Consider the following 144,179-nt stretch of genomic DNA (forward strand, 5'->3'; position numbering starts at 1 on the left):
AATTACGTAAGTTGCGAGAGGCACGACACCATAGTTAGATATCGTAGTTTTTCAAATTCTTACAGTTGCTAAACCGTGACGTTATGAAACCGCGGTTATCGTAAAATCGGTTAATCCCAACATCCCTACTATTGATTAACTGCGTGGGATCCCCTGCTGTGTTCTCACATCTAATTCTGCTTGCTTTATGTCAGGTGGACAAGGACAAGAGAAAGTCCGGAGGATCCCCAGAGTTCAGTGCATATCGGAAAGCAGCTTAACAGTTACTTTGATCTTAAACCAAAACCCCATGAATTAATTTATAAAGACAATAAATTGAAAAATACCCAATGACTGTGGAGTAAATGCTGTAATTTAGAACATATTTCCAGTTGTATGTTTGTTTTTTATTTATAATATTACAAATCACTAGGACAAATGGAAATAATGACCCCCACAGACAACAGCAGTCACGCTCATATCACCTGACTGGGTCAATTATGTTTTCACTGAATAACAACAACAACAAGGTCAAACGATTCACAAACATGACTCCCCACAAGTCCCCCCCAAAACAAATGACAAAACAGGTGTCATGATATTGCCTCTTTAAAATGAAAAACAAAATAAACGTTTCGTCATTCGATGTCCCAGCACAATGTCGTAAGTGCCTTTCAAAACATTTGCATCTGTGACACTGACCAAAAAAAATGTTTGACATGATTGCAGGTTTAGCTACGAGAACTACTTGATATAAGGGATGTAAACAGCAGTGTCCCATATCAAGTGTGTGATCGCAATTTGTCGACTTTGCCAGTCACCCTGCCGTCCTCTATTATTTGCGAAGCTTTAACGTCACAATATTTCCGCTTTGGCTCCTGAGTGACATCTATTATAATTAGCATGGCCACAAGAGGTCCTTGTCAGGTGAACACAAAAACAGGTCACTTCAGGTGTCTGAACAAATGACGGCCTCTGTCATTGTTTTCTGATGGGGACACTCACCAACACTAAATCGACTGCTATATTTGTCAAATTGTGGCTTCGAGGTTAATATATGGCAACTGGAAATATACATAGACTTTATATGGAGATGGACGACATGACAGCTCCCCAAAAATGAAGCATAAGGGTCTCGATCGACCCCTGGTGGCTGGCTTGCAATATAGATTATAAATCCTGCCTCCTCCATGTTAGCGTATTAGACATGGGCTAAACAAAAAATATCTTAAATGCAAGTCAAATACATTTTTCTATAAGATGGTTTCTGTCATTTTAGTTCTTATCACACTGTGTTCATGGTTCTGATAAGTTTGGTTCTGAGAAATCATTGCTTAAGACCAACATCTTCTCAATGTCTTTAAAATCGAGCAATATTGTAATCCACAAATATTCATGATGTAATATATATATATAGAATGGTGATTAGTCGAGTGTGTATATGAGTGGGACCTTGATACCACAGCGCCATCCCCCTCTTGCTTCTGTGCATACTCTGGCTCCGAATGACGTCATCGCTGCAAGATGGCGGCATTTGTATTGCGGACATTTTGGCTTCATTTAAGGAAATGGAGACGGGTCGTCCATCTTTACTTAGAGTCTATGGAAATAACACATTAGCTTGCTGGTTCTAGGGAATGTATTTATTAATTTTAAAAGAACACGTACGACTCAAACATAGAGTAAATGTCACAGTTACAGTTGTATATTTAGTGTAAGCTAATGGCAGCTTTGCCCTCCCTGTCCTGAGGGACCTATGAGCAGGCAGAGCAGCTCAACCTTTATTCTTGTGGTTGACAACTCTTCTTTAGGGTGTAATTTGGAGCATTATACCGGGTTTACTTGTTGGAGCTTTCGTCCTTTAATTAGGCTATTGATTAAATGGACGTGTATTTATTGATGGAGATAATATCATAGGTTGCTCAAATGATGCTGGACCCGCCCCCACCCCCCTTCTTGCGATTGTAAGAAGTTGCAGCAGGAATGTATTCCAACACAAGCAGCTCAATTAGTCACTAATGGGAACCTTTTTATTAAAAAGTACTTCCAGGTATGTTCTGTGGAGGAGACCTCTCGCACTCTCGGCACAGCTTGCCTTTCACCGAACAAATGTTTAATTCAGAAAAGAATTTAGATTGGAGATGAAGAATTTCTCGGAAGGCCAAACAACATTTAATTACTGTGAATTAAAAAGTGGATATTTTTCCATTTTTCCTTCAGATTCCGACGCGGCGGTTAATAGGATTGAGCTGTTTGCAGTGACTAATGAGCTCCATGTGAGATCACTCAAGGTTATAGCCCGATAACATCACGACTTAATGTGACTCGGCGTGTGACAAGTTCCCTTCCGTTTCCATCGAGGCTCTGTCTTACTGAACTTCCACAAACTTCTGCTGAAAGTGTGGTGATGTCAGTAATGATCTCCAAGTAAACCCAGCTAAAATAGCACAGTGACCTCATTATTGTTTCCATAGTTACAGAATGGCAGGGTTACAGTTCCTATGCACAGCGGCATTCACTTCACACAAAAATACTGCATTTTCACACATGATAGTGGTTTACAGCTAAACTACAAACAGCTCATGACAATCTGATTTGTAGACGCTGGTGTTTAAGTGCTGCTTATTGTGTAGCTGGATATTAATGCCCTCAGCAGTGTAGAGCTCAAATGCCCAAATTGTGATCAAATTCTCTAACGATTGCTTTGACTAAAAGGTAAATGACGATGCAGTGCTGTTTGCATCAGCCTTTTGTCTTTGTTTATCAAATGTTATCACATTTCAAATTGCACAAACAATGATATCAGTTCCAGACCCTGAAACGGCTTCACTGCCGCCCACCCACCTATTTTACTTTCTGTGCCAGAGAAAGCATCACACACTTAACTGAACCAGCTGGCTTTGTCAGGCAGCGATCCAAAACATGGATCTATATTTACTAGGTTATATCACTGTACATGAGTCAACTAAAACAAAATTAAACCGGTGTAATGATAGAAGACCTCATTGTCTCTCAGGCTTATAAAATGCAGACAGGCAAGCCAGTGCTTCTTTTCCATTTGATTAAAATGATATTCCTGCAAATGATATTCTTGCATGAGAGATGGGTGGGTTTGATTTCCTTTCTACTTTGGCGGTGAGCAGCGAGGTGGATTTTTTTGTTGTTGTTTGTGTTTCCCAGGCAGAGTCGTCTTGCCTGTTCCCATTCCCATTTTGGTATTTTGGTGACTCATAGGCTCAGCAGGGGGGGGCGTGTCAGCAGAACTGGGACAGATTGGTGTCAAGAATAACAAGAATCTTGGCCTTCTTTTGTCGCAGTGTCTAGGTCATTTTTTTTTTTAAATCACAAGTTGCTGACATGTTTTGTAATTGTACAAAATCTCATTCCAAAACTGCCAGCATTAATATGCCGCTATGACACTCTTCTGGGAAGGGCTGTGCACCCAGTTTGGACGCCGGGATTTGGCTCCCATTCAGCCGCGAGAGCATTAGCGAGGTCCAGTGCAGATGTGCGATAAGGCCTGGCGTGCAGTTCATCTGGGAGATGTTGGATGTGGTTGAGGTCAGGGCTCTGCACAGGCCAATCAAGCTCCCCCACACCAAACTGGGGGAAAAGCATTTCCTCTTCACGGAGCTGGCTCTGTGCGTTAGGGCATTGCCGCTCGGAAACAGGAGAAGTCTTTGTCCCCAAGTAAGAAACACAATTTTATCTGAAATGTCATTGTGTGCTGAAGCAGGAAGAATTCCCTTCTTTGGACCTACGGAGTTTAAAAAAAAAAAAACAGACCTAGAAAAAGCAAAAGCACACACAGGTATGTAGACAGTGTCCACTCACTTTATCAACACTGGAGATGTAGATGTGAAATTTAAGAAACAACTGCATGAAAAATAAAGATGTTTAATTCAACTGATTTACCATTTTCCAGACTAGAAGTCTAGCCAACAAAACCCAACTGACAAAATCCTAAATGAGACGGTATAAACAGTTCCATTTCATCCAAGGTAACAGAAGCATGTTGCATGTGTAGGCGAGCCTTGAATGTTTACTACCGTTTCCCACGCTAATGAGCCCAATGCTGGAAACACACTAAACCAACTAGATTAGGTGTGTGTTCTGATCAGTGCACACCAGTGTGTAACCCCCGACACACGCTCCCCATTTTATAGAGTGTAGCATGACTCCATCTCAGAGGCTCAAATATGTGAACGCTCCAACCACGCATTGTTAAGCCGCCGCTTCAGCTGCAGACAGGTGCTCTTGAATATTCATCGGCAGTGAGCCCTCACAGATTCTAATCACTGTCAATATGTGTGCACTTTGCAACTGTCAACTATTCAGAAAACAAAATATGCCCCCTGCTTCAACTGCTTGTGAAAATGTATGATGCCAGCAGAAAAATGGAGAGTTCCCAGTGTTTCCGTCTGAGATTTGCAGTGAGCCCGAACAAAGGGATTGTTTTCAAATTATAAGTGATAGTAATCGTTAATCCGTTCAAATGTGTGTCACCCTCTAATCTTGCTGACATTTTAAATCGAATGTACAAATCCATTGTAAGTAATGCACTTTTATGGTAAAAAACTAACTATTTTCGACTTGATTGTCAAAAAGTCTCCTCTGTTGCCTCAGATCAGCTTCACTTCCTTCAACTGCATGTGTTTTGTGGCGTCCTCATTTGCGGTTTCCCTGCAGGATCTGACTAAGGAGCTTCGAGATGTCATCCTTCTCGACGCCACCGAACACGGATGCTAAAACTCCACCTACTCCTTGTTACGGTGACATCCAAAACATCCCTGTCCTGTTTGTTCCACTCGCTGTTTATTTGAAAAGGTTACTGTCCAGGAAATCTTCATGGCGCCGCGCAGACATTTGTCACGAGAAACTTTTCCCCCCAGTCTCTTGTTGTCACCTGACAACATCCTGAGATACAGGGGGGCGTAGATTTGACAGGGTCCTGCTGCACTTTCAGTTTGGATGATACAGCCGAGGATCCGATTTTACAGAACAGCCACAGTGATGGATGTGTCTGAAACTTGCCATAAAACCTGGCTCCTCATTGAGAGGCTCAGAATCCACTAAAAGAATTAATGTACGCACCATATTTCAATGAAATGGACTTAATGAAACAGTGGTTATACGAGGGGTGATTGATAAGTTCATGGCCAAAGGTAGAAGGAGATGAGTTATACGGCTCTCGTTAAATGCGCGTGCGGTTCAACTCTTTGAGAGATTATGCGGAAAGTTTGAACTTAATACCTTTTGGGGTATTTCTGTTTCGGCTAATTGAAAATTGCAAGTCAGCACTGTCTGAAAAAGGGGACATTGTCAGCCCTTGTGCAGTCATCCGCTACCTCGGTCTCAAGGTCTTATCACCCCGTCTTACAGCCTCGTGACAAAGTGGGCCGCTGGGTTCAGACGAGGCAGAGAGTGTCTGGGAGATGACCTCCCCTCCCTCTCCCGGTCCAGGAAGGCCGGTCACTTTCTGGAGCACCAACACGCCGACGTCTAAAAAAAGAAAAGGATCCGTCTGCTCTACAGCTGCTGGACTAAACGTGTAAATCAAGGATGGGACAATGTTGAAGGATGATTTCTTCAGCCTCAGGCCATGGACTTATCAATCACCCCTCAAACTATAGCTGCTTTCACTCATACATTGAAGTTCTAACGTTTTCCTGACATTCCTGCCAGCTGGCGTTTCTAACGTTTCTAACATGTGACGGACTTGAAACTGGATGAATACGAATGTCTTGTAATAAAAACCAGGAGCCATCTATGTATAAGACGCCAATGAAGATGTCAGCTTGGAAAGACAGAGATATTCCAGAGCCTGTGCTGTAAATAAAATTGGAAATTCTACGTCAAATCCTGCCTCCTGCTAGCTCTACTCAGCCCCCCCCCCTGTTGGTGTGAACGTTCCTGTTTGTGTGAACGTGTCTGACTCGAACAATCGCTGGCTGCATTATTTTACATTTCAAAATAATATGTCTGGACCCAATTTTCCAGACATTTTCCGGAGTTCATGTCTGAAAACAGCATTTGTAAAACTTAGACGTCCCTTTACCTGAAAATCACTTGGATCAGTGCTAACTTGAGAGAATAAATGCTGTGAGATGTTGTCAGGGTGTTGTTTTTCTTCTCTTCTTTTGTTTCATCAAAACCAGGAATGCCCTCATTTATCTGAAACACTGAACATGGCTGACATAAATCTTTGAGGGTGTTTTGGTGTGCATGCATGTAAAGTAGGTAGCTGTGACACACAGGATTCTGCTGTTCATGCTCCATTTCCTATTCCCACCCAGTGTTGGATTCTTTTAAGCAGGATTTCTCTCAAACACTAATCGTGCTGTTTTTTTGTGCCTAAACCCAACCTAATCTTTACCGTTGCACTGGCAGATCATTAGAGCCCGCTTTCAGACATTGGCTCCAGATAACGTCCGTCAGATGTGTTAACAACAACACAGAAATCTCTGCAGTGTTAAGGCGGGGGGGTGGTGCAAAAAAGCTGTTATTTGTATTCTTTTATTTTGTGTCCGTTGCGTGTTAGAAATGTCATCAACTCGCCCAGAAGCAAATCCTCCAGACATTTTCTTGCTGTACTCTCACAAATTCCGGAGAAAGTCCAGAGCTACTCAGTCGCACATTTACCTTCTCACACACAGCTTCTCCAGAAAATGTCAGGATATTATCCAGAGTTCAGTGCAGGTCTGAAAGCAGCTTAAATGGAATCACGCTGAAAAGAGACAAATGCTACCAATGGGAAGCAATGTAAGTAAAATGTTTTGTGGGATGTTTTGGAAGGAAATTACATGACATGTTTTTAATTTAGTCTGAAGGACAGCTAATCTGCAAATCACCCTGAATCTGCAGAGTTAAGGGTATACTGTAGCTCCAGTATGTCATACACTGTGTGTGTCAAAAACAGACCTAGTTTCAGTTAGAGGGTTTCACAGGTTTTTTTCAGTCTATATTGATATCAGACTGTCCTTGCCGGGAAAACAACAGCACTGGTTGTTTGTTCAAACACTTCAGAAGGCAGACATGAGCTTTGAGAGAGGATGTCTGGGCTGAATGGGTCAACACAGTGTGTGACTTTGACGCAGGAGACAGATGCACACATCCCACTTTCGATACACAGCCGATGATGGATTCTTTTAATCATGAGCAAAATAATTTTATTGTAACAGTGATGTGTTATGGAAGGCACTGACAAAACGCGCAATAAGTCAGCAAGGTCATAAAACGCTCACACGTGAAACACTGGCATCATTTTGGAAAGGCGAATGACAAATGACCATTTTTTTCCCCCCCCGTTTGATTCGGGGGAACTCGCAGGAATCTATCGTGCGTATGTAAAAACAATGTCAGAGCCTGCGGTGGCTGCTGGCGCTGGAGGGTTTTCGGCTCGGCGGCTTTTGTTGAAATCAGCAGGTTTCAAACGGTGTCCTACAAGCAGCTGGCACAGTCCTAAACCTCAGGACTCCACTGAAGCGGGATGAGGAATGCGAGGTCACAGCCAATGCCATTGCCAGGGCTGACTGAGTCATTTTACACTCTGTCATCACTCTTATCACAATTTTACCCCCTCTTTCACTCTATCTTGATTGGTCACTCCTCTCTGGAACACGTCTGCACCCTAGAGGCTTTATCTGTGATTCCTTATCATGCCCAACTCTGCCTATCTCTCACAGCCCCCCCGCCCCACTCCTCCTTTTCCCTCTCTTTCTGTCCCGCACCTCTCTCACCCCCATTTGTCTGTTGCTCTGTCATATTTGTCCTTCTCTATCTGCTGTAATAGAGTTGGAATTATATGCCAAAAGTAAATAGTGTGGAGGTAAAATAGATGTAGGCCTCAGCCGGGCCCCTCCTGGAGAACTCATCTACGGCTCCTGACTTAATTATCGTATATTCTCTCTCGGGTTCATTTTGTTTAGTATTTCCTTGTTTCGCCCGGTAATCACAGGGATGAGCTTATCACTGCCATACACTACTGAAGATTGCTGGACTTTACACTTTGGACAATGTCAGGCTTGACACTAATTATGATATTTTCAAAGTCAGATTCATATTCACAGCGAAAGCACATATATGCACGGTCCATTTAAATTCTTAATTTGTGCCTTACTGTTAAAAGTAGAGAGTCTGAGTATTTAGTGTATAGCCTTAGGAGCTGTTTGCCCTTGGCGATTCTTTCATCTTCAGATTTAATAGCATGAGTCAAACAGTGTTTGGTAAATTTGACTGGGGTACATCAAGTAGCTGGAGTTCCTTGTGCTAATATTGACCTGAGGGAGAGGGTGAAGAGGAACGTGCGGGACACGAAGATCCCTCCGTGATGGGAAGGGGACCGGATGCGTCGTTAGAGGACGAGTGTCCTTTGTCTTTCTTGCCTTGAAAGTCACTCATATGCGAGACTTTTGTTTGGCATCTGATTTCCATATAATGAAGAGGATGGTTGCTTCAGCACTGGCTTGAGGTTTTTTTACGCTGGAGTCACAGAGTTCATCTGACACCCTCCAGGGCAGTGTCCAATGTACCTGCCGGTGCTGATTAGATCTGCACAGATATGAATTTTAGGGGCCAATAACAATAACCATTCGCTATCTTTCCCAGTATATATCTAACACAGTATCATTAGAACAAAAAAAATGTGAATAAAACTAGATCGACCTTTTAATTTTCTGATTGTAGTATGTGCACAAGAAAGGCTATTTAATATGTATACATGCATGAAATACTGTTTGATCAACATGTGGCGTGTGGTGCCTCACTTACATGAGGTGAAGGGTAGTAGACATCCATCTGTCGCCCTTTGGCATAAATATACGTGGAGTAATATTTCAGAGAAAGAAAAGAACCACAGCTATGTAAAAAAGGTTATTAATGTACCTGCTTAATTTGCATTGTTGCTACAATACCTATCTTTTTCCCATTACTGTGCAAACCTTGAAAGCACTTTATACGTTTAGATTCTTATCCATCACACTGAGCCATCATGGAGATGTCTGCTTGGTCCCAAATTCACTCTACATACTAGAAGGGCAATCTAATTGGCTGCTTTATCACCATATTGCATATACTGTACATAGAGTATGGTTGTTTTATTTAAATCAAAATGATAAATAACTGATGAACATCCTGTGAGCATCATTCGATAAAGCCGTCTGGGGAAAAAAAGAATTGTATCATACCTGTCTGTCACTAACCGACCTGCCTGCCTACACACACTGTGCCCGTGCTCACACTTCACATGACCATTGTTTTCCCAAGCTGCAGAGACATACATCACAGAAGCAGAGACGATAGTCAGGAGTTAGCGAGCGAGTCATGGTAAAGTCGGCTTGTAGCAGTTTTCAGGCAATGTACCTGTACGCTCTCGGGTTTTAGGGGCGTAGCTTTGACTAGAGGGCTGATTGGAGGGGGTGGGATGTATCAGTTATATATTTTTTTTCAGGGATTACCAACCCTGGCTTTACTTAGTTTTTGCGAAATCCCGCTGATGGACAGACAAACGGAATTGAAAGCATAACTTCCTTGGCAAAGGAAATCAACGTTTTTCATGGCATTAATTCTGAAACCAGTGGCACTTTAAATGTCTAATAGAATAAATATCGTACCCACTTAAAAGTCATGTTGCAGTGTTTCAGATTTGTATTGACATGCAAATCAGTCACTTAGAAAGTTGAATCTTCCCTCAGTGGTTCAAACCATCACTGGAGTTTCAGAGTGTCAGTACTTTCATAACGACATTAATGCCACACAAAATTCTAGGGCTTGATTTTCATTGGGATGGATTACTCAAATAGTCACCATTAATGTAACAGTATGGAATTTGTATCAAGTATCAATTATGCAGAAATGAAGCAATAGCTTTTTTAGTCGATGCTTACAAAAGCATTTATTGTGAATTTGTCAAGCAAATGCTGAATCACCTTTAGATACTACAGACCTAAAAACACTGCTCAGGTGGTTTTAGTTTTCTTAAGTAGAGGAGGAATCCCAGTCCTGTTCTTCTTTCAGTCCTGCTGCATGAAACGATTTGAATGTGACATTTTAGTGGCAGCGACGGCTTCAAGGTAAAGGCTGCAGTGTCAAATTCATTATTCTAAATGGAGCAAAATACTCTTAAATCAGTGTTTCTTAATTATTAGTGCATCACTTTGCGTTGGATTCAGTCTCTCGTCCCTGAATTAGTACTCTTAACTTTTTAACGACACATTAGCGTGAGTGTGTGTGTGTGTGTGTGTGTGTGTGTGTGTGTGTGCCTCCCCAACACCTAGCTTTCCCATTTCCTCTAATCCAGCTCATTCAACGACACATTTCTCCGGCACTGAACCTATTTTTGATGATTGTTCTGGCACCAAACTTATTTTTATGCTCTTTGAAGTGAATATATTTTAGAAACGGCTTCAAGTCCTGGCTCCCTGGGTTTTTATAAAGCTGTGGTTATCGTGGGTTACAGATCTGGAGGCTTCCCTCATTTCCCTGTTTATCAGTTCATTCTGGCCAAAATGACTTATTGTTATTTCCACAACTTGTCTAATGGAACGGCATTATCAAGGCTCTGTTTTTATGAGATAATGCCGGGGAAGACACTGTTTAAGGTCTGGCATGGTCTACCAGATGTCAGATTACCGCAAGAAAAGACACAGTAAATAAAAGCAAAGCCCTCTTTGCTGTTGCATACCCCTGCATACAACATTTACATCTATCACAGTCCTGACTCTGTTAAAAACCAATACACGGGCTTCTTGTGTGTAGTGAAAAATCACCATCACCTTATCCATTTAAATATAGGAAGTGAAGGCATTGTACAAAAAACAGACGTGTCCACTCTCCGCAGAGCTCCCTTCCATTTTTTTCCAGAGACGAGTCACAGCTTACATCGTCTTATGTTTGCTCCATGTTGTCATTCTCAGCACATTTCATAATGGATGAACATATTTCCTTCGTATACAGGAAAGCGCTGATAATGAGAGTTATCGTTCTTTAGAATTTGCACCACTGATGATAATGGACTTCATTATGTCCCTCTTCCAGTAAGCCGTCACCCTGAACAAATTTAAATTAGCCAGCCCCGAACAGATCTTACACCAAGATTATTTCCATTCAAGGCCCCATGGAGCTGTTTTGATTCCCTTTAATACAGGACTTTTCACTCCAGCAAGCGGCAGCCCTGTTTATTTGACTGTCACAACATTATAAATTACTGGCAGCTCTATAAGCAATGACGAGAGGGGGAGAAAAGTCACCTAGAACCCGCCTCGGCTCAGAGAACGGGCTGATGTGAAGGATGCTGGCTCACTGGCTCCGAACAGGGCAAGGTGGGGTCTTGGGCAAAGCACCCTGAGGGAACTATGTGGTGGGAACCATACTGCGACTCATTCAATAAAGTTAATTAATGATATTTTATACATAATGAGGGTCGGCCTCCCATGTGGTCCCCTCTCAGGTTGAGTTCATGGAGAGACAGCAGTTTTGCTGCGGCTGCAGGGACCAGTCTGGAAACAAAACAAGGGTTGTAGCGTGTCAGGTTGTGTTAAGGTCGTTTCGTTATGACTTATTGCGGCTTTTTCAAAACAAACATTTTTTCTTTACATGTGGATCTTATATTCAATTTGTTTATGGATAGACTTATTACATTAAAGTGAATTAGTAAATTATCAATGTTAATATTTTTAAAATAACACATTTTAAAAGTTAGTTTAAATCTGGTGCATCTGCATTACAGATGTTGATATTGACATATTTTTTATAATGATACATGTAGGAAACATATAATACACAACCACAATTAATACGACTAAATATATAGCATATAATACACCAGTTATTAATTACCATCTGTACACAAACAGAAAGCCGGCATCCTAAATCCAAGATTCAACACCAAAGACTGTGTGTGTGCGAAAAATTTTAATTAATCTAAACTGATAAATACAGAAGCAGATGTATGTTTGCACTGTAAACATGAGTCGACACTATTACAATTTTTTGTAAATTTTTAAATTAGATCCCTATTTCGCATGTAGCTCAGCACAGACATAAACAATATACATCATCCACCTAAAACCAAATTAATTCTTATCTGATTGGACACACAAACATGCATGGCCTGCACACACAGAGCTGCCTTGAATATATAGGCATTGATCACAATAATGACTTTAGTATAATTGATGATCTGGGAAGTTTAATTTTTCATATTATATACATTGTATTGATATTAAGTTCTGAATCCAACTAGATGAAGTCACTGAAACCATTAAGAAAATCATATGGGGCTTGTGTGTAGAGCTTGAGTTGAGACTGTTTTGTGGCACATCAAACAATTTGTTTCAGTAACAGTAAGTGCACAAGTAACTTATTATAAAAACGTATTTTTTGAAAAAGGTAAGTACTATAATAATTTCAGCTTCTTCACATAATGAAGTGTGACACCATGTGAATGTGGCTGTGGCTCAGGAGTTAGAGTGGGTCGTCTACTAACCGGAGAGCCAGTGGTTTGATCAGTCTCCCCATTCTGTGTACCTTGGGCTAGATACTGACCCCAAATTGCCCAGTGTGTGATGTAGTAATGAGCAATGTATGATAGAACAAGTGATGCACATCAAGACTAGAAAAGTCCCATATAAATACAGACTGTTTACCACTTAAAATGTAGAACTACACCTTATCACAATCAACATCCTGCTCTTCAGTTCAGGAGCGGACACATGAAATGAAAATCTTCTGACAACCTACATACTTTTTCAGATTTCTTAGCAATTCATGCAGGATACACTTTTGAATTTCAAAACTCAACAGATCTGCGTCCAGACAAGCATTTTAGCTCCATATCCGAAATAATCTCCGTCCACCATGTACACACCTGTCATGCGGGTGCTGGTGCGGATGATTGCTTAGTTAGAGAATATAATAATGAACAGGAATGGCGAAAAGTAAAAGCAAGGATTTATTGTCTTGGACCAATGATGAAACAGGCGACTCCTTTCCCATTGTTAGTAGAGGAGTTTTCTTTTCTGTTTTACTTTTCCCAGTGAGTCATGTTTAATGTCACTAACCAGCTGACAACCAATGCATCGGAAACTTAGAAGCTCTCTCACCTAGCTGTCTTACTAGTGTTGAATCTTGTGTGATACAAAGAAACAATCGGTTTTGCTTATTGTTTCCTAGATTGAAAAAAAAAAACACTGTGTACACAAAATTCATAACATGGAAAGAAGAATGAAAATGTCCCCCTGATGTCATGTTTCCATCACTGCTGATCTACTGAACCTGTGTCTCCTGCAGAGCCATTTGCACGTTACAGACAAAAGCCAGATGTCAGAGGGTGCTGACCAGTGGAAAAGGGGCTTTAGCAATGCTTGTAACTTGTTAGCCATGTTGCAATTACTGCTAGTAGTCGAGTCGTGATTGATCAGACCCAATTAGGAAGTAAATGTTGGTGTTTCTCTCAACTATTTCAAAAGACGTCTCCATTTCCTCATCCCTTTTCAAACTAAAACGGGGCCATCTTAGACAGTGCCCGAGTTTCGTGGAAATGTGCTCCTGATTCTGAGAAACATGACTATTACCAACACCGCTAGTGACAGATAAAGCCTACTTGCTGTCTCTAAGCCTTTTCAGTTATACCAACATATCACATTTAATAATAGTGTGGATGCTAAAAATGCAGCATGATGCAGCTGTGGAGCTGTTAGGTGGTCATATCCAAGCTCCTGGTGGGTTAGACCTTGACAGAATAGTGGACGGGCAAGGGAGCTGGATTTTTGACTCAGCCAATTACTGGGGAAAAGAACAAAAATATCACATGGAGCCTGCATCCTTTTCACCAGTTTAACCCCCGTCCCTCAGATGTTCACAGTTTGAAATGTACATGTACACACCAAAATAATAAGGAGTCAGATTCGCTGCTTCTGATTAGCATGTTTTCAGCCGTATTGACTGATGGTGAAACTCTGGGCTGGCTTCCCTGAAAGGTGCAATAAACAAGAACCTGGGAGGCTGCAGCATCTGCATTAACACCTTGCTGGGGCTGTCTCCTAGGGCCCAGGAGCTGAGGACAGTGCCTTCCCTTCACACCTCGTTACTCCTGTTCCCTCCCGTGACCTTTCCCTGCAGGCAAACACGCACCCCATGAGACGGCAACCCAATCAGTACCCCTCTTCCATCCAGCCCCGCCCCTCTCCCCCCCCCGCATTCCCCTTTTCCTCTTTTTCTTTCCCAAATACACCCGTCGTCGCAACTGTCACAGACTCGTGCGCAGAGTGGTATCATTGTCGCCGGCTCCCGTCATTGTCCTCCACTCTATCAGTCAACGCTGTTTACGTTCAGGTGATTTTTACTTTGAATCACTCCAGTGGAAACTGATGTGACCTTGAAGAGGAATGTCTGTCTCTTTCAGACCTGAAGAGGAAGGAGAATGCTCTTTGAAAGTCTTGTCTTTCATGTCACTAATAGACAGGAGGCTCTCTGAATGACTTTTTTTTTTTACCGGTCATTACAGCGATCAGGATGGGCTTGAATGCATCAAGCCTTGGAGAGTGAAAAAGGAGTTCTCCGGGTGAAAGGAAAGCGGGCCCCGTGGCAAGGTTGCGTGGTTTGTCTTTGACGCTCCTGGCCTGACACAGGGAGCTCACCTTGACTGGGTCATTTATTCAGACAGACACTAAGTCACCTCGTACTGGGAGGCTCAGAGACAATTACATTTAGCCTCGATGGAGCAATGATACCACAGCACCAGAAAACATCTATATTGTAAACTTTCAATAGTCTGTGTCGCAGTTTTCGTGGTAAAGACTTTTCTCGCCCTGATTATAAATGGTCTTGCTCTCAATGCTAATTAATTGTCAGTTGATGTTCCTTCTTAACGATGAGCCTTTTAAAAGTTAGCTGCGTTTTTTAATTTAGAAAACAGGACAGCAAGAGGCAGTAAATGGAACAGAAGCACTGTCTTGAATGACACTGCCCTCATCCCTTAGCCCTTATACCTTCTGAACAAACCATCCCAACCTGACCTAGGAACGTCTTGTCTGCAAGTCTCGCACCGTAGATGAGTTGCAAACTGCAGTGTGGCGAGTCAGAGCACAGAAAAACCCTGTTAATTGGTCCAGTCTGGCTGGCCCCTGTCAGACGAAGCCTTTCATGGCCTTTTCATGAGTTTCTCCTGGGAGAACTGAGGAGTCTGCCTGTAATGAGGCACCGTACCTGGTTGCAGAGGGGGGAATCAGGAGGGTCACTCGTGGACAATTAGGGAGAAATAATGAGAGCTTTCTCTTTCTCTCTGTGTCTGTTTTTACCCACACACACACACACTGAGCCCCCTCTCTCCCCGTTTCCTGTGAGGACAGTGGCTCATCAGGTAACTTTTTTAGGATGGTGGTGGGATCCCGTGAGAGGCAGCTCGCAGCCAAAACTGTGACTTCCAGGGAAATAGCCAGAGCAATGTAGATCTTCAACAAATATGCACGAAACTGCACTCGCCACACATGCTGCCGCTCTGTTGACCAACAGTGGCAGCGTGCGAGATTGCTAACTTGAAAAGACGATCTTGAAATATGGGTTCTTGTAGCTCCCTGCCGTCGACTCCTGTCTGCAGGCTGATTTCCACTTCTCTGACAGAGATTGATGTGCTGCCTGTCCCCGGCTGTAATAGCGCTCAATATCCACTGCACTTAATATCCAAATGGCACCAAATCAAAATCACCGCCAGTCTGACACCGGGGTGGGATACCTCGCCTGACTGTGGAACCTTATTTACATGCACTGAGTCGATTTGTTTTTTTTTCGAGAGGTTGGTAGGTGATCAATAATTTACATGCAGGTAAGTGCCTGATGTGTGTGAAATTGTCCAGACGCCTCGAAGAATAATGAAGTATCTGAAATGTAATACAGACACTTAGAGTTGCTATTAGCTGAAAGGGGCATAAAAATTGATTGGAAGTTACATTAACGTTGTACAGGGCGGTGAGTCCTTCTGTTGTGCATTTGTGGTTAAAGGAAACTTAACAGAGTTTCATCTTAATGTTAGGTTAATCTATTTAGGTGTTGAAAAAAGCCAGAGAATACTGGACAGAAATGATCAGGCTTTCATTTCTGCAGCCTGATGTTTTTGCATCAAAGTGAGACCCAGAAACTAAAATCACTGTGAAGCTGTTCCTCCCACTTCCTTCGGCTTTAATGATAATCACGGATTCCCTCTCTAGAGGCTGCTCTGGTCTTGCTTTTGTATTTGCTTTGCTTTAGCCTTCAGTCTCGCTTTTGCTGCTTTAGCACGAGGATGAAAAAGCCTTTTGAATACATTTGTTGATGAGGAAAACTCAGCCACGGTTGAAATGTAGCTGCTGCCCTTTCTGTGGACAGATCGGACGTTGAGCTCGGAGGAGAAAGAATGGGCGCAGACGGGCACTCAAGGCTGCGTGTTGCGTTCATTTCTTTTGTTTTGAAGTGGTACGACTGATGGCATGACAGATTTGGGTTAGGATCCAGACCTCGTTTTGCATCTTGCTGTTTTTACCCTCGAGAATCAGCCATAAATGTTATAGCAGTCGTGGAAATCCCTTCCCTGATAAAGCTCCATCTGTGCTCACGAGTGTGCACACGAGCGTGCGCTTGGCAGTAAAAAATGAATGTGAGGATTGTGAGATGGCCCAGGGAGTCTGTTACGCTGATAGAAAATGTAAAGTGCTATAGTCATGGATGTAATGTAGAATGATTGTCTGTCTCCCCTGTTTACTTGCCAGTGTAAGGGCTGTAATGGAGACAAATGCTCGTCTGAGCCTGTGAACCTGCTGCTTTGGTAATCTAACTCCTCGGCATGTGTGGCTCTTCAGGCAGCTTGCACTGAGAGGACTGTGTGAAGGCAGGTGAAAGGTCCTCAGGTGACTAACCTGGGCTTTATGCCTTAATGACTTCTTGTTACTCTCATTGCTATTTCCCAATTGCCACCAGCAATTCCACCCTCTGTGTCCATTAGATGCAGGGAGCATGGATCAATATGTGATGCAATTTCCCTGGGGAATGAACAAGGCTTCTTCGGGGTGGCTGGCCCACCGTCTCCCCTCTTTTTCACCCTCATTCTAATTCTCCCCCCCCTCCACTTGTCTCTCGCTTCCTCCTCCTCTCCTACATGCCGTGCTGAGTCAACCTCAGGTAGACATTGCGAAGACAAAAGGAGATTTTGCTCAATCATTTATCTAAATGAAGTACAAATTCACCAACGCCATGAAACACTTTGTTACAGCAGCTAAAACAGAAACCTGTCACCCAGGTCTCTGTAAAGCAGATAGAGAATGAGTCATCACTGGTCCAACACCCACCCAACAGCGAGGCTGGCACTCGGCATGCCAGCAACATCATCTGCCTTATAGGGGATGTTGCACAGCTATTATCTTTGAACAATGAGACACGGTTTGCTAGTATTCGATTCTGCAAAGGTCAACATCATTTTGCCACTGGAGTAAAGTGTTGTTTTCATAATGAACATGCCCTGGATTATGCACAGACACAACATAGCCTATAGAGCTTCAGTGCATTAAAGCACAGAGTGAAAAAGCACATTCCTATACCTTTGTTATTTCTTTCCTAGTTTTGTGTCGCAATATTTAACTGCACATTGAGTTATTCATTTGTCTGCTGTAGAACCCATTAATAATTAAAGTAATGCTGAGTGGTAGAGGCTGTTAAAAGATGCTTTCCATGTACCTGGACCCTCTTTACTTTGTGATATGTCAGGGCTTCACATGTATTGCTGATTTGTGTTTCCATGACAACGTTACTCTAGTTCTAATTTTGAATATCGCAGTGTGGGGACTTGGTTTCGACCGTGATGAACATCAAGATAATTAAAACAAAATACCATCGTTATTGAGTTTTCACTCATCTTTATCATTCTCTGTAAAACTGTGGACCAGCTGTGTGCAATGTTAAACATGGACAGAAACCCTGAAAAATTCCCATAGTGTCTTGTGGGAATATTCATTCCTTCCCATTCGGAGCTTTATTTGTACCCGAGAAGCTCGTTGTGGTGTCCCTCATTTACAATGATGTTGAGTGAACAAACATTGTAAAATAATTATCACACCTACAAAAACAACTGCACAAATCAATTTAATGTTCCTGCAGTTTTGAATACCTAATCATAAGCCTGCAAATACAATATGATCCTTAAACATTGATCACCCAAATCAGGAGCTACCACAATGACAAACCCTACGACCTTCCCTTAAGACCATAGATTTATATTTCAGCACCTTGCGGGAAGATGTACACAATCAACTGCAATAATTCGACCAAAGCCCATGGCATACAGGCAAAGGCAATGAAAGTCAGTGGTAAATAGCTCCACTCTGATCTTCAACATCTTTTTGTGAATATGGAGCTGTTTTTAGACACAAACTCTGCAAAATATGTGGAAGATTGTCTCTGGACATTTTCATCAGATATGAAGAATGCAGCCGGAGATTGTGTGCGGGTCAGATGGTTCAGAACAGGAACATTTCCAAAACAATTCAGGCGAGGGGTGGCACCTGGGTAGAGGAGGACGTGACGTACAGCACATCCAAACCGGCGTCGGCTCTTATCCCCAAAAGCTCTAAAATATCCTTCTCTTTCCAAGTTGATGTCTTTGTCCATGCTTCTACAACCATTGTTTCTTTATTTCATCCTGAGATATTTTAATTCTTTCAGTCTCATGTCCCTCGCATGCTAGAAATGTCATCAACACACCGAGTCACTTACATTACATGTCGCTGACATTTTGTGGACATTTGACCAGGGGACTTCCAGGAAAGGTTTTGGGAACTGTCCCAGCGCAACTGACTGGGACATTTGCTTTTTCACATACAGCCCCAACAAATTTCAGGAAAATGTTCGGACTTCAATGCCTGTCTGAAGTTTGCCCTACAGAACCACAGACGCACCCTGGAGAACAATGAGTATTGTCCACATTGTGGTTTGAGTCATTCAGTTTCTTAGTGAGACACTACTGACAGTGAAGGTAAGCACAGCAAGGCCATGTTCAGATGGTCATTCAGGCCTCTGCATTGTCTCGTGGTGATGCAGACGTAGAAGGCTCCAGCAAAAACACGCTGGTCATCTGGGAACAGAAGAAGCTGAACTGGGCAGAAGTTTGTTCAGTTTTACACAATGACTCCCAATTTTCTTTTGCAGAGTTCCAGTTGGCCTGGTGTTGTGTAAACAAATTGATTCATTCAGTTTGTTTGGTACAGCCCTTGTAATGATAGCGAATATGGAGTGCTGCATTGGAATGTTCCCATGCTGTGGTAGCTTGCAGCCTTCCCCAAGGTTAATTGTTTCATGACAACAGATTGTAAATGCAAAATATGGTGTTTATAAGGCAATGGAGCACTTTTTTCCCCCCACCTCCAGTCCGTACTGTCATGGGTCAGTGATTTCTTGTGGGCTTTAGGTTTTGTAGTTAGCACCCTGTTGCAGTTGAAAGATGTGCATGGTGCAGTGGGTGATCAGAAATTCAGAAATTGGCCCAGAGAGAGCACCGCTGTCAGAAAAAAGACCACAGCATTGAGCGAAAGAAATGGAAAATGCCATCCCCTGCTGAGTGAATGAATACATGAGTTTCCCGGTGAACTTTTGGTCGTACTGCTTGGATCACAGCATCAGTAAAAAGCGCTCTTAACAGGCTGCAGGTTTCTAAAGGGTCTAATAAAACATGAAGGGTTATTCATTTCGGAATGCATAGGTTAGGGTGTGGTGGGAGCAGTAGTCGGGGGAGGGGGCTTTCTCAGAGAGAACCTTTCCGCTTGTCCCATGGTTAAACTTGTACGCAGGGGGATACTTCTGTCTCACCCCCTCTCTGTTGATTCAAAAGGATCTCGTACGTATCTCCCTCTGTGTCTTTAATCAACACACAATGTTATCTTCCACCAGCCGTGCCCCTACATCTGCTTCTGTGACAGTCTCACAACTCTGCCATGGCCACTGAATGGCACCATTTAATGAGACGAACAATGGAAGCGGTGCAGATGTCGTAAAAAAAACTGCAGAAAAGATGAGACGGACAAAGAGAGAGAGAGAGAGAGATGTAACAGAGGAGACAAAAGCAACAAAAAGAAGTCTCTAGTTCGGGATCTGAAGAGACATCAGTATGTGTGGGCAGTGTTAAATAATTTACTCCTCCCTGATCAGACCTTATTTAATTAGCCCTTGTTCCTTCGATTTAATCAGGCCCTCTTGGTTGGGGTGTTGGGCTATGAACTATGAGGGGCAAAGAGGCATCATATGTTCGCCTGCTGTGTGATCACAGCGGGGCCTCAGGTAGAGGACATGGGGACACGTCCTGCCGGCTGACTACGGTTATTGCTAACAACACTAACAGGGCACAGCACAGACCCCAGTGACTCTCGTAGGCCTGTTAACTGGCTGCAGTATAACACCTTCCATGGCTTCACTTAACCAGAGTTAGCCTTCACTTATTACACTCCTCTAAAGATGTTATACAATTGTCTTTGTACGTGATTGTGCAGAAATGATTGTCCAGAACCATCTCCCCACCCCCCCTTCTTTTCGATTAGCGGCGGCATCTGTAGAACTCAGATCTTTCTGGAAATGATAGCAGAGAAGTAGTGGTGCATCTAAGTATTGTGTTGCCCAAGGCTAGTTTAGAGGAACTGCAAGCTGCCAGAGGATCCAATTTCAGGCCATTTCCCCTCCTAAAAAATTGTCTGAAGTGGAAAATCACACCTGATGGCCCACTAGCATGGCTTTCAAGCCACTAGATGGGAGTATGAAAGTCTTTGTACAAATCAATTTTCTGAAAAAAAGGTGACGATAAAAAAAAGACAGGTTGGACAAAAGTGACCATCTGTGTCCTCTGGTAAAAGCGTCTGTTCTCCTTTTTCCCCGCATAGTGAAGAAATGGACTCTGTGAGCAGCTTTTTTCCCTCACACCGTAGAACAGACATGAATCTGGCAGTGGAGGACATTGAATTGGTTTTAAGCTGCACTCCCACAACGTGCAGCCTGTGCTGAGGTACACACTTTGATTTGTGACATTCAGAGAAAGGCTGAAAAGAGAAGACGATGAGGAAGAGGAGGAAGCGAGGGGGAAGAGAAGTGTGGCGTCCCGCTGAGGTAATTTGCCTTGGGTCTTACAGAGCTTACTCGCACTGCTGGCAGAGTCGTATGCAGGCTGATACGGGAAAAGGAGAAGATGTGGGAACAGCATGAGAAGCCAGCAGAATCACAAGTGTTGTGGCTTTACCTTGTAGCTTCAGAGGAAATAAGAAAGATTGAGACCAGGGGAAGGTTGGGAGTGGAGTAGGGTTTAACTAATACTCAAACAAAGGTAACTGAGCATGTGTGCACAGGCACGTGCACACGCATGGTCGTCATCCACTGCGCCTGGGACAGCAAAGGCCAATTTTCATGGGAGCGTAGCAGCTTTGAGCACACATAAGTGCCTGTGACACCTTTGGCAGTGCCAAGAGCCCACACATCATCCGGCGTTGACAGCATTGCTGGCACATGCCTGAGGGGCTGGGAAACTTCCCCTCTATAATTGCATCCCATGTCAACCTGTGACAAGTCAGGCTCAACGGGCACGGGAGATCACTAATCACCCAACCAGACCTCCTGCACCTCCTTTACCCTCTCGTTCCCCACCCACCTCCGCTTTCAACCGCCTCAACACACCCCTCCCCCGTATCGCTATCTGTCTCTCACCTTTGTTTTTGCATCTGTTGGGGTAGCCCCCTCGGAGCGAGCCATTACATCTTCATCTCGGCACCTGATGCCATCAGCATTCTTCAGTCACAGCAGCTCTGTCTCATTAGCCCTCTTCTTTAAAAGTTTCTGTTAATGTAGCCCGTTGCTATTTATTCCACCCCTTATCCTCCCTGGCACTCTCTCACTGACACGTTTTACTCATTTTCTGTTAATTACATAAAAGTTGTTAAAATAGGTGCAGGGATGAAAATGAAAATAGTCCCTCCTCTTAAAAGGCTGCTGGCTGGGGATTCACGATCTTCTTCACACCTCCCGTGAAAAGTGAGTGTGACTATGATACAGTCATGTTCTAGCAGTGTACCTTCTTTACAACATAGAGGGGATGTGTGACACGTTTACAGGCATGACGGGACGTTCGTGAAAAACGTACAGTGGGAATCCTTTGTGATCTTTGAGAAGAGAGATCAGTGCACTGTATCAGGGAGTGAGTGAGGGAGTGAGGGGACATGGTGCTCGTGCCTCCTGCAGATCGAGGTGAGAGCAACCAGGTGGGGCCCGGTCACATCTGTGTGCCACAGTAACTGGATGTGATGGGTGGCCTCTGGGGATCTCTGCCTTAGAAGTGCTAAACGAGCGAAGCAGAGCAATCACACTGTTCCTGTGTGCATATGCCTCTGTGTGTGTGTGTGTGTGTGTGTGTGTGTGGGTATGTGAGTGTCGCAAGCCCACATGCACCCATGTATGATAGTCAGTTTGCTTTCCTGTTGCCACTGGCTCCGTGTCTGCGTAGGCGTGTGTGTCTGCTGTAAAGGACACCGCATTTATCCCGGGACTAAATATAAGCACCACGAGATGGATGATAAGATAGAAAAAAAAGATCCTTTAATGTGGTAAATGTTGCCTGGTAACAGGCCTTTTAAATCACAAATACACACACATGGCTGCTGCTTCGGGTCAGAGCAGTGATGCTAAGCGCTGCAGACACTCCACATACGGTGGAGCTGTGGCACGGCTCCAGCTGCACGACGCCAGTCATAAAGGTGGTGACAAGACACTGGTCCCAGTATAGAGATTGTGACCCCACCCTCCTCCAACTACCTCCAACCCCCATGTCTCAATGTGATTGTTAGCCTGGAGCTGCCGAAAGGGCAAACTACCCCCCACCCCTTCATTAACCAAATGGAATTGACTTAATTCAATTAAGGAGTAAAAAATGTGCCTCCCACGAGAGGCGCGGGTGTTTGTGCACTTTTCGGCTTTTTGCAACATCATCTGCTGCTCTCCCCACGCACGCCCGCACATATATTACACGTGCAACCTGCAAAATCAGCCCTCATGCATATGAAAACAAAACAAATGAGTGTGTGTCACAGGTTGTGTTCTTGCCGCAGGCCAACCAAGGCCCCGGTGCTGACACTATAGAGGCCTGTGGCAGCATCGGGGTCCCACAGCTCCACCTGCGCCCATTTGCGCTGCCCGCGCTGAGGTGAATGCCAAGGAGTCTCCGAGCCACTCCATCACGCGACCCCCCCCACCTCAGGGGAACCCCAGCCAATGAATTACAGATTAGATCATTGTTACAGGATCATAACAGTGATCTAATTGCCAATTTCTCTTTTTAATTGAATTTGGTGGAGTGAAGAGGACGGAGATAGGATTCATGGGACTCCAGTGTGGAGCCGATTGGAGTTGGTCCGCTGTTGACCCGGTACGACGGTTAATAAGGGGAAACATACCAGAGCTTGTCATTCGGCTGCAAACCGGGCCTCAGCTGGAGAAACATTAGGCCTAACATCCCTCACAGAACTTCTTGTTCAAACTGAATCTGTTTTTTGGGGGGAAAGTTCAGGGTGTGACGCTCACTGAAATCAGTCAAGCTATATATTGAGAGCATTATAAAGCACAGTTATTCAATGAACTGGGTTGAACCCCATTGCTTGTTGGTAGTCTTCAATTGTCTTTTTTTAAATTTTCGTTTATCTTCAGTTTCTCACTTCACACTCCTCTGCAGGACTTTAACAACGTGCAGCTTCACTATAGAACATTTCCCTGCATGGTTTGTGTTTTCTTCTGCAAATGGCTTTGATCTGAACCTTAACACTGCTGCATCTCTGACCTGGAATCTGCTAATTGCAGTTTGTCTGTGTCTCTCTACACGGCCCCCGCACTCCCCACCCACCACCACATCCCAACCCCTCCATCCAGCCGGACCACAAATGAGTTCCACAGTGTTGTCTGATTATAGCTTGGTTAAATTAGATGAGATAAGTTAGCCCACATCTCCTCCACGAGCCTTGCTTGAGAGCTGACAAGCCCAATACATCTGCCGCGGCTATGGTAATTGAGATGGGGAGGGGAGAGGAGGGGGAGACTGGTGGTGTTGTGGTTGGATGTGGAGTGAGTGATTTGTGTGTGTACATGAGCGTGAGTGTGTGTGTGTATGTGTGTCAGTGTGTAAAGGCGTGTGAATGGGAGGGGGAGCCTCCCTCTGTCTCTTGTTCCTCACTACCTGTCACTGATGAGGAGCCAAGGAGAAGCTTCAGCTTGAAGCTGTCATCGGCCCTCTGAATCTGTCTGCCTCACTCTATCATCCCTCCCTCCTCCTTCCTCAATCTCTCTCTCTCTCTCTCTCATCCTCTTCCTCTCCCTCTCTCTTTCTCTCTCCCTGTGTGTGATGTGGATGCAGAGTGTGTGAGTCGTGAGGCAGCCAGCGAGCGTGTGCGCCGTATAGGAATCCGCGCGGCCGGCTCTTGAGGCGTTTCATATCGGAGAGACACCGGCAGACCCACTGGGGTGCAGGCAGCCCGCCGCCCCGACACCGCCGAGACCGACGCTCCCTCTCCCGGTCTGACAGGCCAATCGCAGGCCACCGCTCGCCCTCCCTCCATCCACAGTTCTCTCTCTCTCTCTTTCTGTGTTTCTCACTCACTCTCCCTCCTCCTCCTCTCCTCCTTTCGCTCTCTCTCTCTCGCTCCGGTTTTCATTCCTTTGCGTTCAATCCGTGCATCCCCTCCTCCTCTTCCTCCTACTCCACCTCCTCCTCCTCTCCTCTCCTCCTCCTCCTCCTCACACCTTTTGGTCAGAAGAGGAAGAGGAAGCCCAGCCCATGGAGAGACGCTGAGAGGATGAAACTCTGACACGCCGACAGACCACAGGAAAACAAGAGCACAACTGTGAGTACAGCAGTCCTTTCACCTCTCACTCAGGCTTAACGCTGTCACACACACACACACACACACACACACACACACCCTACCCACCTCGTGTGTCAAACACAAACGCACATGTGTCCAGCACATTTACTTCAAACACAGAGTGACTTGACTCTACACACACAGATCAGAAACCATGCTCACTCCTCCATCCTGTGCTCAAGTGTCTTTGTCATTTCCATGCAGGTAGAATAGTCAGTGAGAGAAGTGCAGGATTGTGTGTATGTGTTTATGTTTGCGTTGAGCTTTGTCCTGTCACTGTCAGTGCACAGAAAGCAAACAAAAACAATCCAGTAAAAGTGTGTTTTGCACTTTGCAGTTCATTTGTGACATTTCTTCTTCCACTTTAATGGATCTACACAAAATGCTCCTCGCCACAAGTCCACAGTGCTTTTATTTGTGCCTCTTTGTTTGGCTGAGATGAAAAATCACCCCAGCGATATGCAAGGTCAACTGAATAATGTTTCACACACTCCGCCTCATGTTGTGAGCTTCTTTTGTCTGTGCAGGTCCGCGCTTCTTTATTGCCAATATAGGCATGCTGGATCGCCACATGAGGCAAGCGTCCCTGCTCTTATCTCCCATCTTAAACGTATAAGCTGCTATAAGCCAATAGTTGCCTGTGGGGGTGAAAAAAAAAGGGGGCGTACTTTCTTCTCATGAGAATCCCGAGCAATCCCCACCGCTTATTGTTTAGCGCTCAGCCAGGGGAGGTCTGCGCGGCGGGCTGATCTGTGCCGTTTGCGCCACAGTATTTTTTGATTATGTTCCTGGTTCATCCCTGGCCGAGGCGATTTCCTATTTCCTTCTCCCATTTCGAGAGCGGGGAGTATAATATGATAGTGGCTCACATGCGGGGAAGTGCAGACAGTGGATCTGTGCAGAGGACACAGATTGCATTTCCCCTAGAGGATGCTCCCGCTGTATTAAAGGCACTAGAGGGGATGCTCGGCACTTGTCATCAGCGCCGCTAGTAATGCCTGCGAGGGGGAAAGAAGACGTGGTGTTTACGGCCACTCTCTCATTTAAAGAGCTCCCATTGGCCCTAATGCCACAGCTGTATCACACTGGCCCTGTTGCAATCCAGGTTATATTACATTTGTGGGGCCCAGGATATTGTGCGGCGCCACACTTTGCTTTGACAAACTGACGAGCAAATGTGGAAAATGAAAACATATATATGTTAAACACCTCGCAGTACATTAGATTTGTTGTTGGGACTCCTGCAGTGAGAACCAGAGTATTTGCATTTTTATGATGTGATTTAACACGGATCACAGACACCACAGCACCTGCTTATGCTTAAAGCTGAATTCCTATCACTCCTCGTTTTAGCTGTTTGTACTTTCGGGTTTCTTGTCTGCTATTTTCTTTTCTCCACTCTTAATTCATCAGTCGAATCATTTCCTGCTGCTACAGTTGAAACTTTCCTCCTGTTTTCCTTGTTGCAGAATCGAAAAACGAGGGCCTGATTTTTGACTCTTAGAAATGTGAAGTGACACATCAGTGGCTCTCCAGGCACAACGAGCCTCTGGTCGCCAATGTGTCAGCAAAAGTGGATGAAAAGCTCTGGACTCACTTCCTCGCTCCTCTGTCTGGCCAAATTTACTGAACCCTTGTGGTGTAACACTCACAGACACACACACACACACACACACACACAATGTTAAAGCAAGGTAAACAAGACAATTATCCATCCTTTCCTCCACTGTAGTTGCCCCCTTTTTTTTTTCCCATGCAAGGATTATTGGAAAAAGGCTGATGAGGTGCGAGTTAAAAGGCAAACAGATCCAGTGTCCTAAGAAGAAGCTGCAGCTTCCCTGACCGTTCATCACCTATAACCACCATCAAAGCTCTGATTTTAGTTGCACGGGAATATTACAAAAGCTACATCACAAAAAAAAAAAGTAATTTAAACTCTTCCAATTAATTCAACTTTCATTTTGGACTTGCCTGTGGCTTTCACAGAAAAAAATCATGTAATTTAAATGCAGAAAAGCCCGTCTGCTTCTGACTTGGTCACTGACTGTCGCTTTAAATCTATCTTCCTCATGTTGTATATGTCATTATTGAGAAATATATTCGGGGACATTAATGGCCTTTTATGCTAGGAAACATATTTAATTACATATATCTGTCACTGCAAAGCGTTTACCCAGAGGCGCTGTTAATGTAAGTCTGTGATCTTTGCAGTTACTAAAGCACTTGTGAAGGCAAGATAAGTTACTGCCACGCCAATTTTTTTTTACTATCTGGACGTGTATCTGCACTTATCGATTAGATGGTTGGTAACCAGTCCTGATCATCAATACAGATCCTTACAAGGCGAGGGCCAGATAGTCTTTCCTCTCCCTGAAGGCTCAATTACACAGCATGCACAAGGAAATATGGGGGGGAAGGAGATCAGCTTCTGACAAGGTCAAATTATATATGTCAGCCTGGAATCATTTTGTGTTGAGGTATTCAGCCACGTCTGAATGTATAAAGAGAGAGATAGTCGGAGAGTTGATAAATGTTGTATGCTGGAGAGCTTTAAATATTCAGATACTTTGCTGATTAAATTATGTTGACTGGAAGAGATGGCACATTTCCAGCGTCTCCGGGGTGTTTTCATTTATTTTCAGAAAATCTCCACCTGACTTGGGGGTACTGGATGCCAGTAATTGCACATCTTGAATAAATGAGTGACGGAATTTACTAATTTGCCAACTTGTTACCATTTCAACGATGCTGATTACAATTGCAAACCCATCATATGCTTTCCAGTCTCAACACGAATGCAGTGCTACTTGTGTTCCAATGTAGGGAAGTTGATGCTGTAATTGGTGCTTTGTGGGGGCTGCTCTTAGACAATGGAACACACAGCCTATTCAAAACTCATGAATACTCCGGTTCAGTGATGAAGGACATGTGTAGCAAATATTGAAGATATTTTTTTTTTCTTCTTTCTATTGGTGGAAAGCCAAAAAGCTGAATTGATTTGTTGAGTGAGCCTGGGAAGGATATATCCTCTCGTCAAAAACCTTTGCGAGAATGATGGTAATTGCGGGGCAAAGTGCTGCTGACAAAATACTGGAGGATTACCATATGACTCCAATTACAAGGTTTTGTAAGATATACATATCAACAAAGACATTCGCCTTATCTTGCAATATACGTAGCTTCTACCCAGGCAACTTGTTTCATGGGTCAGTTCACAACACATTTCTGTTACCGTTTCCATCCTCGTAGATGGTTTTGATTTCAATTTTGACGTGTATCTCAAACCTCCGTCAACAACCCAGTTCAATGGAAGGAAATGGGACTTAGTTTGTTGTGCTAAAAAGTGTATCTCGTGCGGTTGTGACACCAAATGAATCCGAGAGCGTCGGCCGGCATTTCCTGCACACGCTGGGAGCGGCTGACCAATCACAACCGAGTGGGCCAGCTGACCAATCGGTGCAGACTGGGATTTATCATTGGTAAAGAGACTGGAGCTAAAACCAAGTGGTTCAGACAGCGGCTGAAAAGAGAGAATGCAGCAACGCACAGTATGAGGGAAGTTCCGTGTTTTTTTTACATTAGAGCATGTCAACCTTTTCAAATAATGAAATTATGAATCTGAATAGGAACACAATGTCTCCTTTAAGGTGCGTTTGTATGGGTGGAGATTCTTTTTTGGTGTAGAGCTAAAATGCTCGTCTTGGCGTGTGAAATAAAAACACAGTAGCATGGACACAGCAGTAGACGGACATATAAGCACCTCAAAACTGAAGTTCTTCCCATTATGCACAAACGCACACACACGTACCCAAACACACACACAATAGCAGCCATGCTGTCGCGGCAGGTAATTACATTTATGAACTGAACAATGGTTCTTTAAAGATGTCCTGGTTTTGTCTTCATACCGAAGCAATCCCAATGATAACACAACAATCCCTTCACTATCAGTTAATGTACTGATAATTTAAATAAAATTAATCAATGAATCATTTGGCCATTTTGTTTTGTCTTGCCAACAGATGAAAACCCAATGATATTCAAATATGTGAAATAGAAGCCGAAGAAAATATAATAAATATAAATAATATTCACATTTTAGGAGCCAGAACCATTTGGTTTAAAAAACGATTGAAATATATAATTAAGTAATAACATTTTATTTTCTGTGAGTCAGGTCAATTCGTCAGTGGTCCCGTCTCTTGACCTTTTTTTAATTTTTTTTTTTACAAGAGCTCAGCACATGGACTTCCATTCGCCCCAGTGGTTTTTATGGTTGGTGTCTCAACCCATGGGCAAATAAACCCAAATAATTAACAAAGATATCATCGGGGGTTAATAAAACAATGTGGTTGTGTAAATTACCTTGTTAAAGTTGTCCAGTCCTGTCGCTAAATTGTGAACAGAGTTTATTTATTTAGTCCATTTTAATAGCAGGTTTATGGCAGCCGTCCGAGGGCCTCTGCCAAACAGTCGCCATGTAATCAGTCTGTACCCCCAGCGTTAACCTTCATTACCTCCCTGTGTCATTCTCTGCAGGGTCACACAAAGTATCATCAAATATTTATGATATTAATAACTGCCTTTAGGAAGGAAAAAAAGAACATAAATAATCTGCTCTGCAAAGCACACGATTAAGAAGTCCATTCCATTTAATAAATGGGTGGAGGGGAAATAAAAGGGCAGTCGTGGAGCAGAGGGGGGCGTTACAAAACCAGCGACTTAAGATGGAGATGGTGTGAAGTGGGAGCTGCAGACAGCTTTTCACGTACAGTGTGGTATTTCTTCCACAAATTTGTGCATCATCTGCTGTGCGTGTTGTTCTTCTGAGGTATAATTCGAGCCTGAAAGAAATCGTTTTTGTGTATGGCTTGAGCATCCACGGTCCTCGGGGGGGAAAGAAACCGACGGGGGTGGGGGTACTCCCACGTCGACAGTCTCCGAACACAAATAGACAAACGTGCGGACGCCCACACACATGTGCACACATATGTACACAGAGCTGTTTAGCATGGAAGCCGATTGATGCAGGGCCCAACATTAATTATCTGTTTTTCAGCCGAGGTCTGGTGACAGTGATTAGAGTGAGGGGTTTTTTTGGAGAGTGGTGCACACACGGTCTAATGAGGAAAACTGGCCTCTCTATAGAGCTCTCCAGGCACACTTGATCTGCTCCGTGGCTCTGCAAGTATATGAGTGTGTATGCACGAGTGTGTGGGTGTGACTGTTGCTCCTCCAGGCTCGCTGCTGGGAGAGACACACTCTGAATGTGAGGTTTAGAAGCTGATGTAAGAGTTGAGACGCTCCCAAAGCGTAAAAAAGGTCTTTCGTGTAATTGCTGTTTTAATTATGTCTCATTGTGATGATTAATGTTCGGTTTACTGGTCGAGGCCCTTTTGGCCGCGCTGCTCGCTAAAGCTTCCGCTGCATAGAAATAACGGGACTCTGCGAGTCGACCACATGCAGCACGGACGCGTCTGTATCCCGGGGAGTCTGTGCGGAAAGAAAAGCAAGCTGCTTCCCCTCCTTGTGAGAGAATTATAAATGGTTGTGTCCAAACTTTGGCAGCGCTGAGCCAAAAATACTCTGCACAGTTGTGTGGGATAACAGTGAATCTTGTGTTTGTCTCAAAACAAAGGGATGATTTTTAGGCTGAGAACGAAATCATTCAAATGAGGACGGAGAGATTTAACATCCACATCCAAATGCTCACAAGGTCCAGGATACTTTGACCTGAATTGGCACTGATATGCTGCAGAGGTTTCATATGTAAAACATTGTTTTATCTGAACACGACAGAGTTCAAACTGAAGCAAGCAGCAGGAGCAGCAGATTGCATGGCTTGAAATAGTCGTTTTCTTTCAGCAGGAGCACTGGTCCAGCACACCGACTCTCCAATATCGTCGACTAAATCACATTTGTGAAAATGCCAATGTTGGTGTGCACCTGACTGATAGATTTCTGCCTGCACCAGGTTGGCTTGAGGCAAAGGCCTACACGTCATTTTCCACACCATTTTGTCCCGAAGTCGATTACGTTGCCTCTGCAGCTATGGCTGCCTCTGAATTGAACCACACATTTAGCTCGCGAGCTGCCAATAAAAGTCAGAGAGCCCGGCTTCCATCAGTGTAATGATATTTCAGCCTCAGTATTAGTTCAGCACTGTTCTCCACAGCAGTTTCTGCTCAATTAAAGATGGTCCATATTTAAATACATAGAAAATCTGAACGCCGGCCCGGCCCGTGTGCATTCAGATATGCTGTCGGACGGTTAAATGATGAAGTTTGAAATGGACTTTTTAAGCAGCCGAACGCTCCACACCTTTCGAGTTTGAATAAGGGGAACTGTTCATTTGTAACTGTGAAATTTTCCTTTAACGTTATTGATGTAGATTAACTTTTAAAAAGGTAAGTAAGTGAAATGTGAAATAATTCATCAAGAGTCAGCCATGTAAGAAATGTGATTTTCGCGAGCAGAAAGACCTCGTAGACCATTACCCCAAACAGAGGAAGTAGATTAAGGGCGGGGCTCTCTCACTCCCTCGCTCTCTCTCTTTCTCTCTTTCTCTAGCTCCCTCTCTCCCTCTGTCCCTCCACCCCCCTGAAAGTATGAATAGCACATTTCCAACTAAATTGCCAGGCAGAAGTGGAGGAAATAAATTCCAGCTAGTGTCAGCCCTCTGCGCTTGTGGTTTGGAACTTCCGTTGTCTTCCCTTCCCCGGCCACTTCGGCTTTATTTAGCGAGAGCTGTCATTTCTCATAAATCCCTCGGAGGAGGCGTCCGTCAGAGCTGCCAGCTCCCCTGTGTGGAGCACCTGTAACAGGGGAGCGAAGTGACAGTTGTGCTGGGACGGTCCCATCAAACGCACACACACACACACACACACACACACACACACACACTAGACACTTGCTCTGAAACCTTTGTAAGATTCTGCACAGCAGCTCCATCACTTGCTGAAAAGTTAATGCATCATGGGGAATTCAATAGTCTTTTGGGTTTGTGAGTTAATTTAAATATCGTTAGATGTTTTTACATACTTCCATAAAGGATAAGCAGGCACAGTATGAACATCATCGCCCCTATAAATCAACATTAGACTGTATTTTATTTATTTTGCGCTACAACCAAAGTGCTCTGTATTTATGCCCGTGCCTGTCAGCTATGACACTTTAATAAATGACCACAGTAAAAAAAAAAGTGTACGGTGCATACAAGGTCATGCTTCCTGTCAATTGTCATTTACCACAGACTAATTGTTTTATTATTATACTTATAAATGTCGTTTATAAACGCCCGTGCAGTGGGAAAAGAGGAGTCTTTTTTTTCTCCCTTTTTGTTTTATCTGATTCAGCTGTCAGCACACATGCTCCATCATCTGCGCTCCAGGAAATTAGAAAGGAGAAACGTTTGACAGCACAATTTCACAAAACATCGCCACGCCATCATTTCATTTTCTCTCAACCATTTTTTTTTTTCATTTATTTATTTCATTATTGCCTTTTGAAAAACAAACAGAGCAATAACAATGGTTCCTTTTCAGGTAATTTATCCTCGTCGCCGCGTTACGCTTCACTCTCTCCCCTCCGAAGATTTAACCTCGGCTAATTAGCCGGAGCACAGGTGGGATGTCGCCTAATCAAAAGAGGAGGGTCAGATTATGTAGAAGATGAGTGACATGAATAAAGGGCACTTTGTTTTACCAGCTGGTGTCAGTTTGAGGAGTAGGAGTTCAGTGGAAGCGCTGGTTTGTTGGTGCGGCTCTGCCCTTGGCCATGCCAGCCCGAGTTGCTCTGGTGAGTCTCGACCAAGACGGTAAGAGGTCATCAGTCGCCGCGCAGCCACGACGGTTATACATCACCAATGTCAGTAGCTGACGGCTGCTTATCTCTCAGGTATCGATTGGAGGACTGTGCAGGGAGGACCAAAGCGGTGTGGCCAATCAATGGGGGCATTTCATTCTCCTTGAACGTCTGCTTTTTGATCCTCGCCACTGATTGGTCGGGCTGACTCCGAGGCTGTGGGGATTTTTTTTCTTCTTCTTCTTCTTCTTGTGTTCCTTGTTATGAAAAGGAGTGGGTGGAGAGTGATGAACACTTTGGTGTTGGCAGCCTGCTGAGCTTCTCGCGGATGAGCACGGCATATGTGCGGGAATCCTGTTGTGTTCCCCCTTCACTGCCAAGAACCCACAGATCTCGCTCAGAGGTTTGATTCAAATTTGCACTCTTATTTTGGTGCGCATAATTCCATCACGGAGATACGCAGACCAAAAAGCTTTTCCACTCACAAAGTTTCCCTGGATTACCTCCAGTGTCTCGGCAGCCAAAGAACATGTGTAATCTGTGTAAGAACTGTGAGAGATCTCTGTATTCCACTTGGATTTGGGTGATACAGAATTATTGGGCTTTGCATTGTACAGCCAGTGTATTGAAGCAAACTGTACACTTTATTTGTCTGGCTGATTTTCAATGCTAAAAGAGACTTATTCCAGGACAGTGGTTCCCTGCATAACCAATGTTTTAGTATTTAAAGCAACATTTCAAAACAACCTTTATTTTTGCCTGTCCATGCTACAATGCAGCCTCTGAGTTTTCAAACTAAAACGCGGCCAGCGGCGTTTCCCGAAGTTCATTGTTTTAGGCAGTAAAAATCACCTGTAAAGTAGATTGTCCTTTGGTTGCTTGGTTAGAGAATATGCTACGAATTTCATTTTGTTGTGACTAATGGCGCAATGCTTGAAATTCGTTATTCATGTTGTGTTCGTTGCAATGGTCTAGTTTAAACTTACATGACTCAATCAGAAAAAAGAACGTGGGTCACTGCAACATGGATATCTCTGCAGCGGCGTTTCAGAATGTCTTTTCCTCTCTTTACGGGCCTGGAAATTCTTTGAGTAGAGCGAATGCCAGGCGTCAACAAAAAGCAAAAGTTTCTTTTCAGCTCAAAGTGTATTTTTACTTCTCGCTGTATAAGTGTACCCGATGCAATATTTCCCTAGACTGAGATGAGTAAGTGAAGCCATTTGCAGACATAACTTCTGGAACACTGGAGTTTGCCTTTCACTGATGAACAACACAGCAGGAGATTTTCCAGTCAGACACGTTAATACCACAAAATATCTGGAGCATTAAGGTGAGGAGCATCACATGGGCTCATTCGGACATTATCCACAGTTTGAACTAGGGGTCTGATAGGATGATCTCTGGAGATTGTCCAGAGCATCTGACTCGAACAGTTGCATCCTCACATTCACTCCCTCTAGATAATTTGAAGGAGATTATCCAGAGTTCCGTACGTGTCTCACAGCAGTTTAAATCAGTCAAATCATGGTGTTGGACACAAACATAGCACAGAGAGACGAAAGTGTGTCTTAGTGTAGAAAATGTCAGTTTGGGTCAGACCTTGAACACTTAGTCAACACAAAGGACTGGAAGCTCAGTGTTTGTCGAGTGAAGATGTGCAGCAGGTGAAATGTCTCTGGAGGTTTTTAAAGCAGACTTCAGTTCTCGAACTCAGCGGATGAAAGAGTTTAGTGTGAGCTTGGTCTGACTCTTGGTGGTTTTGAGGTTACCTTGAGCAGCTTTTATAATGTTCAGCATCCTCACAGTGAACACGACTTACAGTCTTAAAATGTGTTAATTAATCCTCTGACATTTGCGAGACAATAAATCTCGGGTGGAGAACTCCATCTTATTTACAGTCCTCTGTTTATACAAAACACTCAGCAGCCAAGGCTCTATCAAGTGTGAGCGAGTGCAGCCGTGTTCTCCTGAGCGACTGCTTCTGCTCCGTGCTCAGTAACCAAAGTCTTCAAAGTTTGTGTTGAAGCTGGATGTGTCGGTTTGTTGAGGAACTAATAAGTCACTGGTTAATAATAAAGGAATCCATCAGCTCCCTGCATTTTAAAACGAAAAAAATCTAAATTTCCTTGACGACGGATTCGGAAATAATGATTATTCTCTGTACGAAACTGGCAGTTTATCCAATTTGATATGCCATCTTTTGGTTTTTGTATTCACAAAGTACTCCGTGTCAAAGTGTATAGATGGCTCATACTGAATTCATAAGGCAGTCATGCAGGAAGACGTTGCACCTTTCTGTGATTCACTCTCAGATGGAAAATGAACAAAGATGGTTATGCCACTCTATTTGTGGTTCTGCTGGATCCTGAGAGATCACTGTTTGCATAATATCTTTCTTATAGGTCTCCTTAACCTTTGCGGAAGGCTTATTGACACTCACTAACCTTGCAGGGAGCTGCTGGAGGACAGGAGATGATGATGAGCGTGCTCAGTGTATGGAAAAAGGCCCGTGTGGAGGGTTTTTTTTCCCCGCCCCCACCCTGCCCTTGCCGTGCGACACCTCTACCAACTCTTTGCATGACCTTCGCCTTCTGATCTCTGTTACCATGGTGAATCTCACAACACTGTGAATTCAAGCACAATAGACGGATGATACAATAGCACAGTGTATCTTTGATGTACTACCAGCAGGCACTGCAAAAGTACAAATGGTGGTTAAGATGGAGGGTTAAAAAAAGAAAGGGAGAATGAAAATGTGAGGCGATCCCTGCAAATTGTCAATTTTGTGCAAATTATAGTTTCACTGGCCCCATTTTCATGCTTCCTCATGACATACAAAACCATCTGTGGTCGTCCATACCTGCACAACTTTTTTTAGTATTGTCCTCCTCTGACCTGTGGAGGCACCATGAATGTTGACTGTGGTCGCGACGATGGTGCTGTACAAATACAATACAACTATTATCGTCCTTAAATACGAGACTAAGCCACAAAAGGCTGCTTTCAGACATGCACGTGCAGTAAATCCAGGCATTTTCCTGAATTTCTCTGGAGGGGCTGTACGTGAGAATGCAAATATCAGAGTAAGTTGCTGGAGACATTTAATGTAACATTCCGTGCCAACACCCGAGTAAAATGTTTGAAAGATGTCCAAGCGAGCCCATGTGAGGATACACCAGGACAAATTCACAAGATGTTTGGAGCGTGTTGATGATGCATCTAATATGCGATGGACGTGAAACTGCAAGAATGCAACTGTCTCAGGATGACAGAGGACCGATACACGTAGAGGACACTGAAACTTATGTCAACAAAGACCGGTGTCGAAACATCATGTGCATGCTCTAATCAGACGCCATCCCTCGCCTGAACGCTCCGGACATTTCCCCCGTATTTGACAACACATCTAACCCGAACAATCTCCTGCTTTCTTCATATATATATATATGTAACTTTATTGAGATGTCAGATGAGACATTTCTAGGCTGAATTATTTTTGTAATATATAATATATCATTATATTGTAACTATTATATATAATTTATTATGTATAATAGTTTTTTATTACAACAGATCTGTTTACAGACAAGGTTCTTGGCACAACTCACATGCAAACAGCCACAACAAACAAGCTTGAGGTGCAATAGCTGCATTTCAGTATCATACCATGTGGTTTAGTGCAGATAACAAGCCTAGGTCACTATAAGTCATGTCAGGTTTGTGTTATCTTCTTGAGAGTGGAGACTGTCTCAAGGCACATCTTATCCCAGCGCCCGGGACAGGAAGGCACCTCCCAACACAAGACATAAAACATCCTAATCTAAAACAGTTCTGCTGAGGCCTCACACTCACGTCAGCCACCTGTGAGGAAAAAAAACCTCTGGTCAGGCATCATATACAGAATGTGTAATATTGAAGACACGAATTCTCGATTTGACACCGTGACAATACAGCAAAAAATGATACATGGCAAAAAAAACTGCTTAGGATCCAAGATCAAGCTCATATCTGCTGGAAGAAGGATTTAAATGGTTTGCATAAATTGCACAACTGTGCAGAAAATACCTGAATCCACATATTGATTGTACCTGAACAATTCCTATTGTTGCTCACAACATTTAGTTAAAAGTACATACCGTCAAAGACAAGGTTGCTCAGGTAACTTTTCTATTTCTCAAAATCTGTATATCTAGTATTATATATACTGTATTTATAAAAATCGTAGCGATGCTTAGCCCTCAGTGTTTTGTTTGTTCTTAAAGCTTGAGCATTTTAGTTTTCTTCAGGTAACAACAAAAACTTCTGGGGAATGTGGGGCCAATATTCAAGGACAGCAACATTTTGAAACTGTTTTACTTGTTTTTTTACAGTGCACAAACAGCTTTTATATTTTGCAATAAAAGAAACGTATTAAATCTCTATTTTGTTTTACTATGAAAGACCTTGGTAAATAATTTAGAAATCATATTCATTATGTCTCCTACAATGTACCTTCCACACATCTGAACAGGATTTGAGGATTTAAGGTGCACTTTCACTGTCAGTAAAATGTGTATTTCTTTTATTGTTAAATCCAGTTATGAATTTGCACAAACCAGAAAAACACAGAACAAATGAGAGAAATGTTTTACAGAATAGTTCTAAAATTAAATTTTTAACCGAAAATTTCATCTGTTTGGAATCTTAATTTTAATATTCACATTTCAAATTCAGCCCTTCACATTACAAACAATGACTTTTTCTGCATTTCAGGGCTTCGAAAATTAAATATTTTAATTGAAAAATACCACTTACAATATTTAGAATATTTAGAAAAAAAGAGTGGGTAACTGTATTACATTTTCTGAGTACATTTCTCTCAGGGTCTATATTTTTGGTCGAACAGTCTTCAATCTGGTTTGTTAATAACTCATCACACAGATTTAACTGTATTTGTAACACTGTTGCCGTCAGAAACACAGTCATTTTGTACATGTTTGATTCTGAATACGGAGAGTGGGGTCTTGGTGTTGGTGTTGGAGGAGACTGGGGAGGGGTCAAAACAAGACAAAGCTGTCGAAACACACAGAGCCATCCTTCACGTCTGACTGTAGTGGTTAAAGGGCAGCCAGGCTCTTAAGGAAACCATTAGCATTTAGATTTGAGACTCTCCCCCCACCCCCACCTCGACAGAGCAGCAGGGAGTGGCTGCGTCACACCTCAGACTTTTATGCCTTGAGTGGGCCCAAGTGGCAGCTCCGTAGGCCTGATCAATCTCTCAATATGCCTAAATTGCTTTGGATGACCTCTTCTTTAAGAGACAGGATTGGCCATACTGATGGTTTGCCAATCAATAGCAGTTGCTATCATGGCTCATCAACAATGAAGTGTTTTTAATGGAGGTCAGGGCATGGAAGATCTAATTCATTTTAATTTATAAATTGTTGCATGACAAAATTCTAATCAGGACGCTTTGCGATCAGATATTCAGACTTCTGAGTCGCTCACTCTGCCTCTCGCGCTTGCTCCTCCTCCCGAGCCTCATTTGCATTCATGTGTGTCTGTCTGTGAAACCGCACAGGACTAGCAAGCATGAATGTATACATGACATATATTAAATATCAGTCAGCATTGAGTATCACTCAGTTTTTAACACGGAGTGTGTCTGTTTTTAAGGTATATCCGACACAAGTTTTACTCAGCAACACACCCATGTGTGTGTTGCGCCTCATTAAGTAAAGATTGAATAGATGACAAATATGACATGTGCAATTTATTATCTTAATTAATTCACTGTCTTCTGTCAGAGACAGGCAGGGCGGCACTGTCATCTAGAAACCATTTTTCGATGGTGATGTTGTTGTAGGAAGCTGCTGCTGTGTCGTTTGCCCAGATTAGTGTAAGAGGTGAGCCTTTTCCATCTCCCCTTCCATTTCGGCTAAATTTGTCTCAGCCACAGTAATATGCACCATGGGATCTCTCCCCCCCCCCCCTCTGCCCGTGAGCGGAAATGCAATTGGAATGGGATGCCGTCGTCCGTTGTGATTGTGTGCAGACGAACCTGTCTGCCCTTGCACCGAGTGCATGAGTGAGGCCACGCAGTGGCGATCGTCTGTGAAGGCTTTCAGTGCCGGAGAGAGGAGGGCAGGTGTCGGTGCCGGCCAGCGTCTTCACACAAGGTGGCACGCTTTCTGAGCTGTGACGAATGCAATCGGTACAAAAGATCGCCACGCCATTTCAGATGGATTAGGCTTCCCTTCAGCGTGGAGGAAAATTGCCAAAAAACACCCTGTCACCGTCCCTGTAGACAAAGACCAGGTCACAGTCGTTACAGAAATATTGAAGCAAAGGGTACTGCCACTGTTTTGTGGCATCAAAGGCCCTTGACCAATTCGACATGGGAAGCATGCACATTCCTTTAGGAGGGACCGGGCTGAAACATTCCTTTCAGGGTCTGTTGTGCCTCCCCCCGTTGGTTGTAACACAGAAATCTATGAGTGAATTATGGAGAATAATTATTGACGAGAGGCAAGGGCACAGTACAGAAAAGAGAAGCTTCAGAAGCGAGCAGCACCAACCCCCGTCTTCACTCTCGAGTGTCCCCATTGATTTATCAGGACTCTATTTTTAGTTGCACATGGAACAGTAATGAATTCATGGGAATTAACAATGATTCATGCGAAGCTAATATCAGATATTTCCGAGGCTCGATTAATGCTGGAGGAATTCAGTGCGTCAACTCCCCAATTATTCATAATATTTCTTCCACTGCACAAACACAGGCATTGCTACCTTATCAGAGAGGCTCGCTGAAGGAGCAGGTGTCTGTGCTTTCTTTTACCGCAAGAACATCTAACGGGCTGCAATTAATGGCATTAACCTTTCTCCATTCATGGTGTGGCTGATAATGGATTATCAAAACAGCAACTCTTACCCCCGCTGGGATCGAGCCATTCTCATCATTACAAATTTATTTAGCTAAAGTTCTCAACAACAGGGATTTCTGCCGCTTACCTAACACAGTGGAGGTGAGTTGAATTGTGCATGTGGTGTTCCTATTACACAGTTTATTTACATACCACCTAATATGTCCCTCGCGCACTTTGCGCAGCAACTTATGGATATAGACGTTTGCCTTTGTATTCCAGATAGGTCTGCATTTTCAGACCTGGAAGGTGGGATTAAGAGGCCAGAGCCAGAGAAAATGGTAATGGGAAAATTGCCACGGTAATGGCAAAAAGCACATGTGAGATTGACATAGCTGTAGAGCTGATAAGTTGACTTATCTGACTTACATTTGCATATTTATTTAAAAAAAATATTAACTGTTCCTTGAAACCGCTGTTGGAGGATACTTGTTTACTGAAAACTACGTCGACGCGGCAGATGCGTCACCGGCTGCTGAATGGTTAGGACAAAAAAAGCAACCCCCCCAACGTGAACATGAACAGGCTGAATAATGAAGTGGAACAAAATGACGATTCGGCCTGATTGCCGGGTTAGGTTTATACAACATCATCTGCTGGTCGGTGATTGAATTTAGATTCAATTAGTTGGTTTGCTTTCCAGGATTAACGAGCAGTTTGTCTGTGCTTCCACACGCTTGATGGCTTGTTTGACGTAGTGGTTGATCCTAAAACATTTTACTGGTCGGATCGTTTGTATCGTCCAATTGAGTCAGAGATACACTGACCCCGCGCACTATTTCACATCCGCAGGCCCCTCAGAGGCTGCGAGAGGTGAGACCCTGCAGTCTTTGGAACAGTTTATTTGGATTGTGGGCCTTTCTTTCTCCTCCAACCATCAAATTATGACATTTTCGAAAATTCAACAACATCTCCGACGAGAAACAATGCCCCAGTTGCTCAAACTAATCCACAGACTTTACTGTGACCAGTTTCCATTGTTGCTACTTTCTAGAGAAGAAATAATCCACACTCGAGTATCAAGCATGGAAGCGCTTTTATTTGAATCAGTGTCTTGAATACAGTCAGCGGAAGAAGTAATTTCAGTGTTATTACCCTAATGCGTGCATTTAAGAGTCAACAGCAGAATTCAGATTGTTGCAGAGAGGGGTAGAGAGTGTTCATAGACCATATGCAAGATGTGATAGTGTGTGTTGGGGTGTGTAATGTAAAAATTTGTTTGAATATTTGTGTTCAGGCTCGGCTTGGCTTGGCATTCTGCTTTACTGTCTCTAATGCTGTTTGTTGGGTGCACGGTGGGTGACGGAGGCAGCCATGACGGTGACTTCTGCCTTTCTTATCGCAGCACAGGTATCGCTCCGTCTCGCGGAGCCTCCTGCTGCTGTCGTCCACCAGGTGGGAGTCCTCGCTCCGCAGCGGCAACCCGACCTCTCACTTCCAGAAAGAATCTCGCTTTGTTGTCAACAGGATCAGCGAAGCATAAAAAAGCTCTTTTAGGATAGTTTTGACTTTTTTTAGTCGTCCAAGTGAGACTTTTGTTGTAACTACTCCACGGTATCTGGCAGAGGTCTCCCGTTGAGCCAATATGTTTCCTCTCTGTTGGTACATATTCTGAATAAAACACTTCACTTGGTGTCCTGTACCATAAAATACTCTGCTGCTGGACTTCACTGTTTTGTTATGTTTCCATTTATCATATTAGGATAGTACATTATACCCAAGTAGTGTTTTTTGTATCTACTATATTTACACCTAAATAAGAACAATATTGGAATAATTGCAAAGCCTGAAATCTACGAATGCCTTTTAAGGATGTTTTTACGACAACAAAGCCAGTTCAACATCCCCAAATTCTTGTGTAGTTCTCAGAATTTTAGCTGTTTGTTATTACTAGGGTTGGATGTTGTACGGGCTTTTTCAGATATCTGTGCTAACTCGCTACTTCTAAAAAGGTTCTGGTTACTAAACAGCGCCGAAACCAATCGCTTTTTCTTTAAAAAAACAAAAAAGCACATTGCTTTTTTTATTGTTTAGGCAAATTGGAAGTTGAAATTTGACACATTAACAGTTTAAACCTAAAATAAGTGCAAACCTCTTAACAAATATCACATTATAGATACATATTTGGAGTTGCCTTAGGATTTCACACAGTTTCACTGATTAATACAGCAGAATACTCTCAGCTCCAAACTCATAATCAATTGCCTCCTCACCTCGGGGTCCAGGGAGGCCCAGTTTGCCCACACTGCCGTAGGATGTTCTGTGTCATGGGGTAACTGCTCTCAAATGCATCCCGTGTGTCGCCAGGTGCTTTATTAAGTTTGTTGTGTTCCTCCATTCACACAGAATGGGTTTTCACACATTTGCTGCTCCGGTGTCATAGCCTGTAAGCATTTATTTCAGTACAGAGCTCAGGCACTGAAATGAAGCACCAGAAGCTGCGTTGTGATTCGTAGGAAGGTACTGGCTGTGTAAGAACTGGTGCCTGATTGGTAGCGAATTTCGGTACCCAATCCAAGTGATCATCGGTTACACCTTCCCCCTCACTGCGTCTGGGTTACTATCTACTTCCACGTCCTCCCTTCCTTCACATACACTATATATTCACAGAATGGAGTTATGTCACATCTTGACTTGCACTTAAACCTGTCTTCATCCTTATTCCTTCTTTCCATTAATTATATTCACCTTTGCGTCAACCTGAATTTTTAATTCTTCAGTCTAAAGACAATAATTGGGTCATTTACAAATAACTATCATTCTAGTAGTAATTTATTTATTTGTACATGTACCAGGATGTAAGAAATAATATAATATAATCTAAATAATGTTGAAACATTAGATGTAACAGACATGTAAACAAACCTTAATTGGACAAGCTTAACCCGTATTTTAAGCTCAACATTTGTAGTGATCTGCAGGAGGCACATGCTACACTGTACATATTGGTGTTTTCCTGTCAACACCTAGTGCACTGAAGAGAAAATGTCCAGATGCTGCAGAAGAATTCAGCAGAGCTATGACTGTATGTACAGTATGGAAGCCGCCTGTGGGTAGAACGAGACGGACTGTACTAGACCCAGTGTTGAGGATATGAGGTGTCGTGGTTATGTAACATCTAGTAGCTTTGAACATACATCGGATTCAACAGTGGTGCTTGTGTTTATCGTGATGCTTTAAGTCACTTTATCTGAAGTTTTGTGAGCACATCAGGAGGCGATGAGCTTGACTGTGAAACCTCTGAGCTGATTTACCTCTGGCTGATTCTTGTTGTTATCAGGAGCTCGACCCAGATGCAATTTAGCCGTTAACTGCAAGTGTCCGAAGGCGTAATTGACGGTGCCCTTGCCAAATTAATTCACTTCCTCTTTTCAAACCTTTTCCATAGCCATGACTCTTTCACACCTGTTTTGTGAAGCAACTCTCACTGCTGCGCGCATGTTGAATGCATTGCATTGTGAGAGTAACCACTTCAGCTCCAAACAATATGACATGGCCCTGGCTTCCTGCATTGCCTTGAGAAAGTATTAAAAAAAACTAAACAAAAAAACCCCCAAATGGATATAAGCTCACAAAGCTGCTTTTTTTGGCAGATGTCACCACATAATGAATGACAGCTTTATCTTTGAGACTTTATTTGCAAGAAGTCTGAAGTTATGTGAAGAATATTTTTCAATAGATTCATTATATTTTTTGTATTTATTTAAACTGTGAACCAGCTTTCCTCCAAATTATCTTTATGAGCTGCTGTTCTGTTATAAGTGGAAGAAAAATCCACATTTTTTCTATTTTTATTTCTCGTAACTTTAATTACGTAAAAAAATATCTACATGATTCGAAGGATTCATGGAGGAATGCCACGTAAATCAGATTAAAGGTCCACAGAGGTTTTATTTTTCAACATGCTTCAAAAACCAAATTAGTTTGAGCTACTGGTTTAGAGATAACGTTTTGATAATTGTGGTAAATCATAAGTGTGTTGGCTCCATGCTCTATATTCATGCTCTGCTTAAGTTGACAAGCTCTAAGAAAGAAAGTCCTTCACTGTTTGACTTTGGCTGGTGAAAGTGGTTCGGAATGAAATGAATCAAAGGTTGTAAGGATTACAAATTACAAGAAATTACAAGAAATTCAACAGAACGGTTTAGGTGATCTATAATCGAAGTTTGTGTGCGGTGTTGCAGAGATATCTACTGAAGTTAGCGTGATAGTCAGCTAGCGCAGGCCTTGCTTCATTTAATACCTCTGTTTACCTCTAGAGGCAATCGTGAGTCGTTCTAGCGACATAGCCTGTATATGAAAATGGACGTTAACTCCAGCTCCTTAAAGTGAAGTGCCTGAAACCTGTATGCTCTCGAATGACCAGCGGAGGGCTACTCCACCTGTTTTAGTCAGTTTGTATAGCAGTCTATGAGACAATGACTGTACCTCTCACTTGATATAATGTCAGTAAACATTACCCTAAGGAGTTTATGGTCTCTATCACTAGTTTCAAGGCTTCTAAAAAACAGCATGATGTTGATTTTGTAAATTATGCTCCCATTTAGAGTCAAATAGCATCAACATATGCATTGAGGCTGGGATACCATGTGATTGAAAGCTAGCAGGATCCAATAGGCATAGGTCGTAGATGGAGGTGGTCATTGGTGGCATTGTAGTTAAGCTCTCAGTCAGTTTCCAACCCCTGGTGCTGGACAAGATGCCAAACTTTCATGCAGCATTCATTCACCCTCTGCTCAGTCATTGATTGATATTACAGCTCCAGCAGTTCTCAAGTTCCTCAACCTCCGTGGCTCGTTCTCTCAGTTGCCACGGCTACATCGCCCGTGTCCCTTCTTGACTGGGCAGACTAGGTGCGAATCAATAACTAACTAGTCAGACAAACTTTGCTGTAATAGGCCGATGTGCAACATGGTATCAGGTGAACCCCCAATGAGAGGGCATTGGGGTTTGTACCTGTATGCCCTATGGCAAGTCCGACTATGGCACACGGGAGGAGGAGGGGAAGGAGGAATCAAAGAGTGAATTTCCTTTTTTCTTACGATAGGGGTGGACACTCCAACTTTCTGGCAATATACTGCCACCTAATGGTTTGAGTTTGAATTTGACAGTTGGCCTTACACATTGCAACTTTAATACCTCCATAATATGTAATTAAAACAACAAGGGCTCTATTATTTGAGGCACTGAAAAAGAATATATCATCCAACCCTAAGACTTCCAAAAGTATTTCAACACCTGAGAGCACATTAAAATGTCTCTGCCAGTCTCTGGCCATGTAATGTGATATGAAAGATGGGTGGAAAGCAGAGGGGAGTGGAGGCCATCCTCTCATCACCCCGTCACCCAGACTGGCAGACAGAGGGCTGGCCGTCTGTCCACTCGTCTGATTTCCATCCCCTTGGCATGCTGGGTAATAGAGATCAGTAATTGGGTGCTATAAATCCTGGCCGAGGACAAGGTGGGTCAGAACAGGCTGATTACTTAGGCATTACAGTCAATCTAAGCAAGTCCTTGAATTGAAAGATTTGGCGAGGTGGATTCTCATTATCAGGCTCAGTGCATGTATGCATTTGTGTGAAAGACTAAGGGCCAAGGTCCCCTTCCCATCCTCCGGACGGCATTATGCAATGCTCCAATGGCCTCAATGGTGCAGACTCGTAAACATCACAACAAATTTATTTTCCTCATCTCCTACAGTTTTATAAGAATGTTTTCAGAATCGTCAAAGTGCGGTCGGAGGGCCCGCCTGGAGTTTTTAAGACCTCTCCAACCGAACAGCTCCTCAGTGCATTAAGGACCTCTGCCTGGGTGACACATTCACAGCGGGTTCAATGTTAGACCATGGGAAGGTCTTGGGTTTCAATCTGCAACAGGCGTGCTCCCGGGCCTCGCGTCTCTCACATCTGCCTTCATCATCCCTCTGCTTCAGTTTTTACAGAGTGGTGTTTATCTCTCAGTGTTGCCAGAAAACAAGCTCTCAAGGTGATTAGCCTCGTCATCTGACATGAAGCAGATTGATGGCTATATGGTGAAATGCACCTTTCTGTTATTTTTCATCTCGGGGCCTATGAGCTTAATCCATTTTAAGCTTCTCAGTAAGAAAAAGAGACTATGGAAGGTGAATTAGAGTGTAAAGCCGATAGTCTTTCTCAGCATTCTCTCCAGCTGAGGGTGTGACTTACTGGATTACGGGAACAGTAGTTTCTCCTCCAACCCCTTTCAAGTTCTTTGATTCGGCTTTTATATTCCCTCCCTATTTTGATACAGTTTTTTTTTTTTTGTATCGAGAGAGCATCGACATATTATGACTGTGAATTTCTTTTTAACACAATATGCTGCTCCTTTGTGCAGTTCAGCTCTCCAAAAAGTCTTTGAGTCATAGTCTTCAATGTCATTTGTCTGAATAATACCAATAATAATAATAATAATAATGATAATAATGATAAGATTAGAACAAGCCCATAAAGTAAAATCATATCATGCATAGTACTATAAATGAGAAAACGTGATAGATTATCTCATCATTCATTTACAGAAAAAAAAACACAAAAAAAACAAAACAAGAGAAAGAGATATATGACAAATTTATGCCATGGCATCAATGCAAACCCCTGCAGTGTGAAGTGTTCCCACTCAGAGAAGCACTCATACTAGCATCATCCCTCGACTCCTATAACAGCATGCTACTTCACTTAGCAGCCTCCATTTGGGATGCAGCACAAACACTGTTTTAGCGCTTTTATCTTAATGCACTGCAACACTCTGTAGCACTAAAGGCATGATTATTGTACAGAGAGAGGTGCGGCGTGCATTTAAGCAAGACTTATTTAGACAGGAACTTAGCACCAACCTAACCACTCAAGGGCAGATGGCGTTGTGATTCTCATAGCTCATTTTGTTAAATGGACTCTTTGCATATATTTTAATATAACACTAATTCCTTGCATCGTTATCCCAGTTTAAATCATAATGTCCCACTGACTGTGTTTACTGTTTCAAGAGCAATTTATCTGCCAGATACCAGACTATTGTCACTTAAACCATCTGCACTCCTCAAGGGAAAAAAACAACAACATACGAGGGGTAGAGGGATCATAGCGAGGCTGGGTTGCTTATTTCCATTTCTGTGATGGGAGCGGCGTGGCATATGGCTGCTGTCGGCTTTGTGGCAACGCCAGGTGTGGAGGGGAGCCTCGGCAAAGCTTCGCCGCCACACCCATCCGCTCGCGCCTCCAACATCAAGGATAAAACGTCCGTCACCCTCGGCTCTGCTCGGACCCATTGTGTGACAGCGAGGCTTGTTCTCACACTTTCAGAGGCCACTGATTTAATAGAGGCACAGTGTCGCCGCTGACCTCATCCACTGATGTCTTCACAGTTAATGCTCTAACATGTGACATTGACACTCAGCAAGACAAACAGTAGAGGAGGGAGATGGATTTGCAGAGAGACTCGTACGTCTCTTTCCGGATGAGGGAGAATGATGGACAATGGACGGGGAGACGGCGGTGTCAATGTGGAATGACACCGAATCAAACACGACACACTTTGTTTTGTGACAAGACTCACAGTTGTGTGATGTTACATCACTGTGCGTCGCGTAGGATCACGTAATGTCACATCACGTTACTGTAAATTCAATCAAAGTGGAATTAAAATCAGGTCAAATCACAACTAATTTACATCAAACAAAGTAAAAAAATAGCTTATTAGATGACGTCATGTTTTTATTTGTGGCCATGATTCTAGAAAATGCATCTACGAGAAAGAAATATACCACACGCCTCCTCCTACTCGAGCAGCAGTATAGCACAGTTTAAGAGAGTTGATCTAAATGTGGCATTGATTTAAATGATTGGACTGGAGATGACAGAGCAAAAAGTATCAAAACTGCATCTTTTTAGTTAAAGATTCTTTGTCTTTTATTTTCTGCTATATTTGAACAATATAAAATGGTAAATGCATGTAGCTAAAATGATAGAAACCGTCAGAAACCAGAAATTTATTTAACGTGTACGTTGACCTTTGTGCAGCCTGCCACCAGGGGGAGATCAAGATACTTTGGCTTCACTTTTGTGGAGCCTTCATGTCTTCATATTTATTTATAGACTATGGAGGTAAAGCCTTCATGGGTAATGTGGGGGTTCAGTGTCTTGCCAAAGTACTAAAGAATGGACACAATGATCAGTAATGGACACTCGGGTCGTCCACAACCCTCTGGTTTGTGGACAACCCGCTTTACCCCGTGATCCACTGCCACCCTGCACTTTCACCACCTACACAGTCAAAGAAGAGATTAGCGACAACCTGGCCAATAATCACGCGAAATCAATAAGAGTGAAACTGTTTCATAAATTTGTATTTTGTCTTCCTGTCAAAGGTATTCCACTTTGCAAGGAATGTTATTTGCTTTGCTACAAAAAATGTGCTCTGAAAAAAGCTTCCCAGCGACAGGACCTTGAGTTAACAAATCACTTTTTTACTTTTAATTTTTTATTTTTTTTTATGTCAGACTGATGTTGTCAAGGTCTAGAATTAACTTTTAAGCTCAGCTATTAAGAGTTGTCGGAGTAAATCAGGAGAGAAAAAATCATACAGAGCTTCAACCAAAGAGGAAGGAGGAAGGACAGGTCAAACACATTTTGATACTGAAGGCTGCCCCTCAGAAAGCCGAGTATTCACACAGGCTGCATACAGAGGGAGCGAGGCTTCTTTTGTGACAGGCTGTGCCGCTGCTTTATGATTACTATCTATTGTAGAAGAGAAAGAAAGAAGTAGCCTGTAAAGTCAGCCCACTTCTGAATTAATTTAATAGTTCATAGTTCAGAATCACTCACAAAAAAACATCCTTATTGTTATATATCTGAAATAACCTGGTTTGATATGCTACTGAATACATGATTCTGAGAGCAGTAATATAAATCACATGTACAATATAATGTTTGTACTGTTTGTTATTTTCTATAACAGTTGTTCCCTCCTGAAAGAGAGAGAGAGAGAGAGAGAGACGTACTCAAAACGTAATCAATACCAGAGCTAAGGCTACAAGACGTTGAATAGGCTGCAACATCATGCTTCAGTAAAGCTGCGGTGGTCAGAGCCGTCAGCAGAATGCAGGAGTGAAGCAGCTTGTTGAATTAGGCGTGTTCACCAGATTATGAGAAATAATCCGCCTTCAAAAAGTTGCTGGGGCATGCTGATCCCAAAATGTCTCTCTTTTTAAAAAAAATATATATATCCACATAGTCTCCGAATTGAGCAAAAGCTGAGATAGATGTCTAAAGTAAGAAATTCAATGACACGAAGGAACCCCAAAAAAACTGTGGCGAAACTTCCAAAATGAAATTCTGAAAGACAGCAGAACTGATGTGAGATGCGGAACTAAAGTAACCTTGATGTGATTCCTCTCCTCGCCACGCTATGGCTTGTTTTATTGTGTTTGTGTTGTATTACACTCTGTTCATACATAGCTGAACTCTGCTTAATGGACTAACCTGCCAAACTCACAGCAGCACAAACACAAAGGCCCCGCTGCTTTTAAAATGATTGAGCCATGACTTGTCAGCGAGAATCTGCTTTCGCCCTTGAATGCTAATTACGCAGCGTTTATGCAAAGCCACGTACACACTCCCAGAGGATCTTAGGCTGGATTTCCAAACTCTTAAAACAAATCTTAACATGTTGTCAGCATAACAATGTCAATAAAGTGACACTTCACTTTGTGTCACTGAGGTATTTTTTTTCTTCTCCCAACAGGGAAAACTTCAGTAAGATCCCCCCCCCCCAGCATTCCACATTATCTCAATCTGTGACACAGTTTCTACAATCAGCCTGACAGATGCCCTAAAATCTATGAAGTGAAGATGCAAATGCAATCCAGTTTTTGGTATTTCTGGAATCATTGTTCATGCTGTGCAGGGTAAACCCACAGGCAAATATTTTATGTAAATAATACATATAAAATATTTTTTTCTCAAAGATGGTTTCTGTCAATTTGAGTAGTTCTTATCACACTGATGTATGTCCGAGTGTTCATGTTGCTTATACGATTCATTTGAATAAATTATGTGATGATATAAAAATGTGTTCAAATGTCACAATTGACAGCTGAGGCTCACCTGTGATTGGACGAAAGCTCGTATTTCTTTCATTTCGATGGGGATAGTGGGATGAAGGGGAGACGTGTCATATAATTTTATACAGTTTATGGTATCTATTAGACTATATTACAACCCCTGATGGTTATATACAAGATGTCTATGCCTTGTGTAATCATCATTGTCTTATTTGAGACTTTTTTTTAGATTATTAGAGTCCCTGACCTTTTTCCCTGTTAAATATTGGAAATGTTGTCGTCAACAAATCTTGTGGGTCTCATATGCATTCGTACATTCATGCTGCTGAATGCTGAGCGCATGTGATTATGGACTGGTTACTTGTGGACTGATGACCTACTTCATTTCAAAATAAGTTGTTGTTGTCGAGGATGTGATGGAAGCGATGAGGGAAAATGCAGCACTCACTCTGTGCGTGTGCCAAGTTCAAGGTAATTACCGCAGCCCTTAAAAGCCAATAACATTATTTAATCATTATTCAGCCTAATTTTGGCAAATCACATGATTTCCTAGCAGCCCAATTACGGTCAAGGGTTTTGGACCACTGAAATATTACTTTGCCAGTAATGAGCTATGGGTTCTGGCAATTAAAACTGCAACATGCCATAGTCCTTTATAAGAGAGAGGTCTATAAACACAGAGAGTTCTCCAACCTTTTAGCCATTTTACAATAAACTACAATTTCTGGCAAGCACAGTCAACCGGTGTTATAAACATTTGTTGAAGTGAAACCATACAAAAACAGAAACCCAATTTTAACCCAGATTTTAAAAAGAGTGGTCAAAATGGACGCAGGAGAGAGAAAGAGACATCCTGACCTTTGATAACCATGTTGGGGCAGTTACAAGCACATTAGATCCTTTACTAATATCAACCCATCGTGATGCAGCTTCAGGACACCACAGCCACCAACACCTGCGAAGTGCACCCATTGGACGGTACTAGCTGTCAATCACAAAGCAGAAGGTGCTTCATCATCTCTTGGACTCTCAATGGGACCATAATTTACAAATTAGCATCTAGTTGTATTGAAGACTTGAAACTTGAGATTGAGTACATAAACTCCTTGGGAAAATGTTTACTGACCTAATACATCAGAGAAGTAAAGTCATTTTCTCACATACTTCTATAGAAACTGACTTCTTCTAAAACCAGTGGAGTCGCCCCCTGCTGGTCATTTCATAGAATAAAGGTTTCAGGCACTTCTGCCTTGACTCTTTATTTACACTCTATGATCGTTTCCCCTACAGTCTATAATCGTATCCCCCATTTTTGTAATGCAGACTCAAAGCCAAAACCAAGATTACCCCGATGACCTCGTTAGGGTTTAAAAGCAACTTCAGAACGAGAGACATATTGTGTGTAATGAGTTATCATATTGTTGTTTGCAGAGGCGGACTACTTTTCCCCAGGATAATGAAACTGGTGATTTCCTTGCAGATTTCATTGCGGCATGGCTCTGGGCTCATATTGGTTGGAACCTGGCTGAAGTCATTTTGTTTTGAACTCATTTAACATAAGATTCAACCAAACCTGAGGCTTTTTTTCTCTGAACCAGGGACGGAAGCCGTGTGTCAAGATCATCTGTAGCTCAAAGCCAAAAAATTTGAAATTGCAACTGTCCCTTGAAATCAGAAGGTCATGTTTTCAAATGTCACCGTACCCACACATACCATCGATGCAAAGCTTTTCACACCTCCCTGTGTAAATGTGAATTCCCCGAGTGCGTACTTGATGTGTCAACATCTAATCAGCCCAATTTGTAAATGAAAGGAGAGAAAGAGGAGGAAAAGAAAGCTAAAGAAAAATTAAGCACGGGGGGGGGGGAAGGGAGTGGGGGTAGAGTCACCGCCGCCCACCACTGCCTGGCCCTGACACCTTGTGAAGAGTGCTCATTCATCACACGGCGTAGGGCTTGAGCCTCCGTAAATCACTGTGGATAAAGGACACGCCATAAAGAATGGAATTGTGAAGGTAAGGGTTTTAAATCCCCCTAGATGATCCGAGATAAACACGGAGAGACTTTTGACAGTCCCTCGTTACCGCCACGAGCGAGGAGCTGTCACCGCGCCCTCCTTCCCTTTCATCTCTTGGTAACAGTCTGGCTGCTAATATCCTCAATTATCGCTGCAATATGTTGCTGGGAAAAAGGGAAAGTTCCGAGGAGGCATTCGCACAATTTAAAAGTTTTAATTTGACAGCTTGTGGTGTAATGATGAGTTGTGATGAGGGCGTGAGAGGGGAGCTGCAGCCCACACCGAGCGTGTGACAAGTGATTGGACCGGACTCCGAGTGGTTTGTGGATGTCAAGACTTTCTGAATCAGGTGTCAGGAGGCCAAATAGATGTTTCACAGGCTGATGTGGAGAAAAAGCTCCAGGTTCCTAATTGTAAATGGCAGCGTTTTTTCATCTCGCCGCTGTTTTTATTTATTTCATTTTTTTTGTCGGGAGGCAAATTTTTGTTTAATTTCCTTTTACTAAGTCACATTATGTAGACATGTATAGGTCTGAATGGCCCCTAGCGTCCTGGTGGACAAACGAGATGGAAACATAACGAGCCGTTGAAGCTTTTGCAAAATGAACGTTAGCCTTGTGGATTAAACTATTTCAGGTTGGGGGAAAGTTGGACATATGACACAGTGGACATAATGTTTACACGAGTCTTAATCAGGCTAAGCTCCAACTGGAATATGCATGGAATATTCTATTAGCAACTCCTGTAAACATCTTCATTGTAATAATGACTCATTCAGAATAAGGTCAATAGTCTGATTATTGGTGTGCGTGTAAACATTGTCAGTGTCTCGTGTAATTGTCGTTAACACCTCCGTGACGTGTTACTTCTCTTTTATCAGAGAGAACGGTGTAATGAGAGTGTTGCTCAGCACTTGGCTCGGTTTCCTGGATCAGCTACCGTTCATAAATCCATCCGAACCCGCAGGAGAAGGAACAGGGAGCATTTGCATAGACGGAGCAGCCGTCCATCTGATACTGACGGCTAAGTCACAGTGCATGATGGAGACACAAAGGGCATGAGAGTGTCGCATGAAGGTTGACTCCCAGGAAATATCCTCCTACCTAACTACCTCGGCAGGTGATTGTCTTTTTCCCTTTTTTTCCCAAGCTGATATATATACATAGCTTCAACTTGGAGGATAAACCAATCGATCATTCCAAGTGTCTCGAGTAATAAGTGAAAGTGATAAATCACAGCTTCGCACTCAGGTTTATGAAATATTGTCCATCCTCCAGGTGTGGATGCATTATCTCGCAGTCAGTGTTCCTGGGCTGAAGTGCTGCTGTCACGTAGGCAGCACTGCACCGCCACTAATAGGAAGATCTACCTAAGGTGGAAGTGTCTAACTCCGTCAAGGACTTTGTGCTGCGGTGCAATTAGTACACATAATATTAACATAAGGATCAGACGTGGCGTTTCCACCGGGGTGCAACTTAAAAGTTCAAGGTAGTTCACATCGGCGTGGTTGTGTCAATCTTCTTTTGCAGGAGTAATTGCCTCAGGTTCATTCAGCTTGAATCAGTATAAGATGAAGTCAATAGCCTCAGTCGCGTAATGACAGAGTACACACTTCCTTCCTCACATTAACAGCTTTTTCTTGATAGATAAAAGTCCCAAATAATGGCTCCTGTGATGGAGTGAAACCAGGATAACAAATTGGTCCTTTGTGATAACAACCCCCCTGTGAGCTTCCCAGGCGCTGGAGATTGTCAGACAGCTTTGAGGAGAGTCAGGTCTGCAACAGCATCGCGCCAGGGGAAACGCTCCCTGCCCTACAGAAGGATGGATAGTGTAGATTTGTAATGGTTCCTCTGCTTTTGACAAAGTAACCCAACCTGCAACCTTCATCCTCATTGGCTGAGTAAAGGGCACTGGTAGACGAGCCGGCCCGAGATAAGTGAGGTCTGTCGCTCCGGCTGGTCCGTTACAAATCGCAGCTACCTCGATCATGTGCGTGAGACAAGCGAGCTGTCTCCCGTGACAACCTCCTTTTGACTTGACATGGGAAAAAAAAACAAAAAACAAATTGATACAAGGCGGAGAAGGAGGCAATGAAAAGAATGAGGGCTGAGCAGACGTGGGACGTGATGGCTTCCTCCACAACTTTTTTTAACATTGCATAATGCAAGATTTTAATATTAAATTAAAATGCTGTGCACACTTCTTGGAGAAAATATGGCTGCAGGACAGAAGAGCTGCCAACAACCATTAATTAACCCACAGATTCTCCGTATTTGTCCAAATTTTGAACAAGATGCAAACCTGCTCGATATGCAAGAGGCATACAGTAATGTAAGAAATCAGCTAACAGCCGAGAGCAATTACACTGGAGGTCAAGTCGATGTTTTGTTCAGGTTTACACCTCTGCACTTGTAGTTTGGATTTAGTTTTTGGACTGTTTTCAGATACCCTGCCACCCTCAAAACATCCATCCGTCCAGTCTCTATACTGCACATCCTCGATGGTTGCTGAGGTTACACCCACAAAAGGTTGCCAGTGTATTGTACGGTCAGCACACATTTTTGTATCAGTCGATACATCAATATATCTCGCAATAGAAATCAAATCAGCGCCACTGGACTGAGGCGCATTACTCTGCGCTGGTCAACAAGTGACTCTGCTCCTCTGATGTTTTCTAACCACACTTAAAACTGATCTTTATAAAAACCCTGCTGAATTCATATTTATGTTCCTGGAAAAACGGGACGTTGCTTCTTCTGCAACAATGAAGTTAAAACACAGTGTTGAGTCATGATCCTGAAGCAGCTGTGGTTATAATAATTCAGCGGTGAATAAAACACTAAAACAATGAAGGTAGCGGAGAACATTAACTGATAATGTTCAGTCACTGCATCGATGCAGGAGCCCAAACATTAGCACGTGTGCTGATGCCGGCCGCTCCTCCTCCTACGCTCTGTGCCGTGTGCGTCAACCTAACCTGACGTGGCTGTAACTCTATTCCAGCCACATGATTGGTTGGACGCGGCGCTATTCTCATTATCACTGGCTGTTCGTGTTGTCAAAACGTCGATGGAGGAGCTCTATCGACGTTGTATCGACCACGTCTTACATTTCTATCGAGGAAAAGTTGTATCGCGATAATTCTCTTTATCGTTTTATCGCCCAGCCCTATAGCTGCTGGTCCTGTTTCAGTTAGAAAACACTGCAGTGTGGACATTTTGAGATCTTGGAGCAGTTTCTTGCATTTGCTTTCTGATTGGTTCTTATCAGTCACACCTCTACTACAGCGGTAAATGCAAACACTCACTGTCAGTAACAGTTCGACCTCGTCCTCGCTCCAAGAAAAGAAATCCCTGCTCTTTCTTTTCACCATGACTGTTCCTCGTTTGTAGTATTATCTGTAACTAAGCAACCAACTGCCTCCTGTTTACACAATACAACCAGTGTATGTGGACGGTCACGTGATGTGTTTTCATGTGTGATTATTTCTGATCTGGAGCTAAAACACTAACGGGGCTGGAGATCAATTTAGTGTTATGAAACCATATTAGTATGAATGTAATCACCTTCATTGTATGTATGTGGTGACAGAAATCTCAGAATAGCACATTATTACAAAACCCTTGGAAAATGAAACATCTGCACAACTAGATTTGGGTGTCCTGACCCTTTAATCCTCTTACACAACCATACTCCGCCCACACAGGTGTTTTCACTTTTTTGGGGGCTAATTAGACTTGACTAGACTGCGTCTCAGTGTGTGGGTGTGTACAGACTGCGGGTGATTGATCTGCTGTTTGTTTTTAGCCCTGTCTCAGTACATCCAGCCTGCTGTGCAGGTCCTCTCCCAGTCCTCACTATACATTCAGCAATAAACACAACGCTGCATCTCATGGATCAGCTCGACCACAGTGTCATCCATATCTGCAGGTTAGTACCATCGCTGGACATTTTAGTGCTGAAAATAGGGAGTGTATTTTTTTTTTTTTTTGGTAATGCAAAAGAGATTACACAACCTCAGCTGTGTGTTTTCTGTGGGTGTTGCCTTGGACAAGCACAGTGCTTTGGTGATCAAAGTTACTCTGAAATAGATATTTGACAGAGGAGTTGGGCTGAGGAGATGTTTCATTTTAACCCACGCTCCTACCGAGTCTGTTCTTGCTGTAGAAAAGCCTTTGACTTTATTTTCGTTCTGTTTTCTTGTTTTGACCGCATGCACAACTCAAATCTGTTGTTGTTGTAAACCAAAAGCTAGGCATTAGCCTTTTGGCAAAGTCTCAGACAAGGGTATTAATCACATGACCACAGTTCACTGATCTCTGCCTTGAAATATGAGACTCGTTTCTCCAGCCCGGATAATCAACTTAGGGGGAGGGGGGGGGAAATCTGATATCTCACCTTGAAATGCTTCATAAGTTGCTTGTGGGATTTTCGACTCGTCATGCTCACGCCTGATTATACCAGACTGAGAGAAAAGTAATGAAATAAAAGCAGGGTTTCTGCTGCACAGCCTCTCTTAACACATGCACACCACTCTGTGCATGCCAACAAGTAAATGAATAAATCTACAGGAAAGCTCATATTAATTAAAATGTAGTTTCCCTACTCTTAGAGCAGATGGAAAGTTTTGGCCTAAACACTGTAGTTTGGCAAATTCTGCTCACCAGACCGGGGATAGATGGTTTACCAGCCCACTTTCTTTCAAGCTGATAAATCAGTGACCATGTGGAATAACTTCATGGGATACATGAGAAGACCTGGAGATAGTCCCTGTGCATATATAAGCATCATGCATCTCATGAGAAAAAGACCACACCAGTTTGAACAGAGTTGTCTATCAGCATCGAGTTTCTTAGCTTAGAACTCAGGCAAGTGCAGCACCATCCTAAAATGTATTTCACAGAGGAGATGTGTGGAGCTTCACTTTGTATTTATTTAAATATTGCTTAGTTCTATACAGTCTTTCTTTCGGACAGGAACTCCTGATATTGTCCAGAAAATTGAGCCTGGACATTTTCTGAAGTGTTCTTTTTTTATATATGAAAATGCAGAAGGAGTTTCTTCGGGTCAGACGCGTTCATATATGACAAGTAAATACTCAGAACATTCAGAGGGGGCTGGGTAGAGCGTGCAGGAGGCAGGGCGTTTTGTGCGGACATCATGTGTTTTTGTTTACAGCTCATCAACACCACAGTTGCCCCTTATCACCAAAGGCTCTTGAATCTTGTTATCTTTCCAAGTATCGTTTGGGTCTTCTATGGGTATGGTTCCTCTTTTTAATCCTGAGATATTTGTATTCTTCCAATTTCTCATTAATCCTGTGTTAGAGATGTCATCAACACACCCACTCTCTTGCTGTTAATTTTCTGCACATTTTCCTGCTCCAGTCTTACTCTCTCTCTCGATTTAATCTCACTCGGACATCGTCTGAACATTTTACTAGGAGGCTGGCACCAGTTCCGAAAAATGTCTGGAGCAACTGACTCAGACATTGGCATTCTCACAAACAGCCCCTCTGAAAAAATTCGCGAAATTGTCTGGAGTTTAGTGCATGTCTGAAAGCAGCTTTAGTAAACTCAAACCTCAGCATCTGACCAGTAGGCCATTTGATTAAAAATAGTGTATTAAACTAAGACAAAATATTTTTATAAGGACTCCACTAACGTCCCCACCAGTGCCTCTGGCTGTGCTATCTCCAGCAGATCAAATATTATACAGGCTTCTGTTATAGGAGAGTGGGCTCTGTGAGCTGAACTCTTCTTCATGTCGGTGACCTTTTTTTTGTTTACAGTGTACTAACTCAGTTTCACATGGTCTTTTGTGGATTATTGCACCTGAATCCTCACATGAAGATGCAATCCATCCACATTTAGCTCGCAACTGACGGTTAAGCTCTGACGGGCTCAGAGGTGTGGATTTGGATTATGTTGTTGTGGCCAAAGCTAGGGCTGTCTGACAGGTACCACTGTTGTCGCCTTGTTCCAAAGCCAATGAGAGCTTTGAAGGTAGAATTAAAATGCAAAATTCAAATGCATTATCGTTGATGGTGCAGTAAAAGTAGTCTTTGTAAAAGAAAAGAAAAGAAAACAACCAAAAGCAACCAGTACCAACTGAAAGCAATGCAGAAAGTCCAGAAATGATGATTGTTAATGATCCTGTGTGTTGTGGACGCTGGAGCGCCGTCCTATTACTCTCAATACTCATGACACAGGACTGCAAAGGAAAAGCAAGGGAAATGGTGGTAGTGTGGACACACGTATGGATTACTTGTTTACTACACAAGTCACAGTTGCATCTTCATTATTTTAAATTATATCACATATAAATCCAGTAAAAGTCTGACTCTCTCATTAGGGATCATCATCAACAGATAAAGGCAAAAAGATTGTATGTAAATGAGAACTATGTATTTTCGGTTCCACCGTGAGATGGCTGCACCAACGAGAGCTCCGAGCGAGTTCAGTAAACTATTGTTATTTAACTTTTCCTCCCTGGCTCTTTTCGTACACACAGTGCTCTCACAAATTCACTATGACCATGATCCCTTTTGGAGTTACCATCGTCAGCCAGTTCGGACTCTAAACCGTGTTTTTACGCCGCGGACAACGTACTCCCCTGGGTCTTTTGTTCACTCGTGCAACCGAGGAGGAAAACACAGAGGGGGAAGTCACTGAACAACAAGCTGAACGAACTATGCGCACGGATCTAACACCAGCGGGTCATTAGAATCTACTGGGTTCTTGTGTTCACAAAGACATGGCTGGAGCCCAGCGTTACAGACTGTGCCGTCACTCTGTCAGGTTTCTCCATTCACCGACACGACAGAGTGTAGGACCCAGGCAAGTCTAGAGGTGGGGGTGTGTGCTTCATGGTTAATTCTGTGAGTGCCACGGATGTCAGTGGTTTAACTCCCGTTCTGGAGCTGCTGACCATCAAAGTTCGACCCTTCTACCTCCCCAGAGAGTTCCGCTCAGTCATCCTAACAGCTGTTTACATCCCCCCTCAAGTGGACAAATCTTTAGCCCTGGAGGAGCTGTATGGGATTATAAATGGACTGGAGAACTCTCACCCTGAGGCCATTTTCCTTATTTTGGGAGACTTCAACAGAGCCAACATGAAGCTAGTTCTCCCTAAATACTCCCAACACCCCACCAGGGGACAACCAACATGGTACTACTGCTACACCCCAATCAGAGTCTGTTATAAACCCCTCCCCCACCCTGCTTTTGGCAAAGCAGATCACTCCTCATCCTGCTGCTACAAACAGAAACTTAAACAGGAAGGACCGGTTTCCAGGGTCATCCACCTTTGGAACAAAAAGGCTGATGAGACTCTGCAGGACAACTGACTGGCAGATGTTTGAGTATGCAGCTGGTACAAATATCAGTGAATACACAGACTCTGTCATGAGCTACATAAGTAAGTGCATCGACGATGTTGCTTCAAAAACTACTTTCCACACTCTCCCCAACCATAAACCCTGGTTCAGTTGGGAAATCTGTGCTACACTCAAAGCACGGACCACCGCCTTCAATTCAGGAGACCATGAGGCCTACAAAGCAGCCAAATACGACTACCTCAAGTCAATCAGGGCTGACTCAAGGGACTACAGGGACAGAGTGGAGTCCAACTAGCGCAGCTCTGACCCCAGGCGCATGTGGTCTGGATTACGCTGCATCACGGACTACAAAGTGGGGACCCTGGGACATGGTTCAATCCACTGCATTACTCCCAGACGAGCTCAACACCTTCTACGCCTGGTTCAACCCAGTGCCTGCCATATTAACCCTAGAAGCTGCCGACGTAAGACGGTCCTTCGAAGCGGCCAACCCCCGAAAAGCCCTCGGGCAGGATGGCAACCCGGGCTGTGTGCTCAGGGTGTGCGCGGATCAACTGGCAGAGGTGTTCACCAACATGTTCAACCTCTCCATAGATCAGTCCGTGGTCCCCACCCCCTTCAAAGAATCCATCATTGTTCTAGTCCCCGAAGAAACCAGTGGCAACCTGCTTAAATGTCTACCGCCCTGTCGCACTGACATCAGTCATCATGAAGTGCTTCGAGCGACTAATCAAAATCCACATTTTCTCCTCCCTTCCTGACACCTTGGACCCTCTTCAGTTTGCCGACAGACCAAACAGGTCCACGGTCGACCTGGCAACCCACACAGCGCTCACCCACCTGGACAAAGGGATTACATATGTGAGAATGCTCTTTGTTGATTACAGCTCAGCATTCATCATCATTATTCCCTCAAAACTCATGGCCTGGAGACCCCCATCTGCAACTGGATATATGATTTACTGACAGGCAAGCCCCAGGTTGTGAGAATCGTCAGTCATATCGCTCCCAGCTGATCCTCAACACTGGCACACCTCAGGGCTGTGTGCTCAGCCCCCTCCTGTATTCCCTGTTCACCCACGACTGCACAGTCACCACACCTCCGACACCATCATTAAGTTCGCCGACGACACATCACAAACAGCGACGAGACTGCCTACAGAGAGGAAGTGACATCACTGACGAGCTGGTGCAAGGCAAACAACCTCTCTCTCAATGTCAGCAAAACGAAGGAGATGATTGTGGACTACAGAAGACAGCAGGGAGGTGGAGACCTCCCCATCCACATCGGTGATGCTGAGATTGAGAGGGTCAGCAGCTTCAGGTTCCTCGGCTTGCACATCACTGAGGACCTCTCCTGGACACTTCAAACAGACACCACGGTCAAGAAAGCTCGTCAGCGGCCCTTTTTTCTTTGGAGAAATTTGGTATGAACGCCAGCATCCTCACAAACGTCTACCGCTGCATGATCGAGAGCTTGCTGACGGGCTGCATCACAGTCTGGTATGGAAACTGTTCTGCTCACAGCCGCAAATCACTGCAGAGAGTGGTAGAGGCGGCACAACACATCGCTAGATACAGTCTCCCAGCCATCCAGGCATTTACCACCAGTGGTATCTGCGGAAGGCACACAACATCATAAAGGACCACAGCCATCCAGCACACAGACTGTCCATCACTCTGTTACCATCTGGCAGAAGGTACATGAGCAGGGCTGCATGCACCACCAGACTTAAAAGCAGTTTCTACCATCAGGCCATCAGGTTCCTATACTTGTAGTCAACTCCTAACTCACAACCCTCTGCACATCTTTTTCCTGCCTGCACTTTTATTTGGAAATGTGAACTGACACACACACAGTGCAATAACTATTCACACACTCTCTTTTTTTTTATAGTAAGCTCTTTTCTCCTTGCTTTTATTTAAATTTAAATTTGAATGTAACTATTGTACTGGTGAGCTGACCCGTTTCTTCTTGTCCAACAACGTTCATTGTTCTGTTGACCCTGTGTTAACTGCTTATGATAAATAAACTTGAAACAATATGCAAAACCAAACTGAGGTCCTGTTATAAACAGTCAAAATTCTTTGGTCGTGAGACACATTGAACGGAGTCCTAAAAAACTCATCTCATTCTCAAAAACATTGTTAAATAAAATAAAACCCTAAAAGTTATGTTATGATTTTATTTACCAAAAAAAAGATTTAATTTTTTTCAACAGCGCATACATGAATACATTTGTCGTTCCATCGTGTTTTTTATTTTTGCTGACCTGAGAAGCTGATCTGTATCTTCGCTGTTATGTAGCCTGAATTATAATCACAAAAATATTCAAATAAAAAAAACAAGGTGATTAATGTCGTCATCTGCAAGTTGGTAGGATAAGGATGGTGTTGATTTGGCTACAGACATACTACTACATGTTTGTTTGATAACGCATCAACTCTGCTATGGATATGCCTGGCATCCATACTAACCTGGAGGTTTAGAGACGCTAAAACGGAGAAGTTTGGAAACGCTGCTAGTCCCATATTAGTTCGAAAACACTGGAGCTGCACATTAGTCTGGACGGGCAAAAATAGAGATGTCGAGATGATGACGTTCACACTCTCAACAACTTGCTGATTTAGTCTTGTTGGGCCTGATATAGCCTTCGCTGATTCGTCAGGCTTCTATCACATGACCCCCCTCTGCAAGAAAACAAATTCAGCTTTTTACAATTATACAGTTTTACATATTTTTAGGAGGCGAGCTATTAATTGAGCAATCTACAACCATTCTGCAACTAACAAATAAATAGTTCCTCTTTATACCAGCACATGCATGCCGGATGTATGTGACTGGTCATGTGATATGCGATTTCAGGCATGTTAGTATAGACGGGGATCAAAACAGATTTTTGAAAACTAACAAAAACATGCTCATATGGATGTAGCCTTAGAGGGTAGTTCTTCCACCAACCACTGATGCATACATGTCGGTTAATAGAGGAAAGAATCTTAGCTGCTAAGTCTTTCTCCAGATAGTGTTGATATTGTAGAAATGGCTAAATCGATTCTAATACAGGTAAAAATCTGAGAAACGTTTCTTAAATGTCTAAGGTTAACAAAGCCTCCAGGAACAAATTTATTGCCTTTTCATTATAGAAACGGTCACTCCACACACACCGGCCCGGCAAGATAAACAAATGCAAAACATGGCCTTCCATTTTTAAAACTTCGGAAAACCCCAATTACTTGGAGCGACTCGAGGAGGAGGAAGGAAATGACTATGCATGAAGGCGGTGAGATGTTAGAGGTCAAAGTGGTTCCCTGATGGTTCCGCGTCCTCGTGCTGTGCAAAGCCTCCTCTGTCACCTCCACTGCTGCTCTATTCTCAAACAACGCTCTGCATTCAATCCTTCCAGGAGAAGCTATGCCCTTCCTACCAACACACTGATGTTTAATTCATTCACGGACACTCGGGGGACACTCATAACAACAACAGGAAAAGAAAAAAAAAAGAGACAAAAGGAGAGACTGAGAAATAGAAAGCAAAAAGGAAGACCAAAGAAATTAGAAGGAGCTAAATGTATGTTTGCTTTGTGTTTGATTTTGGTAGATGTGGAATGAGTGACAGGCCCAAACCAAGGAGACTTAAGACATTTGAGAGGGAACATCGGGGCGGACAGCTGCAGAGACAAATAAATCCGGGATGCTTCTGTTTTGTCTGACTTCAGCAGTGGAAGGAGGGCAGTGAAGATGTTGCTGGACACCTCGGTGTGCTCCCTCTTAATCAGAGGTTGATTAAGCACACTTTCACAGGCATGGATTAGGGGGCTCCCCTCGGACTCCACTAAATTGGTCGGAAGGGAAGGCAGGCAGAGTGTTGAGCACTGCTGAGGGAACTTTTGATGTGTCAGTCAGAGAGTCTGGCATGGTTTGCTTTTATTGACCTTCCCATCCTTGATTTGTGACAGATCCCCTGGTGCTGGGCTAGGTGGGGAAGGTGCTTGGGAAATGGATAAGGTTAGAGGAGATACGGCTTTTGAAGAATTTCCTAGTTCTGCTGATCCAGTGGAGCGGCCACGTGCATTCCTGCAATTCATAACAATGAAGGGCACGGAGCTATGGTGGTTTGCAGCCTAGACGTTTTTTGAAGATTATATTTCTGTCATTTTCGCTTTATTTAACAACAACGGGGAAAGACATGGGGCAGGGGTCCTGGGACCGATTCAGATCCAGGATGTTGCACCTGCATGGTGTTCATCTCAGACAGCTCAGTGCTTGGAAGTCCTGGCCTCCTCATTTTTTATTATCAGGTACTTTACTTCCGACTTTCATTTAAAGCTAAACAAACGGTTTTACTCATATCATCTTCTATCCGCCGCTAATGGATTCCACAACGTACACTGGCTCAGCTCTAAATATATATCTGTCCCCCCTGTATGGACAGTGTCTGTGTCATTTATCGATTTATGGTTAATAATAGTCTTATGCTTTTTCCGCTGTCAGACTGGTTTGTAACCCCTTCATGGAAGGAATGGCATTATTCATGTTGAGGCGGTGGCACCTCTATTAATGTAATGAGTCAGGCCGTTAATGTGAGCCCGCTTCAGACACAAAGGGGATCTCTCAACCTGAGCTCCTGCTGCAGACAGGAGACCTCTGTGCCCTACATAACAACGGGATGTGTCATCACTGATTTATTTTGCCCTTGAACCTCCTAGTGATAGGACCTTGTGGGATAGCCTTTAAAAGAAGCGCCCGGAGATGAAATGAATGCTCTGTTCAAAACTATTGAAGGAGGTGCACTACAGCTGAAGGCTTTTAGAGACATTGCTGTAATCTAAAATGTGCTATTTCTCACACGTTGCACAGCCCTGGGATGGGCTGATCAGATAGACCGAGATGAATCTGACTTGGCCTGTGAGCAGCAGTCACTGCCTCCTGCATTGCTGGCCATGAGAGGAATTTGCAATGGATTCCACATAGATAGAAATCAATTCAAATTCAGCCGAGGCCCTTCACCTCGATAAGGCACTGCTACCCCTACATGTAGACTCTCAAATTTCATAATGAATAGATAAGGATTAATGTAATTTCAAACTGTCAACACCTGCCAGACGGCATGTCAAGAATGAGCTTATCATTGTGCCATGAATTTATTTACATGCAGGAACATAAACAGCCGAGTTCGTCCGTGTCCTATCCATAAATATGACTCCATGGTAACCGCGCGGGGAGGTGCATCCTCAGTTGTGCTTTAAACAGTCTTATTAACTCAGTCCACATGCTCATGTAATTAATGTCTGCTTACAATGCAGCTACTCTACACTATGCAACCTGTGAAGACACACAATAATTATGTGACCAGTTGAGTGACAGAGATCAAGAGATCAGGAAAGCAAATGGAGAAGGCCTGTCTGCAGCCTCATCAGGAGGGGCAGAGTGTTGGCCCGGGTTAATAGGCATCCTCCAGGGAGGTATTAGCTGGAGTTGAAGGAAGTAAGGAGGGAGCCTTTTTGAATTCAGTATAATAATGTCAAATACCTTTAAAAACCTCCTTTTATAATCTCATTGTCACGGGCCATTTGTAAATTCTCGGTCCAAGGCTTTATAATGTTCCCTACGCAAGCATAAAAAACCCCACTAAGATCCGATGAAAGAACACTTAATTTGAGCTGGACACTCTGTAGTACCGTCCAGAAATATCCGGCCATCTGCTTCCTGCTTCTGCAGCAGCCAAAACACTGAGCTAGAAATATTCTCAAACTGACTGACTGCGGCTTGATTTAGGAACAAGGGAAGAGGACAGAAGTGATTCAGACGCTGAAGACATGGAAGAACCAAAGTCCAACCCGGTGTCTGGATCCTGAAAGTCAGAGCGGACAGGATATCTTAAGTTTATAAGGGGAATGCCACTTGTAGTGGAGTGGACCTGTGATCGATTGGGATGTGAAGTGGCTTAGCCGTACCTCAGTGTGTGTCAATAGCTTCACCCTCTCCCTCAACCCTGCGATAAAACAGAGGCTCGGGGTACAAAATCAAAAGTCCACGTGGACCCGCGAACCCGCCCGCATCATTATAGTTTGATCTTATGACTTTATTTACTTGATCTGCGGCTAATTCCTCTGATCGCACAATCAAAAGAATCCAAACATTTAATTGAGCAAGCCCGGGAGCCAGGACACAAGACAAGGAGGAATTAAAGGTTGAATCGACAACAAATTAGGACGCGCTCCGCATCGCCATAGATTGAGACAAGGATTTAATTGGCTCCGTATCAGGGTTAGATAGCAGCGTTGTTGACTTTTGATTAGAAAAAAAAAATAAAAGGGCAAGGTGACTTGATATTGTGGTGATAAGCAAAAATCCCAACTCGATCACATCAATACGTTTTCCCGGGTGCACATGGGTGTCTCACCTTGTAACCAATGACAGTGGCCGCAGTGGCTCGCTTAGCAGACTGACATCAGAGGTTTGCTCGCGAGCGTGCATTGTCATACATTTATTGCTGTGTGTGCAGTGTCTGTTTTACTTAAAATCGTTCCAGTTGTTCCTGACATACTGTTGACTTAGAGGTCAGGCCGCACGAAGGCATAAATTTCTCAAGCATTGATGTGGGCTAATTCACAGCATGTCACACGGCCGCTCTTCAAAATAAAGGTCACCTCTAAGCAGCACTTTATGGCTTTATATCTGTTTTATAGGCAGGCGTGCAAAATTCATCAGAATCCGAATCACCTTTCTTTACCTGCATAGAACACTTTGTTTCTATGGGAAGCAAACTATGAACTCCTTGAGTACAACCCACATGAGGTTATCATATTTAATAATACTATTCAAATAAGCAATACGAAATAATACAAATGATTAGAAGGTGTGGATCTGTTCAAACTAATTTTCAGCTTAGTCGTGAGATCTTTTGCATCTGCATTGGACTCCCTGCATCATCAGACAGTATCGTCCGACTGTAAGGATGAAATCTGCTCATGTTTACAGCTCATAATTGTTTGGTACCACGTATGAAAAACTTTTCTGTTTCCCTGCGTCAGTAAGACGCTGCTCATCTTAGTTTACAGTAAACACCTAGAGGTCATAATACATTTCAAAGACTGTACAGCTACATATTCACAGCAGTGGATGCTTGTTTGGAATGTGAAGCTCACGGACACCTTTTCTACTTTATTTATTATACTTTTTTTTTTTTTTCACGTTTAAAAGATATAATAATATTTTTCTTTAGCATTAATACGAAAAACTGATTTAAACAGAAGATGAGGTTCTATATGATCAAGGTTGTGTTTTTCTAGATCAATACAGACATAACCATTCTTATATGTGGTATATTTATCTTGCATAAGAAAAACGATGCAAGACGCACCATAAAGCATGACCTTATACTGTATCCACTTGAAGCCTATATGTTTTATTTTGTATGGGATGATTTGTTAATGCGTTGACGGTACAAGTAAACAGCCTTCAGAGCTCGTTCTTTGGTTCGCAATAATACCATTTAGAGCTAATGTGTGGTGCGTAAATCCAGCTTTTGAAGTTGCCATATTCAGATGTTGTGTCAGAGTTTAACGTTTTGATTCACAGTGCTCTTAATTTGTATTTGACATCCACCTAGAATAATGTCTACCACCTTTTGCAGCTACTGTACATGTTGATTACAGTTTGAGCCCTCTGTGGTGCGAGTGTGTTGACATTATGTCTCTTTCTCTAAGCCTGTTATCTTTGTGCTGCACAGTTTGCTCTGCACGTTCCAAAATGCCACTCTTTGTGTCTTTAGGTGCGAGCGTATTAGTCTCCACGGAAACTCGTTTTACCAACACTTTGGTTGGCGCCAAATGACCGCGGCTTTGTGTGGAAGTGTTTTCCTTTTGGAGATTAAACGGTTGAAGGCAAATTGAGGTCCTGCTGGTTTTTATCGCCGGGATATTGAATAAGCATATGTGGAAAAATACCAAAGCGTAGCGCTGTAGCACATCATTTGAAAACAGATTATGATATATTTGTTTGCTTCTTAGGGGCCAGGGGATAACGGCACATGTAATGCCAGAGGTACTGCACAATTTTATCAGGTAGAAACAGGGTGTGAAAGGTAGCACCAAACATATTCGGCTGCTGTTTGATCCTTTGTGATTTATTTTTTTCCTTTCATTTTCCTGACCCTTTCCTAAACCACGACTGACAGCAGAACTTTTCTTCGGAGCCGTGATCGCACTTGAAAACAGTGACTTTTAAGCGACCATGTTTTTGCTTCATGTGTTTCCTCCCAAGCTTTTTGTATGTGTTTTGTCACTCCCTCTGGAATATTTACGTTCTTTCTCTCCCCAAAACGTCCACAGATAATTGCTTGAAAGAAGGAAGCGCCCAGGAAGGTCAGCCAAGACTCCTGCCTTAGGTGCCAGAGTGAGATCTACAGGACTACAATTACTTGGACAGACTGAGGCGGCAGAGTAAAGTGAATGACAGGTAGGAAATAATTCACATGAATCACCTTCTGTATTATGAATAACCACCTGCTGAGAGGACATAGCACGGTCAGTTATCCTCACAATTGGTTCTGAATGGCCCTTTTTGTCATTTGTTGGTAATTGCCTTAATTCTCTTGATAATATAACTAAATTAACCTCAGAGAACGTTCCTTCCTAATGGCATTCATGAGACAAGGTTGAAGTTGACATGCCAGCAGTCCCACAATTATATTTAGATAATTCTACTCCGCTGTTTGGCTTCCTCTTTTTTCTTTTAAGTCGAAACTTTAGAGGAGTCCTCTCCCGCTGCCACTCATTATTCATAATCTTCATTTTACCAAAACACACAGTGTTGAATCCTACATGAAGGGCGTTCTTTAAGAAATTCAGGATCACTCACATCTATTTTCTTTCAGGGGTACATCTGACCTTGTAGTAAAAAGACATAAAAGGCTGTCAGTCAAACCATCACGCCGTCTTTGTTTCCTTGTGCTTGTCATTCTCCGGAGGTGTGGAGCAGCCCCTGACTTATATCTAGTGATTCTATGCTCCTGGCAAAATGCTTCTCTGTCCTGCTTTCTACCTAAACCAGCGACTGCCTCGGGGTGAGGTGGAGAGAAGGTGAAAAGTAAAAAAAAAAGAAGGTTGAGAGTGGTGTATGGACGGAAGTAAATGGTTAAATCGTTCAGTGTTTTCAAACTTAACACTTTTACCTTTGAAAGCTTCAACCTTTTCTGTCAAATCTCAGGAACAAAGAAAGACTATTTGATGCATGAGCTGAAGTCCTGGGACATTTTGTGGGAGAATATAAAAACAATGCACCTAATTATTCTTTTTTAATTTGTAATTTTGGACATGTAAATTGAAATGGCATCAAAGCCTCAAGCCAATCAAATTCAGTTGTTCAATGCCAACTGTTGACTGAATACTAGCAGCCTAAAACCAAACCAGTCAAACCAAAGCATATTTATTGTCCCCTGGTGGCTGGCTGCAGTATAGGTAGTAAATCCTGCTGGAACATGAACCAAACTAAAAAGTCAAAGTACACGTCAAACACATTTTTCCCAAAGATGGTTTCAGTCATTTTAGCCAGTTCTTATCACACTGATGTACTCCATGTCCAAGTGGTTATTCTCATGTAATTTTGGTTTGAATCAGGTATTTGATGATGTTAACATTTGGGATATCATGATTGACAGCCAAGACTGATTTGCAATTGTTCGAGCTCATGTATCGGCTGGGCCTCTATACCACGGCTCCATCCCTCGACCACTGCTGTGCAGACTCTGGCTCCAAACGATGTTATCGGCACAAAATTATCTCCGCATTTGTACCTGGGATATTTTAGTTTCATTTCTCAATAGTGGGAGGAAGTGGACGCGTCACCCATCTTTATTTAGAGTCCATTTTATATGTAGAATTTTTTATTTCTCATAAGCATCGACCAATTGGATTTATTCTGCCTGTCCCATCGTGTTTAAAGATTTGTATTCCACTTGGACACTTAACCTATTAGCCTGGTTTGCTAACATTAGCACTGCTTCTTTGTTGTTCAGGTTAGCTCGGTACTCAGTGTTGCGTTTGCTCCATATTAGGTGGGAGCTTAGCAAGCATTTCCTATTTGTCTTTCTTGAATCAGATTTGTTGATGGCAGTTGACCACTCTTTAAACTCTCAAGTTTCCACGGCGCTCCGGGGAAAAAAAAAAAAAAAAAAATCGGTGCATTATCCTCATTACGTTGACTAATGATGACAGAGGAGGGTCACACTTAATGACAAGACACTTTATTTACGGAAGACAAAATGTTTGTCCGGTGCGGGCACACGCAGGTGATCCATTTTAAGGTAATTGGTATTGCACCTGGCAACTGGCTGAATAACAATCAATGAGCTTTCAGAACGGAAACGAGGAAGAAGGTGGAAACGAATGTGAGCGCTGTCACATTATCCATCCTTATTTATCCATCAGATTTCTGCACATATCAAATACACATGCTAATCGTGAATGCACAGTCCGACAGCTGTAGCATGATGTACTCCTCTGTGTCTACATCAAAGGAAAGGAAGAAAGGACTTGTACAGCCACTCCAACTACAAACACATGTATGTATACATATACTGTATATTTCCTGGCAAGAATTCATTTTAAATTCAGTTTGATCCCATGCTCCAGTTTGCTGTCTTAAGGTGCTGCATCGATAAATAACAGCTTCATTTTACAAGACTCATATCATTATTTTAGTTCCGCTTTTATTCTAATAAAACGATAAAAACATGATTCCAATTTAGAGCAGAATCTGGGATTTGATGCCCAAACACTGACCAACATTTTTTTTTTTTAAGTTTTCTAATCTTTGAGGCAACCTGTTCAGGATATACCATGTGACGTCAGCTGGGGTTGGTTCCCTCCACCCTGCGACCCTCAAAGAATAAACTGTATTGATGATGGATGAATGGATCTTAGACTAGCCATGTCTATTTTCCTGTATTTTTGTGGCTAAATATGGCTCATATTAAAACCCTCCTCACAGTTAGAACTGATGCGCTCATGATCTGTCACACATCGGGTCAGTTTGTGTCTCATTCTGTCGGCGTCTCATTTGCCCGTGTGCGATGTCTGTGCGTGCTGTTGACCACAGTGTTTAGGGGGATTTCAGACGTTTGTCCGTCTAACCACCAGCTGGCTGACCGGCTCAAACCCTCAGCAGAACATCAAACATCACAGTATCTCGCTGCTTGGCTCAGTCTCACATAAACAGATCAAGGGTACCACAGTGTTTTCATTCCAGTTGATATGGAAATGTCACATCGTTTCAAAGAGAACTTCTGTTTTATTCATGTGTAATATCCTTTTACATCTGACTGCCTAATGTGGACCTGGAAGAGCTCGAACCAAGCTGCTATCAAGCAAAAAGCAGAACAAGCTGTACTGTAGAAATACAGTACGCTGCCAGTGCAGTTGCTTTGCTGTAGAAGATGGAGATTGTTGAAACTAAAAAAATACACATTTGTCAATACTTGAAATATGGCTCTGCTTTCTGTACAGAGGCATTTTATGTAAAAAGATAATTGACCTGCATTGACAAAGATGTTGTTAGGTTTTCGGTTGGTTGATGCCTCACAGCTTGAGGTAATGATGATTTTAGGAGGAAAATTGGTGAAAATAAAGAAAAAAAACATTTTTATGAATTAGAATAGGTTTCATAACCCTTTTGCTTTCTTCTCTTGTTGTGATGAGTGCTGTAGACAGTGTGCAGATGCGTTGAGTATCCATCAGACAGATGTACAATGATGTGATACTGTGATATTGACAATTTCAATGTCTCTTATATCAAATCAAACATTTAGTTTTTTTCATAAATAAACAGCAATGGTACTGTCATTAGTTTATATACCCCAAAATGTCTAGAAGCTAATGGGGTAGAGTTTATAATTAATTACAACAATTTATCTAGAGCTGCAACTAACTGCACTAATTATTTTCCTTATTGATGAATCTACCCATCATTTCCTCGATTAATCAATTAAAGATTTAAGCTATGACATGTCAGAAAATAGTGAGAATTATCCATTACAATTAATCTAATCTAAAGGTGACTCAGTCAGATTGTCTCATCAACACAACATAATAAATTATTTAATGTCACTTAAGGCGAAGACAAGCAGCAAACCCTTCAGTAACAACTGTGTGGAAATGCTTGAAAACTGACTTGATGATTAATTGATTGTCAAAATGGAGTCAACAAATCGTTTCAGCTCCGTATGTATCAATGAAAACAGATTAAATTATCCTTAGGAAAAGTTTTACGAGTATTGTTAAATATACTCACATGTGAAGGAACATGTGACACGGGGTTCACATTACTCGAAACTCATATCTGTCTGTTCAGTATCTTCTGCTAAAATATAAAACGCATCATCCCCTTCCCAACAAAGGGAATTGTAGTTTCTAGTATAAATAGTCCAATAGATACCAAGGCTGTAGTCTCCTGGTTGACCGACTGATTGGTTGCTTGATTTATTTGGATTGTGTTACCAGAACCTCAAGTGTACATTTTTGACAGTATTAGTTGCATATTGAAGCTCAACAAAAACATTGCATCATCTAAAAACAATTGGCTACTTCGCTAGCGTTAAGATACTCCGTCAACGCTTGAAGGTTTGAGTGTGAACACGTGAATTTGACTTTTTCCCTGTTTGTGTAATAATTTCTTAATCTGCTGCAAATACTACATTTTTGTAGTTCTTTATAATTAATGTACATTCATATCATTATGTAGCGTGCATTTCATGCACTGTGGCCAATCAATGGGTTGAAGATAAAATAGCATTTTAGTCGACCAATCTTTTCTTTGGTTTACTACAGCCTGAGGTGAGACCATATGTGTGATACTGTAAATTCAGAATTGGTTGTTAGGCAGCCGCAGTGCTTTGCAGATTTGATAACACTCTGTAAACCTTTAATACCTCGTAAGGCCATATTTGACCTCATCAGTGTGTTTTGCACGGCCCCTTACAGCACCGGGACTCTATCGCCAGTATGACTGGCACCTTGCTCTAGGGTCCTGCTTAATTTTTCCAATAGTATATCTTGTGCCGCACCTTATATATCTCCATTCCCAATTATACATCGCGGGAATGGGAAATTAACATAGGGCACATCATAAAAAGCTTGATAACAGAGCTAATACAATTACATTAGAGTGATTAAAAGAGGTTGAATAGGTGATCTATTACATTGATCTTAAATGCATTCAGACTTAATTTAATTTAACAGTGCTATAATGCTGTAGTTAAAATATGTCCTATTAGTGTTTGGAGCCTGCATGTATAACGATTAATTATTGAATAATTGTTCATGCATTCCAACACTGGCAGGCTCTGAAGGGTGATTTATTTTCTTCAGTGGCTGTACAGAGATAGGGCTTAATTACAGTGGATAGCCTTATCTCCCTTCTCTAATCCGCTCTTTGGAGTCTCCCGCGTTCACGCCATCTAGTCGTCGATATCATCAGGCTGTTGGCAGAGCCAGACAGAGAAAGTGATCCCCAATTTCTCTGTCACATTAAGGCTCATTCATGAAGTCTCTGCTGTGGCCCTGACTTAAGAACTCCAAAGTGGGAGGAAAGAAGAGCCCCTGAGTGCCGGAAACCGCTCTCCCAGTCTGAGGTCAGCCCCGCGTGGCACATTACCCATTTGTCCTGTCTTTGTCAGCTGGATGGACTGAAGAATGTGTGGTCAAATCTGATCAGATAATGGGCTCAGCAGCAATTTGTGGTGGATATCCTAGTACTAATGTAGGCAATTTGTTTACCGCCTCCTTCCAAGTGCACTGTATGACTGTGCTCGCAGCAATGTTGACCAGTGCTTGCCGGGCTGCAAGTGCTTAGAGACAAATATCTTTCCAGGCTCTTTCTCTTCTCAATGATTTGAAATCAACAAGGCTAGATCTTAAGAAGGGAAACTCAAATTCACCGTTTAATTATTGTGGCCTGATGGACGGTTTCCACCACGGTTGGCATTAGCTGTTGCATATATTAAATAAACATGGGTTGAATTAAATGTTGGCAGCTTGAAGCGACTGCAATAAGGAGTGCCAGAACAGGGCTGGGATCATCTCATGTTTCCTGTATAATGATGTGATGCTCAAATTGAACAACACATTGAGCAAACTTTACAGATGGTCAAGCAAAGCCAGAAGTTTGACCTTTCATGACATGTTGAGTCATTTTCAGGGACATGTGTTGTTTAAAAGAGATTCAAGCACCTGAATATGTTTGTATGACCACAAATACACGACAGCACTGTCCATATACTTTTGTCTTCGGCCCCCTTACTTCCTGTCAATAGATCCCTATTGGAACCCCATACAAATATATTTTAGAGAATAGCATGCTTCCAAATTTGTGGCAACAGTCTTGGGATGACCCTTTTTTGTTTCAAAGACAATGCGACAAAAAGCTTAATTTGACAATGGTGCAAAACCCTGGATCTGGGAGAGGACTCAAACTCTGGTCCTACTCATGCCTGTGGAGGATTGGTTATTGCACTTGCCGGCTTTGACGTCAACTTAATGCCCTTCCCTTTTATACTCCGTGCAGTCTTCTGCTGAATGATAGGTGTCGCCACTGAGAAAATACAACACCACTGCTGGATAAAGGAAAAGAAGAAGAAACGCAAACAGAACCGTTTTAGGACCGGCTTGTTTCCTTCAGGAGCACATGCATCAGGCTTGTCTGTACTTTACTGCCTTGAGAAACCACTCGTGGAGGTTTTTCCATGGTTTCCTGCAGAATCTCAACAGATCTCCCTCTAGGAGCCATTTGGGAATCTCTATGCTCCCTTAATGAGGGCTCATAGAAATGTCTGTAGAAACTGACCTGTTCGCAGACTTTTGCCTGCAGCTAAATCCATGTTGCACTAGATACAACAAGTAAGAAAAATTGTGAGAGGCGCGACCAGCAGAAATGAAGCCCCACCCCAGTGAAATGATGTAGGACAGGGATGGCTGAACATAAACTAGGCTTAACATGCAAGACAACCATTCAACACCTCTTCATTGTATGGCTTCATAAAGGGTAACGCTGCATCCTGCATCGACACTGACCATCCTCACTGGACCTTAATCATGAGGTTGGATGTCCACATACCTTTTGGTCACGTACAGTACATTTTAGAAACTGTACACTTTAGTGATTTCCCTTGGGAATCAATATATATTTAGCAATTGCCGCAGGTAGTTAAATGTAGCACCCAGATTTGCAAACGGGATAGAAAAAGGAATCATCCAGTTAAACAACATGTAAGAGAAGAAATTCAATTGAATTGTCCTCTGTTACATTTTAATGAGCATTACTTGAACCCGCAGCCGCATAACAACACTGGCAGATGTGAGGAAGAGACAAAAAAGCCTTGGGAAAACTAATAATAAAAAAAAAGGGACGCGCATGGTTGATGGTGTGGAATCGTACACACTGACTGTCTTTCAGTCGTCTCCTACCTGTTTTCTGGAGTGATGAACACAGCACAGGAGAAGCTCAGTATGCTGATTTCTCCGGCGCATGACAGTGAAGGCTGGGTGTTCTGCTGTACTTTCATTGGCTGAGTGGGTTGATGTTTGTCAGAAGGTTTTTTGGCGATACTAAACATCGAAGTCGGTGCCGTGTGCATGGTTTTCAGGAGCCAAGGAGAGAAATGTCAAACTGAATGCACCGACACATTCGCTCTTGAACTGTCATTCCGGGCTCGACGGAGGCTCAAACTAAATCTGGAGACAATTCCCAGTGCAAGAGAGAGGAGTGAGCTAACTAAGACGAGCAGAGATCCAACACAAATGTTTAATGAGGAGATAATATATCACCACACACAATCTTGGAATAATGTGATTACTTGGTCTTTTTGTCTTGAGAATGAGATTTTTTTTCTTCTTCACCCCTAGTTCACAAGCATAATACGTTTTTAATGTAAGTTATAGAAAAGTTAAGTTTTCTTTTTCTTTGCTATTCTCGCCATACTTTCATGATGAAGTACTCTTCCCTTGGTTTTCATTTAGGTTTAGGAGATTAATCCATTGTAAGGAACATTAAGCTCATTTATTTTCTGATAGGGTTTTTTTTCATTTTCCCTATATTGTTTAATCATTATTCTGCTATTAAGCTACCTGGAGACCTTGATTCCTCGTTAGGTTTATAGATTGAAACAATATATTTGTCTTCTTTTTAATTTCATTTGCTTCCTATGAATCTTTAACAATTTATTTAGCCAGATAAATAGTACAAAAGCTCCCATTTTTTTGGTCATGGCTAAACACTACTTCTCTGGTTGATATATTATGCTCAAATAAATGAGAACTAAATTATTAAATATTATGAAATGTCAGTAAATACTTTCGATAATGGGACCTTCTCTTATACTTTATGAGGCTGTTGTAAATCAATGCTGCATATATGATAATGTCACGCATGAATTAATTTATTAATTACATTGCCTGTCAACGCTTTAAAAGAGAAAAAAAGATGAAGAATGGCAAATGTTAATCTTTTGTTGGCAACATTTTTTTATTGACATTGGAGAGGACCCCTTCAAAATAAGGCCTCTCATCTCAAGGGGGTCCATCTTTAAAATTTGGCCTTACTTCTAAGAAGTTAGCTTTTATTGGCATATTTTTGCACTTTTAATATATTTTTATTTATTTCACAACAAATTGGCAATTATCGTTTATCTTTCTCTGCCCTGAAAATCCATTTCTCTTTTTTCTTTCCCCCCTCAAAGATGAATATTTTAAACCGGTTACAAATGAAATCTCTTTGAATCTCCTTGTCAATGCATTTTTTAAAACACACAGCAGCATATGTCTTCTATTTATTAAATTGTTGGTTTTGATCTGCAACTTTTATTCATACTTGTCTCCTCCCTCCTTCCTTCCTCAAACGGTTGTAATTTCAGTCTGATTACCTTCCTTTTAAAATGTTTGGTGCTGTAAGTCGTCCTCTTGCCTGAAATACAATCAATATTCAAACGAGGGAGCTGATTTCTGTTAACTGAAAACCATATGCCAGCACCGGATGTTATAGTGATGGTAATAGCACTGTCAAGTTTGACAATGTGGAGAAAGAAATACCGTCATTCCCCATATTCACTTTTGAAAATCTCATTTTGCTTTCATCTCTTCACTAACACAGAGCTGTCAACATGTAATTCAATGAGTGTCACCACTGCGCTTGAGCGTTTTCCTCATCTCTCTCGCCAGCCGCGTTCACACCGTTCGCCGTGACTTCGCCACTGTTGTGTTTAAATCATGTTACGGCCACCTTGTTGTGATTGTTGTTAATGATAATGTAAGACACCGTGGCACCTTTTGTAGCGAGCGCTGGCTTTTGCTAGAGGTCACAGCTTTACGGGCGACATTTGATCTGAACGTGATGTGTTGATGTTTACAGTGTTGACTCTGCACAACAGCCGCCTTCATTCAAAGTTGCATTGAATGAAATGGGCTGTCAGAATGGAGGAAATTGAAACCAGGCATTGTGAGAACACTATCTTCTGTTTCCAAAGGCAGCCAAAGCTCAAAACACAGCCCACACTTAAACCCCCCACACACACACACACACAACACACACACACACACACACACACACACACACACACGTATATATTGTGTACTGCCGACTCTGCCCTCCCCCAGCCCTGACTGAGTGAATCGCACCTCACCAGAGAGCAGCCATTATAAAGTGGGCTTCAACCAAGGTCATCCAGACATTTGAATTGAAGCAAATCCCTGAATCTCTTTAAAGGATGAGGACGATAATATAATGCATTTTTCTTATTGTCAACAAATCCCATAAAGTCAGAAATGAATGATAAATAACAAATGAATACAAACAAGTATTTTCTAGGTGTCCAGAGCCTGATACATCTCATTCCTCTGAGCCGAAAAGCTCCCTTATTTTCCAAAAACGATTAAAAATCATCAGTGAGCCTCATGTTCAAGTTCCATCATTACCACACACACACACACACACACACACACACACACACTGTACTTCATCTTTTTTCAATCCCCCGTACACTGTTCTGTTGTCTGCTATACTCACTAGACAAGATATATTAATCCGCCCCTGAAAATAGTCCCAAACAAATAAACTTTTTAATTTGTTTGTGTAATGTTTGATAAACTCTACAGTGCCCAGCTGTCATGGGAGTTACTTTTTAACAAATATGAAACTTTACATTTAAATATTCAGCAAATTGACTTAAGTTCCAGATGGAATGAATTGAAATTCAACAATAGAAGAATCTGCCCTCAAGGTCCATTTAGTAGCTGTGCTGCACCGTGAGTTTGAATCCCTTCCTTCAGGCCAGATATTTAGATCACCCTGTTATAAGTGCAATAAAAGTAGACACTACTTTTGTTCTCCTTTGTGCAATAAACCTGTTATCTTCGCATTTTAATTTGAGTAATTTCACCTACCAGACTGCAGAGATTAGTTGAGAGACTTTTTATGAACATATCTGTATTTCCACATCATTATTATTATTATTATTATTATATAACATGATATCTCAAGTCTGCCTTTTGGGAATATTCTCAAATTGTGACCCATTGTCAGTTTTACTCAAAGATTAACTGATATATATATGTAGACTGAACCCACACTGGTCGAGGGAGGCATACAACCACAGGGTACTAATTCTAGCTTTGCACTTTACTGTGTTGTTTTCTGTTATTATGTGCACCTGACTGCTGAGTTTCCCCACCTGGGATAATAAACAAATGAATTCATTAATGAATTAATGAATGAAGCTCACATCATGTGGTTCTCATTAGCAGACACAGTTGAGGAATTTAAATGTTCAATTCATTTTTGGTCTCAGCACTTAAAGGCTCTCTTTTTTGGCTTCGAATCTCTCCCTGCGTCATTCAGCTCCATCTGCTGATGAGGATCATTGTATACGATCAAAAGCTCTGCAACAGTATTTTCATGACAACTAGGTAAATCATGCAAACTATTAAGAGGCAACCTAGAGACTAACAAATCACGGTTTTTGCTCTTTCAATGGGATTTGTTGTCGTGAGAGGCAGAGTTGTTTTCTCCTCAAACAGGCTTGGAGTCGCCTGTTTCCCTGTAAAACACCCAGTTATTTTCTTCTTCTCTCATTCTCCGCCAGAGATCCAACGATTTAAACGCATCATTTAAATACAAAGGGAAGAATTCCATTTCCTCAGCGCTACAAGTGATGGGGAATTATCCGGTGTAGTGTGACTTGCGTTTGTTGGCTTGTTTCACCCTAAGACGTGTGAACAGCTCTTCAGTTGTTTCCTGCGCGAGCCGACAGTACAGTCATTTTCATCAGCACTCTTGTTCAGGTGGTGTTCCTTCAGGCTCGCTGATTTCAGGTCTTATCTTGTCAAGAGCCCCCTGCCTCGCCGCGGATCTGCGTGGCTGACAGGCGCGCGGCCCTGCGCGTCTCACCACCATTATTGGTGATTGTGGAATGACACTAATTAAAGTCATTGATGTTTAAAATCAAGCTCTACACGTCCCACTTGTTTTGTCATAAAAACCCACATGGCTGCTCAAACTGGCCTCGTCGAGGAGCTATCATGTCATTTGTTTTTGAGCCATGTGAGGAAACGAGCATCTGTGTGTGCGTGTCACTTCATTTAAAAAAAAAAGAGAGAGAGAGGAAGTAACACAAACACACCTCATGATGGGGGAGCTCTGCTTGAAGCATCATTTTTATCACAAGCTTTCATTTGCTCATGGCGAGGTGCAATACACCGACTTTAATCTAGTTTTTATTATAATGGAGCAGAATGAAAAAAGAGGCCATTTAAAACCCAACTTCCTTCTTCTCAGTACTCTTTATTCATGCAGGTTATACACCAAGTAAAAATATATACAGTTTGTGAAATTTAGATTTGACTGTTGTTGCTTTACTTGTCCCTAACTTTCCTTGTAAATATTGTTTTTTGACCCTCTGCTATGAAACATGAATGTTTTAATGAAATACGTCCTCAGGAAAATATTTTTGAATATATGTATGAAGAGGCAGAGTGCTACCAAATGGTTTGAGTTCACATTTTTATGACCCTACAAACCTTCTAAGTGTATTTTCTCATTTATTATTACAAATTGTATTATTATACATGAATTATTGAGATTTTTAAATGTCAGAAAATAGAGAAAATGCCCATCACAACTTTCCAAGGCCTATGAAGACATTTTAAAAATACTTGTTTAATCCGACCAGCAGCCGAAAACCCAACAGATATAACAGGGGAGAGCACGACTGTTTAGAACTCTTGTTATGGTCTTTTGATTGATCTTGGACTTTTGATAATTTTTTCCCCCAGTATTTTGGACCAAATGTATTAGTATCCTGTTTTACTTTGAAATGATTTACCTTGTGTGTCTCCGCATGATATACTTCCTGTCATTGTTCTGTTTCCTGCTCCTGTGATTTGCTGGGTCTCGATTTAGGCACCACCTCCTTCAGAGGCTGCATATGAAGACCGATTGGGTCACAGCGATTCGATCAGTCTCATTTCAAAGGCTCCTGCAAATGCAGCGGACAACTTCGTCATTCCATCCCAGACAAAAGACACTAAAACAGGCGAATCCCTCTCTGGCCAACCTATCCAAGGGTTTGTTGCACTGTGTTGACAAAATATTTTTCAAAAAGATAATGCTGCTGGCAAGTGACGAAACAAAAACATCTTACACCTTAAATTTATGTATCAGGGTATATGATACAAATGTAAAAAACAAACAAAACTAGGGGCATTATCTATTGCTAGGTGACAGTGGTAAGGCCTGGACAAGCTGGTGACGCAAATCACTGAAATCCTCCGTAGACCAGACCGTCTCGTTCTGGGTCCGGCCTTCATGGTCTACTCGGCCCATGAAGGCCGCTTCCTTCGTGGGCCACGTAGACCGTGTCCTCTAAAGGAGGTGGCTCCTGAATTGTCTGTCTTCATCAGATTGTCTGTTTAGTTTGCTTATTTGGTTCCAGTTTAGCTCATATTTGGTTTCTGGGGGCTTCTTGCCCTTGTTCCTGAGTTTTTTTTATATTGGATACTTGGGTTATTGGTGCCTGTCTACCTGCCACCAAGGTCTGTTACCTGGTCCTTTATTAAACATCCTGTTGCACCTGCAGGTAACTGCTTTGACCAAATTTTGCTCCGGCTACTTGCAAACGTACCAAGGTCCTCACATTGGAGAAACTACAACTAGAGCAGAGAGGAAGAGAACAAACAAAATAATAAAGTGTTCTGTCCAGCGACTAAATTATAGGTGAGCTTAAGTGCACTTTCACGCCCACCTTGTTTGGTCTGGATCTTCTGACCTTTTCAGTTTAGTCTGAACCAGAATAACAGGCGTGAAAGGTGCCTCAGTCCAGATCAAACGGAACCATGCTTTAGATTATTCACAGTGTGAAGTTCATTCATTTCCATCATTCAAATGGTAAGACCACTTATTTCCATGCACTTTATTCATAAAAGCTGAACTGACAGCACAACAGTGTCATGACATAAAGCTTGGTTCAGACTTTCAGATGTGAAAACCCATTATCAAGTGCTGCTTTATTCACTTGAATCCAAAAGCCTCAGTTTGTCAGATTTCAGCCATGAAAATATCCATTGGTTGATCCTGGAAGCTGGAAATGTTCAGTGGACGGACCCAAAAACATATGGACCTTGTGAGAGTTAATGAGAAACATGTTTTGGGACACACAGTACATTCGGAGAAATTTAACAGTCCAGCTTGAACAGCTGCCTCATGATGAATTTCCGGCTTGGAGGCTCCTTCGTCTATTCAGGTGTCGACATATCAAACATTTGTCAATTCGACCGTGAAGTAAATCCTTTCTTTGCTGTATTATCAATTATTTCCCTTTTGTTTTCTAAGAACGTCTGTTCAGGTTATTCTCAGGAGAAAAGTTCTACCTGGATGTTGAGAGAATAAAAATGTGACAATGAAACGGATGAAATCACAATGAACGACAGACTTTGTGGACCTCTTTTTGGTTTGCTCACAAATTAAATGTCCTGCTACGCCGACTCCACAGCCAGTGAGTACACTTACACACATCCTGCAAGTTTCATGAATATCTAGTATTGACGGAACCCTGCTTTCTATAATTGGGGAAGGGGATTAAAGAAAACACAACTGTTTGGCCACATATACACGTGATCGGTAAAAGGGACGTATCGCTGTGACAGCAGTGCAGTGGCATGAAAGGGAAAAATCACAACATGTTGATTGATTGAGTGAAACTGACAATTTGTACTTCCTCAAAGCTTAAACATGTCAAGTTCCCCCGGCAGAACAAATTCAGTTAGTGCAGCCGGCTAAACACATATTTCTTTTTACATTAAGCATGGTGAATATATACGCCTGATGTCCTCCTGGTTTCTTACTCACCTGGTTTCTTGTTTGCCGTAAACACCGTGAGGTTGATGTGGCCGCTGCCATGTCCTGAAGGCCATTTGCTGTTTGCAGACAACACTGGGCCGTTAACTAATATCCAATAATTTATTCAGTTATTGGTGCTAATTTACACAAGACCGACATTTTATCGAACACATGAATCAATACTATTTTCAATTAGCTGCCCAGAATCACTCGAAGGACCTGAAATGACTTGAGGGTCCATTTCGACCCATGGCCACATTTGAATATCCCTGCCTTAGGGTATCATGAATTGACACCTTTTTGATTTGAGACTTCTGCCTCAGTAGTCACACATCAGCTCCCACCTCCCTGTTGTTGGAATGGCTGCTCGGATGCTCGATGCATGCTCCACCTTTTATTTATGGCCGCGGTAGCATCTGGCTGGCAGCCACAGCCAGCCTCCTCCCCCTGCTTAAGATGCAGTGGAGCCTCTATGGGTTAGGAGGGCCAGCTCTATCAATCTGCTCCCTTCCGGCCCCCACGTTCCCCAGTGCGGTTAATCACTGCCACTAATTAGTGCTAATTACTCATTGCTGCCCGGGAGAGCCCCCCTCGCTGGCTCGCGCTGATCTGAAGGTCCTCCGTGGCACCCTGCTGCTTGGCATTCCTCAGGTATGGGCGGAGGCATGGGGACGTGGGAGGTGTTGAGGGGACGGGGGAGGCGCTGAGGGGACGGGGGAGGCCACAGGGAAGCTCATCTTTTCTAATTTATGTTTTTCCTTTTCTTTTTTTGAGCAAAATCTTTGCTAAATCAAACACACCCCTGGTGTTTACCCTCCGGTGGCTGCAGGTGGAAGGTTGCATCCCCGCGGGCCTGCGGGTTTGCCGCTCGACTTTAGCCGAGCCGACTGGTCTGTGCTGCTCTGCTGTGGTGCGGCTGCTGGCCTTGTCTGCATGCACCGGCCAGGCTTAATGAGCCAGCACCTTTTTGCTCCCACTGTCATTAATTGTCTGCGGCCGTGACTCTGTGGGTTATGTTGCGTTCAGCTGATTTTTTTTTTTTTCTTTCTCCCAGTAATTTTACTTTAATAGATTCAATTTGCTTTCATTTGCTTTCTATTGATTTATTTGTCCTGCTTTGTCTTGTCAACCATAGGAACCTATAATTTCTCACAAAAGTCTGTGAGGAAAGAGGCAGAGAAAAAAAAGTTCATTTAATTTGCTAATATCGAGCGAGTTATTAAAAAAAAAGGAGAAATGACAAATGATGTTGATATGGTGGAAGTGAAGCTTGACTAAAGCTGAACTTGTTTCTTTGCGGAAGGAAAAAACACAGAAATATGATTTTCTTTTTTTTTGCTCTTGATCTGAAATCTTTACGCTTAATAACAGGTTTTTAATTCTGTGGTCCAGCCAGTTATGTCAGGATGTCTGGTAACAGAGGGCGACTCTACATAATTGTACAGTGACAGCTGATTAGGGGAAGTGAGTGAACTGGTATTTGAGAACGGCAGTTTAGACAAAGAGGTTGAGTGTGTGTCTGGAACAGATTCTTCAGCCTGCGTCAGACGGACTCGGAGCTCAGCAGCGGGTGTCACCAAGAATCAGCGAGAGGGTAAAGCCTTTACCTTTCACTGACCTCCCAATGTGAAGAGTCCAGCTATAGCAACTGTGACAGATGAACCGACGGCCACGGTCATAACACACACACACACACACACACACACACACACACACACACACACACACACACACACACACACACACACACAAACATACATAGTCAGAGCGGAGAGGGAAAATTTCCAAAAATAAAAGATGACTCTGGCTGAGAGACTTTTACAATAGTTTTCTTTACATAAAAACGATTTTACTGACCTTTATTACCAATTGGCTGATACTGACTAGGTCAAGTCAATCTCATTATATTAACCTAAGAGGACTGGGTTGCAGCAGGTCATTAAAAAATTCATTGAAAACCTGACAAATGACAGATATGAAGAAAAAACAACTATCACACAACACAGGATCACAACATACGGTGACAACAATGATTTTAAAGTCCAATGTGCAAGAAAAAAATGTACTTGTGACATAATTTGTGCAAATTCAACATATGAAGTGTCGAACAGACAACGGAGAGTTTGAATTCATCAGATTGAAACTCTATTGTTTAGATAAATAATTGTGCAAGAGTGATTCAGAAATAAACTCAGCAAGGCAGAAATACCTTAGTTTTTAATTACTGTTTCATTGATGAAATTCTGTGTGCCAGTGCCTTTTTAATAGTATGCAAATAAGTCCAAATAATATCAACTCCTCTGTGTTTTTTCAATATTTGAATCCTAAAAACCCTTATTTACTCAAAACAAATGAAAGGAAAATAGAAGCTGCCAGTTCAGAGACACAGTTTCAAATCTATTTCCAATGCTAATTAACTCGTTTCAAGAGGTTTCTATAAATGAGCATCTGAATCTTGAAACAAGACAGAAAACTGCAGCATGCAAATTTAAAAACTGAGAAACACTTGAAAGAAGGTGATGCTCAAAGTTTTATTTGCAACCTTGGATTTAGCAGTCGGGAAAACAGAAAACTTTCCACGAGGTCGGTTTAGTAGCTGTCCTGGAGCTTTCAATTATGTATCACAACCCTCTTCAGCTCTCTTGTCACATTCTGTTGAGAACCTAAATTACTTCCTGACACTCGTGGCTCAAATTTGAGCTTCAAATTAAAAAACACAACACAACGAAACTGATCAAGATCATGTGATATGATCCAGAATAGCCCCGGAGTGTTTTATCAATTGAAACACCTTCATTGGCACTCATATAAATGAAAAATTGGCTCGTCAAAAGGGGATTTTTTCCATTGTAACTCCTGACATTAGTCTCAAATCATCCAAGTAATAATGATATTAGAAAATCTAGATTTATCTGAATTAATTATGAATTAAGAAGAAGAGGGACAATTTACAACACAAACAACACTTCAATCATCTAGTTATATCAAGTAGTGCAGTGGCCTGAGTTTGGGATGGGCTTTTAGTTTGGCCTGTGGTAATGCTGGTTACCAGCAGTAGTTTAACAGCAGCAGGTAAAGACTGGCTGTGGGACCCAGTCCACAGAACCCTGAAGCTGCACCACTGCTGCTCGCCTCTTCATTCAAAGTTCAGTGAAGCTCAACTCACTACGCAGAAACTCAAACTGGAGAATCAGTTGCTGTGATCGTGCTGTTGTCCTCCTCCTCGTTACTTCTGCAGTAACTGCAGCTATCGTGAGTTCTCGCAAGACAACGTCAGCGACTTACTGCAGCAGTAACCAGGAGGAGGATATCAGAGGACATTTAGGCTAGAAACATGGTGTAAAGGACGTCGCTTTGAGTCGAATTTGCATGTCGGGGCTTACAGACACTTGGATGACACCACAGGAGCAGTATGGAGGCATGTTATGTTTTTGTAGCGTCTGAAGAAGAGTTCACCATTTACCTCAATTGTATTGGATTTGGCTGCAACGCTGTTTACCCCTGAAACTCCAAAAGGGTTTTGCGGACTCAAACCCTTCACCCACCCCTCCATAGGCACAGTGGTGAGTAGATAATGAGGGCATTTTCATTTTTGGGTGAACTATCCCTTTAAGTTGAGTCCCATCTGCTGCTGCTCATGAGTCCTGAGTCCCATCAAATTCAACACTGCAATTCCTCGGGCCCTTTACAATACACATGCCAAGTGTGAGGCTGATAGGATGAACAGATCTCGAGATATGAGAGCCACAGACAGATTCCTGGAACATTAGATTACAACACGTAGCAATGATATTATGAATGACAATACAATATAACAAATTCTCAATTTATTTTAACTTAGATGAAGAGGGAAAGTAAAAACAATCACTTAAACCATCCAGTTCTATATATGGGACTCAAAGCTGGAGCAGGAGATTGACAGAAAGTGAATTATTTGGTTTATGTTCACTCAGCAGCTCAGCTGAGCTGACCACATGTCCTCATGTTGAAGCATTTCTCATCTTTGTGATATCTGCCGCCGAGGCCAAATAAAAGCTATACGGGCCGGTTAGACCATGAATAGAAAACACTCTCCGTTTATGTCTCTGTCTCTGTCTCTGTCTCGCTCTCGCTCTCTTTCTCTCTCTCTGTCATTACATTCAGAGAGAATAGCAGCACTTTTTGAAAGGAATCTCAGTCGGAGCCTCTCAAAGCGAGAGAGAGAGAGAGAGTAAAGTGAGAGTTGCACCGACTTTCCCCGACTGACAGGCTGACGGTCTCTCTGCACGGCCGTACCCTTATTTGTGTGATGACAGGAAGGTGATGTTAATTTATTGGTTAATAACTCTGTTCAGACAAAAAATGCCACATAAATTCTTATAAGTGAATTATGTGTCAGCTTTTATATAATAATTGTCATAAATTCTGGGTCTGGAAAGTGAGTGCAATGCAGAAGTTTCTTGAACCTGTATTCTCTGGTATGACCAGCACAGTGCATCTCCACTGGTTGTTTCTATAGACGTCTATGAGAAAATTATCCTACTTCTCATTTGATGTATAACATCAGTAAACATTTTTTTAGTTTATGGTCTTAATCTCTAGTCTCTAGTTCCCTTCAATATATGTTTATTTAGTAAATAATGGTCCCATTTAGTTTCAAACACACAATAAAGAAATGTATTCATTGAAGTGTGGATACTGTGTGATTGACAGCTAGTACCGTCCAATGGGTGAAAGTCGCAGGTTTAGGTGGGCGTGGTGTCCTCGAGCTCTCTATCAGGCTCCACCCCCGCTCCTTCTAAAAAAACGAAAAGGCGCTTAACGAAATGTCGAACTTGAGGCTTCAAAACAGCAGCTCACAAACCAATGGGTGTTTGAACAGTTGGTCGACACTTGGCATTTCATCATATTGAAAACCAGTTCCTTTATTTATCTGTGTGATGACATCAAACTGGTGGAGAGCAGTTAGATGATCGTGCCTTCCTGCACCAATTCAAAATACAGAACATCGATGTTGCTGAGTATAAATCTGTTTTATCTATTTTATGCAGCTCTACACCTCTAGATTAGAGATGGAAATGTATATTTTATGGAAATGTATATTTTACTCCACTATTCGATTAGCAACTTTGCTCAACAAGATTTTAAAAGCTAAATATATGATCAGCTTATAATAAATGGATGTTTTTTATAGATTAAACTACCGAGCTATAAATGAGGTAGGGTCAACACCTAGTATACGGTTGGATATATAAAATCTTGTACTATTTTCAACAAGGATATTCAGTATTAGTGTCCATACTTCTTACTTGAATTTTACTTTAATTGGTCTCATGAATATTTGTTGTTAAAGTACACTGAAGTAGCACATCACATCCTTTACAATACTCTGCACCCGTGTCTTCAGATATCTGATTTGAGAAAGAACAGTTATTGCAATTATCTGTTAACTCTACCAGCTCTTTCCTCTGTTTCTATCTGTGGACGTCTCACTCTGTATTGGTATTTCCTTCGGCTGCTTTACCTGAGTTCTCTCCCTCGGGCCCCTCAGCACATGGAGAGCTGCTTCCTCTCCTGTGCTCTGCTCCGTGCTGGACCATTACTGTTCCAGTGCGTAAACACAGGTTTGATTTGTAAGAGAATTTATAATGAGGCAAATGACACTGTTAGTGGTGGAGCTTATTAATTATTCAGTGTACCCAAGTCAATTTTATTTGTATAGGAGCGATCGCAAGGCATGTCTCGCATGGAGCGGAGTGTGATGTTTAATTCACAGAGACCTGACAATCTTCCACGAGTGAGCGCTCGGCGACAGCTGCGAGGAATAACTCCCCTTGAACAGGAAGTGACCTTGAGCAGAACCTGGCGCTTGGTGGGCGGCCATCTTCCTCGACTGGTTGAGTAGAGAGAGAAAGAGAGAGTGACGGAAGGGGGAGAGATTACGATTTTGTATTATATAATAACACTTTAACGTTTATACATGATGAGAGGTATGGACATGACATACATCGTGTTACATTGAACAAATTCATGTAAGACTCATCAGCCATATGCAACATGATGTTAAAAGTCTTACTGCAAGGGGGCCTTTGATTTGTAACAAGTGCAGTTGCAGCATTAACGCAGCACAACACACAGCAACAGAGAAGGAACAGGTGCAGTTAAACAGTAACGTGGTGTTATTCCTTTGTTGTTGTTGGAGCTGTTTGGCATCGTACACTTCCTGATTGTAATGTTGTATTTTTAGCACCGACGAGTCAAATCATAAACATTTTATTGTTGTAGCTGCTCGAGATGGAGCTATATTTGAAATGTAAGATTCCCGATTTTTCTGCAAACTGTGTCCTTCTTCCATTGGTATCCACCCGTTGGATCCTGTGTTGCACGGGAATTGAATAATGCATTTGTCGGGCCACCTTTAAATGACACTGTGATGGAGTTGATCCTCAAATCTAGCCTCCACAGGATGCGGCACCTGAATTTGAACACAGCCCCTGTCGCAGAAATCTGACCACATTTTTCATAATTCACAAGCTAAAGCACAGTTGTCGTGTAACATTAACTTCAGTGTCTGATAAATGTGGAACATACTAACTTAATAAAGCATTTCATTCACCTTGGAGTGACTGTATGGTGAGGTCAGTGGTTTCAGAAGTCTTTATGGATTGACTGTTTTATCCAAGAGCAGCAAACTATTCCGCTGAGATAGATTTTTGGATTAGGTGCAGTCACCAGAGGATCCGATACAAAGGTCCACTTAGGAGGTAGTTGAAAGCTTTTGAGGAACCGCTGCAAATGCTCCCCGATGACATAACAGACACAGTTGACGCCAGATTGTTTTGAAAGAGCAACATGTCCAGCACTTAAACACACAACCAGTGGTGTAACAGTTATCTTGATTGACCCCTGGTGGCTGGCTGCAGTAAGGGCCTCATCCATGGTAGTAGATCAGACATGAACCAAACAACCATGAAGTTGAATATTTTGTTTCCTCAAAGATGGTTTTCATTTTTGTCAGTTCTTATTAAACCAGAGTGTAAAAGTGTTCATGTTTCTCATATGTTTGGTTGTAATTACAGGGTGGGTTATTTTGGCTAAATTTATGGCTCGTCGGAGGAAGTGGAGACACGTCATTCATCTTTATACACCATCTATTGGCGTAACATAATCAGTCAGTCAGGGGGTTACAGACATTTGGGGATGTTGATGCAACAAGTTGCACTTTGCTCCAACTGGACCAGCTACAGCAGTAAAGGGCTACTAATCACGATCAAATCACGTAATGTGTGTTTTTGGGTCCAATATGTTCATATACCATATGTCAAAGTGAAAAATTAATTGTCTGGTCATATAGACAATATTGTGCTGAAAGATTTTTTTTTTCTGGGTATATAAAGGCAGAATCAGAAGCCAAAATCTAAAATAGCCCAGGACTCCTGAGGGTTAAATGTGGATGAATCAGACAATGAGGCAGGCAAAAAGCAGACTGCTCTGAATTCTTTTATTTTTGATGCATCCAGTATGGTCGGATCATTTGCAATTCCCTCACCAAGATTTCAATGTCCAACTTAGTATTTTCATTATCACTGCTGAATATTTCTTCTGTCAAATTGCTTCCCTGGTTCAGATGTAAAGAGACTGTGTCAAAACTGGTGATACCAAAAGTGATACGTATCACAAGAACGCACAAACTTTATTTATATCACATTTTCATTCCCAGAGAAATACAATGCTCCTCATCCTGCCAGAGGAAGTTATCCTTATTGCACTGAGCTGCTCCCCTGCAGCAGGCCGTTTAAATGCTTCGTGCCGGCTTCTTTCCCTCGCACGCTTTTTGTGGTGGGACTTAAACAGAGACACCAAAGCAATCTTTTTTTTTTTTTACTGAATGAATTTCTCTCAATGGAAGATATGAGGCCTCTTTACTGTTTGAAAAGACATTTATTTCTCGTCAGTATGCCTCCCTTGAAAGTGTATTCATCTTTCCAATAAAATAATCTCCCTCTGCACAAACTTTGTTCATTAAACCTCAGAGATTCATTCAGGTTTATTTTTAGAGGGAGAGAGATTCTTTGCTATATCTGCGCTGACTTTCCACGAAGTCTAGTGGGTTTTATTCTGCGGCTGCAGGTATTCCAGCGATGCGTTCCCTTGGTGCAAACACGAGGGTGGAGAGGTAGGAGGTGGTCTTCTCAATAGTGGCTTTCGGTGGGTTCCAGGGACAGGGACGTCACATGACTGGTCTCCCTTTGTCAGTCGCCTGTAAAGGTATTCATGTTTTCCTCTGGTCCCTGACAACAGCAGCAGAGTGAAGGTCGAGCTTTTTTCTTTTGCATTGCACAGCCACTTAAAAATAAAATGCTTGCTTTTTGTGTTTTATTTTCCCAATCAAGTTCATTTAAAATGTGATTTAATAATTGGTATTAAATTGTCTCCTCAAATTGTGCTTTGAAGTACAACATGAATTGATAATTTTCACAAAAGTATAGAAAATCGAACACAAAAGATCCGGGGACAATAGAGACCAGATAGTCGGAGCCAACTTTTCATTTGCATGGGATCTTCTTTGCTCGTTTGGAGCGATTGATAAACAAAAGACCCCCCCCTCGCTCTTGAAAACCACACCAAATCTGTGCTTTGTTTATGGAAACCTTCTGCAGGATTTTGTCTGTGCGATACTTTTGTTGGATTTTGTGTTTCATTTCCCCCCCCCGCTCTAAACCCAAAATACTTCACCATAATTGAATCACAGCGGGTGTTCAGTAAAGATGCTCTGCCTGCAAATAAGGTTTTTGACGCTTCATTGTTAACCCTTTGAACTCTGCAGTTGGTCTTTGTTCTTACTGTGATGTCAATTCCTGGATAATCTTCAAATGCTTCATATCTCCAAAATCTGTACATCCTAAGAAAAAAAAAATGTGTGTAAGTCAGTAAACCATAATAAACTTGTGTTGTTAAATTTAACAAGTTACAAAAATCTTTTTTCTAAATCAAATTTAGCTAAATATATACATACAACATATTGAATCCCAAGATATCTGAATATAAAAACATGAAGTGAATATTTCTTAACAGTCCACAAGTGATTTTAACTATAACTCTCTGGCGCCACCATGCATTATCAACAAAAGGTAATGACTTCACAAGTGTGCAACATGATGAGGATGTAGGCTATAAACCACAAAATGATGTTATGGTTTTTATTATTATTATTATTCGATCGATTTGAACTTGATGATTCAAACAGGATGTCCGTTTTCAGATGGTCTTCTTCTCTGGATGCAGATGTCACCAAAAAAAAATAATAAAGGCCTCTCCATCTAAGAATCAGCCTGAAATAAAGTTAAACTCAGCCCACCACTCTACATCCCCTTACTATCGTTTGCATTTGTAAATTAGAAATAATATTTCTGCTAAAATGTCACAGACAAGGGGGGCGGGGGGGTCCCCACTGTAATCTGTTGCATTTCACCGACTCTTAATTGACCTTTTGTTGGCTGCTCCCTTTTCTTTTCCTTATTATTTCTCAATTCACAAGAAATATCGCCACGGACCTGAGGCAGAACCCCGTAAAGCCGGACCTAAAAGCCATTCTTATTCATTAGAGCAGCTTGTGGTGTCGTTGGCTCTCGCTGCCACTGAGGGGCCCGTCCATGGCTGCAGCTGACATCTGTTGGCATAATGCGGCGTCCAGGGCGGTGATAGGCAACAGGAACTGATTTATAAGGTTCTCTCTTTAAGTGGGTGTCTTAAGGTAATTATAAACCAGTGGGGGGTTGCTACTAATTGCACCTTCCCTGATCTGTAATGAAGGCCAAACAGCGTGAATGATCCCATCCCGCGCGTCTGAGGCAGTGGAGGAGCGAGGGCAGCTGAGCTTGACCAGTTAGTGTTGGTTTAGCTCTGGGCTGGAGCTCCTCACCTGCTGTTATGCGGCGTCTTCAGCCAATTTCTCTTGAGTAATTAACTGTGATGCCACATATGGCGCAACGGTGGAGAATCCGATCGCTGGCGGATGTAGAGGAATCGGAAGAGAGGAGCCGAACGCGGGAACCCCGCGGTGACCAAAGCTCCAAAACCAGCGCGAGCATACACAGGACGACTGGAAAATTCCTTTGACATGGACAATTAAAAACAAATGTTGTTTCCACATGACACAAATGAGTGTAATTAATCACCAAACAAATGAATTATTGGGGAGATTAGCAAACGAGGTAGATTAAGCACCCCAGTGAGGCTTGAATTATTAAGTATATTTGTATCAGTTGATGAAGATGTTCAACAAATTGAGTAGATTCTGGCAACGGGTGACAAACTGACTCGAGGTGGAATTTGCACATACATTACAGATGTGCTCTTTCTATCACGTGGTGCACACATGAAGATCAATACCCAGTGTCATTCATGCTGTGCCACTAGCATGTGTTTATTCGCACATATCCACATCCACACATTTTGTGTCTCACAAACATTCATTTAATCTCAAGGTAATTTATTTTCACTTTCATATATGTATCTGCTGCATATATTTAATACTATCAGCAGTACAAGATGTGTGTGCGGTGGCCCTTTATGTAAGATAAAGGATAAAAAGCACATCAGGGACATGCATGTATATAAGAATAATAGTATGAATGCTGGAAATGGAAGGAATGCAGGTCACCAGTGGTGCAGTTATTGAATGAGAAGGTGGAGCAGCTTGACCAGTTACCAAGCAGAACGGAGAATGATGAAACACCAGCGAGCAGTAGCGGTAATCAGATCCGCCCTCTGTCAGTTTAGATGCAGTAACAGTAACCGTCTTCAAGCACATGTATTTCAATACAGACATGCATACAAGGAGAGTTTTCCCGTTCCTCTGCCTGAAACAAACGTTAAAAATCGACAAAATGATAAAAATAAATGTTTAGATATGATCTCCACATATCCGTACAGGTTTTCACAACCAAACAAACCTGTTGCTACCCTTGGCATCCATTCAGTTCAGCTGAAGAAATGATCCGAACGTAGTCGGGAGGATAAACATTGGAGCTTTACTGTGGAGGAAAATCTTCCACAGCAGGGAAACATAAGGAAGGAGCACATGGTTTTCCTGGTTCGACAGCACGTTAAGGGGATAAAGAGAGCGTCCTTTATCTGTGAATAATGATGTTGATAGAGTACTTAATGGTTTTACCAAACAAACACACAAATAATCTTGTGTCGACATTAATGTTTTCCAAAATCTGAATCTTCCCCTAATCGTACGAAAGTGCTTTGACTTGCCTCAGCACAATTTGAAACAATAACAATATTAATCATGCTACAGTCACTATAAGTGAATGTTAAAAACAGAACAATGATCAAAATTAGTATCTTACTCACTTTACGGTGTGTACATTCCAACATTCCCCTTGAAGTCAATCAATCCACATTCAAAGATGTCAGTCCCCTCAAAGATATCTGCATTCTTTCTCAAGAAATTCACAAAAATGTTTAAATGAAAAAAAAAATGCATTCTTCCTTGGCTTGTCCTCCGCCGAGTTGAAATAAAATTGGCTTTGTGGTTTTTTTTGTGTAATTAAACAAAAAAGAAAGAATGTCACTCAGTGGAGAGCAGACCTTTGCCAAGGTTCAACAGTCCCCTTATGAAACACATTTATATTCACCAGATCCAGATTTTTATTTGGATCTGCACCAAATGGCACACACTCATAAATTATTCTCTGAGAAATTGGTTAAAATGTCAAAAGATGCTGTGTTGGGTGATTAGAATTCCATGGATCCAACCCCTTTGTCCGAATCTGCACCAAACCTTTGTGAGTTATACCATTGGCCCATCCCTCCAGCAAGTTTCATTGAAATCTCTTCAGTAGATTTTGCCTAATCCTGCTAACAAATAACAAATAAACTGGAGGGGGCACATTCTCCTTAAATTCCATCAAGCTGCACCACATTTCATACATTCATATTAATGTCCCCAAAACGAATCCATAAATGATTATCTCAGAAATCAAGGAAAATGTTGTAAAACGCCGTATCTCAAAGTGGTAAAGAAAGTGAAAAATAATCCTGTATTCGCCCCCTGAGCTGAATCTTCACCAAAATTTAAAGAGGTCTTTCCGCACCCTTTCACCAAGTTTCTGTGGAAATCGGTTCAGTCGTTTATGCTTTATCCTCTTTAAGAAAGATGTAAAAAGGTGAATATACCTCCACTGCAAATGTTAATGTTTTCTACCTTTGCCCAAACTCCACCCTTCCACCAAGTTTTTGCATAATCCTTCTAAAAGACCTACAAACGGACAAACAGCCATGAAAACTTAACCTGCTCGGCAGAGGTAAATTATAAATAGTTGAGTATAGACTACAGGTTAAAATGTTGGAAATAAATCATAAATAAAATGATATCGGACAGTAATTTTACTTTTGATGTTGTCCAAAATGAATTATGTAAAAAAAAAAAAAAGCAGGCAATAACGAGTGGGGAATATTCCACTCACTTTTTAGTCTGATTTATTTTTATGTCTGTTAACTATTTTGGTAATAAATTGTACATCATATGATCAAAATGAGCACGGTATGCTGATCTCTGTTGTGTGAAACAGGGCGGCGGGGTGGGGTAATGGAAACAGGGGAGGTGAGGCTGCGAGTTACAGGGGAAGAGTTTCTGTGGAGTGAGTGACACAAAAGCAAGATTAGGGGATCAAGTGCTGCGAGATGAGAGAGGAATTTAGTGGAATTGACAGCACATTCAAGGGTTTCCGAGAGGAAGAGAAGACAAGAGACAGGGCGATAATTTTAGAGATTTGAAGGGTCAAGATTAAACTGCCTGATAATAAGCAAGAGTGAAATGAAGCAATTTTGAAAATATATGCTGATGTACTGTGGAGGGCTGGGGTGGGGGGGTGCAAAGAGGGTTGTCAGTGCTTCTGCAAATGACTTGGTATCAAACAACAGGCTTTTGGAAATATTGGATTGTACAGTCAGACAGTTTCCCTGCCTGTCGAACTATATTTATGCACGGATCACATTTGAGGCGGCATTATCTGGCGCACGCCGCCATTTCTTCATGGTGAATGTGGAGGACTAATAAAGAATCCCGATTTCTGCTGGATGTAATTAGCCAATCGTTTCTAATAGTGTCCATAGCAATGCATTTTCATGGCAGTGTCATTTTACCCTGGGCAATACGCCTTGAAGTGTAATTTCTGCCCGAGCGTTTAGACACGGTGCTATCGATTGCATTCAGTGAATGATCTGCTCAGAAACCCATCATCTACTTTAATAATGTCACTCACCGCCACATTCTCTCTGCTTGGTTTCCATTAATAGCCAGCCTACGTGACATTGTCAACATTCACTGCTCAAACAACAGGGCCTTTTGAAGCATCGCTGGTTCGCAATTGGGTCATTTAATCAATTTATACAATTGAACCTATTTAACATATTGATATGCAGTTACCCTGTAATGCGTGTGGCCTTTTATCCCTGTGAGTGAAGGAAACTCCAAGGGAGCTTTTTTAGATCTTCTGCCGTTATTTATCATGTGACATTTAGCCGGGGCCCTGATAGCGGCAGCTCTCCACTTTAATTAATGGTTCAACCTCTTCACCGGATGACAAATTGACTGGTTTGTGCCTCGGAAAAGTGGTGGAACATGTCTAGTCCACCCTGCTCCTCGCTAACGGGGGGCTAACACCGGGGAGAGGGAGGTGCAGCTGGCATTTTAGTCAAGTCATCCCGTGGGCAGGGTCAGAGAACGAGCTGGATTATCTACTGCACAGGCCTTTAGACTAAGTGAAGCAACATCTGCTTCTTTTCTCACTTCTGTTATGAATTTATTTTACTGAAAAAGAAGAAAAGAAAAAAAAAGAGAAATTTTCTCTCTTTAACATTAATTCCTCCTTGTGACGTTCTTTTGTTAAGTTTCTTGTGACCTTCTGTTTGTGCAGATGCGAGATGTGCAGCTCGGTCGGTAGCAGCAAATGGCTAATGGTCCATCCCCTGGTTATTTTACGGCAGGCTGGAGAATGTGTCCACTTTGCATGGTTCCCTTCTTCCATTTTTCAAACTTCGCCTGAGTTGTGGGTGACACAGCTTGAAACGGGTTTCAGGAGAAGCAGCAACACAAATGGAAGAGTAGGCCCAGATGATACAATCACTTTGTTCAGCATGAACACCCCTGCAAACATGTTAGGCGGGGGGAGCGGTTCTGCGGGGCAGGCACCGAGGCATCTGTGTAAGATGAGATGGTGTAAACAGGCAGATTGGCTCCATTCTGAACGTTAGCTCCTTGAGATTTCATGCTGGCTGGATTTATAGAGAGTCACAGTGCATTGGAATGTGCCTTGGGCTCCTCTGGGGCCAGTATCAAAGAGATCGCAGAGCTGTGAACTTCACGATAAACCACATTTATATATATATATATATATACACATACAGACACATTGGACATTTTACCGTTTTAAAATCGAAGCCATTTTTATCGTAGCCTCCACAATAACGACATTCCCAACCAGTGTAAGTGTATTCATGAAGAATTCCAGGTTTTCACAGGTTGATATATTGCAGCTGTACGCCAATTAAATTGTTTCCCTCACCAATCCTCACACAATACACCATAACGAGAAATTGAATTCATCATTTTAGAAATGTAGCAAATGTGTAAAAAGGGATAACATAAATATAGTATTAAAATAATAGTTCACCCAAAAATGATAATTCACTCATTATCTACTCACCACTATGCCGGTGGAGGGGTGGGTGAGGTGTTTGAGTCCACAAAACACTGCTGGAGTTTCAGGGGTAAACAGTGTAGCAGCCGATCCAATACAACTGAAGATTTTAGTGAACTATCTTCAGACGTAAAAAAAAACAACAGGAAAAAAAACAGAACATGCCTCCATACTGCTCGTTTGGTGTCCTCCAATTGTCCTTTCCACCGCGTTTTACGCCTAAAAGTCCACCAGAAGCAGCTAGTGGACGTTAGCATTTCTGACGGCCCCTGAATGCACCTCGTCGGAAGATATCAGCGAACAGTAATGCTTTAAAACACGTTGTTAATGACCTCGTTTAGTGTCGACTATGAATGTCGGGGCTTTTGGAGACTAGGATGACACCACACCAGCAGTATGGAGGCATATTATGTTTTTTTTTTCTTTTTTCTGTTGGTTTTTTTTACGTCTGAAGATAAGCCCCTAATATCTTCAGTTGTATTGGATTCGGCTGCCACGCTGTTTACCCCTGAAACTCCAGCTGTTTTTTGTGGACACAAACACTTCACCCACCCCCTCCATCGGCATAGGGCTGAGTAGATAATTAGTGAATTATCATTTTTGGGTGAACTATTCCTTTAACATATTAAGTATTCAGACCCTTTGCACAGATCTGTGGAAGGGCTCCAGAGATCCTGTGGGGAGACACTCAGCCAGACTCACCAGCAGGTTCTGGGTCTGTCACTCACCAAGGCCCTTCTCCCCAGACAGCTCAGTTTGGGCCAGCTCTATTAGAAGAGTCCAGGTTGATCCAAGGTTCTTCCATTTAAGACTTACTAGTGCAGTGTCCATTATTAACCTGTTTGTAATTGGCTGTTTACTTGGTCTGTGGTGATGCTGGTTGCAGTTTTCTCTCTGAAACTGTAGAAGCGACCTGTGGACATTGAGCCACAGTGAGTTAAGACTCTCTGCAGCAGCATCTATAGGGTTCTGTGGACTAAGAGCTGTTCACCTGTTTATTTAAAGGTTAGTGTCACCCGAGTAAGTACGCATAACGTATAATTGTAAAATCAGTTGTCGTTAACGTTGTCATGAACACGCTGTTGCCATGATCATCAACGCCACTTACATTGTTGAGTCCCAGCTGCCGCTGCTACTGAGCGCTGCTCCTCTGTTTATTCAAAGTTTATGTATATTTAACATATCACATGTCCAAATCGCACCAACTATGACTTTCCACTTCCTTAGGCCCAAACAAACATCTCAGAGATGATCAAGAGAAACGAGAGGAGCCAGTTATCATACGGTTCAAGAGGTTCAGGTACTTCTGAATAAACCCTCTATTTATATATATTTTTTCTACTTATTTATGCCTCTGTCTTGTTTTTTTCCGACTGCATATCTCTGTTATGGATACTCATGAAATCACGTTTACATGTACAAATATCGACCACCATCTCAGACACATCAAACACACACATATTTAGATGTTCTAGTCTTCAAGTAGTGCAGCATACAGGAGGCAGGACATAACTAGATCACACGTTTTTTGTTTGCAGCACATTAACACTGGTGTCTGCCCTGTCATGAAAAACTCTCAAATCTCCTCATCTCTCCAGGTTGACGTGTTCGTTGGCGTCTTCTATACGTGCATGACATCTCTTTTTCATCCTGAGATGTTTATTTTCTTTTTTTGTCTTTTCAGTCTTACGTCTGTCGCAGAAATGTCATCGACACGACCCACTGGCTTTACGTAATCCTTCCGATAATCTCCTGCTGTGTTCTCACATGGGCTCAATTGGATATTTCATTTTTCGAGGGGGCCGGCCGGAAAACAACAGCGGAGATTATCCGGAGCATCTCACTCGGACGTTCTCACATACAGCCCCTCTGGGTAATTTCAGGAGGTCAGTGCATGTCTGAAAGCAGCTCTAGTGGCATAGCACCTCCCCATGTCAATTTGAAAACTAACGTAATCAGCAGCTCTCGGGGCCCCCCTCTCAGGTCGAGACCCTGAGCAATTGCCTGCTTTGCCATCCCTGTTGTGACGTCCAAACAAATGGGAAGGGGAAAAGTGTTTGTACTATAACCAGGGTCAGCTGCACGAGAAATTGGTGCCAATTTTTTTAGTGCAATATATAAAACCCCAATACACATAAGAGTGCATTGCACAGAGCTACTTCAACAGTCGGGAAAACGAACCAATATTCAATACATCTGACCTGCAAAGAAAAACAAACCAAAACCATCAGATCAGAATGCGCACACACTGAATCCATGAATCTGACTCCCTAAAAGAGGACGTTAAGTTGCACTTTAATGTGCAACATCAGGTGTGTTTGTTATGAGGGTTGTAGAAATGCCCCTTTCAGCGATACTAATAAACCAGACGAGTAAATGGAAAGGGTAAGCGGCTCGTCCCTCAGCAGAGACGATGAGGCCTGGCCGAGGGACCGCGCCTCCCTAATGGCAGTCCCCTGCAGAAGGGACAGTTGTCTGGGCTTTCAGCCCTACTTCCTTGACAGCCCCCGGGATCCCTTTGTCCTGTTGTAAACTATTCTGAAGGAAGGACATTTAATTGCCCGGCACACACTAATGAGTTTGCAAACTAATTAAAGGGGGTATATTACGCCCTGTGGAGGCCCACATCACTAAGAAAGCCAGGGACATCTTTAATGAGGAGCCTTGATAACCCTTCAAAGGAGGGATGTGTAGTGTCTGTAATGATGCCCAGGGTAAAGCCGAGCTCAGCCAGAGAAGAGTGTGTGCGCGTCGGTGTGTGTGTCCCTCACCTCGGGTGTGCGGAGACTTGCAAGCAGATGCCAAGTGTTTTCAGTCCATCGCCCACAGCTACCTACCTACATGTCCTAATCAAAGAGTTTCACTCTCCTTCCAATAGGTTCAAAGAGATCAGCTCCACCTCTTCTCTCTGTGGGTGGTACACAGAGATCTCTCGCTTGTTGCGTTTTCCTGTATTGTATTATTCACTTCAGAGTAATTTGGTTTATTCAGGAATCAGAGGAGGAATTTGGGGGATTTTTTTTCCCATGACCACCTCCGATGACCTATACCGCTCGAATGAAAAAACATGCTCAAGATACGGAGGAGCATTCTTGGCTTAGAAAGAAAGGCACGGGCATTAGTCGGACAGATGGACTGAATATTCCATCAGAATCGATGAAGGTCATGATTAGTCCTCAGTTTAGAATTCATTAAATCACCAGGGGCGCTTCATGTTTTCAAACAAATTACACTCTTCTCACCGTAGCTGAGGCTCAGCCGTTGCCTGTCTGTCATGTGTGAGCTCCTGCTGTGGCTCAGTGCAGCCCACAGCCCTTTCCTCTGCAGAGTCAGTCCCCCCCCCCTCCAGTAAACAAGTGCATTTTTGTTTTTTTTGTTTGGTCACAATATTTTCCTCCCAGACAGTGACGGCTGTTATTTCGCCCATGGCTCCTGTCAAAACTAACATGGCTTAATTGACTGCAAGCGAATGAGCTCCTGGATTGATCCTGTCAGGCTCCTCAGGAAGTGATGCTGCTCCATCTGTGAGGCACAACTCCAGCGACAGCAGCAATCTGTTGCTTGGGAATGAGCCAAGGCTCCAAAAAAAAAAAAAAAAAAAAGTCAAAATTACAGAAAGTACCTCAGGCGCTGTGTGTATTCTGATCAGCTGTCAGTGATGACACACTCAGATGAACACGCACACGCACGTGGAAATAAAGAAGCTGAAAAGCTAGACATAGAGGCAGACAGCCATATATACACCTTGTAATTTTTGCATCATGGTTAGCAATGTCACATTCAAGGGGGCCTGTTTCTCTCCCTGAAGGTATGGCAGGATATCAGAATGGTGTTGTCTGGCTTGTTAGACATTTGATGTCAGGCGAGGTTGTCCTCAGGGTATATCCAAAATGCAGCCTGTCATCTATTGCTGCACCGCTGTCATTTGTCCAAAAACTGTGGCATATACTGTCATCTTAGTTTTTTACCTGTAACTCAACGCGGCCAGGCCGAGTGGTGACCCGCCAGCCTTTCACCTCTCCCTCTCTTCTTTCCCTGTCCTCGACTTTCATCCCTCACAGTCTATCTCCTCACTTGGAGATACTGTATTTCCCGGGCTAAAGTGCGCGATGCCGCAGCGCCTTCTGGCACCATTAAATATTTAGACGGCTGTCTATGTAGATGGTGGCTCGGAGACGCGGAGGAATAATCTTGGAGACAGCTGCTATAGCACATCTGGGTGTCACTGATAGCAGAGGAAGGTGTGCGGCTGGTGTTGCCGTGGAGGGGGGAGACTTTAGAGACACAGCTGTCAATCAGCCGGGTGGCACGGGCACCGAGGCTGCGTCGCCGCCCCTGCATAGCGGGCCGGCTCGCGCAGTCTGACGCCTGACAGACTGGGGCTGTCATTGACGTGTGAGCCGAATTCACTGTTTTGTGGCGACCGTATGCTAATGCTGCCGAGAGCCACATCGTATACTTTATATATCAGTTCAACCTGCCTACAGCCCAGTTTAATCCAGGTGATCTCATGTTAGCATCGTTCCACAATGATAAATTCAAAATAAAAGCACAGGTTAATGACTCTTCTCCCGCAGTGACACTTTCACTCCCTGCAGGAGATATTTCTGGGTTTTTTAAATAGCGCTGATTCTAGCTGAGGTTTGCCGGTAGCAGAGGGTGGCTGTAGGTGCAATGTGTCAGAACATATGAAGAAGATTGAGTGTGAAGAGCTGCCCACTTCTTCCCCCTGCACTCTTCATCTGCCGGCAGTCTGAACTTGGAGGCTGCACAGCGGCGCTATGAGGCCGGCTGGCCTGAAAATCACTTTGTGTTCCTCTCCCAGGCACATGCAGTATGGATGCGTCTCCGCTCGGCTCGGGCCCTCCCGACACCGTGATTAATGGCACTCGCTTCTCTCCCCATCTCATTCTGTTACTGTCAGAGTTAAGTGGGCCGAAGACAATAATAAACAGTCAGTCTTCTGTGAACCCCCTAACACGATCATTCCACCCCACCCGATTCCCCCTTTCCAATGAGAAAAAGAGGAAGAGAGATGGAGTGAGAGATAGAGAGGAAGTGTGTGCATGTGTGGTTTGTGTGTGTGTGCGCGCATGCTGCAAAAGACAGACAAATGGAGAGTTAAAGACACAGGAACAGAGCTCAGTAATGGAAATGGAGATGGGGAGATATGTCAGTGAACCAGATTGTGTCTCATAAGCGTACAATGGTTTACGGCATTTCTTGTTTTAAATCTAAAGGGAAAACATTATGCGCCCAGGTTTCAGCTTTTTAAGGAGACACATTTTTTATGCTTAACTTTTTAAACCTGGAACCAAATTTGTTGGTTTTCTGCTGCATATTCCCCTCTGTTCCATCTATTTCCATCCAGTGTGAAAAGTAATTAGCAGAGCTATATAACTTGCATATAATTACATGGTAATTATGTTTACGTGCATTGATTGATTTAATGAGTCTGCACTGCATTACCTTGCAAGAATAATGCAACTTTGACAAACAATGAATAAAGATCTTCATTGTGAAAATAGTATCGTATAGGTTTTAACATAAACTGAAAATAGATAGAAACCGGCAGATTCCCAGAAATCTATAAAGTAATTATTTGTGTCCAGATGGGCAAAGATGTGTTTAGTTTACTTTGCTTCATTTCACCAGGATAATCCACTCAGTAACATTTGTTTTTACCAGGGCATTCTGGGTAAGATACATGTATGTATTGATTATGAGTACTTTCTAGTTTTGATGTAACATCTTTAATGCACAGCATGTGACCAATAAGGTTCGCCTGATGCAACCTAGGTTTATATCCCAAGTCGACCCTAGGATGGGTTCTCAACCTGAATCCCTGAAAGGGCTTTCAAAATAAATATGAGCACTTATGAGAACAGTATATTTCCGCATTGTTTGATTTCTTTAAAAATATGAAATGATCCATATAAACAACTAGAGCTCTGGGAGTCCATACCTCCACTAATGCCCATCTCACCATGTCAAAACACTGTTTCCCATTTATTATCCAGACTGGCGCAGCCCACCATATTCTACTTTGTCCAGCTAGTGTTTTATAATGAACCCAAAAATATTTTTAGACTTCTCATGACTAATAACTTCCACTATGTTCTATCGTCCATAAAGTTCTTACTGTCCACACAGACAGGCGGACCTCATCGTGCGATGCAGTTCTCTAAAGCAAGAACTTGTCTTTGGCTCTTTAGCTTCTGTACCTGTCACTTTAAATCAGTTGAGCCTCGGTGTGACATTCGTGCCCGTGCATTCGCATCCTCACTACAGATGGATTGAATGAATTCTGTGAGAAACGCTGCAGAGAAAGTGAAACAAATTTACTGGATCTGCCCATTTATTCTGATCCGCACCAAATTGAATTGGGTTCTTTCCTGACCCATATCACATCTTTCCACCAAGTTTTGTGTTAATCTATGGAGTTGTTTTTGTGAAATCCTGCTAACTAGCAGACAAACAAAGTGAAAACATCTCATCCTTAGCGGACGTAATAATTAAAGAAACAACTCTATTTGAATCAGTCACAAACTGTTGTCTTATGCAAAAAAAAAAAAAATTCTTAGTTTTAAAGGGTTATAAGGACACAAATATGACTTTTAGGGACTTGAAGATAAACTCTAGCATGCTAACTGATCGAGAGAAAAAGAAGAAATTCAGATCACTGCAGTCAGGGTAAAGTAAAGTAAAATGAGTTGGTGTAGACATTTTGGTTCTCAGACCTGCTGTTTTAGTCACTTGTGAGCTGTCTCTTCCTGCAACTCCTGCCTCCTCCTCCTGCCTCCGTCCCCGCGCCTGTCACTTCACTCTGCCACATCCTTTTCAGTCGAGCACTCCCTCTTTCTCTCTCTGTCTCTGCAAGACCCCGGCCGACTCGCCTCAGCACTGTGCTCACACAGCAGCAGCATCGGTGGATCCTGCGAGAGTTCTCACACAGGCAGGAATAAATGGTCCAACTTTGGGTTCCAGTCACTGACCTCAGTGTCAGGGCCTTAAAAGTGTCCACTGAGGCTGCCAGACCCTTCACCGCCATCACCTCCTCCTCCTCCTCCTCCTCCTCCTCTTCTTCTTCTTCCCTCTCTTATTACTGGGGATGACCTGCCTCACAGCCCTGGGCTCAGTGACCGAGAAATCCTCGGGCCCTCGCCGTCCCCATCCTCCTTGCTGCTGCTGGATTGTCTCTATGTCTACCGGAGTGGCCTTGGAGAAATGGAGTGCCATGATCTCATCACACCGAGCCCATTGTTTTCACTCTCATGCACACTGTGTAATAGCCATGGAGATAAGGGGATGATTCAAGCCTTTCACGGAAGGAAATGTGAAAAGCCTGCCTGTGAAAAAGTGAAATTACTGTTTTGATGGCTTTTGATGGCGGGGGGCATAATTGCTGGATGGAAGGAAGGATGGAGGGTGAAATACACATAGGAGATTAGTATTTGTAATAGTGGTGATGGTTGGTAGGAGGCCTGCAGAAGGTTATAAACACAGTGGGTAGTTCTAATGAAGCTGCCATGTATGTAGAATAGCAGATTGACTAAAATAGCTCATTGTTCTTCTTTCCACACCAACCTTTGGCCCTCCGGATTGAAACTACATTCTTGATGGTGGCACTGATTGTGATATTGTTCGCTGCTCATCGCCATAGTAACGGTGATTAATTTCACATTGTTTGTGCAGGAAATAGTCGCTGGATCCTTCAGGAATGGGAAACAAGCTTAAGTATTTTTGGCAACTGGCATAAGGCTCATCAACACATGCAGACAACACGGGTCGGAGGATTACAGCTTGTAGTAATGACAGGGGCAAAGCGTAAATAGTATAAATACTCCATGGGATTATAATTAGCCTTACTCTGTGCATTTAGACACACTCAAGTGGAACTAAAGCCTTTTTGACTTCTGGAGACAATTTCATATTAATTGGATGCCTCCTCTTTCTCACTGTCTACTTCTTTGGTTTGTTTTCGAGCTGCTGACAAATGTGCCGCTGAGACAGCGTCTCAGATTAGCATTAGCCAGAGCAACAACTCAAACATAAGAAACTGCACACCATTATCCCTGTCACTGGGGCCCAGCGGCAATGGCGTCGACGGGCGAGAGGGGTGAGAATCAAACGTGAGATCGGGCAGCTCAGAGATCGTCTGAGAACTCCGAAGCACCAAGGGGTGGGTTGGGTGGCTGGGCGGGTCGATGTGAGAGGGAAACAGATAAGATAAGGCTCATGCTTGTAGGGCTGCATCCTCTGGGTGGAGAGATGGCCGCATGGAGGCAAGGAGGAGGACAAGGTTTCCTGGTGATGCTGGGGCCCGGACACGAGAGGAATTAATGTCCCCCGCCGCCACCACCCTCCGTGAAGCGCACACACGTACACACACACACACACACACACTCTATTTCATCTTCTGTCTCAGCATTCAGCATATGTCCTCCTCCCTCTTTGTCTGTCACTCTCCCTCCCTCGTTTTATCTGCGTGCCGGCCACAAATTCATCCCTTCTTTTTCCATCCCGAAGTGGGGGAAAGTTGTAAAGCTAATTAAGGAGCGGGGATGCGGCAGCTCGACAGATGTGCATTGAGATGGGTGCTATTGAGTAGCGGGGATAATGGTGTGTGGACCTGGTGGGCAGCGGGGTTGTGTTGGAGGGAGCTCCTACCTGGGCGTGCATGTTAATCAGCACGCCTGTCTGTTGAGAGCCAGGGAATTAAGGGGGAAGGGAAGCGTGTCGCCAGCCTCCAGTGAAGAGACAAGGCAGGCAAGCTGATTAAGAGCACAAATTCGCCAGTTTGGTCAGACAGGGAGATATGTGTACGAAGGAGGAAAAAGGGCAAGAAAAGTGTGTATTGATTAACAGTGCTGCTGGAGGTGGTGGACTGCAAGGGAGGGGGGAAAAAAAAGTCAAAAGCTGCGGTAGAAATCTACCTACCGTTTCCAAACTAAATATTTCACAGTACTTGAAGGCATCACAATACTTCAAAGGGGCAAAAATCACAAACTTGCCATCACGCATCAGCAGGGAGGCTGTGATAGTCGTTGATAAATGTTAATAACTTAATGATTTCTCGACCCCGGCGCTGAGGTTTCTGCCTGTGAAAACTCACTTCGCCCCCGCACTCAGAAACCAAAAAAAAAAAAAACTCACAGCAGCCTGATGAATTTCATGACATTCACAGTCTCCTTCACGTCCACACGCATTTTCAGCTGCTCAACAATGGAGGACAGAGCTCCGGAATGAGCAAGCAACTTCCCCCGGCGCCGGAAGCTTTGTCTCATCTTCGAGCCCCCAAAAAAAAAAAACGGCAGATGACAATGAAAGTGTTATTCGTGCTGTATTTCACATCAAGAGACATAAACCCTTAAATTACCTCATTTGAAAATGACTGACTGGGCCTTTAAATTCTCAGCTTGCAATGCGTGACAATGTGCAACATTCAGGGGGAGAAGAAAACTGTTTGACTGTGATTATGATCAATATTTTTAAATTGTGTTTTTTGATTTTCATGTCATCATGTCTTACTAAAAGATAATTTCTATCGATTTTTTTAGACAACATGATAAAATCTGAATATCAAGTTATGATACCACACCGCGGCCCATTGCAAATAAGCAAAGTCCTTCTATATTGTCAATTAACAATGTTAGTGCTGAAACATCCACTTGATTAATTGACTAATAGAACATTTTCAGCGCTTTCACTAATCAATTAATCATTTTCACAAGTTATCAAGGAAAACTGCCCAACATGTTCTGCTCTCATATTATTTTCTCTATATCTTTGTAAATTGAATCTCTCTCTCTCTCTCTCTCGGTTTTGGACTGTAAACAGGCAATTTAAAGATTGATTACCCAATAACTGGACTAAACATTAGTTGCAAACTAATTTCATCAACATATCGCTCAGTCGGTTGAAGGAAATTACTGCTGCAGAGGGGAAACATCCACGTTCCAGTTGTCAGCATCTTACATGTATGAAGGAAGCAAGTCCCTTATTTATTCAACATTGATGTCATGTTGTCAGAAGCTGTTACTGTGATGCCAGCACTACACACACTGAATAGAAGTCTGTGGTCTGACATCAAAGCAGAGAAGTGATTTGGTTTAGTGACACCTTGTGAATAACACAAAAAGTTTTTCACATGAGTGATTAATAATTCACTTCTATAGATGCACAGCTTTATGCTCTGTTCCCCAGATATCTGCAAGTTTTTTTAATTAGAATTATCTCCCTCTTTACCAACACAGCCTGATCTAATTTCTCGGTAATTGTTGTTATTTACACAATAAAAGGTTTATGGGTATTCATCAACATTTCCTCTCCCAGATCTCGGTGTCTGCTGTCGATAATGAGTGGGGAAATTATTTTCAACAGTCAGTCATTATCTGTGTGTTCAAGTAGTCTTCCTTTTAATATGCTAATGCGGCTGATATAATCAGCTGGTAATTGTAAAACACTTCAAGTACGACACATTTCGCGGCACTCTCTCCTGAATGAAGAAATCACAGCCAGTCAGCGGCACAGAGCTGCGGTCGCTGCCGACGATCTGTTTATGTTCTCGGGAGACGCTGTGGAGGGAAGCACCCGCCATCCGATCCCGCATGGCACGAATCCAGATCTCACACAGACTCCTATAGAAATGTGTAGGCTGGCGTGAAAGCCGTGTTGATGTGTTAGTGATGCCACCACCACCACCACCCACCTCTGCAGTTTTTTTTCTCTCCTCCAGCTTTTTATCCTTAAAAATCCACCTTTGATTACCGATGATCCTCCCATATACTTGCTTTCTACCTGCGTGCTATTTATGTCATAACATCTTAAATTAATATTTTTTTTATTGTTTCTTAACCAGAATGATGAAAGAAGAGTTCTCCCCATGTCCTCCAGGGATGCTAGTGCTTCTCTGCCGGAGAGGATGCGATCCTGACTTTGTTTTTCTCCTTCGGCTGTTATTTCCCTGAAGAGAAGAGCCGAGTGAAGAGAGCTATGAGTGATCGACTCTGCCTTTATTCTCCAAGTTTTCGGGGGATTTGAAGTTATTGAAAGTCTGGGGATGGGTGACAGCTCGGAGATGTCTGTGTGATGCCTATCAGACGAGCGCCGGCCTCTCCGCCGCCGTGTCTGCGCGCGCGCACATACATGCGTGCGTCCAGCCTTTGCAAGCAGAGGGCACGGGCTCCATGTTCTCAAATACATGTTTTCTTGCGGCCAATCATTTCTGCTCACACATGACATCTCTCCCAGATTGATTTCATTCAGCTGTAGAGGGCGGCAAGATCAAACAAATGTTGTCTGAAATAGCGGCGGCGGCGACGTGGGGAGGAGGGGTAAGAGAAGTGGGGAGGGGGGGTCAAGGGTGGAAGGTTGCCCGCTTGAAAGATGAAGTGAGCGATGGAAATAAAGAGAAAGAGAATCAGTCATCCAGTCAGCAGCGTGCCATGTGGTGACATGGTGTAGCGGTGGAAGGTGTTACTCTGTAAACCAACCAATCCTTTCAACAACTGCTCCTGCTCTCTGTGAGGTGGCTGTTGTGTGGAGGTGGGGGTCGGGAGCGGAGGTGGGCGAGGGTGGGGGGTGGGGGGGGGGACAGCAGCCCTATTCCTCCACGATGCCTCTGAGTACCCATGCAAGGAATAATGGATGCGTAATATGGAACGACAGCTTGCAGAGCACTATCATTAATGTTGTAATTCACTTTTAGTGTTTCTACTATTGCGCTGCAACAGGAGGCACAGATGTCACCTGAATCTGCTCCTTCTAGCAGCCAGAGCACACCCGGTTTTCACCAGCTGTCTTTGAATGCACCCTGCCAGCCACCCCCCTCCCCGTGCATGGGCAAATGTGGGTAAAAGTGTGTGTGTGTGTGTGTGTGTGTGAGACTGTGTGTGCTTATGGTGCATGTGGTCTGGTGTTGTTAGCCTTTTGAAAGCACGCACGTTTGGCTTTTTGTAGCACTTAACGTTTTGGCCCTAAACTCTTTGCAGGTGGGTTTACAGTTCGAGTCTGGCTTTAAGGATAATTAATCATTCCTGAATGTTTTCCATTCGGTGTTGAGGAGTTTTCCGTTTTATCATTTCTTATTTATTTCTCTAATCTAAGTTTATAAGATGCATAGAATGACTTTTCCCTTTTCTTTTAGCCTCCTCCGTTTCCTCCGGTAAAGCTAATCCATCACTTTGAGTGAGAGGATGACAGCCATGTTTGGCAAAGCATTACAGAGCAAACATCAGGCTATAAACTTTTGCGTTTTGGAAAAATAGAGTTCTGTTTATCATTTTATAATAATGTACATTCTGCAACACTCGGCCGGTACACCGCACTACGACTGTCAATCACAACCAGCCTCAGCCGAGATACAATCCAAACCAACGCTGCACAACCAGCTGTACTTTTAAAATGCAACAAACACTTAAACTATATCTAAAATATTTCAAAATGTCAACTCATAATGAAGCGTTCATTTTCTTCTATTTCTTTGTGTTTGTTGTTCGTCATTTTTTCCAGAAAGAAAATAAAACCGTCACAGATTTGAAAGTTTCAGTGTGTAGAATTTAGTGACATCTAGTGGTGACGTTGCATGTTGCAGCTGGATGCCCCTCACCTCACCCTCCCCTTCCAAACATGAGAGAGAACCTGTGGTAGCCTTCAGTTGTCATACGATCTCAAAGGGTGTTTAGTTTCTCCTGTCTGGACTACTGTAAAAAAAAAACATGGCGGCCTCCGTAGAGTCCACCCGCTCCCAATGTAATTATAAAGGGCTTATTCTACGGTAAAGAAAACAACAATTGAAGATGAAACACACACAAGTGACAACATCACTAGAATTATTTTATATTCAGTTTTTGCCAATAGATCCCTTTCACCTGAATCTTACACACTGGGCCTTTAAAAGTTAGAAGATCATACTTTTATGAAAACTGGGAAGTGAAGCGCCCTATGTGAGGAAATCAGTACATTCCTTTTTGTGTCTTCAATGTGTGCTTGTCTCTTATGGGCATATGTCCATTGTAGCTGTTGAAATATGTTTCACTTTCTTCCAAACCACCACAATGTGCCTTTTTACACACGACCGCTCTTCATCAGTCAAATATTTTGCCACATTCCTTCGAGGTGCAGCTGTTTTCTTCTCCAAAACAAAATGCAAAACAATAAGTCGATAATGATATGAATGTCATGGATACCCGGGCTCTAATTGAAAGAGGTGTGATTAGCATATTGTTTGTGTTTCATGGTGCACCTGAGGCCTGTGTGTGTTATACAGGGACCTTTATGGAAATGAATGATTTGAAAAAAGAAAATCAACTGAAATATATCCTATTTCTTTTAAAGGGGCACAAATTTACTGTGAAGATCATTCTGGCAAAACCACAGAGGGAAATGTCAGGAAGGGGGGGAAAAAGGTTCAAAGAGAAAATAGCTGACTGACTCCGTAAGTGAAGCTAAGCTCAAAATGAAAAATGTTCATTATATGCCCGTCAAGGTGAAAGGAAGCCATCTCCTCGCCGATGCAGTTAAAATGTCGACCTCTCCTTCTCTGAGGGCAAAAAAAAAAGAGGAGGAATTCTGCTCTGTGGGTGTTTGGGTGGGTGTGTGTGTGTGTGGGCCTGTACACGTTTTGCATATTGTGTGTGTGTGTGTGTGACTGATCAGAGCTACAGTTCAGACAAGGCCAGCGATGTTAATAGTGCCGCTCAGTAAAATGACCCTTACATCCGTTTCTTCATACATTTTACAGTGTTTCACGAGTCCTCATATTTTCCCCTTGTCAGCAGTGTTTGTGTATCATTGTTCTGTGTGTGTGTGTGTGTGTGTGTGTGTGTGTGTGTGTGTGTGTGTGTGTGACCTCTACAACAACGAGCGCCGTGCCCTCTTGGACCTCTGCCTGTCTCTTTGTATGTACCTGCTCATGTTATGGCTGTTAAATCGCACTCAGGATGCATTTTATTCAGCGGAGAGGGAGAATGTTACGCTCGACCTCTGCGGATCACAGATGCTGTCCCTAGTGCCTCATTACTGACAATTTATATAATCTAATGTTACTTGAATCACTCGCTGTGTTGGCAAATGGGTGTTTTTTTTTTTTTTAAAGAGCTCTCATTCAGCGTTAACACTATGGCCGCCGCGATGCTACAAATCCCTGAGAATAAAGCAGCAGGTGGGGGAGACGCGGCTCACCACGTTTCTTTTTTTGACAAAGATTTTGAGAAACGACCTTCAAGGCCTGAATGCAAATGAGCGGAAGCCTCGCGGTTTTGATTTGTTGGGTTCTGTCCCCCTGCCAAGGCCTGTTACCATTTTCATGAGGATCCGATGCCAACGTGGCCAATCTTAACTATCTATTATGGATTATGAGCTAACCTTGCACCTCACCATCTTATTTCTCACAGCAGTGCTGGATGTGAAAGTTTTCCACGTTTTTTAAGAATGAGCTGCCGCCTTAAAGTGCAGCGGCTCCGGATTCGCTGTAGATATTCTATCCCATCATTAGCAACTTTACTTTTGGGACACTTGTAAGTGCCATTTTTTAGAAAACATTTATGGAACTTTCAATGATGATTCTGGTGTAATTATCCATTTTTATTAATAGCATTAAAAAAAAAAAAAGACAAAAGCAAAGTAACAATAAATATCTTCCACTAACGAGGGTTTTGTGCATCTAAAGCCTGACATGTCTTTTTCCTCTGCCTCAGAGCTCCACTCAAAACACATCACTGCTGCACTGGGCGACATGTTCCTTCATTATAAACACGCACATTGCAGTTTATTTTGACTCAATCCCACAGTCACCATCTAGCTGCTGTAAAATATCCACCACTGAAATTAGTGCCCGACGTACAATGCAATAATTTCTACTCTTTGACGGACGTTTACTAAAAACTACAAGTCTCTACGGGCTATGTTATGAAATTACTGAGCTGTTTTTATTAATAAAACTATGTATTTGGATCGTTTTATTTGTCATAATGTTTATTTTCTCAGGTGAAAAGAGAAAAACAATAAACTTCCACCCAGTGTAATTTCCCTGGGAAGTCATATACTGTACTTATTTTCATTAATAGGACAATGAGGAGCAAATAACGTGTACATTGTGGAGACTTCATGTCGTCTTCAATTACATATTCAGAAGAGAAATGGTTCGCTGTAGTATTGATTGTTCCAATTTAAATTTGGAACTTCTCGGTCATTACTTTAAGAATCAACCATAACTCTTTTTTTTCTCTTCTATCTTAATTCTTTTAGGGTGGTGTTGACATCTGACTTCACTCTCGGCGTCACCATCGACTAACTTCTCCCTCTCCCAACACCTGCGACCTCTGACCTCCAGCCTCTCAGAAAGGTAGGACAACTCTTTTAGAAGACGTAGGCTACATCCACACTGCTACGTTCTCGTTTGAAAACACATTAACCCAGGACTTTTTATGCGGCTGAGAAGGAGATGTTTGGAAACGATGACCTAGACACTCGCAACAGCTTGTTGATTGTGTCTCTTCACTCATGATGTAGCCTTCGCTGATTTTTCAGGCTGAACACGACATGGATAATTGATTACAAGAGTTGCTCACCCTGTTGTCTTTGCCAACTGCTGTTGTGCAGTTAAATTCTGCATTTGACAATGATACATCTGTAAGGAGACAAGCTATTATTCAAGCCGTTTCTGTTTACTCTGGCTCGTAGATCCATCCAACATGTAGATATATCATGTGATGTGCAGGTGTGATTGTTTGGACAGAGATTGTTTTAGTTTGAAAATGCTGTTTTCCAACTAAAATGTACTGAACTGTACTGTAATGAACTGATCGTGATGCTGTTGAGGAAAGAAAACATGAATGAAGAGTATCCACGAACTTCAGTGGATTAAAAAAAACGGGCACATTTTGATTTAGTGACGATTTCAGTGTGAGAAAAACAACAATACTTCATAGCTGACCCCATACTTAATTATTTTAGGAGGGTGAAAATATAACACAGCATCACAGAATACTCAATGAAGCCCAGAAACTATAATGAAGGAAGTAAAAACCTGTCAGAATGAGTCTATAGCACAACGGTTGTTATTTTCAAAGGTTATCATGTAATCAAATGGTGAATAAAGGAGCACTGACCTCTTTTTCTCACGTAAGAAAAAAACAAGTTATTTTTGCTCACAGAGAGCTAAGTATTACAAGTCCCGAAACTCATTTGCTTGGACAGTGACAGCCTGGAAATAAAATTAATAAAAACAGTGAGAACTTCTCCACTCCACCGCCTCTGTACTTTCTCATTATTTAGCTCATTGTGTAATTAAAAGATGTCTCAGCAGGTCTCTAAATGCCATATTGACTTAAGTTACAAAACACCGGCCAAGAAAGGAATAACCTCTCTTTTTTTCCTTCCTTTGCCATTTTGTGTAATGAGCCACTATTTCTACGTCCCTCTGCACAGTGCTGTGAACGCTTTTTCTCTCGCCAGCCCGCGCTCCGTTCAGACAGTTAAAAGGCATCGGAAACAAACTCATTGGGACGATAATCTAGTATGTGTCCGCATTTTTAGGGAGAATATATCTCCGAGCGTGTCAGACTGGCATCAAAGCCGCTGTTGTAATTTTCTTTTGCAAGGGCAACTTGAAAGAGGTGTCGGGAAGAAAGTAGCATCGCTTCCTTGTTTTCTCCTACAAGGCAGCTGGTTCAAAAGTAACCCCGAGCTTCGTGATGGGGAGTGTGGGATGATTCAGCAGGAGCTCAACAGCTCATCTGACTGATTCACATTAAAACATAAGCAGAAATATGGCTGCTGCAGGGAGCTCCACAGAGGAATGGGAAGTAGCCCCAAATTTCACAGCAGCAAATCAAACGTTTTTGTTTTTTTAATTTTTTTTTATTAAACTCTTCCTCTCTGTTTTCCCTACTCTACGGCCCCCTGTAGCATTGTGCACACACAACAGCGCCTACTGATTGGGCTTACTTGATGCACGTACCCTGACATAAAAAAAAAAAAGAAAAAGCTGAGGAGAGGAGATTTTCCCATGTCACAACGGGATTGAATGTGGTTCTCCAGAAGAGGAGGGCCTGAGAGGATTATGTGGCTCAGTGGGCGCTGTATTGTGTGGGGAGTGGATACAGCAGGTACCCACCGAATCCCAGCCAAGAGACAGACACAGTGTTGCTAGGGATAATGTTGCCTCCCAGCAATTAAACTCTGGAGGTTTTGGAGTGGTTTAGGAGGAAGCTTGTTAAATTATCCCATCGCTTCATTCCTCTTTTTCTCTCTCAGTTACTCTGCCTCTCCGTTAACCACATTTCCTCCCTTTTTTTTTTTATATTGCTGTTTTCCTCGATGAGCCCGATGGAACTGTAGGGGGAGTCTTTTGCCTTCAGTACTTCTCTGTTCAAATTGAATCCTCTGCATCTTTTTCAATCACAAATCAAATGCACTGAAATTGAAATGTACTTTTCAAACAAGTGCACTTACATCCTCCTCCTGTCTGTTTTTACATGACACCGACAAAGTCAAGAGCTGCCTGTTGATTTTTTTTTTGTTTCCTCTGAATAAGAGAGAGAGAAACATTCGAGACAATACAACTTTGAAGAAAAGTCACAATTAGCCCAATGTAAAACCTTGAACTCAGGATTTATTCAGAAGACGTCACTAATAATTTAACATCACTTGCGACAAACACTAATTTATGGTTCATTTGTATTCAGAAGCTGAAAGCACAGATTTCCTCTGCTTTCTCATTATATGACTTAGTATAAGATGGTTCCTGTTGACTTCCTTTATTTATTTCACATTGTTTACTTTGTCAGTCATTAGGCCGGAGCCTGCCTTGTTTTCTTTGTGCTCATGAGACCTAATTCATTTTTTGGGTTGTTTGAAATTTTCTCCATCCATGTTTTTTTTCGAAAAATAACGACAGTTTACTTTCTTAAGACCCCATACACCTTGCTTCAACATAATTTACCAGAAAATATCTTCTGTCATTTGCCTATAATGATATTTATTATAACAATAAGTATGATACTGTTCCATAATTTGTGATTGTATCAATGACAGACCTGACGTTACTGGCCTTTTGATCCATTTTATTCAGTTATCTTTCTTATTTTTTCTTTTTGCATTTCGCTTGTTCTGTTCGTATTCTTTTTTCGTTTTCTTTTGTGTATTTCTGTGTGTGCGTGTGTGTGCGTGTGTGTGGATTCAGATTCAAAACTTTATTGCCACACAACTCAGTGTGAGTGTGTGTGTGTGTTAAATATGTTGTCTAATTGTCAAAATATACCTGTGTTGAGGATCCCCTTGAAAACGCGAAGATGCAGTTCAAGGGGTTAATCCTAATAAATAATTTCAATATTATTTCAATATAAAATGCACCTGGTATCCCGATACTATGTAGATTTGATTTTAACCTGAATATAATTGCACCTGATATTATTGTGTCTCCAGTGTCCACAGTGAGATGTGATTGTTGTGTTCTCTCACATAATAACAAAACAGACCAAAGGATAGAAGAAGACGGTAACAATCCATGAAGCAGCGTTACTGTTTTTTCTTGTTTATCGATCGTTCTCGTCTTCACTCCATCCACAAGTGTCGTGAATAATATGAGGGCTGAGGAGAGGACAACTTCCAGTGTTTACAGGCTAATGGCTGCAGCTGCCTTGCTGGTTTGGCCGATCGGATCGCACTGACCTTTGAGCAAGCCTATACATAGATGTGGTTCTTCAACAATCAGTTATCTGAAGGATCTAATTGATTCAACCTTCTGGCGACACAACAGTAGACGTGTTCTGCATTAAATGAGATGGACTTGCTGTACATGATAATTCTCATTATCAGTTTTAAAACAGAAATGAGCCACATTCTGCTCATATTCAGATTGATGATTTTAATTCTGGTCATAACTTGAAAAGGTTTACTTGCTGTAATGTCAAGAAAACACATCACTTTCCCTCTACTGTCCATTGCTGCAGCTCCTCTTTTCAGCCGCTGTCTGAAACTCTTGGTCGTAGCTCTTGTCTCTTTAAGGCCCCCCTCCTGATAAAAGCCAGTCTGCTCCGATTGGCCAGCTGGCCAAATGTGTTCTGATTGGTCAATAGCTTCCAGCGTGTAGAGAATGTCGGCCTCTGCTTAACCTAGCTTTGTTAAGGGGTGTGCCATACGAGCCACTAGGTGTGCATTATGGTCCGGACTACACTGACAAGGTGTTACAGGAGCTTCTGTGTTTTGTGTGTGGGGTAGGAACTCCCTTTAACACAGAGTTTGAACTTTTTTAACTTTACAGAACTTTTACATTCACAAAAAAAACAAATATCTCACAAGAGAGACATATAAAGCTTTTTCCGTGTGCTTTTTGCACACGGAAAAAGCTTTATATGTCTCCTTTAAACTGATGCTAGATTCATTCTGTTGTCACTTTTGCCTTTGAATTCTTGTTTTTGGTTCCGTCCTCGTCCTCGGGCAAACAAACAGCCCATTTCAGAGGTCAAAGTCCACGGAATTCCTCTAGAAAAAAACATCCTCTCATTTATTTCCAAACGTGACACTTTGCCTCCTGATTCCTTTGGGACTGGTATGTCCGTAGTTCCAGGTCGGTTCCCAACAGTACAGCAGTGCTGAGTTAACCTTATTTCCGTACCCCTACACACACACACACACACACACACACACACACACACACACACACACTCAGACACACACAGCCCAAGGTAACTGTGGGTAGTATAGCCCCAAAGCTTCGTGGTCCAGGACAAATTGGTAGCAAGCGGCTCATTTACTCGGAGCCGTCATGAATGGACTGTGCCGTGACTGTGTAAACAAGTGCAAAGACTCCCAAGGGCATTCCTGCATAAATAATGACTCCAAGAGATGTTTGCCATTTGTACCACTCACTGGTTGCAGACATGGGTCAGCTAGTCTCCTCTGTGGGGAGTCTTCAGTAAACAACAGCCGCTGTGTCCATTAACGACTCCGTGGAAAGTTTACCTGGTCACAGGTGCAAGGGGCTGGTCTCCCAGGCTCCGGGATATTGGGAATTTGTTTGGCTTCTTTTGGGAGCTTTCGGTTTTTCAGACACTTACTTACAGCCTTTCTAGCCTTGGTCTGAATTGTGGTAGAAGTTCCAGTTCAAAAGTCGACTACGGTACATGTTTATATTTGGTTGGTTTGTGTGCACACTACCTAGTTTAACACAAGCCGGGACTTGTGAACCAAAGCCGCATGGACCCAGCTTGTTATTTTGCCATGAGCCTTCTGTTTTGTCATCCTGCCAGGGGAGAGATTTTTTGGCGGCAGGTGAGGAGTCAAAGCGCATCACATCCCCCTGTCATTTTAGAGTATGGGCTTTTTTACAGCCGTCTCGAATAACACATAAAGCAGCCTTTGAGTTCAGGCACCATTTATTCTTTTGGTTTTAGCAGTCTTTGCAGGCATGATGAACTGGGGAGCCCCGTGTGTTTTTGTTGTTGTTGATGAATTTCTAACAACTCCTTCCCGGTTTTCTTGGAAGGAGGATAAGAGCGAAGTTATTAATATTCCTGAATTCATAATATTCTCACCTCACCAAATGAACCACGCTGAGGAATCCATCATTCTGAATTTGATTAAATTGCTCCGAACCTTCTCTTTGTGAATGCACATGAGGTTGACGTTACAGGGGGCAGTGATGTGACTGTAAGCTCTGCTTTTTGTTCTGGTCACAGTTTGTGTGTGAATGAAAGTCCTTCACAGGTAAGAGATCCAGCCGCTACTCATTTTTGGAGTTATTTCTTTCCAGATGATAAAGTTCTCTAATATGGTTGCAATGAAGCCATGCATATTCATGGTGCCTCTCATTATTATACTTTGAGCTCTGGGCTTTGCTTGGAAATGTAAACACAGACATGTTGATTAAAGATAACTTAGGTCTCCTACTTCAGGTCCTCGTGGCTTAAATGTTCATGAGATTGTTAAAAAATATATGTTTGTTGGATCAATATCTCTCCTGCACCACAAACTCAAGACTTTAAAAATTGACGCAACATTAATCAGGCGAAGCCGAAGCCTGAAGAAAATATATTACATTTTCCATTTAGCATTTTAAAACATTCGATCCACCATCCAATTCAATGTATTTAGGCAGAGGTAGCAATTACTCTACATGTGCTGTATATAGTATTTATATCATAGTATCTCATGCTTTATACACATGGATGGATTATCATGACCACAGGCCCTTGACACAAACTTCCCACAGATCCTTCCCCACACATGGTGCAACACATACCACAGATGTATCACGTTACTTTCATTATTTAGTAAATTACTGCGATTTTAGGTCTTTCATGTCATGTACAGCAAATGTTATGCATCTTTAGCAGTTAGTGTAATCTAGATCCAGTCTAGTACAGAGCCACATACGACCAAACTAAATTGCAGTGAAAACTTTCCAACCTAAATCTCTCGTGTGGCCATTTTTGAAGAAAAGAACCAAGAGCCAACTCCCAGACGAGTTCCAAATCACTGGCCATGGGGGGCATCATGTACAGTCGTCCCTGCTTTATCCTGGTCCTGAGTTCATTTTCAGTCCTGGACATTTGCGAGTAGGACGTCTCTCCCTCACTGGTGCTGACAGGAAGCATCAGATACAGTTATGTATGTCACACATTGTATTTGTTATAACATCAAGTGATTTAATCTGCTAATTTCCAAGGCCCTGGGCAAGTACCAAAAGGTCATTTGTAATTGATTACAGTTGTATGCTGTGTGCTCATGGCCCAAGTATTCCGGTTCTTGTTATTGTACATTGATTTCCTTCTTTTCCTTTTTGGCATGGTTTAAGGTTTGCCTAATCTCTATAAACAGATTTTGCATTCGATGCAGAATCTGAAAGCGAGGGACAAGATTTTGGGGCTGGAAGCATTCAGATTTCTCGCTTTGGTTGCCTACAGGTGAACAGTCAAGAAGTGGAACACATTGATTGAAATATATTTGTTATCTGCTTTTTAATTTATCTGAATTTAATTTGCAGATAGCTGTTGATAGAAATTAGCCAAAATGTCGTTGGTACCTTAAACCCTTGCAAAAAGTGTTGGACTTTGTGTTTTGTGTGGAGAAGCGTTCAACTTGTGATATAAAATAATCTAGTCGTGTACGGTGAACAGACGATGGCTAATTCATTGTTAGATGACAACTGATGGGCTCTGAGATTGAGGCGTACGTACCTTCTACCTAAATAGACATACCATGCTAACATGCTAATTATTGGCTCATTAACACTGTGTTAACTGTAATCAGCAAGATCTGGAATGTCAGCGAATATAGCAGTGATGACCCTGGATAAAAAGTCTGATGGGTCGAAGCTCTGTGGGGAGATGTCATCTTGCGACATTGAATGTGTGTTGCCATCCAACATTTTCTGAGGTATTTGACTGTGAAACTAAAGTGCTGGACTGACCCACTGACCGTCATCCCCACAACCAAATAACTGCTGTGGCAAAAACTGAAGCAGATAACTGCACTGTACCTCCTCGCCTCGACTCTGCTCAGGAAGCAGTGGTGCACTGACCTGATATCATCTCCAGCTCCGTGAGCCTTATGTTCTTTTGACTGTGGTTACCGCGCCTCAGTAGCTGCCGGGAATACTACTGTCAGCTATACTGTTTTTAGACGGCCACCCAGGCTGTGAGCAGCACTCCAATTGTGTTGCATAATTGTGTGGCATATAGGTTTCCGCTCCAAGCGTGGGTTTGAGGGAGAATAGAAAGCAAGATGATGTGTCGGTGGGAGAGAGGGGAAGAAATAAAGAGGAAGACAAAACGACACCCACTCCTCATTAGCTTAAACATTGCGTGTATCCGTTATCCTGTAAGATAACATTTGAAGAAGAGGATGGGGGGGGAGCGGAAGCCCACATCTACTGCGCCACAACATGGGATGGAGATATAAAACAAATCTCCACACTTAGACTCTGCCATCTGTTCATCTTGGAGAAGAGCATGCCTTTGCGACACTTTTTTCTCCCCTCCCTTAGAAACCATCAAGCTCTCAGAAACCAGACAGCTTGACAAAGTGACACGCCTGGATGCCAACCCTGCGGCTGCATGTTTTCTTTCTCCTCTCTCCTTTAGAATTTTCACTTTTTTCCCCCCCCCCACCAGATAGTTTGCATATCTAAATCCAGTTTTTGATAGCATATGTGAAATACAATGTGACATAATACAATTTGAGCCTCATGTGAGAAATGGGATTATCTTGGTCGTGATTGTCAGCGCTGTGTTACAGTAATCACTTTCTTCCAGGAGCGAAGACGTGACTCACTCACAACTTGACCTGCTGTCATTATCTATTCACTCTGACAGTATTTATGCATTTGGCTCGATATTTTTGTTTTGCTTCAGGTGAATTAGAAATGAATTCGGAAATAGAATAAATAAATAAAGGAATGATGAAAAAATGAGTAATCCCCCTGCAAATTGGAACAAAGAGTACATCCCACCAGCAGTAAATCCCCCACTCTTTCTCTCTGGAAATGCTGTGGATGCGTCAGAGGAAGTGGTCGATCATCACAGAGCAGACAGGCATGGGCTGCAGCTCCGTGCTCTCCACAGCCAGACGAGCTCCCCAGTGGGCTAATTGATACAGGATGTGTTCTCCAGGTCTCCAGAGGAAGGTCACATCACATGAGTCCAACGCACTGTGTCGACATACAGAACAAACCTAAAGCCTCTATTTCTATGATGCCAGAGATGGGGAGTTTTTTTTTTATTCTCTAATATTGACACCTACTGTTTCCACGATGGTTCATTTACCAAGTTCGATATCGTGTGATGTTAACCAGAAAAAAGCAAAGTACATTTTCGCAATGCATCGCGTTACTCGTGCACACACAACGTGAGCAAACACAACCCGCAAGCATTCGCCCATTCTCCTCCAGAAAAGGCGAGGAGGACAACTGACAGAAGTGACTACAATTGCTGGTCTTGTACCTGTCGTGGAAATGCTGGAAATGTCACAGCTGCCACGTGTGGGTCCACGAGACCATCCGGAGACGCACACAGCTCGGGGAATTTCACCGTCCTCTCCAGGGGCTGCGTACGGATGACTGCCGTCTCCAGTGCTACCTGAGGCCAACCGGTGGTTAGTTAGTTTGATGGCCTGCTAGCTCTGATTGGTGATAATGTAAAACGTGGTGGGTTCGATAGACCGGAGCGCCCAATGGGAACGCAGCCGCGAAGCATCTTTTTTTAAATTTTTTTTACAACCAATATGGCTGCTGGGGAATTGACTAACACGACAGTATTACACAAACTATATAGTGCATTTTCTCTATGACTGCACTCACAAACATCTGTCGATATGCTATGTCACATGTGTCTTTGATCTGATCTGCTGTAATTGAATCCAATTTTGCCCAGAGGCGTTCTGGTCTGGAAATTGAAAATGGACTTTACCCTTGATGTGTAATTGTATGCTTGTCTGTTGACAAGTGTCATATTTGTCAGGTCTGCAACAAGCAACTGTTTCCTTGGATCTTTTTTCGAATAGTCTTGATTTTATTTACTGCCACGATGCTGTCTTCAATTTGCTTGTTTTGTTCAGTTCAGAACCTTAAGCTTTTAAATTGACTGTTATGTATGCTAAACAGAGAATCAAAACATTTGGGAAGCCGGAACCAGAAAATGGCGTGCTCAAAACTAACCCCTGACACGATGTTGTCACAATAATTTATTTTCAATCAATTCACATCCTAAGTTCTAAGGACCTTCTCCATGTAGTTCTCTCCCTTAAGAATGTAGAGCTACAGCCCATATAACACCACTGACATGCATCTTCTAACACACATAGGCCTGCAATTAAAGCGAGTGATGACTTGGGAAATACAGCAGAGAGTTAAAACAGGACAGAACAAGCGAGACATGAATCACCTCTCCTCCTGACTGCCATGGATTAGGCGGAGCACATGTGTCTCTGTGTTTTGGGCACTGCTATCTGGGCGATACACCCCTCCCACCCGCCTCTGCCAAGAGGTGACACATGGCCGGCTATGCATCATTTTTTGAGTGTTTGGCTGGAGCCTCGTCCTCTCTCCACGGCCCCTCAGCCTGCTACCACAACCCGTAAAGAGGACATCCATCAGGACAGGTGTAATTTGCCATGCAGTCACGCTTCTCTGCTAATACAATTTGTTAAGCAGTTGTTAAGTGTGCGTGTGTGTGTGTGTGTGTGTGAATACACAATATGACCCTTATGTTTTTCAGGGATTCGTTTTTTGCTCTGTTTTCCTTGCTTCACTTTTAGTTCGGAATTTATTCTATTTTCATTCACGTCCCTTGAACTTTCAGCAGTTTTTCCAAGGACACTGACGATCGTAATTCACCCGTTGGCTAATTAAATTCAGTTTTATCAAAAATAATTAAGAATTTGCTCAAAGAAAGGCGAACTTCTCTTTTTAATACTGTTGAACATGTTCTAGATTAAAAGGGCCCAGAGCTTTCAACTCGCAGAGATGCGATGATAATTTGCAGGCTTAACTGGTGTTTGCTGGGTGAGAGTGACATGGCAGACGATGATGGCCCACGCTATCTACTCCAAACTGTGACATTGAGCTGACCCAGAAAATTCTATGTCATTAAATGCTTCGAGGATTTTTTTCCGTCACTGACCGCAGTTTGTGCCCAGCTCGGCAACACAACGCTTGTTTCACTCAGAGTTTTGAGCGTCTTTTTTTTTTGTGTCTGTCCTGCTGTAATGAAATTCTACAATTACTGGACTCTTCAGGGCCTTTCTTTTTTCTTTTTCCTGCTGTTTTCCCCAGTCTTGCATCACAGTCACAGCTTTGCACTGAATGCTACCAAATGGGTTTCCTCGATAGCCTTACACAATGCAGTTTAATTCTGGTTACACAACACTAGATGTCACTCCAATGTTTCGAGATTAGTTTGATGTGACTGCATTTGCCCACAACCTAGGCGGACATCCCCGTTCGCCTTTTAGTGCGTTTCCACACATCAGCGTGCAAGCTTTCACATCACATTACGTCACACAACCCCCCCCCAGTTAACCACGGATCAAATGCTTGTGTCATCCAAGTCGAAGATGCTGTCTCAGATAAGCAGATTTTAAGTGTGTGTTATTTGAGCAGAAAACTGAAGAGGGGTTAGCACTGTGGTGTGATCCTGGGTCTCAAGGGGAGGCTCCCGCTTGTCAGAATGTGCTGTTGCAGGATCTTCCTGATGAAGTCATTAAGAAGTCATTAAGAAACCATTAAGAATCATTAAGTCGGCGAGGTGGCACTCCAATGCGCGCACAGCGAAGCGCCAGGCATCAGGAAAACTTGTTAATCACGCAGTTTATTTGTTTCCCCAGTGTGAGACTGTAAATACTATGACAGTGTGTTGAAGTGTGCATCCTAATGAAAGTCTGTATTAGCTCCTCTGCCAGTGTGTGAACGCCTGTCTCCAGAGGGGCCACTCTCATCATCACACGATGGCTGCCTCCTCACCAGCGAACCCTCTAAAGCAATAAACACGAGCACGCGTTTTCTGATTCCGTTCACTCATTTTCCCCTTAATCGACCAGGTGCCTGATTTATATAATGGCAGAGGTATGCGCGTTGTTTTTGTCCCCTCTCTTTCGATTGTTGTGATCTTTGAGCCGTGCGCTGTCATACGTGCGAGGGTATGCGTGTGGCCAAGTGTCTGCACTTGTCAAGCATATAGGCGCGCCCTCAGTGTTTTTCTAGCTGATTGTCTGCGACCACTAGAAGCCCCATACTGTGACAGGTCGGGGGGAGGAGGGCGCTGCTTGAAAACCCACTGAAGAGCTCTTATCTTACTCATTAGGGCTGAGCGAGATGTTGCCTTCCCCCATAATTATCTCCATACAGTAAATCTCTCATTAGGAGGTCCCTCTAAACCGAACCCCTCAGAGACACGGGAGCTATATGCAGGGTGAGGAGGGAGGGACGAAGGCTCAGGTGCCTCCTGAAGCTGCTATCAGCCAGAATTAGACTGCATGGGGTGAAAGCTGATGTGTTATTTGAAAAAAAAAAAAATGCACAAGTTAACATGATGTATATACATCATCAAAGTTACAGATGAAGTAAAAAACAGAACCAAATCATTTTGGGTTCAACAGCAGTTAGTAGCAGCTCTGAAAAACGAGGTCTAGCAATGAGCACTTCAACATGATTTGTAAGCAGCGCAAGACAACAAAGTACTTCAAAGAGGCTGAATCATCTGTTCCCAAATTGGAGGCGCATCAGTCAAAAAAAAAAAAGAAAAAAAGCTCTTTAACTTGTCAAGGAGACAAAGTTTGAAAAATCATATGCCAAACAGGTAATATCATTTGTGGAAAGGAACTCAAAGGCTGCAGGATGTGGTGCTCAGGGTTGCCATCAGCGTGATGGCTGACTAACTAACCTGAAGTGGCAAAGAGGAACAGCCTAAGCTTCCCATCCTTTCTTTGATTTCTTTTTTTTTGTCTTCCTGTTCGGTGCTTATCTCATATTTCTTCCACTTTTGGTGGCTACAGTTTCTGTCATGGAAGTAATTAGCTGCGTTGGCTTTCCTCAGGTTGCCTAAAAACAACACAGGCGTGGAGCTGAAGTAAACACGTTTCACTTTGAAACTGTGAGAGGCTGCTCAGGTCCTGATAACCAAGAAGAGAAAAGAAAAAAAAACAATATGCTGCTTTTTTTTCATTCGATATAATCTGTGCTTACATTAACAATAAAGCATGTCACTTTGACAGAGGAGACTGCTCTTCCTTCTCCTTTTTTCCTCCCGTTAGTCAGGGTTGGTTTCTTTCATCCACGATCACAATCTTTCTACAACCTTAACCAAGCAGCTACTGTGGCTGTAATCAGAAAACAGTCACATGAATCATTTTTGTAGGGGCACGGTGTCGTCCTGCTGATAGCGACATCGTATCAGGAAACACTTAAAGGTTGAGAATTCTTGTCTTCCCTCAAGTTCATTCTTGACCTTCAAAACAGGAGTTTGATGACGCTTTATCTCTTCCCGACGCTTTCAGCAGCGTCTCACACAGACGTCCTGAGTTCAGGCCCAGATTTACTAGGTGCTGGTTTATGGGGAGAGAGCAGGACGACTGGAGAGGACTGTGAGGGATGGGGGAACAACCGTGTCACCTAGAAATTACATTTTTTTGTACAGCTGAGCTGCAACACAAAGTGCGTTTTGTAGAATCGCACACATGATACGTTTTGTAGGAAACATAATCGCAGCCTGGATCATGTTCAGAGGCAAAAACAAATTTTAATTAATGAAGTGCTAAAGGTTTTTAACAGAGGTGGAGCTGCGAAAAGTTGGTTGGGCTGTCACACATCCGCAGGTTCTGTCTGTGGTTTAGGTTTAACAAAAGCAATGTGGTTAAGTTTTAGGGAACAGATAAACTTTTTCTTTTGCTAAACCCATTAACTGGAAACAAAGTTGGACAAGGTGTTTTTCTCCCGCTATTCAGAAATGAAGCCAATACGAACGCTGTGGTCGTGGTGTGGAGCCGCGGTATCAAGGTTCTGCCGATACATGCTCTAGACCAGTGGTTCCCCAATGGTGTTGAGAGGCAAGTCAAGGTGTGCCATGGGATTTTGAGTGAAATCTGTGAGGTGGGACTAAAAATCTTCCTTGGTCGCACCGGTGCGCCAAACATTTAGCTGGTGTGTCTCTGTATTTGATCGAGTCGTCTCGCTTCCTCAGCTCATCTCCTCGGCGGAGTTTACACTCACACACACAGGCCCCAGGCTGGCCCCGCCCCCACTCACTCACACACTGACACACGTGAAGCAGAGATGAGGTAGAGGAGGAGGTGAACGAGGTGATGTGATGTCGAACGGTGGAAACAAAAAGTGTGAAGAGTTTCCACTATGGACCATCTGCTTCAGGACCAGAGCAGAAGCAGCGGTTGGTTAGAGTCTCTGTCTGAGGGTCCACACTCCTGCTGACCTGCGCTCACTTTACACTTTAACAATAAACACCAACACTCACAAGTTATTAGCATCTGGACAGGACAGACGTTTTCTTTGTATTTGTTTGATTCGCTCAAGAGTTGATGAGACACGTATTTAAACTCAATGAAAATGTGACAAGCAGACACACACAGATTATTGTGAAGGTCCTACCTTAATATTTTTAAGAATGCACCAAGCTGGAGGTTTCCTTCCAGTTAACATTGGTATTGTACACTGAAATATCCTGAACTGAATCTATATTCCAAAAAAATGCAATGGAATCAAACCTAATGCATATAGGAACTGTCAAGAAAAGGTGTAATAGGTGTATTACTATGGTGCCAAAAGGCAGAGAAATTATTTTTGGATGCATCGAGATTATGTGCTGGTTCACCGAAATGAAAAGGTTAGGCGCACCAGTGCAACCGATGTTTAAGTTAGTCTGGAGCCCTGGTTATTTTTATGCACAAATTTCTCAATACAGAGGTAAATAATCTAACTTAAAAAGTAATATAAAACAAACTTTCCGCCGAATTATTAGTGTGACACATCGAAGACCTTGATTGACGGCCAGTGTGAAAGAGAACAAGTTAAAGTAAGAGAGAAAATGGTTGATAACAAGGGTTTTGCATGGATAAGAATACAGGTGTGCTTGTGATCGCATTTACATTTCATATCAAAGTTGCGCTCTCAGTTGAGTTGTAGACAGCGTTGGGCTGAAAGCTGTTATGGACCTTGTGCTCACGTTTTTTTTCTGTTTTTTATTTTAAATTTTGATCACACGTGAATTGCTTTGGAAGACAATGACGAGCAAAATGTTTTTTTCCATTTACTGTGGAGGACATCTGCTCAATAAATTGACTCTGTTTTCCCAGCCAATTTGTCCGGTCATTCTTCCAGACTTTAACTTAATCTGAGGCGGTGTATTGTGGAGTTTTTCCAGTGCCTTGTTCACAGATTTGAAGAGGTGCAAGCCTGGATGCTCGGCACTTTGATCCCTCAGAAGAAAAAAAAGAAACAGCCGCACAGCAGCTCCAGCACAATAAATATCTGTCATCTCCTGACATGTTCCAGGGTTCCTGTCCAGCTCTGTGGTCCCTGAATCATTTAATGCCTCCCCCACGCCTGCTGTGGCCACACATCCAAAATAAACAATAAAAAATGCAGGTGTGTTAAACAAACCGCCTCATGTGATCGCAGCCGAATAACTCCCTGTGTGAACGCTTACCGCTGCTCAGCTGTTTGTGGCCATTCAAGGATATTGACAGGACTGCGTTCAAAATACCTGAGAAGCTGCACGACAGATGGCTTTCAGCTGCCATATTTAGCTTATTTATACGTGTTTGTCAGCACATTTGGCTCCATACCTCTGCCCACTGCTTCACTACCAGAAGAAACACAACCCTCCTGCTGACCGCCTGACCCGGGTCATTCAACTTCTCTCAGGGATTAATCCATGTTGCGTGTAAACACATTAACTGGCAATTAATATGGAGATTCTGCTCCAGATGTGCTTGTAAAAGTGGAGTTTGGACTTGGCAAGCAGCTTTGCTGATCCATATGGGTTAGCCGCCGAAAGTAATATTCCACCTGCTCCCGCCGCCATTATTTTTCACACACGCAAACAAATGGCCCAAATGAGAGTCACGGCGTTTGGTTCAGAAGCGCTGACAGGGGTGGAGGGTGGAGGGGGGCAGGCGGAGGGGGCTGGGGTCTCACTCTCGCAGTGTTCACACACACCTGGTGAGTGTGCGTCGAGACGTGGCGGAGAGTCTGTTTTGTGCTCTTCCGTTATGCTAATGTCAGTCCTCCCACACTCGGAACATGATGATGTGAGGGTTTCATCAACAGCTGCAACTGTCTGTCTGAGTGAAACAACATTATTGCAGCACGAGTAGGCTTCCTGTCAACTAGTTAAACCTGACAAAACTTTCACTGTCGGATTGCATTGATAACATGGAGGAAAATGATGTAAAATGTGGAAATGGTAAAAGCCTGTAGCGGTGGCTCAATGCCGTCTGTGGCGTTTCAACTCACATGCAAACTCACACACACAAACACGCACAAACACACACACGCGCGGCCCAGGATTCTTCAACAAATTGAACCGAACTGTGCTAAATTACTTTTTTTTTTATCGATCCGGCTTATTTTCAGACCATGTAATTTAATCCTCCTATTACTCGGCCTATATATCATCTTTGTTTATAAAGAAAGGCCGATCAATAGAAAATAATAGTGACTCTCTTTGAGAATGAATCAATGTGAAGCATGATGCTGCAGTATTATCATTCAAAACCAGTGTGGCAACTTGATCTGCCTCAGATGTACTGCCACTGGTTTAGCGGTGTAAAGGTCTTATCTGACTGGCAGCATGGAGGCATTAAAACAAAACTAACAGAGGAACAAAATAACACAGTGAAACCGATTAAACTTGTGCCGCGTGTCAACCTGGCATTTTTACCCTCTGCTCCGGACGACTGTCACGTTCGCCTGTTGCTTTGCAGTCCCCTGGTTTCCTCAGTCAGGTGCATGCAGGTCACAGCTGAGATATTGTGTAATTCCTGCTGAGAGGATCAGGGGCATCAGCCAGCTGCAGACCGAGTGATTGCAGATACGAGCTCCGCTAACTCCTGTTCTCAATCAGGATTTCCCCCCCCCCAAAACACCCACTAATTCGGGATTCAGAGCAGCCGCATAACAAGTGGCCACTTTTATGTGACATGCATATTCTCATGTTTTGTAGTCGAAGAACCGCAGCACTGGCATCATCCACAAGAAGAGGCGCCATGATGAAAATATAGATGTATGCATATTTAAATGCTGCGCTCAGTATAAAGCACACGCATGTTGAGGTATTTGTACTGAATAATCAAGCTGGTTGCATCCGTTTCCATATTTCCCTCCTGCCTCTACTATAGTGTGATCACCACCGGGTGCACATTGACACTCATTTTGGACGTGATGTTTTACTTTTGCATTTCAAATAATGAATCTCAGATGCAGATGTTCACCTTAAGGTGCCTTCGCTCCCACCTTGTTTGGTCTGAACCAAACAAACAGGTGTGAAAGGAGCCTCGGACCACGGGACCAGAATTTTAGTCCGATCAAAAGAGGGGGTCTGAGTCCGTTCAAACTAGACTGAACCATGGATCATTTTCAGTGTGTTGAAACTAAACTAACCGGATCGAATGTCAAGACATGAAGCCTTGTTCAGACCCTCAGTGTGAAAAACGTTCTGAGTTGAGATTGTATCAATTCAATATTGGGGTAAAAAAACTAAAAAATAGTTGAATAAGTGCTACAAAACTATGAAATTAAATGTGGTATAATAACCAGTTAATTAAAACACAAATATATTCTTTGCATAAGCAAAAAGAAAAACACACTTTGACCATTTGAAGCTGTTCAACAAAAATAGTTTTTGCTCCCTTTCCTGATTAAGAAAAATATTCTTTTTTTCTCCAAATATTTTGCCAAATAATCATGACTACCAAATTAATATTAAGATGGAACAAACCAATGGAACTGTTTTCTCAAGGACTGGCAAATTACCCTTCATATTGTATTAACACTGGGTGATAGTTGGCAGTAAATGTGTTCTTAATTGCTTTATTACAAACAAAATGTTGTACAGTGGAGAGGACAGGTTTCAATGCGGCAGAAAGCGGAATTAACTGTTTCGTATGAATTGTCTTTGAAACATGTCTGACGGCAAATATATATAGTTTCTAAATGGCAACAAGTGAATCCCGCCCTCTTCCACACCTTCACCCACCTGGATAATGGCTGTGTACAGTGGTCGTTAAATTCACGGTTTTGGAAAGCTACTGTACATAAAATGGTGGACGATAAAAATCAATTATAAAAACCTAACCCATCTTGAGGCAGGAAGCAGGAAGCAGTGAGATTTGACCACCACTTGGTCACACAGGAATCACACTTACCTGGACCATATGTCTGCATGTTCATGTTAGAAAATTGCTTCTCGTTGCACTTTTAAAGGAAGCTTTGGCATCAACAGTAAGACACTAAAACAAGATACCAGGCTGCCCGCCGGTTTCCCAGTCACAGCCACGAACCTCCCACTCTCCGCCTCATGGGGTCTGTCCTCCAACTCGGCCCCGGATGGACTAGCAGTCCCCTGATGGTCGTATCCTTTCCCCTGAGGTCCGCCGTGTGCTGAGGGGTAAAGGGGAGATATTCACTAGCAGACGCTGGCCACAGTTGCTCTGCCTGGCATGAGCATCGTGTTGGCGCTGACCAGACCCGAGTCTTCCAAGAGCTCTGTCTTTTCCGGCCGGCCTGGGCTCCCGCATGGGGTCTGGCAATGCTGAGCGTGAGCTTGGCATCCCGGACAAACAACAGGAGGTGGAGGCATCCTCGCTCTCGCTTTCTCTCCCTCTCTCCCTCTCTCTCTCTCTCTCCTGATGATCTGCTCCAAGGACAATTTCCCTTCTCTGGAAACTGGCTGCAGTTACAAACAAAACAGCAGCAGTGTTTACAGACCTTCAAAAGGAATTGAACAGAACAAAAGGGGACTGAGGGAATAGGTCTGATTTGCCTGATTCGTATTGTAAAGAATCAAGTCCAGACTAATGAAATTGAATTCTCACTCGGATGCTGGGAATGTGTATGTTGTGTGTTAGAATCTAGAACACATTTGCCAGATTCTCTTCATATCTGCTAATGAAGGAATATAAACTATTAACATATGTTACTGGTATAATAATTAATGATTCATGTTCCAATCATATATTACCATTTACATTAATACCAATAATGCTATTTCAATTATGATTGATAACATCATCAATGTTTTTTTATCAATCACTATTTCCCCCATGATTAAAACATTATTAAAGTGCATATTTTATTGAATTCTAATTAAAAGTATCAATGTCTAATGACGTTGTGAATGTTGAACAATCACAGAAGCATTCATTCTTTCTAATTAACTTTTACTTTAACAGCATAGTTTTGTCTGAAAAAAACCCTCAAATGCGTAAATATAAATAATACATGTTTCATATTGCAATGTTAAAAGTCATTACTTGTCACTAGCACAGGGAAGTTGGCAGCCTGCGTGTATTGTTTGTCTGCAGAAAAGAGAGAAGTGTCTCTATATTTTGAAAAAATGTGTTGTTTTTTTTGTGACATTTTGCACACTAGTGCTTTACAAATCCACAAAATTGCTCTCAAACACGTCTGTATTCAAAAAGAAAGTTTATTTTACAAACTTTCATTGAGACGAGTGCAGAAAGTAAAAGGGATTTATTTATTTTTTTGCAGCCTGGGGGTTTATATGTATCTTATGTTAATTTAAAACACTTTTTCACAGCTGTCTGTATTTTTGCTTGTTCCATTATATCACAATATGAAAGTTAGAAAAGGTCAAAAGGAAAACAGCGACAATCCAACTTCCTGTTTGTTATTCCAAGAGCTGTAAAAAACTAAACTTTTTCGAAATTTGAATTACATCTCAATTACTGTTTTGTACGTGTCAGCAGCAGCATATTGATCTCGTACTGTGGCTAATGAGCTGGAAGCTTCTTTTCTCCACTTCTCCCACCGTAACTGACCGACCAACCTGAGATCCGAATCCTAACAACGTCCTTCAGGCGTCACGTGACCGGAGGGTGCGTCTCATTTCCATACGGCGCTCTGCGGATGGCTAGTTTTCTGACCGCCCCAGCTGATGAAAATAAAGGAAACTGTATTTTAAAGCAGCGCCCTTCCTGCAACCCCCATAATTCATGCTGTTTATGATGTAAATATTTCACGGAGGTGAGATGACCCCACAGCATGGCAAAGGCCATTAATAATCATAAAAAAATATGTAACACCCTCTCAATGATTAATTGTGTGCATTTTGCATAATGCTTTGTTTGCGGTGTGCTTTTACGCAATTTACTATCAGCCGACCAAACTGTCAAAGTAACCAAGGCTACTTCAAAGTGATATTGGTCCCGTTATGACTATTTACTCCCTAACGGCTCAAAAATGGAGTCCGCCTGAGATAAAACCAAGTTGTGTGTCAATAAACAAGCATAACCGCAAATACTGTGCAATACTTCAATAAATAATTCATACGTGGCTCCTGATGGAGGAGAGAGCTGCATGCACCATATAACATGATGAGCTGTGCTTTGTGTAAGAGATTCAGTTCTTTCCAAAGGAGTCTAACTATGTTGTTCACTGAGTCTAAAACTTGGAACCCCATTGATTAATTAATACTAAATTAAATGTTTTCATTTTATCATCAGCGTTTATTTGGACTAAAGACAGGTTCATGTGAATAGTTAAAACAGTAAACTAGTGTTCTTACATCATGCTTCTTGTTGACGTCAAGCTTTTCTTCCTGTGAAGGTTAATTATGCTTATTTTAGATGATGTTTGACACAGATGTCAGTCAGATTAATACAGTGAAATGCATAAAGGACAAAGAAACGTCACAGATGTTACAATCACGAATAAAACATATTTTAGTGAGGTAGACTGTCAAAACGAAAGTGGGAAATTCTAATATCAAGCTCCAACACCACTTGATCCCACACTTTTTATTTTAACTTGCTATCTTTTTCCATTAAATTCTAGCTTTAAACATGCATGTGCAGTAAAATGCACCGTGCAGTTTTACCACTGACTAATAAACCCTTCGAGATTTAAAATGTTCTTTTAAGATGCACATATTTTTACTGAATCTCGGTCACCTCAACACGTTTCTTCACAGTGCTGCTGCCAAACAATAACCAAAACATGAATTACATAAGGACACGTTATGTGACTAAACTAACACAGACACTTGTTTGTTAATGGATCTGATTTGTTTTCCCGATGGTATCTCCTCTACTGAAATTGAATTAAATTAAATCAGTATATTTAACAAAAAAATAATTTTAACTTACTCTAAACCCCCAAAAAATTGTATAATCTAAATTGATGTGATAAAATAACCAACATTTACTATGCAAATAATTTTATTAAACCTATTAAAGTTTTACAGTGCACTTATTCCCAGTCTCTCTCTGCAGTGATCCGTTTCACCTGTTGCATACATTGCGTGCAGTGCATTTGTACAGATACTGGATGTCGCTGTATTTTTTATAGTAGCCTCTGCTGCCATAAAAATCCAACTTGGCGGGACGCGGTTACATTTGGTGGTAAATCTGCCCGGATTGCTTTATGGCACAAAGACAGATTTTGACAGGTATTGTTCTCTCAGTGTACACAGAGAGGGTGAGCATCAAACAGGAAAAAAGTCAAGCCCCTGTTTGTCTGTGTCCTTGTGGCGAACGATCCCTCCAAGTTCGCTTTGCAGAAAAGAAGCTTCCTCCCAGTTTTTAGATGGGCTGTGTGCTTGATATCGCATGTGTGACCAATTAAAAGACACAGCTGTTGTTTCTCCCATCTGTTTGAAGTAGCTCTGTATTACAGACTGCCGCGTTGTTTGGATGCGACGTGTCATTCTCGTAATGAATCGCCGGGCTTCTCATTTGTTCTCATCAGCCCAGTTGCTGTCTGATTTATCCTCATCCATCTCCTGTTCTCATGTTCTTTTTTGGTTTGGAGTCTTAACTTGGACAATTAGGCGACTGAACAGGTTTTTAGTGAGACAATATTTCCCGGGAAAAGTTATCGTGTCGTAAAACTGTGTAAGCGGAAATAGTACAAATTAAAAAAGTAAGTTCAAGAGGAAAGTCTGTCAGTTTAATTCAAGTTTTTAAAGTAGTTTCCGTTTGCTGACTTTGGCTCTTCTCTACTGGAACTTAAGTTGCATTACATTACATACAATTGCACATGATTGGTCATTCCATTTCGCTCCCAGTGGCTTAGATATTGATGTCTTCACATGAATTGACTGAACATAATCTTGAGAAGCTAGAAGAGTACCTACCTCCACCAGGACCCAACAGTCCCCTAATCTTAACCACATTAAAATTTACCAGATCCTGACTTTTATTTGGATCTTTACCAAATCACACAGGCTCATAAATATCAGTCCTCTAAGCTTGTCTGATTGATTTTCATCAAGATCCACGGATTATTCTCAGAGAAATCAATTGTTGAAAAACTACCAAATGTTAAAGAAACTTAACAAAAATGTATCAATAAAATGCCTGGATATGGGAAATGTGCCATTAGCCCGTCATTGCCACTTGTTGCCACAAGGGCCACTTCTTAGCACAAGCTGTATAGTCATATTTTAGAAACTAAGATAAATAAGGGCTTTTACTGGTGAAATTATTATTTCATTAATGTATTTATTATTGTAGCACTTCACCGATTGTCTCTCAGTTATGTGCTCTGGTTTATTTTATTACTATAACCAACCACAATCTTCTTGGGCGGAGCTAAACCCAGCAAGGAGTGGTGGTGCCGCAGTACAATACAGCAGGTAGGGGGTCGGGCACTGTAATTAAAACAGCTCTTTTCTTATCAAGAAAATGCCACAAACACTAGAATGGAGCTGAGTGGAGCTCTTACCCCAGCCCCATCAATCTGCACCACATTATACATACTCATAGATACCAGTTCAATGAATACACCTGATTATTCATAAAGATTCATTCATTATTCCCTGGGAAATCAGAGGAATTGTAAAAAAATAACAGCAATGTAAAAGAGGGTTCGGGTTAGGGTCACCTGATTCAGATCTTTACCGTAATTGGATGAATTCTTCCCTGGGTCATGCCCCACCCCTCCGCAAAACCTCACGGAAATCGGTTGAGCAGTTTCGGCGTAAACCTGCTTACACACAAACCAACCAGCGAACAAATGGACAGGGGTGTAAATATAACCTCCTTGGCGGAGAAAAAACATTAGTATTTTGAATGTGTGATTGCACGGATCCAAATCTTTGTCAAAGCTCGTAATGTAGGAGCAGCTTGGAGATTGTTATTGTAGGGTTTTTGAAAATGGTTACAGCCCGGAAGCAGATGGGGAGGAGAAAGCCATTTACAATAGACGTGTCACGGCTTATGTCGGGATTATACCCTCAGTGTTCATCCTGTGAGCGGGACCGGTTGTCGGGTTGTTGGTGACACAAAACAAGCATTTTTGTAATTTTTTTATGTGAGCAGGAAATAACCATAGAGGTGAATAATCCCTTTTCTAAGATGCCCCCCCACTGACACTTGTGACGGGCATGTGTCAATATGTTCTGACTTAAATCAGTCCGGTAGTGAAAATGATTGCGGCGCATGTTATAATAGGGACGAATCCCATTTCATAGCAACATATCGATAAGCTGAGCCTCCGGATGACTGAGTCACCAGTGTCTTGGAGCGAGCAGACACAGACGATACTGGCCAAACAAAGGGCCGCTCCAGTGGAACACTGCGAGCGCTGGCAGTCGATTGTCTTATTTGATGTAGATTCCTGAGAGGCTGAGCGAACCCACAGCCTCAGTGAAGGTTGGCCCTGGATACAAACCGCTGCTTCCCCATCTCTCTTTGGACTCAGACAATACATCTCGAGGCCTCGCGGAACAGGTGCTGGCAATTTAGCCCCGACCAGCAAGACATGATGTTTGATTGGAGTGGAGCCGAACCAGATTGTTCCCTTCCAATTGAGCCACAACCAGCTGACATTTTCACAGTATTTAATAAAAGCCACTCTTGATTAGTGCGGCCTTACCGCAATCTTTTTATTTATTCTCGGCGGCAGAAAAGCATTAATTCACAGTAATTAATGAACAAGTGGTGGAGGGCCTGGGAACAGCTGCCTCCTCTGGGAGGCTGGAGGAAGGGACTCTTTCCTTTGCCCTGATTAGATGCACTCCATTTCCAAGATCCACATGACACTTTCTAATGATAGCTGCTGCTGCTGCAGTGCCGTACCTGGCTGCAACAGTATTTTGTAACGCATGCAGTACTATAAACACTCTGATCATTGCTGTGCACGCTCACTGTTTTCTTATTGCAAGGTCATGAATCAAACAAGCAATACATACAAATCGGCACAGGACAGTATTCTGACCACTTAAAACAATGAATAATCAAACCCCTAAATACAACTTTGCATGTCCTGAAGTTTGCAACTGCTTAACATAAAAGATGAGATGAAAGTGTGAAAAAACAAGGAAACAACCCAATTACCAAAATCTGTTTTTATGCAGCAGCTACAGCAGACGTGTTATGAGTCCATTTGGAGTTGTTCAAGTCGCCATCCGTCTCATAATGCGCCCGTTCCTCACTGCGATTTTTCTTTTTTCCTATTTGGTTCAGAGACATTTTGTTTAGTCTCCCAGCCCTTCCCTTCTCATATCCTCTGTCTTTGGCTGTCACTCGATTTTAGTCAGACGGATAAGCTGATCTCTTTTATCCACACTTGATCTTTTTCTCTTTTATCACCACGTCTTGATTTGCCCTCCCCACCACCACCACCACCACCACCACCACCACCACCCATCCCTCCTCCCTTCCAGTTGGCTGGCCATTGAGCTCTGCTTTATGAAAATAGTTTAGACTTGAAAGGCAGGGGCGAGGTGGTGTGGGGGAGAGAGGGCGAAGGGGGGGGGTTCGCCAGCTCACGGGTCGGCCTTCATATCTCTTCTGTCACTGTGAACGCCAGGTATGTGAGCGCGGCTTCCCATCGGCTTCTAATTGTCTGCTTTCTTCGTATAGATACTGGCTAAAGACCGAGACTTAAATTTAGATTTGCTTACATGCCAAAAAAGTAAGTTTTTTTTTCTTTTCTCCCTCCCACATGGAAGCGGAGGAGGTGAGTGAGCTAAGTGAAGCCAGAAGGAATCATTATCGTTGCTGTTGCTTCCAGGCTGAGACAGGTGGAAGTCGCAGTTTCGCTGCTGACATAGACCAGTTTGACTGTGGAGGATGCAACACGTCCATCCAAAGTGCACATCTCCACAACCGAGGGTTATCAGTATTGATATGGTCGTATAGTTTTCAATTTGGTTTTTTTGTGTTTATTCTATTCACTTCTTTTTCTGTCGTTATCTCACACAAGAGTTAAGAGAAAAAAAGTCTAATAAGAATGACATTTTCTTAAAATATATAACATAATTTCAAATACACTAGTACAATCAAAAGATACTTCACACTTAAATGTGTATATATATATATATATATATATATATGAAAGGTCAAAGTTGGGCGGCCCCTCGCCACCAGATAATTAAGATAAGATGAATAATAATTGTTAACTTTTTGTTGTGTGTACGTGTGTTGAATTTTCACTTCAGCCAAAACTTTGTTATGAATTTACACTTTAATCGAATTTCAAAACAAAAGCACCATCTGCTCGACCACTAATCGTAAACATTGAGTCCACGTTGCAACTTTATTAGATCCCCTTTACAAGCTGAAACATACATGTGCTTTCAAAAACACAATTGAAACCAGTGTATCTAAGCCTTGTGTTTGTGCTATACCAAACAATTTCCGTCCAACAACGATTTAAACCCATCGATGAGCTGCACTGGGTGACAACTTCTTTCATTACAACGGACTCACAGCCTGCAGTTTATTTTCACTCAATCCCTCATACATCGTTTTGCTTCCAGAAGTGCTCAGCAGAGTGCACTAAATGTGGATTAAAATAGTCCCCAACCACTTTTTCCATTTTCTCCAAATACTGATTCATGTCAGAAGCGGCCGACGGCCTTGGGGCTGAGTGCCACGGGTGCGGCAAGGGAAGTCAGAAAGTACTGAGTGACAGACTCACACATTGTTGGTTGTGCTCCTTTGATGGGACTTTCATGACAGTAACAAAAAAATGTAGGATATTACCAGTCTTTTCATTTCCTCCTGCAATCATCACCAATGCCCTCTTTCAAGCAACAATCTGTCTTCTGCTTTAGATGCGACCCGAAGATCTGAATTCAACAAAAAATGCTTCACTTTATTATTAATGGCACTGTTCGTATCATAGTGTACATAATGGTATTTCCCCTTGGAACTATACTCTGCAACAGGAATGCTTCTCCAGTCCCTACATTCATATTTGTGCTTTACTGTGATGAGAATCTTCAAATGTACCGTGACTCAGAAATCTGTACAACCTAAGCTAAACGTTCATGTAAACCATAATAGAATAAAACAAGTACTGAAGTCGTGTTGTGAATTTTGAAAATACAAAAATCAGATGCTTTTCATTACATTTACAAAAATAAACATAGAAAACATACCGATCCAAAATATTTGTAAATACTGAAAGATGAACAAAACATTTCTCAACACTCATACACACAAATTATTTGAACTTTAAACATATATTTGGTTTTGGAGATCTGAAAATTTGTCTCTGCTCTTCTTCTGCATGTATTTAATGGCACGTAACAAAACATAATGATGTCATCATGTGCATAGACTAAGATGAGGCGGAAGACAGACGCCTCGACTTTCTGCTGCAAAAAGAATATATTTTCTAACTATAATGGTTTTTATTTGAGATCAATTTAAACAGGATCATGCAAACAATAATCAGCATTACTTCTGTTTTCTGAGGGTTTAATGATACAGTTTTTGTCCCTGTTTTCCCATAAATGCCCATCACCTCTTTCCACATGTATTGTCTGTCTGTTTTGTCTAAACAGTTAAGGGATTTAGTTTGATGTGGAAAGAAGCTGCAGACAAATTGCCTCAGCGCCACTCGTAAAGCGTCCGCTCCTTCCAAAGCTAAAAACCTGAACCAGATTTAACCTGTTGTTTTTTTTCTGACAGGGGTATGTTCTCATGAAATCAATGATGACATACGCTGAGAGAAACATCAAACAATGCAGGAGCTATAATCAAAATAAGTGTAAAAATATGGAGCCTTTATTTCTTTCTAACCTCTAACTCGCCCCGTGTGAGTCATCATTGGAAATCAAACTGGGCAGGTATAAAAGAGTTCAACTTTTTACTTTTTATTCCTTAAAAAATTGGGATGGTCTGATTTTTTTTTTCTGACGACTCAAACTGACTCATGCAGTGAACCCTCGTGTGTTGTATTAACACAACTTCACTGTTGAATAGCACTTGGGGATTTAGTGCTCCTACCATCATAATACTTGTCGTCCCGGGGATGATGGAGGAGCAGCCGTACCAATTTTCACCTGAGACAGTCGGTAATCACTCAACACCATTTGGGCGACATTACCGATGATTAGTATTTTCTAGATTCATGTGTAGCCACGATATGGGCAAGGTTTAGATATTACATTTCATAGTATGCCACCGATTAGATTGTATGCATGATCAAGTTCTGATGGCGACACGTAGGAAATGGACAGCATATTTTATTCAACCTTCTGTTCTAATTTGTGTGAATGTATGAATAATGAGTAGAACAGAGCGGCTGTCTATTGAACCTTGTATTTATGGGCCCAATGCATTAGAAAGTGCAATTCCTGAATGATAGAGAAACCCATTAAAGTAGTAATAAAATTGCAAATGTCTCCCCTCTCTGTTTTCCTGCCTTTCAATATGGGCAGCAGAACACGTTGCTCTCACCAACTGTGTGCAAGCCCCTGGCGAGCACATACATAGCAATATGATACAGAACACATTTCCCAATCCAATTCCTCCCTGCTGCGTCGGTGAAACACTTGGTGAGATCCATCTTTTTCAATTACACCGAGAGAGGACAGGCATCCCTCTAAGCCTGGGGGGACATGGAGTTTTTAAGGACAGGTCTCATCCCCAGATCTCAGGCTGCATTAAAATGTATTGGTGCCATTGAATATTAAAGGAGAATCTGCCGGATTAATCGGTGAGAGGCTTGCTGAGGAATCGTCGTCCGGAGACACACACTTACAAATAGGAAAGACTGCTATGATAACTGATTTAAAGAAAAAGAAAAAAATCTGCAACATGCCAGGGTGTGTTACACCTCAGAGTTTTTCTGAGATGGAATAGAGAATCATTTGTTCAAGGAAAATTCCGGTTCATTATGATTTTATTTTTTCAGATGTATCCATAGTACTCAAGTTGCTGCCTTTCTGAGAGACAAGTCGTCCAAACTAAGACGAAATATCACATCATCTCGAATCTTACGATTTCTGCTACAGATCCAGTTAGCCAAATGTGAAACATTGGTTCAAAATGAAAAAGAAATCTGTTGAGTCAAAGTGACATGCTTCCTTGACCCATCCATCCAAAGGTTCTGGTTCCCGCCTTTGTTTCTGACTGACACGATTCATGTAGCCTCGTGAGATCATTAGCAAACTGGAAGGGCCAAGGCTTACCCTCTATCGAGTCATGTCAAAGCAGTGTGTCCCTCTAACCCCATCCTGATTGTGGTGGCCCTCCATATTAACCATTATTTTTACACTTCTGATAATATAAGAGATCTCCAACTTGGTGCTTTGCTCCGTTGCTTCATTATATAGCTGTGTGCAAGCTATTTGCTGCATGCTCACTTGCATTATTGCAAAGTTTTTACCATCGCCACAGATAGTTGGACCCCAGTTTTAGCTGCAGTTGTGTGTTTGTAGTTGAGCTTGTCTTTCACTTAGTGTGTGTATAGAGACGCTCGTCCGTGTGCACCCTGCCATAGCTTGAATGAAATCTATGGGAAACCCTGCAGAGAAAGGGAAATCAAAATTCTCGATCCACCGATTTATTTTGATCTGCACCAAAATTGAATGAGTTCTTCCCTGAACAATACCACATCATTCCAACACATTTTGTGGTAATTCGTCCAGTAATTATTCTGTAATCCTCCTAACTAGCAGACGGAAAATAATATCCATGATTGAGGTAATAACCATCAAACTAAGAGATTTAATTAAAACTATTTATGTTCTTTCTGTTGTGAGAGTTCTGAGTCCAACAGGTTGTAAAAAGACAATAGTTTCACCAAATTATCTAAACCATCTTATCTGGAGGTCAAACCGAAAGTGTGCAGGTTGTAAGCATTCATTCCTTGTTGTGTAGGGAAACAATTTAAAGATAACCACAACACTGTATACATCCTTAATCAAGATATCTAAATTGTGGTGTGTGTTTATAATGGACAGTTGATGGTGTTACTTTTCCTTCCCCCTGTGTTTGTTTAAAACGTGTTTGATCATCTGAAATATAATTGAACATGATACAATCCAGGCATCCATGTCCCTATTCCCACTTCTTATCTGGGTTTGTGTCATGGTGACCGCAGATTGTAAGCAAGGCAGGATGGACGTCCTCCACAGACTCGTAATCCTGCTCTTCCTGATTGATTCGGAGGTGTTTGAAGGTCTGATGGGATATGTTATACCTGCAGACTTTTATGGGTCTGCCCTGAGGTCTCCTCCCAGAATACTTCCTCCGAGAAGATTTCAGGAGCCATGCTAATCAGATGCCCAAACCACCTCAGCTCCCTCCTTTCGGCATGAAGGAGCACTCATTCTATTCTGAGCTCCTTCTGGATGTCGAAGCTCCCAACCCTATCTAATGCTGAGTCCAGCCGTCCCGCAATAGAAGCCCGTTTTGGCCACTTGGATCCACGGTCTCATTCTTGTAGTCATTACCCACAGCTCATGACGGGGGAATTGAACAATTATTAAACGTAATAAAGTCTCCATAAATAAACTGTAATCATCCTTAAACTAAGAAAGGAGCAGGGATTCAAAAAAAATGGGGAGACTGAACGAGCTGACATATCCACACGTCACCCACTAATGGCACTGTCCAGCTGCAGTGTGGAGGAGCAGGAGCCGTGCACGTAAAGGTTACAGGAGCAGAGTGCGCCCCCAGCCAGGCCCCCCTCACAGCGCACAATAATCAGTTCATTGTGTGATCATGGTGTTTGGTGTGTGATCACTCAAAACACCCTATTGTGAATGGGGATTGGAAACACCAGGACACTTATGAGTAATGGACAGAGAGGGGTCCCTGTTCCCCCAACCTGCCTTCCCTATCATATGCAGTGACTGCCCTGCAGCCAGGCACAGGGGAGGTTGGGTGAGCCATGCCAGCGGGTGGGGAGGCAGTGGCAGGGTTGCAAGCGTTTGATGCTCACCCCACCTTATCCGCGGCTCACAGCTGGTAATTTGTTTTGCTTTATGTAGCGCGGCATGAGCACCGCGGCGGCCTTTCTGATCACCTTAAACATGCACACGGGTGTGTGAAACCAGGCCAGCAACAAGTCAGTCACATCCTCGACTCCTAATCAGGGAGCCAGGCAGCATCCGTCCTTCCCCCCCTCGCCCCCCCACCTCACTCCTCCCCCTCCTCCTCCTCATAGTCCCCAGTCCCCTGACCGACCGGAGGAAGGGAATTACATTTCCCCTGGGTGGACTAGCGCCTTCGGAAACAAGCCCCCACTGGCCTCATGTTGGGGGGGAAGATGAAGATAGTCTGTGGGGTAGATTGAAAAAGTGAGAAAATCTTCCCCAAATCAGAGAGGTGACCTAGCCCAGATTGTTTGGCAGATTAAAAGTCTAAGTTTGTGATACTTTTCATTTGTCAGACTATGGTGATTGATTTGTGCTCTAAAACCCTTTTAAGTGCAGTGGCATCACGGCAGTCACGAGGGGCCGTGTCTCTCCCGGTGACATTAAGAACACAGAGGTGGAGAGGCTTACACTTCTCTCCACACTTGTTTTTTTTTACATATTTTTCTTTCCTCTTGATAACATTATCAGTTGATCAGTTGATGAGTCAACCGGTGGAAAATGTAATAGTCATAAATATACTATCTACTAATGTTCTCTCTCTCTGTGTATATGTGGTTTTCACAGCTCCAGAACCAATCATCTTATCAGCTTCACATTGGGTCTGTGTGTTGTTAAGAGCCCGAGACACGTGGAGCAGTGTTTTCTTGAGGAGGTTTTTTTTTTTGCACTGTTGGCGCTGGCTGGACGTGTTTATGCTGCATACATTTTAGAGTGAATCAAACAAACCCAAAGATAACTTCAATCCCAATTGATTAGTGGGCCTGCAGCGGGGGCAGGATTCTCTGGCACGGTGCAAGGCAACCAGGCCTAATGTGCATCTGCCCTAATCTTCAAGCAGTGGCGGTGCAGCGATTGGGCCGCCACTGCAAAATGTATGTAAAATGGAAACAGCTGAAACCTTGTGATATGTTACGAGTCAAACAAAAATACGAAAACAGTCACATATTTCCGTTTTTTTCACATGATGGGTATCTTCTTTTTTTATTGTTGTTTTTTCAAATCAATTATAATCGTATTTTTGGCATTGGAATTATCTCTACCAAATCATAATAGGTATTTCTTTTAACTTTTCATGCTACGGATGCATAGTTGCGGCGAATATCTTTTTTTTCCTGTACAAGACTCTTGTGAGGATATTTACAATGAACGTCTGCTTTTTTAAACGCCTGCAATGGTGAAGAACTCGTTTTTAAAAGTAACACTTACACAACTCCTCTCTATCAACAGCATCATCCACATCATGTAATTCACTAAATCTTTTGTGAAGGCCCCATAAAGAGTCCGTGTCATTTAAATAGGCACTGGCTGCCTCTTGCCCGATTCTTTGACCCAGAGAAGGTCACTGTCAGTGTTTGTAGTAAAACTTTATGGGATGAAAGAATCCCCAACTGAGAGAAGACCTTGGTCTGTAATTGCTTGATATCCTTCTGCTTAATAACAAGGAAAAGAGAAAAGAGACAGACACCGAGGCTCAGGCGGGGAGCGGGTCGCATCTGTGATATTCGCGGATGAGATTGAGTGACATGGAGTTGAATATCCGGATGATGCAGTTGGACGCAGCAATCGGGTTCATCTTCCATTGTGTTTCGTTGTATCGCCACAGATGGGATAAGAGTGCGAGGGCCTTTTGTTGTGTCTGTACTCATCGCTGGTCTGTTCTTTGTGATCCCGGCGTCCCCAGTCTATTCTTCGCAGAACCAGTGATTGTCTGCGCAAACAAAACCTCCCTCCCAAGTGATCACTTTCACTGAACCAAAGACACTGTAGGAAAATGCGTACTCCGGTATTCAGGCATGGGAAAGGGCAGCTGTCAACAATACCTTTGCCTCTTTCAATTCGCAGTGCACATCAAAAGACGATGCGGGGGGAAAAATGCAGGAGCGATGCCAAGGACTTTACAGTGATTTCATTTTTTTTTTTCCTTTTATTGTGGCTTTTTGTGTCCTCTTCATAAAGAATAACAATGGCTTATTGTCTTTGTCTCTCGCTGCGAGCCAGGCAGGGACAAGCAGAGGAAGAGTAATAGGACATACAGGTTGGGGCATATGCTGGCGCAGACATGGCCCCTAAACTTCCTCTCCATCATTCTCTCCATTTACCCACCGCTGAGACACATCTGGGTCCAGGTGGCAACTGAACATGTTGTCAGCATGTTGTGGTAAGTGCCTTAATGGCTTGAGTCATTCTTACTGACAAGATGGGAAAACAGACATGGCAGAGTCTCACTCAGCCTCTTTATCTTCTGTTTACCCACCACTGTTCCATTGATAACAAAGAGCCTCATACCTCCGTGGCCCACTGGAGCGAGGCTGGTCAGGTTAGAGTCTCCCGCATTGTCATGAAGCAGATCGAACAGAGTGGGATGGCAGTAGTTGTCGCGCTATCTCTTTGTGTTTATGCAGATCTTTTGTGTTGCACTCGACTATTAAAAATAAACTAGTTATTATTTCAGTTGTCTGAATATTCTCCAGGTCGTGGTTTTCCATGGAGGGTTGAATCAAGGACAAGTGGAAATGCCTTTTGAAGATAATAAAGACATTTCACCTCTGATCCAAGAGGCTTCTTCAGTCCAGTACTGAACTGTTGCTTTTATTAATACCTCTACTGGCAAAGTCCATAACTGTAGATAGGGTTGGGGAACTAACCGGTAATGTATCGGAACCGACATTTAAAACCTCTAATCAACTTCATATTGCTCATGTTGATTAATTTGCTTCATACTTTCCCCAATGCGTGCATTCACAAACTGTCGGTTTCCGCTGTGTTCCGTATCACCCTGCTTTATGTCCCCCCTCCTCACTCCCCCGCTGACCCGCGCTGACTCTACACTTAAACAATAAACACCAACACTAATAAAAAAAAGTCAAACATCTTCTGTGCACACAGTTCACACATACACAAGACATAATGTGAAGCGCACAGCCAGGAGCTCAGGGTTAAAGTGACCGGAAGGATCCGGATTCATGTTATCCAACACCATCGATTTGAAAACTAAGTATATGTGATCGTCAGTTAGTGTGAAGCGCGAGAGGGACGAGGAGACACATAC

At 42.6% G+C, this 144,179-nt stretch overlaps 1 long non-coding RNA gene across 1 annotated transcript; it reads left to right on the forward strand.

Annotated features, from left to right (window-relative positions):
- Positions 1–24,384: 24,384 nt before the first annotated feature.
- LOC124854986 lies at positions 24,385–111,443 on the forward strand. The gene is made up of 3 exons (XR_007034918.1): positions 24,385–24,854; positions 67,356–67,482; positions 111,345–111,443. It is a non-coding gene; the product is annotated as an uncharacterized LOC124854986 (long non-coding RNA).
- The last annotated feature ends 32,736 nt before the right edge of the window (positions 111,444–144,179 follow it).

This window comes from Hippoglossus stenolepis, chromosome 16 (genome assembly GCF_022539355.2).
Source record: "Hippoglossus stenolepis isolate QCI-W04-F060 chromosome 16, HSTE1.2, whole genome shotgun sequence".
NCBI lineage: Eukaryota > Metazoa > Chordata > Actinopteri > Pleuronectiformes > Pleuronectidae > Hippoglossus > Hippoglossus stenolepis.